At 40.0% G+C, this 125,988-nt stretch overlaps 3 protein-coding genes across 13 annotated transcripts; 1 reads left to right on the top strand and 2 right to left on the bottom strand.

Annotated features, from left to right (window-relative positions):
- Positions 1–22,475: 22,475 nt before the first annotated feature.
- Positions 22,476–38,595, bottom strand: LOC100629737 (spermatogenesis-associated protein 31E1). Of its 3 annotated transcripts, none has more exons than XM_023625740.2 (9): positions 38,346–38,595; positions 37,543–37,644; positions 31,522–31,556; positions 28,229–28,289; positions 27,714–27,774; positions 26,014–27,441; positions 25,198–25,258; positions 24,684–24,744; positions 22,476–24,411 (listed from the first exon to the last, which is right to left on the bottom strand). In XM_023625740.2, the coding sequence occupies exons 6-9, from the start codon at positions 26,197–26,199 to the stop codon at positions 23,385–23,387; spliced, it is 1,335 nt and encodes a 444-aa protein (XP_023481508.2). In that variant the 5' UTR covers positions 26,200–27,441; positions 27,714–27,774; positions 28,229–28,289; positions 31,522–31,556; positions 37,543–37,644; positions 38,346–38,595; the 3' UTR covers positions 22,476–23,384. The 3 variants fall into 3 exon arrangements, with proteins under 3 accessions (XP_023481508.2, XP_070102023.1, XP_070102022.1); XM_070245922.1 differs by having other exon boundaries at positions 27,090–27,441; XM_070245921.1 differs by lacking the exons at positions 31,522–31,556; positions 37,543–37,644; positions 38,346–38,595 and having other exon boundaries at positions 27,090–27,441; positions 28,229–28,501.
- A 4,249-nt stretch (positions 38,596–42,844) lies between these two features.
- Positions 42,845–93,821, bottom strand: LMBRD2 (LMBR1 domain containing 2). 2 transcript variants are annotated; one of them, XM_023625736.2, is made up of 18 exons: positions 93,444–93,821; positions 86,827–87,060; positions 86,479–86,573; positions 84,774–84,869; positions 81,975–82,142; positions 80,598–80,808; positions 66,826–66,900; positions 65,039–65,152; positions 64,485–64,668; positions 61,206–61,387; positions 60,530–60,663; positions 59,029–59,134; positions 58,275–58,372; positions 54,253–54,356; positions 53,058–53,104; positions 51,629–51,734; positions 49,349–49,478; positions 42,845–48,651 (listed from the first exon to the last, which is right to left on the bottom strand). In XM_023625736.2, the coding sequence occupies exons 2-18, from the start codon at positions 86,998–87,000 to the stop codon at positions 48,591–48,593; spliced, it is 2,085 nt and encodes a 694-aa protein (XP_023481504.1). In that variant the 5' UTR covers positions 87,001–87,060; positions 93,444–93,821; the 3' UTR covers positions 42,845–48,590. The 2 variants fall into 2 exon arrangements, with proteins under 2 accessions (XP_023481504.1, XP_023481505.1); XM_023625737.2 differs by having other exon boundaries at positions 49,349–49,475; positions 93,444–93,774.
- SKP2 (S-phase kinase associated protein 2) lies at positions 92,859–123,967 on the top strand. 8 transcript variants are annotated; one of them, XM_070245919.1, is made up of 11 exons: positions 93,039–93,336; positions 94,645–94,916; positions 105,435–105,700; positions 106,576–106,687; positions 109,238–109,381; positions 110,728–110,862; positions 112,370–112,468; positions 113,913–114,043; positions 119,695–119,746; positions 119,917–120,024; positions 122,056–123,967. In XM_070245919.1, exons 3-11 carry the CDS (start codon positions 105,670–105,672, stop codon positions 122,267–122,269), a joined length of 1,026 nt encoding a protein of 341 aa, XP_070102020.1. In that variant the 5' UTR covers positions 93,039–93,336; positions 94,645–94,916; positions 105,435–105,669; the 3' UTR covers positions 122,270–123,967. The 8 variants fall into 8 exon arrangements, with proteins under 8 accessions (XP_023481506.1, XP_070102017.1, XP_070102020.1 ...); XM_070245918.1 differs by lacking the exon at positions 93,039–93,336 and adding an exon at positions 94,012–94,151; XM_023625738.2 differs by lacking the exon at positions 105,435–105,700 and having other exon boundaries at positions 92,859–93,336.
- Positions 123,968–125,988: the final 2,021 nt, after the last annotated feature.

Below are 125,988 nucleotides of genomic sequence, written 5' to 3'. Positions count from 1 at the left end.
TTTTGGTGGCCTAGGGTTCACAGGTTCGGCTTCCAGGCACAGACCTAGCAGCACTCATCAAGCCATGCTGTGGCAGCATCCCACATAAAATAGAGGAAGATTGGCAGAGATGTTAGCTCAGTGACAATCTTCCTCAAGCAAAAGAGGAAGATTGGAAACAGATGTTAGCTCAGGGCCAGTCTTTCTTACACACATACACACAAAAATCTGGAGACAAATGAAAATGAAAATACACTATACCAACTCTTATGGGATGCAGCAAAAGCAGTTCTAAGAGGGAAATTCATAGCAATATAGGCCCAACCTTAACAAACAAGAAAAGTCTCAAATAAGTAATCTTAAACTACACCTAACATAACTAGAAAAAGAAGAACAAACAAAGGCTGAAGTCATCAGAAGGAGGGAAATAATAAAAATTAGGGCAGCAATAAATGAAATTGATCCAAAAAAAAAAGCAGTAGAAAGGATCAATAAAACTAAGAGCTGTTTCTTTGAGAAGATAAACAAAATTGACAAACTCTTAGCCAGACTCACTAAGAAAAAAAGACAAAAGGCTCAAATAAAATTAGAAATGAAAGAGGAGAAACTATAACAGATAGCACGGAAACACAAACAATTATAAGAGAATAACATGAAAAACTATATGCCAATAAAATGGACAATCTAGAAGAAATGGATAAATTATTAGACTCATACAACCTCCCAAAACTGAATAAAGAAGAAATAATTTGAATAGACAAATCACAAGTAAGGAGATTGAAACAGTAATCAAAAATCTCCCAAAAAATAAAAGTGCACGACCAGATAGCTTCTCTGGAGAATTCTACCAAACATTCAAAGAAGATTTAATACACATCCTTCTCAAACTATTCCAAAAAAGTGAAGAAGATGGAACATTTCCTAACTCCTTCTACAAGGCCAACATCACCTTGATTCTAAAGTCAGACAAGGACAGCACAAAGAAGAAAAATTACAGACCAATATAGCTGATGAACATAGATGCAAAAATCTTCAACAAAATATTGGCAAACCGAATACGGTAATACCTTAAAAGGGTCCTGCATCATGATCAAGTGGGATTTTGGCCAGAGCAATTAGGCAAGAAAAAGAAATAAAAGGTATCCAAATTAGCAAGCAAGAAGTGAAACTCTCACAGTTTGCAGACAACATGATTTTATATATAGAAAACTCTAAAGAATCCATTGGAAAACTACTAGAAATAACAAACAACTATAGCAAAGTTGCAGTGTACAAAATCAACTTACAAAAGTCAATTGCATTTCTATACTCTAGTAACAAACTAACAGAAAGAGAACTCAAGAACATAATACCATTTATAATCACAACAAAAAAGAATAAAATACCTAGGAATAAATTTAATCAAGGAGGTGAAAGACTGATACAATGCAAACTATAAAACTTATTGAAGGAAATCGATGATGACATGAAGAAATGGAATGATATTCCATACACATGGATTAGAAGAGTACACACAGTTAAAATGTCTCTACTACCTAAAGCAATCTACAGATTCAATGCAATCCCAATCAGAATCCCAATGACATTCTTCAGGGAAATAGAACAAAGAATCCTAAAATTCATATGGGGCAACATCCTGAATAGCTAAAGCAATCCTGAGAAAAAAGAACAATGCTGGAGGCATCACAATCCCTGACTTCAAAATATACTACAAAGCTACAGTAATCAAAACAGCATGGCACTGGCAGAAAAACAGACACACAGGTAAATGGAACAGAATTGAGAGCTCAGAAATAAAACCACACATCTATGGACAGTTAATCTTTGACAAAGGAGCCAAGAACATACAATAGAGAAAGGAAAGTCTCCTCAATAAATGGTGTTGGGAAAACTGAACAGCCAAACACAAAAGAATGAAAGTAGACCATTATCTTTTGCCATGTACAAAAATTAACTTGAAGTGGATTGAAGACTCAAAGGTAAGACATGAAACCATAAAACTCCTAGAAGAAAACATAGGCAGTAGACTTTTTGACATTGGTCTTAGAAGCATCTTTTCAAATACCATATCTACTTAGGCAAGAGAAACAAATGAAAAAATTAACAAAGGGGATGACATCAAACTAAAGAGCTTCTGCAAGACAAAGGAAACCAGGAATAAAATGAAAAAACAACCCACTGACTGGGAGAAAATATTTGCAAATCATGTATCCAACAAGGGATTACTATATGAAGAACTCACACAACTCAACACAATAACACAAAGAATATGATCAAAAAATGGACAGAGGATATGAACAGACATTTTTCCAAAGATGATAGACAGATGGCCAACAAGTACATGAAATGATGTTCAACTTCACTAATCGTTAGGGAAATGCAAATCAAAACTACACTAAGATATCACCTTATACTTGTTGCAATTTCTATAATTACCAAGACAAAAAATAACAAATGTTGGAAAGGGTGTGAAGAAAAGGGAACACTCATACACTGCTGGTAGGAAGGTAAGCTGGTGCAGTCACTATGGAAAATAGTATGGAGATTTCTCAGAAAATTAAAAATAGAAATACCATATGACCCAGCTATCCTATTATTGAGTATTTATCCAAAGAGCTTGAAGTCAACAACTCAAAGAGATTTATGCATGGCTATGTTCATTGCAGCATTATTCACAATAGCCAAGATGTGGGAGCAACCCAAGTGCCCAATGACTGATGAATGGATAAAGAAGATGTGATATATATATATATATATACACACAATGGAATACTATTCAGCCATAAAAAAAGACAAAATTGCTCCATTTGCCACGACATGGATGGACCTTGAGGGTATTATGTTAAGTGAAACAAACCAGACAGAGAAAGACAAGAACCATATGATTTCCCTCATATGTGGAAGATAAACACATGGACAAAGAGAACAGATTAGTGGTTGCCAGAGGGAAAGGGAATTGGGGGGTGGGCATAAGGTGGAAAGGGGCACATATATATGAGGACTGACAAATAATAATGCACAACAGAAATTACGCAGTTATAAACTATTATTGTCTCAATAAAATTTTAAAAAAGAAAATTTGTTTAAGGTGAGAACTAATCCATGTTCAAGTTCTGGACTCTGATTATTGTATTGTGGTTATAGAGGAAAATGCTTCATTCATAGGAGACACATGCTGAAGTATTTAGGGGCACAGTGTCATGATATCTGCAACAAATTCTGAAATGATTCTGCCAAAAAAGAATTTATATATATACATAAAAAATATAAAATTTATTTAAAATAAATTTAAAATTTATTTAAAATATAGAATTTATTTATATATATAAAATATAACATTTATTTTATATATATATATATATATATATGAGAGAGACAGAAAACAACAAGGTAAAATGTTAATTGGTAAATCTAGGTGAAGGTTAAATAAGCACTCTATTATTCTTGTAACTTTTCTGAGAGTTGGAAACTTTTCAAAATAAAAAGCTGAAGAAAAACATGAGTTATTACAGCAAGTTTTTTAGTGATAAAAGTGTTCCAGGAGAAAGAGAAAAATGAATAATGCAGGAGAGACTTGGGGAGAATTGCAGAAACGAGGGCCTTGTGTAGGTGAGAGGATGGGATCCTCTATCCTCGGGCAGGGCCTGGCCACAGGGATAGTGACAGGGCGGGACAGAGTAGAAGGGTAGGTAGGTAGGTAGGTAGGCAGGTGGGGATGTAGGCAGGTGGGGATGTAGGCAGGTAGGCAGGTAGGTAGATTCGGCAGTAGGCTGATAGATTTGAACACATGAAATGTCCTTTGCTGGTGGCTTCTACTTTTTTGTCCAGTAAAATAAAACAAAGAAGAATATACTCTGAGAATGAGCAAGGAGAAGACCGTGTTGGAGGTTTGAGGAGATAAGGTAAAACAGTAGTAGGAAGGCCCGTAAGAAAGATGCGTAGGAAAATACTAGATGGGCAGGCATTGTTGAGGGCCCATATCAAGCCTGTGGTCAGGAATTTAAGTTGCAACCAATCAAGGTGGCTTGAGTTTCCTCCTTGTGGGGAGGCAGGCTCATAGTTGTCAAGAGGACCACAGACAAGTGACAGTCGGGGGGTCTCATAACCCCCTGGGGCAGAGGAAGGAAGCCCATAGCTTCTGAAATGTCCAGATATTTGTTCTGACCAAAGCCACCCTTATATGCAAAGGCCTGGCTCCAAATGTCTTGGCTTTCAATACAGCCTGGGACCCTTAATTTATTCATTCGCCAACATTAACTACCTGCCAGGCAGGGCGCTGAGTGCTAAAAGGATCCCTAGGGAATGCTGGTGCTACCATTCCCCAGGCATCATGCTGAACATCACCACGAATCACCCCAGGGATGCAAGGGCTCCTCCAAGAGCAGCAGCTCTTGGCCTTTCTGGTCATTAGAACCTGTCGAGAATCTGAAAAACATTATAAAAATATACTCCAGAAAATGTGTGTATGAAAACACATGGCATTCACAATTTCACACTCCTAGGAATTCATGGGCCCTAAGAACCTAACCATGTTTTAGAGGACCAATATTTAGTTATTCTTCACTCTTCCAACAAATGCTTGTTGAGTACCTACTGTATGCAAGGCAGTGAGATAGGCCATGATTAAGAAGAAATATATGACCCTAGCTTCATGGAGCTTACATTCTAGTAGTTAATTGTTTGTAAGCTAAAATATAGAATAAGTACAAAACATGCTATGAAGGAAATTACTAGGGAAGGCCTCTCTGGAGAGGTGACATTAGAGAAGAAAAGACAGAGTGTTCAGGAGCAGCTAAGGGTTAAGACATCTAGAGGAAAGAACTATGTATCTGAAAAAGTAAAAGGAACCCCCTGAACCTGGTTAGAATTGCACCTTAAGCATCTCAAGAGAAACAAAAACTGTAAAAGATAAATTTTTTAAAGATAGAAAATTCTTCGTATCATCTGCCCTAAATTCCTCTTATCAAAATATAAGGCCCACTTCTTTCACTTGGCATTCAGTGAAAATAGATCAATGGTGTATTAATTCTGAGTTTTAGCTTACATGGGAAGAAAAAAATCTCTGGCCAGTTCCACTAGTGCTACTGCAAGAGTGCTGCACACTTCCTGTCTTCCACGATTTGTCTCATCGTGAGAGCCAGGGGCCCCGCCTTGTGCTGCTCCATCAGGGTGGTGATACCCAGATTTTTAGCTTCCACTTGGAGTAGGTTTCCAGGCTGGATGGTTTCCATCATGCTATTCTACCCTCTGTGAGTGACAAACAGGTGGATGCTGGGGTGAGCTTGGACGAGCTTGGACAAAGAAGAAAAAGAGCAAGATATTGCTAGAGCAAGGATTTGGGGAACTTGGAAAAGCAACAGTGTCAGGGAAACACAATAAGGGAATCTGGAGGTGTTTGGGAATCAATCTAAAGAGTCAATTACTTGGGCAAAATTCTGTGAGCATCCTCAGAAACTTGGGCCTACAACCTCAACCAGACAATACTAATTCAGCACATATCACCAGTCATCCATCTATCTACTCATCATCTCTATACATCATTGTTAAGCAGGGATTGTGCTTTACACTAAAGGATTGCCAGTCCTTGTCATACTGTTCCTCTCTCATTTGAAACAAAATAAAATGTAAATGAGGAGTTTATCTAACCAAGGGACTCAGAATCCACTAATGTGCTTTTGGAAAGTGCAACTCTTGGGCTCTGCCACAGCCTACTGAACTACATTTGCAGAACCAAAACCTTATATTTCCAATTCACCAAAAGTAATTCTCATCCAACCTGTAGCTCTACTTGTGAGGGGTCCAGAGAATGCAGCACCAGCCAGAGAGGAAACCCCTTGAAGATGCTGTAGGGCATCTCGACAGAACAATGAGGAATTTTGTCACATTGGAAAGACACCATGGCACCCAAGCCTCTCACACCCTTAGTGAGGTGGAATTGGGTTGGTGTCTGTGTGTGGTTCTGCGTGTAATGAATAGGTGTCTCCAGGTCACTATACATCAGTGACTTCCCTGCTGGTATGCAGATATATCTCAGAACATTTATAGATGCTTCTTGGATGGTGTTTAGCTGATTTAGATCACCTGCCATTCGCAAGAGGCCACAGTAACTCCATTTGAATGTCACTAGTGGCTATAGATAACTGGTCTGGGTTATAAAAGAATGAAGTGATCCCAAAATGTCAACCTTTCCTGGTGCTTTTCCCTTTACTAACAGATGCTTTCCTTTTACGCGGAGGTAGAGTCCCCAGGTAGCAGTGACAGCTTCAATAAACCCTAAAGAAAAAGTAGCTAGAGAGAGAAAGGCAGATGTGGCTAGTGTCTGCAGAGAGAGGAAGCCCTTACCCAGGAGGTCACTCTGAGGAAGCCAGCCCACAGTTTTCACATTGGCTGCCAATTTGACATCTTTGGGCCAATGAGAATGCTTACACTTCCATGTCCCCTCGGGGGAGGTGGACAAATGCAGCATTCATCTCCTTTAGGACTTCCCCTACCTGTTGGGCATGCACTATGGAGCCCAGAAGCACAAAATGAAAACCCACATCTACAAACGTAGCAATAAAATTCTCAAATTCCTGGAGAGAGCAAAAAGAAGAAAATTGCTAACTGACCACCAATAAGAGTCACACTGTTTTTGGAGCATGCTTCTCATACGAATTCTGTGTTTTCCTTGTTTAGGGTAAATCAAAAACTCTCCTTTCTACAGGTCAACATCTACCACACCTGGATGGCCTAGAAGAAAGAAATGTTTCTGATTTCTTGGTTTATCCTTCTTCTCCAGGATCACAGGAATGATGTATCCTTCATTTCCAGGATTCATAATTTGATTAGTTAAATTTAAAATTCCTCTCTTGTGGGTCAGGAGGGAGGACATTCTTGATAGTATCCTCCAGAGGATTGTATTAACACCTTCTCTCATCCATCACTATGGGCTTCTCCCAGAGGAGCCTGGGAGATAAACAGGATCCCCAAATGGTCAGTAACTGGATCTCATCTACCCCTGACAGAGAGGCAGCAGAAATATATACTGCTGGAAGATGGTTAGAGAGAGACACACACATGATACATGTTTCACAACTTACACAATATAATCTCAAGATCTTCTCAGATTTATAAAAGTTTCCAGTGACCTATGTGGGCCTTGCCACAAGGCAAGCTGTGAAGTTCAAGGTATTTATTCCCCTCCAAACCTCCACTTTACACAAATGATGTTCTAAGGACATGTTTCTGAGAAGACTTTTCATCTCTGCTTTCTCCTTGTTCTGTGTTCCCATAGTCAGCTACTCCTTGTGGGGTTGAGGTCACTTCCTTCCCCATGATGATGGCTTCTTTGGATATGAGAGGACTTAACGAAAAAGATGATGATAAGTCTCTCAAGAATGCATAAAAGTTAGAAGCCAGGCTGGAATATACAGCATCAAAGATACAGAAGTCTGGATCTTTGCCTCCCAGTTAACACTAGCCAAGAGGCATGTGTCTGGTTTTTCCATCCCCGTTAACTGGGTATGGGTAAGATGTAACAGTAGCAATAACAATGACCAGTACCAGTTAGTCATGCCCAATATGTACCAGACACTGCGATGGGATCTTAAAAACATATCCAATTCTCTCAACAACCCTGAGTGCTGAGGTTATGCCTCTTTTCCATCCCCAGAAACTGAGGCTCAGGGAAGACAAGTCACTTGTTTGAGGGAATATATCAAATAAATGGCAGAACCAGGATTCAATTCAAACTATGTCAGACCCTAAAATCTGGGTCCTTTCTACTACACAACACCAAAATGGACCACAATTTGGGAAAATGATGATTCTCACATATTTCTCTTAGAATATTCATAGGCTGAACTCATAGTGAAAATATCTTTCAGTTTGTTGGTTCACTTGAGGATGTAGCACAGACTATGGAGGGAAGAATAAAAACTAAGGGCTGCCTCAGAGTCAATCTTATATTGTCAAGTATTTAGTCTGAATAAAAGCAGTTTGGGTGTTGTTAAAACTGCAAATTACCAGGATCCACACCTAGACATTCTGATTCAGTAGGTCTAGGGTGGGGCCCAGAATCTATATTTTTAATAAGCCTCCCCAGGGAACCTGACAAAGATGGGTTCCACTTCGAGGAAGACTAATGAGGAGCATGACTTGCATGATCCTGAAGCAGCAGTGTGGAAGGGTACAGCTCACTAAAGCTATATATATTCTGGGGTTGGGTTGGGAGAGTCTCTGACAACAAAGCAGCATATGTAACTGATGAGATTCCCTTTAGTAGAGCACCAATTGTTTCAGAGCTCCCAGTTCCCATATATCCCCTTGCTTCTGTGAAAAATGGAAGATTTCTTTGTCAGAAATATTCTCTTCACTGTATCTCTGGCCCTAGTATCAGGCACAACCCTCTCAAACATTCCCCAGTATTCCTCTAAGCCTGTGGTTTTCAACTTTGGCTGAAAATTAAAATCATCTGGGGAACTTTTAAAATCCCAATGCCCAGGCTGCACCCAGAACAATTAAATCAGTATATCTGGGAAAGGGACCCCAGAATTTGATACTTTTTAAAGGTCTCCAAGTGATTCCAATGTGCAGCCAAGGTTGAGAACCGCCTAGTGAGAACCACTAGGTAGACATTGTAAGTTGGTCATTGGCAGACTCCAAACAAGAGGTTAGAGTGTCGTAGGGCAGAGAGATCTGGGGTTGGGTGTGGCTTTTACAGGCTAAGGTTGAGAAACTGGAATGAGAGTTCTGTGTTCAGTAAAGCTATAGGGCTTGGGAAGAAGCAATAGTTAGAAAAGAAGACAAAATGAGATTCACCATCCCAACCAATTTCAGAACCAATTTCAATAACAATTTAGTGAGCAAGTGCTATGGACAAGGCACTTGGTACTGTGCCTCAGAGAGCTCAGGATTCAAACAACTGTAAATAACATAAACCTCTTCTCTCTTAGACAAGACTCAACACTTGGCTGCTTTCATCTCTGATGGAACGCTAAGAGGGAAAGCAAATCCACCATAAATAGGAGTAAGAAAAAAGTGGCTAAACTTTTAATGAAATTTTAATTTCCATGTGTGGGCAGGTATGGGAGATTAAAAGTCTGAGAGGCCCAGGTCATAAGGTAAGATTGCATCTAACAACCAAAGCATCCTCCCACCCCAGACCTTCAATACATGGGAGTAGCCTACTAATGGCTGGGCTGAGGCAAAGTACTAGAGCTGAGAGGACTATCCTTAGGTTCACAGGGCCTTTCCTGAATGCAAGAAAGTGACTCACTGAAGGCTGAGGGTGAGGCAGGAGAGTTGAGAGAGATTGCCCCAAGATGCCTTGACTAGGCTTTCACCAAATGCACAGAAGTGAGAGAAGGGCAGCAAGGTGGAGTGAGATCTCCTGAATCACAAAAATCTGTGGGAGGGAATACAAAGAAAAAGCACTCTCCAGTGAACAAAAACTCTGATGGCCAAGCTGTGAAGTAGAAAGGGAGTTCCTAAAGTTCAGAAACCTGGTAGGTAGGCTGTAAGCATGAAAAGACATCTGGAGTCTCAAGAGAAGAGATATCTAGTCTTGCCATTCTTGCTGAAAGCAAAGTTCTGACCCCATTATCAAATTATTTTAAGTCAATGGTAAACTAAATCTAACTAAACTGCAATGAAGCCAAGACTGCTTAACCACAGACAATCAGTCACACATAATCAGCCTGACAGATGAAGAGAGATTCCACTATACAACACTGTGGTAAGTATTAATTACTTTAGTCTCTATTATGCTTTCACACATAATGTTCAGCGTACAGTAACAATTATAACACATATGACGAAGCAAGAAGAGGTAACCAATAATTAAGAGACAAAAAAGTCAATAGAAGCAGACATGTAGATGACATACATGTTGAAATTAGCAGACAATGACTTTTAAATAATTATAAAATATATGTTAAAAGACCTAATGGAAAAGATGGGTAACATGCATGAACAGAATTTTAGTGCTATTAACAGAAACAATAAAAAAGAACCAAATAAGGGCTGGCCCCATGGCTGAGTGGTTAAGTTTGCAAGCTCTGCTTTGGCAGCTCAGGGTTCTACCAGCTTGGATCCTGGGCACGGACCTAGCCCCATTCATCAGGCCATGCTGAGGTGGCATCCCACATAGCACAACCAGAAGGACCTGCAACTAGAATATACAAATATGTACTGGGGGACTTTGGGGAGAGAAAAAAAAAAAAGAAGATGTTAGCTCAGGTGCCAATCTTTTTTTTTTTTTTTAAAGAAGAACAAAATAGAAATAAGTGCAAGAAATAAAAAGTATATCAGAAATGAAGACATTATTTGATGGACTTAACAGAAGATTGAATCTAGAAACAGAAAGAATAAGTAAACTTGCAATAATAGGTTAGTATAAATTACCCAACTGAAACACAAAGAGAAAAATAAAAGCACTGAATGGGACATCAGACACTTGTAGGACAATATCATATGATCTAATATATATGTAATTTAAGTCCAAGAGCAAAAGGAGAGAGAAAATGGGGCAAAGTAATATTAGAAAAGATAATGGCTGGTGATTTTCAAAATTGATGACAAACATCATACAACAGATCTAAGAAGCTCAATGAATTACAACAGGAAAAATACGAAGAATATTACACCAAGACTCATTAGAGTTAAATTGTTGAAAACAAAAGACAAAGAGAAAAAACTTTAAATCATTCATAGGAAAAAAGACATCATCTACAGCAGAACAATAGCAAGAACGATGGCTGACATCTTATCAGGAAAAAAATGGGACAGAAGACAGTGGAAAGGCATTTTTAAAGTCCTGTCAGTCTGAAGTTTTATATTCAGAGAAAATAATCTTCAAAATTAATGCAAAATAAAGCTATTTCAAACAGACATAGGTTGAGATAATTAATCTCCGGAAGACCTGCACTCAAGAAATGGTAAAGGAAGTTCCTCAGTCTGAAAGGAATAATATTAGAAATAAGCCTGAGCTACAGGAAGAAATAAGGAGAACAAGAAAGGGTAAAGACAATATTTTGTATTATCTATATTTAATAAATGTATTTATGTAAAGCAAAAATAACATTACAGGATTTACAACATAAGTAGAAGTAAAAGGTACAACAACAATAGCATCTTGGGCAGGAGGGTGATCAAATGGAATTATACAGTTGGAGGCATCTTTCATTGCTCATGAGGAAGTGTAATATTATTTAAAGGTAGAGTAATAACTTAAAAATGCATATAATAATCTCTGTAGCAAAAAACTGAACGATAATACACAGAAGTATAGATAAATATAAATATTTAAAATATTCAATAAAGAATATAAAAGAGAAATAAAAATATTTTCAATTAACCCAGAAGAAGACAAGAAAGGAAAAACTGGAGGAAAAAATAATGAATGGGACAAATAGGAAACAAATAACAAGACAATAGACTTAAAATTAACCACAACAAAAACTTCCTTAATTGTAAGTGGGCTAGGCATTCTAGTGAAAAAGATGTTTTCATATCAGGCAAAAATCAAGACTCAACTATATGATGTTTACAAAATGCAACACTATAAAAACACAGACATATTGAAATACAAAGTTGGAAAAAGATACTCTCTATACACTAATGACAAGAAAGCTGGTGTTGCTATATTAATATCAGATAAGACAGGCTAAACATATAAGGCAGGAAGTAATATCAGAGAAAAAGAGGGACATTCCATAATAATAGCAAGATCACTTCATCAACAAAACAATAATATTCAATATATATGCACTTAATAATAAAATTTCAAAATAAATTAAACAAAATTGACAAAATTAATAGATAAAAATGTAATCATAGTTGGTTTTAATAACCCCTTCTCAATAATTAATAAAGCAAATAGATAACATTGATATAGAAGATCTGAATAATATTATCACTCAGTTTGACCTAACATTTACAGAACACTGTACCCAACAAATGCAGAATGCAAATAACTTTCAAATGCACATAAAACATTCACCTAGGTAGAAACATTCTGGGCCATAAAATAAGTCTCAATTCAGAGGGTTGAAATCATGTAGAGTATATTCTCTGACTAAACAGCATTAAATTAGAAATTAACAATAAGATATTTGGAAATTAAGCAACATGCTTTTAAATGACCCATGTGTCAAAGAAGAAAACACAAGGCAAATTAGAAAATATTTCATGTAATACACCACATTAACAAAATGAAGAATAAAAATCACATGATCATCTCAATAGATGTAGAGAAAGCATTTGACAAGATACAGATCCATTTGTGATAAAAACTCTAAATAAAATGGGTATAAAAGGAAAATACCTCAACATAATAAAGGCCATATATGACAAACCCACAGAAAATATAATTCTCAATGGAGAAAAACTGAAAGGTATCCCTCTAAGAACAGGAACCAGGCAAGGATGCCCACTGTCACCACTCTTATTTAACATAGTATTGGAAGTCCTATCCAGAGCAATCAGGCAAGAAAAAGAAACAAAAGGGATCCACATTGGAAAAGAAGAAGGGGAATTGTCACTCTTTGCAGACGACATGATTTTATGTCTAGACAACCCTAAAGAATCCACTAAAAAACTTTTAGAAACAAGAAAGGAATACAGTCAAGTCATGGGATACAAAATTAATGTGCAAAAATCTGTTGCGTTTCTATACACTAACAACGATGTAGCAGAAAGAGAAAGTAAGAATACAATCCTATGTACAATTGCAACAAAAAGAATAAAATACCTAGGAATAAATTTAAACAAAGAGGTGAAAGATCTGTACACCAAAAACTATAAAACATTGTTGAAAGAAATCGAAGAAGACACAAAGAAATGGAAAGATATTCCGTGCTCTTGGATTTGAAGAATTAACATAGCTAAAATGTCCATACTTCCTAAAGTAATCTGTAGATTCAATGCAATCCCTATCAAAGTTCCAAGAACATTTTTCTCAGAAATAGAACAAAGAATCCTAAAATTTATATGGAACAACAAAAGACCCTGAATAGCCAAAGGATTCCTGAGAAAAAAGAACAAAGCTGGAGGTATCACACTCCCTGATTTTAAATCATACTACAAAGCCATAGTAACCAAAACAGCATGGTACTGGCACAAAAACAGACACACAGATCAATGGAACAGAATCAAGAGCCCATTTATAGACAGCTAATATTTGACAAGGGAGCAAAGAGCATACAATGGAGAAAGAAGAGTCTCTTTAGTAAATGGTGGTGGGAAAACCGGACAGCCACATGCAAAAGAATGAAAGTAGACCATTCCCTTACACCATGCACAAAAATCAACTCAAAATGGATTAAAGACTTGAATGTAAGACCTGAAACCATGAAACTTCTAGGAGAAAACATAGGCAGTACGCACTTTGACGTCAGTCTTAGCAGCATATTTTCAAATACCGTGTCTGACCGGGCAAAGGAAACAAAAGAAAAAATGAACAAATGGGACTACGTCAAACTAAAAAGCTTCTGCACAGCAAAGGAAACCATCAACAAAACAAAAAGACAACCAAGAATCGGGAGAAGATACTTTCAAACCATATATCAGATAAGGGGTTAATATCCAAAATATACAAAGAACTCATACATCTCAACAACAAAAACACCAACAACCCAATTAAAAAATGGGCAAAAGATCTGAACAGAGATTTCTCCAAAGCAAATATGTGGGTGGCCAACAGGCATATGAAAAGATGCTCAGCATCATTAACTTTCAGAGAATTGCAAATGAAAAGTACAATGAGATATCACCTCACTCCGGTGAGAATGGCTATAATTAACAGGACAGGAAACAACAAGTGTTGGAGAGGATGTGGCGAGAAGGCAATCTCTTACACTGCTGGTGGGTGTGCAAACTGGTGCAGCCACTATGGAAAGCAGTAAGGAGTATCCTCAGAAAATTAAAAATAGATCTACCATTGGATCCAGCTATTCCACTGGTATTTATCCAAAGAATTTGAAAACACAAATGCATAAAGATACATGCACCCCTATGTTCATCGCAGCATTGTTCACAATACCCAAGATTGGAAGCAACCTAGGTGCCCAACAAGGATGAATGGATAAAGAAGACGTGGTATATATACAAAATGGAATACTACTCAGCCATAAGAAAGGATGAAATCTGGCCATATGTTACAACATGGATGAAGCTTCAGGGTATTATGCTGAGTGAAATAAGTTAGAGGGAGAAAGGCAAATACTGTATGACCTCACTCATAAGTAAAAGATGAAAATAATGACAAACAAGCACATAGCAACAGAGATTGGATTGGTGGTTACCATAGGGGAAGGAGAGTGGGGGATGGCAAAAGGGGTGATTAGGCTCACATGTGTGGTGATGGACTATAATTAGTTTTTGGGTGGTGAACATGATGTAATCTACGCAGAATTTGAAATATATTATGATGTACATCTGAAAGCCATATAATGTCATAATACAATGTTACCACAATAAAAAAAAAAGTAAGTCAAGAAAGTGGAGGGAATTTCTATTTGGTAGTGTAGTTTGTTTGTTATTTTCTTTGATCAGCCTGAAGTACATAAAACAAACAAATATACCCACACAGACATGGCACATTATGAAGTTGAAGTTCCCGCAGATAACCCTCACATTGCATACGCAAGAAGTTCACGTAACCTCAGTAGCACAGCCTTCTCAGAGTAAATGGGTGTCTGTCCCATTAGAGACCCTGAGTTACATTTCATTGTACATTTTGGTTGTCAGCCATTGGAACCCGATGCCCATCCTCTTTCCTAATTTCTGTGGAAGGAAGGTAAGTGAGGACCGTGGGCTGATGGGAGAGTGCCAGGAGCATGGACTCAGTGGGCAGGAAAGGAGCCATCACTGTGCGTGGCTCCTCCCTTGGACTTAGTCTTCTAGAAATCCACCTGAGAACAGAGGCATCATTTCCTGACTACAAATGATTGATTCTAGGAATGCTTTGGTACACACGAGTGCTTAGATATCCAATTTTATAGTTATTACACAATTATGCATAAAGACCTAAGGAAAGATAATCTTTTACCTGATAAAAAGATAATCTTAGTTATACCAAAACAGGTATTGTATAAGTTGTTCTTATTATCTTAATCTGATAAATACGCTTCCAATTTATGAATATGTGTGATCACAGAATAATTTGCTGCACAGTAACTCTCTTAGCAGGCACCAAAGTGATCTTTAATGTCTTTCTCAACAGATAAAGCAACTTTATTCTTCATCAGTCAAACAAAGACCTTTTTCTGGAGCTGGGACGGGAATTCCAGTCTGCTATGTTATTGCCTCCTATGATCAAATGATGTAGGGAAAGTTACGAAACAAATAGAGCATATCAAGAAAGGGAGCAGGCATAGTGGGAAGTTATTCACTTTCTATTTCAAAACACTTACATCGCATTTATGAAGTGTCAGGCATGGTTCCACTTAAAATACTGACCACTGAATACTTTAATAGTTCAAGTGTGGCAGAAATAACATGGATCTGTAGGATCTGATACAAAAAAGAGCATCGGAAGTGTCTCTGAATATGGGATTACTGAGAGCAATGGGCCAACCCCTAGCTCTGCATTCTGTCCAGGCATTCTAACCAGCACGTTCCCAGGGGCTCACTTCTCACCAATACCGTCTGTGACTCGCCGCTTCTGAAGATGCTAAGCACCGCGACGCTGCTTTGCTGCTCTGATCCAGGTTTTCCTTAGCTCTGCACCTTCCCCACAGTTCTGTCACATCTTAAGGGTGACTTAAAGTCCAGTTCCAGAAAAGCCTCCTTTTAACAGAATTTCAGAGAAACGTCCAAAGTCCATCTCTCCAAATACTTCATTCCACTTCTATTAAACATCTTTTAGCATTTGCTCGGTAGCAGAATCATCCACGGGCATGTCTGACTTTTCTCCTGGATCACAAATTTTTGGAGAGCAGGAATTTTTTAACAGGTTCAAGCAATATGGAGGAACCTCGAGATTCTGTGAGCGCAGGCATACCTCTTCCAGACAAAGCCTGAGTAGGGTCAGAGCCACGTGACTTACTTGCCTAAGGTCATACGTCTAGTTTGTGGCAGAGGTAGGCCTCTCACACAGTCCCTTGACTCTCAGTCTTGTGTTCTTGACCCCACAGAGCTCAACACAATTTTGACCTGATTGTGCTTATATCATAAGGATGGCCTTCTGATAAGCCATTAAGTAGATACTGGGCACTCAAATATGCCTAGCATAGCAACAGAGGAGTAAGAAAGAAAAAAGGGAAAACAAAAAAGAATCCTCATGTGTTTATTAATAGGCCACCAAACTGAAATTTTTAGCCTTCATCCTGATAATAAAGTACCATTTTGAAGAAATGTCCTACTACTTTTCCTCATTTCTGAACTGCAAATGATAAGAGTTGTCATTGGATCTGAACACAATGTATGTGTTCACTTTAGTATCACGAATCTTCTCATCTTCACTGTGCTACATTCTGCTTAAGATTCGTTTACCAGTTGTGCATCTCCGTTCATGAAGCAGATTGTGGCTTTTCTTGAAGCGTGAGGTTCCTGGTCTTGTTAACAGCTATGCCACGTCCTCCAACTCAGCCTCCCAGTTTGCCTGTTTCTTTGATCCCAGACTCCTCTGCTAGGAAGGACAATGCTGAGGTCTGCATCGGAACGCTGGTAAACTCCAGCAAGGTGGAGGGAATGAGAGAGGATGAGGGAAATCCACCAGTGCTTCAGATAAAGAAATGAAAATTCTTGGGGAAATGCAAATGGACACAAAAACTGATAAAGAGAGTGGAGTTCCTGAAAGCAAGGTTGTTTTCACATTCAAAAAAATTAATCATTATAATGGATCACATTAACAGAATGATGGAGAGACATCCAGTGATCGCTTTAGTCAATGAAGAAAAAGTTGGTGCAATTCAGTACTTTGGATGACTTATTTTCCCAGTGCATCATATTCTTGACAATCCCAATGTGATTTTCTCACGTTCCACGAAGTTTAAAACCTAACCCTGTTCGGTACTTGTTCTAGACCTCCATGTCCATTTCTTGTGAAGACATTAGGGCTTTTTTTTATTATTAAGATTATGATAGTTAACATCCTTGTGAAATTACAGTTGTACATCATTATTAGTCATGTTGTAGGTACACCACTTCACCCCTAGTGCCCTCCCCCCACACCCCCCTTTCCCCTGGTGACCACCGATCAGTTCTCTTTGTCCATATGTTAACTGCCACCTATGAGTGGAGTCATACAGAGGCCGTCTTTCTCTGTCTGGCTTATTTCACTCAACATAATACCCTCAAGGTCTATCCATGTTGCTGTGAATGGGACGACTTTGTCCTTTTTGATGGCTGAGTAGTATTCTATTGTATATATATACCACATCTTCTTTATCCAATCATCAGTTGCTGGGCACCTAGGTTTGTTCCATGACTTGGCTATTGTGAATAATGCTGCGATGAAGATAGGGGTACATGGGACTTTTGGAATTGCTGATTTCGGGGTCTTAGGATAGATACCCAGTAGTGGGATGGCTGGGTCATAAGGTATTTCTATTCTTAACTTTTCGAGGAATCTCCATACTGTTTTCCATAATGGCTGCACCAGTTTGCATTCCCACCAACAGTGTATGAGGGTTCCTTTTTCTCCACAGCCTCACCAACATTTGTCACTCTTGGTTTTGGATATTTTTGCCATTCTAACAGGTGTAAGGTGATATCTTAGTGTAGTTTTGATTTGCATTTCCCTGATGATTAGTGATGATGAGCATGTTTTCATGTGTCTATTGGCCATCCGTATATCTTCTTTGGAGAAATGTCTGTTCATGTAATTGGGTTGTTTGATTTTTTATTGTTGAATTGTGTGAGTTCTTTGTATATTATGGCGATTAACCATTTGTCAGATAAATAACTTGTGAATATTTTTTCCCAATTAGTGGGCTGTTTTTTTGTTTCAATCCTGTTTTCCCTTGCCTTGAAGAAGCTCTTTAGACTGATGAGGTCCCATTTGTTTATTCTTTCTATTGTTTCCCTCATGTGAGGGGTTATGGTGTCCGAAAAGATTCTTTTGAAGCTGATGTCCAAGAGTGTACTGCCGATATTCTCTTCTAGAAGACTTATTGTTTCAGGCCTAATCTTTAGGTCTTTGATCCATTTTGAGTTTATTTTAGTAAATGGTGAAAAAGAATGATTGATTTTCATTCTTATACATGTGGCTGTCCAGTTTTCCCAGCACCATTTGTTGAAGAGACTTTCTTTCCTCCATTGTAGGCCCTCAGCTCCCTTGTCAAAGATTAGCTGTCCATAGATGTGTGGTTTTATCTCTGGGCTTTCAATTCTGTTCCATTGATCAGTGCGTCTGTTTTTGTAGCAGTACCATGCTGTTTTGATGACTGTAGCTTTGTAGTATGTTTTGAAGTCAGGGATTGTGATGCCTCCAGCTTTGTTCTTCTTTCTCAGGGTTGCTTTAGCAATTTGGGGTCTTTTGTTGCCCCATATGAATTTTAGGATTCTTTGTTCAATTTCTGTAAAGAATGACATTGGAATTCTGATTGGGATAGCGTTGAATCTGTAGATTGCTTTAGGTAGTATGGACATTTTAACTATGTCTATTCTTCCAATCCATGTGCATATAACGTCTTTCCATCTCTTTATGTCATCATTGATTTCTTTCAAGAAAGTCTTGTAGTTTTCGTTGTATAGATCTTTCACTTCCTTGGTTAAATTTATCCCAAGGTATTTTATTCTTTTTGTTGCAATCGTGAATGGGATTGAGTTCTTGAGATCGTTTTCTGGGTGGGGCCTCTCTGCCAATGGCAGGCAGAAGTCCTCCCTGCTGGGGGGTGCAGAACCCTGGAGCCTCCCCCCAGGCTGCAGAGCCGGGCGCTGGAGCTCCACCCAGTCCCCAAGCACGTCCATGGATGTCCGGGTGCCCCCCGCACTGACCTGTGCAGTGCCAGAGACCGTGGACCCAGCAGCAGCTGTCTGGCTGGTGCTGTGTTGGGGAATCCGCTCTCTGGGAGTTTCCCTTTGTTCTGGTTTCTGGGCGGGAACTCCCTGCTAATGGCAAGCAGAGGCTTTCCCTGCCAGGGGAGTGCGGGACCCCAGAGCCTCCCCCCGCCTGCAGAGCTGGGCGCTGGAGCTCCAACCCCCATCCCCAAGCATGTCCATGGGAACTCCAGGCGCCCCCTGCACCGACCCGTGCACAGCTGGAGACCATGGGCCCAGCAGCAACTTGTGGGCTGGTGCTGTGCCGGGGAATCCACTCGCGGGGAGTTCCCTTTGTACTGGTTTCTGGGCGGGGCCTCCCTGCTAATGGCGAGCAGAGGCTTTCCCTGTGGGGGTAGGGGGTGTGCGACCCTGGACCTTCACCCTGGGCTGCAGAACTGGGCTCTGGAGCTCCACCCAGTCCCCAAGCACATCCACGGGAAGTCCGGGCACCCCTTGCACCGACCCGGGCAGTGCCGGAGACCATGGGGCCAGCAGCAGCTGGCAGTCTGGTGACATGCCAGGGAACCCGCTTGCTGGGGGCTTCCCTTTGTTCTGGTTTCTGGGCGGGGCCTCCCTACTAATGGCGAGCAGGGGCTTTCCCTGCCAGGGGTGTGTGGAACCCCGGAGCCTCCCACCGGGCCACAGAGCCGTGCACTGGAGCTCCAACCCTGTCACCAAGCACGTCCATGGGAAATCCGGCGCCTACTGCACTGACCCGTGCAGGGCCAGCAACTGTGGGCCCAGCAGCAGCTGGCGGTCTGGTGCCATGCCAGGGAATCTGCTCGCTGGGAGCTTTCTTTTGTTCTGGTTTCTGGGCAGGGCCTCCCTGCTAATGGCGAGCAGAGGCCTTCCCTGCCGGTGGGTGCGGGACCCTGGAGATTCCCCCTGGGCTTAGGTGTAATCGCCAGGGTCTTGGATAGGGCTGTTGTCACCTGTTTCCACTGTCGCTCCGCTGGTGAGTGCGCACTCCTGCCCTTGGTGTGTGGCGATGCTATGGGGGAGTCCGCTGGAAGAGAGCCTCTTGCAGGAAGTAGGCTGTCCGGGGGTCAGAGGTCAAGGGTTGGAGAGTTTTCACCTGTTTCCACCTCCTCCCAGGGGGAAGTCCGTCTGCCTTCTGATGCATAGCAGCACGCGACTCTTAGGCATCTTGAGATGCTATCTGGAAATCCTTTGTTAATCGGTGAATGTCCAATTACTTGCAGATTCGACGGGGGAGAGACAAAGAAGACCACTCACTCTGTCATCTTGGTCCCGCCACCCTTAGGCCACTTTTTAAAGACACCCCGCCATAGATTGCCTGAAGATTTCTCCGTGACTACATAGAAGTCACTATTTTCCAGGGAAGAGTGTAAGGAAATAAGGCATCAATCAGGGCATTCCCAGGGAGGTCAGCTGTGGGAATGTCTCTGTGATGCAGTCTGGGACCTCACGTCACTGCTGAGGAAAGCAGAAACAAAAGGAACACCACTCGGGTGGAAGGCAGCTACTCAGAGGAAGCGTCCACTCTGTGACTGCCTGGTGGGCTCATCCCACAGGTGGAGCTGCACCCAAAGCAGCAGCTGCCTCCTGGGATCTGCAGACCAGAGGGGGAGCCGTTCCTCCAAATGGGGACCCTGGGCTAGGACCCATGACTGTGATCAGTGAGTCCCGCTTTTAGGCACTCCCGCACAAGAGTTCCGGGTCTGTCAGGGCCTCCTCACAGCCAGTTGCTCAGAGCGGGGACTGACATGACTCAGGCCTCACGCGTGTTCCCTGAATTGGCCTGCCTCCCAGCACAGAGAAAGGATGAGGAGCGAACGTGTTTTAAAATGTAAATCAATCAGAAAGCTCTTCCAGGAAACCTAATCCAACTGGAACAGTGTCAATAGTAGAGGGGAACCCCTGGTATTAAATAAAGAATGCCCACCCCAAACTTAGGGAAACTGGATTATTTCCCTGACATACACGATGATTTCTATCTCTGTCATAGCAGAAGACAGAAGTACAGGAATTGCCTGCTGCTCCGATATTAAGACGAGTTTCAGAAAGGTTCCCTTTTCTCTTCTATTCAATATTCCCTATTTCAGTAGGACCTGGAGAAACGATAGGAAGGCCGGGAACACACTGACATTTTCTTGCTCTGTTCGGATTCAGGGGATTCCGTTATCATTTAATCTAGTGATTCTGCTCTAGTATTCAAATGAGAAACTGAAGGTGTCTGTTCATTCACAAATAATTTGAGTCCACAGCAACCATCAGTTTCTTCTTAATTCAAGTGGAAATCCAGTTCCTTCAGGGGACCTGCTCCATACGTGTGGATCTCTGTCTACTTAATGTTCTCTGGAGACGAAGAACAAAGAGCTTCTGACAGGTTAAAGGTCAGGGGTCTCCTGCCCACATACGTTCTGACAGTGTTTTATTAAATGTGGTGATACCTGTCCCTCCCACGTCCTCAGCATCTGTGCCGTGCATTAGGTAATGGACTTTTCCTCAGGAAATGGCTCAAATCCAAGATATGGTGTTAGGTTTACTCTCTCTGCTCTGTTTCAACCTTTCAACCTCTAATGCATGTTGCATTCTTTCTAAGTTCCTGGAGGCGGGCCCATTTTCAAACCTTCGTTACTCACTGCCATTGATATTTACTGTGCAGAAAAATTTAGGTTCACACAAAAACCTTCACAAGAAGTTCATAGCAGCTTTATTCATAGGGGATAAAGCTATAAAACCAAAAACTGTCCTTCAATAGGTAAATGGTTAAACTCTGGTGGCACTTTGTCTCCTTCTCCCAGGTCACCCTAGGTGCACAGTGTCCCACCATCAGATCATGCCGCCACACACTCACCCCCAGCTCCATTCCCCAGGAGGAGAAGGCAGGTGCAGGAGAGCAGGGCCCTGTGCTCCTCTGGGCAGAGAGGACAGCCCCGCAGCAGCCTCTGTGCTCCCCAACCGCCCACCCTCAGAGGCTGGAGCTCAGTCATGGTAGTCGCTGCTGTTCCAGACTGTGACAAGGAAAGAGGGAGGGTGACGCTGGGCCGAGAGGGTTGCGCAGGCCCATCTCCATGGCAGCTTCAGCAGGGAGAGAAGAAGCTCCCGGGGCAGTGTCATCTATTCCCACCAAGAGCTCGAGATGCGGGGCAAGATTTCCCCCTCCGGACTCAGGGCCAGCACTGCCCCACACTCCCCTCCCCACTCTGTGACCTGTGAATCTGTCTCTACACTTCCTGGAGCCTCTGCAAACCCCCTCCCTACAGCCCCAGAAGCTCAAGGGCCAGAGAACGCAGGAGAGGACAGGCGGGGCCCATCCTGGGCTGGGGTCTAGAGGTTTTGGTCATCTGGAAATATTCTAAAGCTTCCATTTGTTTTCCTAAGGATGGCGTGATGGGTACTTCAGGTGCAATGAGGGAGTTGGGGTCAGGGCACGTGAGCCACACAGCAGTCAGCTTCCCCCCATGGCCCTGACCCTTCTGGAAGCCAAAGCAGACACTCAGGGAGGGCGGAGCCTGACCCCCCATTTTTACCACTAGCAAGGCACAGACAGAAGCCATGACCTCTAAGGAGAAAAAAAATGTATTTGGGGAAAATTGGGGTAGGAAGACACCATTAGCACAGAGGGTGGGATAAGGAGAAAAACCAGGTTTTCTGTTCCTCCACTTCCACTTTTGGGGAATCAAGTCTTCCTATGAGGCAAGGTCTGTCAGACACAGTCTGACTGACCCCAGGAGACACGTATCTGAAGACAGCATGGCTGGTGATGGGGGCTGAGGCAGCTGCCACCCTCAGCCCAGGCTGGCAGGGTTTGGCTGGGGACCGCGGCTGCCTGGATGGCAAGGTCCAGTTGCCGTGCCTGTTCTGATCCATTCCCTGGTAGTCGGACAGTTGTGGTCCCTGGAGGTAGGTTGGGGACTGTCCTCTGTCATTGTTCTTCTCTGGTCTGGGGAGGAGGGAACGTCGTGGTAACAGGTATGTCCAGCTTCCCAGGCCTGAAATGGTTTTGATGATGCTTTGACTGGGAGGCCAGAAGTTCTCGGCAAGCCTCAGTTTCTCTCCAGGGACGCAGACGAAGGATGTCACTGTCGATGGCGCCTGAACAGCCCCGCCATCCGACGCCGAGCTATGTGTGACCCGTGCCTGGCTCTGGGCGGGGGCTGACGCGGGCTTGCCTTTGCAAGGGGATCCTCTGGCGCTTCCTCCTTGTTGGGCCTCAGGCAGGGCAGGAGGCGTCTCAACATTTTTCTGAAAGGGCTGTCGTGAAAAACCTCTTCCTTTTCACGCAGGGGCTGGAGGGGTTTGGTCCCTAGGGTGTCCCCTATTCCCCCGACCTGGCTCCCAGACTGGGACCATGACTCCCCCTCCAGTGTTGCCACCCCACGGCAGGGCTCTGCTGAGGCCCCACCCCTAGTCTCCTCCCGAGGCTCATTCCTGGCCACTGGGGACCCTGAACTCAGCTCTCGACGGCCTTGCTAGGCCCCCACGAAGGTCCCACTCTGCCCTTTCCTCTCTGAGAGGCTGAATGGGAAGGTTGGAGAAGGCGGCCGGCCCTCCTGTCCCAAGAGAGAGGCTTCCGAGGGCCCACTGCCTTCGCCAGGTAGGGTCCCTCCCAGGGCCTTCTGATCTTCCTCACACACAGGTGAGGGAGCGGGGAGGGGACGGGCCAGCCTAGGAACTGATGGTTTTGTCGTCAAAGTTAAGACCTGGTCACCTGGAGGAGGCTCAAGAGGTTTTCCCATGAAGTGTGTAAAGTAAGCTTTCGAGGGGGCCCCAGAATCACAGGTGGCTGCGGGGGGCAAAGGGGACCGTGGAAGGGCCGAGGGTTGAGCCTCACATGCTTTCAGATCTGCAGGCTCCAAGGACAGGAGGGGTAGGCCCCAGCGGAAATTCAGCCCAGACATGATACCGTGTGCTTCGAGCATCTGAGGAGTGCCTGGATCATCTGGTTCTTTTTCCCAGACCTCCGTTTGTATGCTTTCCGTGATTTCTGTCTCGAGTGGCTTCGGCACCTCAGGGTTGGCAACTGAGGGGCTATCAGTCTCTCCCTCCCTGTTTGTGGGGCCTCCCCAGAGTGAGGCCACTGGTCGGTGGCAGGACAGGTGCCCTTGCTGAGACTCAAAGTGTGATGACACAGGGAAGAACAAGACCTCGATCATGTTCCACCGGGAGAGGAACTCAATGTGACAGCTCATGCGGCCGTGGCCTGAGTTGGGAAACGGCCAATGGGAGTGACCTGGAGCTGAGCTCGTGGCAACAGGGCTGAGTGGAGTTCTGGTCAAGTCAGATGAAGGTTCTGCTGGCAGAGTGGAGGCCAAAGGTAGAGTGCGCTGGGTCAGAAGAGCCAGGGAAAGTGCTGGAGTCATGGTGAGAGGAGCACCTTCCACAGGCTTCCTGCATTGCTGGCGGACTCCAGCAGACGCTGCCTTGCACGCCTCCCCAGGGGAATCTCGAGATGACAAGCGATGGAAGCATCCCTTACAAGACAGCCTCCCCGGGGAGCTGCGGGAAACAAGATGCAGGAGCTGTAGCCAGGAGCAGAGGGCCCTGGGACAGCAGGGCAGGCCAGCTGCGGGTGGCCCCTTGAGACCCATGGGCCTCCCTGGCCCTCCCTTCACTTCACCAAATTCTCCTGCTGTCCCTCACCGCAGGTCTCTTGCCAGCCCCTGCCCCATGGCTCCCTTCCCAGCTCAGCCCCAAGATGCCTGTAGCCCTGGGGCACATCAGAGACTCTGCGAGGAAGAAGCCCAGAAGAGAAGGGCAAGATGCCTTACCTTTGCGAAAGGGGCATCAGGCCCCCCACTTCTGCCGGGTCCTTCTGGCCAGCTCTGTAAGCTAGAAATGAGGGCACTGGGTCAGAGCGATGAAGGCGGGGCCTAGGGCTCTTACAGGAGGCTGCGTGCAGTGTGCCTTTAGGGGAGACCGTTTGAGGTCAGACTCTGGAGCCCAGGCACCAGTGCCCAAGGCCACGGGATCCCTGATGGGGATGGCAAGTCTGCAGGTGGGTTGAGGTTTGTCATTGACCAAGCACTTCCACCTCCACCACAGCCCAGATGCCCCTGCTGGGCAACACCCTGTTCCAGACACCTGCTGGCCTGGGCCTTAGTTCCCAGCACAGAATCTGGCAAGTCCTTAGGTTTTCATCTCCTTCCCGGGAGCCTCGCTGAGGGCTCTGTTTCCTGAGGGACAGGCTCTGTCCCTGGCATCCTCGAGCCCACAGAGCTGGGCGCTCAGGGACAGGAGGTGGAGGCCAGCTCTGGGGCACAGGGCTGAACGGCAGGAGCTTACCTTTCAGAGCTCCCCTTTTCTTCCTGCTCCTGCTGCTCCTCCCTCTCGGCTCCACTTGATGCTGAAATGAGAGAAAAAAACAAGAAACTGTGGGGGCTGAGCCCCAAGGCTCCCTCTCCTCTCTGTGGACCAGCTGCAGACGCACAGCGTTTGTGAGCAAGATGACTGTCCACGCTGAACTCCTGGGGCTCTGCGGCGTTTCTTCCCTTTTACTTCCTTTTGAAGTGGATAATTGAACACAAAATGGACATTTGCTGTCTTCCTTCTTTGAGGATCATAAGAAGGTCCCCACGTGGGACCACCATGCACCTTCTGTCACTGTTCCTCTGCTCAAGAGACGCACACATTCTCAGATGTACAGAATCTTGTGAGCTTCCTCAGGGAGGACTTTGCTTCCTGAGGCTACAGCCCCACTCCAGGTCCTGCCCAGAGGCTCTCGGGGGCTCAGCTCTGCCCTCAGATCAACCACGACAGAGAAAAGGCCCGCCTGAGACCCCTGCCCCGGGAAGGTGGCCGGGGAACCAGTGCTCAGGGCCTGTCTTCCCACAGATCCCACTCAGCATCCCGTCCATGGCCACTGGTCACTGGCCTGGGGACTTTCCCTGGAGCCCTCTACCACACCGGGACTCCTGCTCGGAGATCTTCGGATCGAAATCCTCGTGCCCACTCTCACCCCTGCCCACCCAACCTGGCTTGTCTCTAGAAGGACGATGTTCTATTCTTTCCCATCCCTGGAGTCCCTCTCGTTGATTCAGAGGAGTGGAAATCACAGTAAAAAAGAAGAGAGACTCATCTTCTGGTTACCTTCTGACTTACCTTCCTGACGTTTCTCCTTTTGTAAGTTAGTTGTGAGGGCAAATTCCTTTTGGGGCAGGGAAAGAACAGGAGGAAGAGCCCCAGTCCATACAGGATGCGGAGGATGGTCCCAATCACCCAGGAAGCGGAACTGGAGCTCAACCAGGTAGCAACAATGCTTTTTAGATCTAAGATAGGAGTTTCCATATCTCAAATACAGTCCTACTCTCAGGCAACTGAGCACTGGGAGTGACTTGGAGATTAGAACCCCACGCCCTCATCATGGAACTGTGGCCATGTCACAGGGGCTCCTGAGGGGGGGGAGGCAAGAGGAGGGCAGCCGATTGGACCACAGCCCCTCCGCCACCAACTGGCCTCCAACTGCCTCCCTCCACCCTCCCGGGCCTTCTAGACCTTAGCTAGTTTTCTATTTCTTCCACCTGGAAGCCAGATGTCACCCGCTTCCTTGCGTCTCCTGGATTCTTGGTTTGAACCCACCTATCCCATGGCCTTTGAAAGTCTGAAGTTCTCCCAGGAATTTGATCTAGTTCCCAGGCACTCACACCCCCATTCTCCTCTGTCCTCAACTCTGACTGTTGTTTTCCCCTCACTTATGGACTCTGTGTGCGTGTGAGGACACTGAAGTGCTGCTCTCTTAGCTGATCTCAATTAGACAATTCAGTGTTCTCGACTCTAGGCCCCACATCAGACATGAGACCTCAGAGCTTCTTGATCTCGGAGCTGAAAGTTTGTCCCCTTTTACCTGCCTCTCCCTCTTCCTCCCACTCCAAAGCCACTGGCCACCACTTTTCTACTCTCTGTTTCTGTGAATTGACCTTTCTTTTGTTGTTTTTCGAGTTCACGTGTGAGTGACCCCAGGCAGTATCTGTCTTTCTCTGTCTGGCTTGTTTCATTGTTTGTATTCTTTCTGTGATTTCTGTCTCCAGCAGCTTCTGGACATCAGGGTTGGCAACTGAGGGGCTATCAGTTTCTCCCTCCCTATTTGTGGGGCCTCCCCAGAGTGAGGCCACTGGTCGGTGGCAGGACAGGTGCCCTTGCTGGGACTCGAAGTGTGATGACACGGGGAAGAACCAGACCTTGATCATGTTCCACCGGGAGAGGAACTCAAGGCGGCGGCTCATGAGGCCGTGGCCTGAGTTGGGAAACGGCCAACGGGAGTGACCTGGAGCTGAGCTCATGGCAACAGGGCTGAGTGGAGTTCTGGTCAAGGCCGATGGAGGTTCTGCTGGCAGAGTGGAGGCCAAAGGTAGAGTGCGCTGGGTCAGAAGAGCCAGGGAAAGTGCTGGAGTCGTGGTGAGAGGAGCACCTTCCACAGGCTTCCTGCATTGCTGGCGGACTCCAGCAGACGCTGCCTTGCACGCCTCCCCAGGGGAGTCTTGAGATGACAAGTGATGGAAGCATCCCTTATAAGACAGCCTCCCCGAGGAGCTGCGGGAAACAAGATGCACAAGCTGTAGCCAGGAGCAGAGGGCCCTGGGACAGCAGGGCAGGCCAGCTGCGGGTGGCCTCTTGAGACCCATGGGCCTCCCTGGCCCTCCCTTCACTTCACCGAATTCTCCTGCTGTCCCTCACCCCATGCCTCTTGCCACCCCCTGTCTCATGGCTCTCCTCCCAGCTCAGCCCCAAGCTGCCTGCAGCCCTGGGGCACATCAGAGACTCTGCGAGGAAGAAGCCCAGGAGAGAAGGGCAAGATGCCTTACCTTTGCGAAAGGGGCATCAGGCCCACCACTTCTGCCAGGTCCTTCCGGCCAGCTCTGTAAGCTAGAAATCAGGAGACTGTGTCACAGCGATGAAGGTGGGGGCCCAGGGTTCTTACAGGAGGCTGCGTGCAATGTGCCTTAGGGGAGACTTTCTGAGGTCAGATTCTGGAGCCCAGGCACCAGTGTCCAAGGCCACGCGATCCCTTTCGGGGATGGCAAGGCTGCTGATGGGTTGAGGTTTGTCATTGACCAAGTGCTTCCACCTCCACCACAGCCCACATGCCCCTGCTGGATGAGAACTTGTTCCAGACGCCTGCTGGCCTGGGCCTTAAGTTCCCAGCACAGAATCTGGCAAGTCCTCAGGTTTTCATCTCCTTCCCGGGAGCCTCCCTGAGGGCTCTGTTTCCTGAGGGACAGGCTCTGTCCCTGGCATCCTCGAGCCCACGGAGCTGGGCGCTCAGGGACAGGAGATGGAGGCCAGCTCTGGGGCACAGGGCTCAATGGCAGGAGCTTACCTTTCAAAGCTCCCCTTTTCTTCCTGCTCCTGCTGCTCCTCCCTCTCGGCTCCACTTGACGCTGAAATGAGAGAAAAAACAAGAAACTCCGGGGCCTGAGACCCAAGCCTCCCCTCTCCTCTCTGGACCAGCTGTAGACGCTTTGCATTTATGAGGAAGATGACTGTCTACACTCAGCTCCTGGCGCCCGGGGGTGTTTCTTTCCTTTTACTCATTTTTTAAGTGGAGACTAGAACATGAAATGGATATTTGGTGTCTTCCTTCTTTGAAGAACATGTGGAAGATTTTTCTTTGTGAGACCCACCATAGTAACCAAAACAGCATGGTATTGGCACAAAAACAGACACATCGATCAATGGAGCAGCATCGAGAGCCAAGAAGTAAACCCACACATTTATGGACAGCTAATATTCGACAAGGGGGCCAAGAGCATATGATGGAGAAAAGAGCGTCTCTTCAATAAATGGTGTTGGGGAAACTGGACAGCCACATGCAAAAGAACGAAAGTAGACCATTATCTTACACCATGCACAAAAATCAGCTCAAAATGGATTAAAAGTTTGAATGTAAGACCTGAAACCATGAAACTTCTAGAAGAAAACATAGGCAGTACGCTCTTTGACATCGGTCTTAGCAGCGTATTTTCAAATGCCATATCTGACCGGGCAAGGGAAACAAAAGAAAAAATGAACAAATGGGACTACCTCACACTAAAAAGCTTCTGCACAGCAAAGGAAACCATCAACAAAACGAAAAGATAACCTAACAATTGGGAGAACATATTTGCAGACCATATATCAGATAAGGGGTTAATATCCATAATATACAAAGGACTCATACAGCTCAACAACAAAAAACCAACAACCCAATTAGAAAATGGGCAAAGGATCTGAACAGAGATTTCTCCAAACAAGATATATGGATGGCCAGCAAGCATATGAAAAGATGCTCCACATCATTAGCTATCAGGAAGATGCAAATCAAAACTACAATGAGGTATCACCTCACTCCGGTCAGAATGGCTATAATTAACAAGACAGGAAACAACAAATGTTGGAGAGGATGTAGAGAGAAGGGACCCCTCGTACACTGCTGGCGGGAGTGCAAACTGGTGCAGCCACTATGGAAAGCAGTATGGAGTATCCTCAGAAAATTAAGCATAGATCTACCATACTATCCAGCTATCCCACTGCTGGGTATTTATCCAAAGAACTTGAAAATGCAAAGGCATAAAGATACTTGCACCCCTATGTTCATTGCAGCATTATAAGTAGCTTTAAATAGCTAATTTATATGAACCCATTTAAATTTTAAATGTTTTTAGAAAAATTGAATTCAGAATCAAAAATCTTTCCAAAAAAGAAACCTGCAAGCCTAGATGACTTGTCTGGTGAATTTTATCAACTATTTAAGAAATAAATAATATGAATCTTATGTAATCTCTTTTATAAAATAGAAGAGGAGGGTAAAATTTCAACCAAGTTTTATGAGACCAGCTTATCCCTAATACCAAAACCTAAAAAAGACATTTCAAGAAGAGACAGTCACAGACCAATATCATTTATAAATCCTTTAAAATATTTAAAAATTAAATCCAGCAATATATAGAAAAGATAATGCATCATGATCAATCCTTTTATCCAAGGATTTCAAGGTCAATTTACCACGATAATAGAGTAAAAAGGAAGTCTCATATGATCTCCTGAATAGATGCAGAAAAAACCTTTGACAAAATTCAATACTCTTTTATTATATATTTATATTATTATATATATTTATTATTATTATTTATTTTATATATTTATATTATTTATTATTACTATTTATATGATTATTTATTATATATTAATATTATTAATATATATTATTATAAAAACTCAGCATAACTAGGAATAGAAAGTAATTTCTTCAATGTGATGAAAGTGATATATTAAAAAAAATCTTGATCTATAATCATACTTAATAGTAAAACATTGAACTCTTTCCACCTAAGAGAGAAACAAAGCAGAGACATCTGCTCTCACCACTTTTATTCAACTTCATAGTAGAAACTCTAGCCAGCACAATAAAACAAGAAAAATAAACAAAAGAAATAATGGTTGGAAAGGAAGAAGAAAACTGCTGCTATTTGTAGGAGACACCATTGTCTATATAGAAAATCCTGTGGAAGCCACACAATAACCCAACAGAACTAAGAAGTGAATTTATTTAAATCGCAGTACTCAAGGTTGATATCTAAAACTCAATTGTATTTCTACATAATAGCAAAAGTGATTGGAAACTGAAATCCGAAAAATCCAAAATCTTCACATGCCTAGGACTGAATCTAACAAAAAAAATGCCCACGACCTCTACACTAAAAACTACAAGGCATTACTGAGAGAAATTCGAAAGAATCTAAATAAATGGAAAGATGTACCATGTTAATGGATCTAAAAGTTCAATTTTGTTAAGATCTCCATTCTCCAAACATTGATCAATAGATTCAACATATCCCAAAACAAAATCCCAGCAGGCTGCTCTGAAGACAAAAGAACAATTGAATATCTACGTATTTTTTAAAAAATCATGGGCCCCTAAAACATCTATAGACAAAAATTAATTCGATGGATCATAGGCCTAAATATAAAGTCTAGAACTATAAAGCCTATAGAAAAAGAAAGCATAGGAGAATATCCTTATCACCTGGAGAAAGGCAAACATTTCTTAGATCTTAAAAGAAAAAAAATTGATAGACCAAGCTGTACCAAATGTGAATGTTTCCATTCATCAAAAGACACTCGTAAGAAAGTGAATAGGCAATTGGCAGACTGGGAAAAGTAATCACAATGCACATATCTGACAAAAGGTTTTTATCCAAAATGTGTAAAGAACTTCTACAAATCTATAATAAAAAGACAAACAACCTAACTAAAAATGGGCTAAAGATGAACAGACACTTCACAAAAGAAGACATAAGAAGGGCTAGTAACATATGAAAAAATGTTTGACATCATTGGACATCAAGGACATAAAAATTGAAACTAGAGGTACCATTTCACATTCACCAGCATGGCTAAAATTAAGAAGACTGACATCACCAAATGTTGACAAGGATGAGGAGTAACAGAAACCATGGGATGTTGCAGGTGGTAATATGAAATTGTACAACCACCCTGGAGAACTGTTTAGCAATTTCTTTGAAAGGTAAACCTACATTTACCCTATGGCTGAGCAAATGCCATCTCTGCACTAAAGGCACCATCGTGAGGGTAATCCTTCACATCCAAATGGAACACAAAGGTTTTACTTACTTGTAGTACTAGTTCAACAGCTTTGGCCATTAAACCTGCAATACAAACAGGGTTAGGAAGCAAAAAGTCAGAATTAACCGTTGAAGATGAAATAACACTTGGCCTAGAGCCTTCCGGGAAATGTTCCCTGATAGTGTCGTCAAACTGAGTGTGGATATTCCCTCAAGGTAGAAATGAAGGACATCACGGAGTTCTTCACTCAGCCCCAGACATCCATGCGACATGTTAAGGAGGAGGAGAATGCTGGAACATAAGTCACAGGCTCAGGTAGCCCAAAATTCAAAATTCCCAATGTGATGGTAAGGATGGTCACAAATGGCCTTCCAAGTTTCTCAGCAACCAGGAAAGTGCAGCGATCTATACCATCAACCACAACCAGCTGGAAACTCTCATTCTTTAAGGAGCCCATGGTATCTATTCTTCTTAACAAATGACCACACTGAGTTGCACGTAGCTCCATGATCTTTAAAAGGTTTGCAAATAAGTCTCTGCAAAAAAAAAAGAAAAAAGAAAAAGAAAAAGAAAGAAAGAAAGAAAAAAAGGAAGAAGAAAAGAAGTGAAAGATATTTAATACTCATGGAAGGTGTTCATCTTAAAACACACAACAGAATCTTGGCAGCACAAAAAAACACTTTTAGAAAGCAGGTCTGGCAGCAACCTGCCGTTCTGTTGCTCTCTCCTGAGAACCTTCTCCCCAGATACTGGTCTTTTCATAACTTCTAAATCCACCATGTCATTTCCTTGTTCTTGTCTTTGCTACAGTTCTTCCTGATGCTTAGAATTCTCCTGCTTTCTTCCCTCTTCCTTTCTTCCCCTCATCGAAATCCTACCCATCTTCTGATGTTCTTTTTGCTCTGGGAGACGGTACCAGCTATGGCTGGTGTCTCTGGGCTCTCTGTCCTGGCTGAATGTTGAAGATCATCCATTTGCTCTGTATGCCCTTCAATTATATACTAACTTTGCTCTCTAATGTACCTACATGTAGGACTTGCTTTCCAGGGGTTGTATACATCTTGATGACAGGGTCCCATGAACACCTGTGGAGAAACAGCATTTTCCCTAGGACAAACCATTTTAAAAGCTGTGTGCCAGTGACATCTGCTTGGTCTCTTGCTTTCAACTCCGGCCAAGGGATATCTTCACACTTCATTGGCAGCAAATCCTTCAAGAAGGTTACTGTTGCCTGGGGCTCCTGCTTAAGGGACAGTGAATACTTCATAGTACCACCATTCACATGTATTTTAATGCTTCAACTATATTTAAAATTGGTTCAGGAGAAAGAAGAAGATGGAATGAACTAATGTTGGGACAAAAGTTATTAAAACTTCTGTTTCAATAAGAAAATCCTTTCTACAGGGATAATTACTGATAATTATTGGGGGCAAGTGAGAGGAAGTTGTTCTGTCATCTCTGCAGTGTGATGGGCAGGGTAGGCCCCTTCTAAAAGGACAGGAGATTACAAAGGGTAAATAAATGTGACCAAATATGTAGTCAGTTTAGGCTGTAGTAATTTTGATGAAGGTCTTCTGATTAGATCAGGAAAAAAAAAAAAAAAAAGAAAAAGCAGACAGATAGCTTCGGGCCAGAAAAAAAATAGTCCAAGGAGGCTCTTTGAATTTAATGATTGAATCAGGATAATTTTCCAAGTTATATCTGGAGCAACATCAAAGGTTTCATTAACTGTAAAATGCTACTCAAGAAAGATGTGACTTACACTTTGGTCTAGCATTTCTATAAATCTTGATCTCTAGCTAGTGCAATAAATATTCACCTTGTGCTTACTATGTGTACATACTGTGGTAGGTTCTGTGGATCTAGTAGTGAGCAAGGCAAATGTGACCTTTGCCCTCCTGGAGTTTACAGTTGGACAGGGAAAGCAGATAGTGAGCAAACCCTTACAAGTAATAAATCAATTAATAATAGGTATGTTAAGTATTTCAAAGGAAAGAACTAGGCATTAGGAAAAAAGCAATTGAATCAGTCTAGAAACTAGTATAGTGATTCTATCTTTGTGCTACCCCCATTTTCAAATAAATCTGTGGGGATACTTTTTTTAAATTAAGCTTTTTAAAAGAAAACATTTAAAGGAATACGTGTGATAGTTTTGAGAAATTCAAGACGTGCTATAAAGTTTTGGAATTTAGCATATGAAGATATGAACATTGACTTCATATGGCTGAGAGAAAAGACTTGCAGAAACACAGTGCTGGGCCCAGTGGGACATACTATGAAAGTGTACAGTGTTCCCTGCTCAATCTAGTTAGAGGAGGGCAGAACATGGGGAAGAGTTGGGGTTTTTTGTTTCTTGCTCAGTTCATTCTCTGCTTGTCTCCAGTACCTACATGGCCTGGCACATATTAAGTCCCCCCCAAAATATTTTTAATGCAAAAGATAAAGCCTAAAATTAAGTGCTAAGTCTGTGGTATCGAGAAGTTTAGAGGAAGAAATGAAGTAAATAAAACAGTTTTTACGGAGGAGGCAGTATTGAAGAAATGCCTTGACTGGTGAGTAGCATCTTTTAGCAGAAATGAGGGAGGAGCAAGGACATTCTAATTAACACAGACAGGCATGATTTTCCTCTTTATGACTTCATGCTCAAGATGAGTAGTTTCTTGTTATTTTGAGTTTCAGATGAGTGGCATTTCCAGGAGTTAGCTTCAAGACTTACTCTCTGCAAGGCTGAGAGTGACTCTTAAATGGCCAGGTTCAAGTTCTGCAAAAATCAATCTTTGTAAGTGACCCCATCATCAAAAAATTTATGAGAAGAGAAAGGAAAAGAAAGAAGTAAAATTGAGTGACTGTGACTTTGTCCAACAAGGAAATGGTGAATTGCCCATCACTGGCCCTGAGCTGGAGAGACTGAAGGCAAAGAGAGAAGGTGGGGAGTCTCGTACAGTGAGATCCCCCCAGTTTCTAAGGGTAATATCTACTCATTCAGGCTCAGAAGCTGATCAGCTGGGAATGTTAACAGGAATACCATATACCAAGACTGTCTGAAGTGATTCATTCAGGGATGATTGAGACATTGCCCATTCACTCATTCATTTATTCATATTTCTCAAATAATAATTACTTTATTTTTCCTTTAAAGAAAAAAACTATTACCTCCCTGGCAAAGCTTCCTTTAAAAAGAAATCAAAATTTTTCTTGAATTCCTGTTTATGGTCTTCAGGAGGAGACCAACTGACAATTTGGTATTTTACCTCCTTTTTTTTTTTTTAAAGATTGGCACCTGAGCTAACATCTGCTGCTAATCTTATTCTTTTTTCTTCTTCTTCTCCCCAAAGCTCCCCGAGTACACAGTTGTATATTCTACTTGTAGGTCCTTCCGGTTCTGCTGTGTGGGACATTGCCTCAGCATGGCCTGATGAGCAGTGCTAGGTCCACACCCAGGATTCAAACTGGTGAAACCCTGGGCTACCGAAGCAGAGCGCATGAACTTAACCACTTGGCCACAGGGCTGGCTCCTTTTCTTCTGTTTAAAACCCAAGAAGAGACGGAAGAGAAAAATTAATTATGCCACATGTCTAGATCAAAAGGAATGATGCTGATACCTAATTTTAGTCCTTTCCCTTATTTTTCAGAAATTTTTTCTTTGATAACATCTTTATTGAGATATAATTCACATATCATAAATTCACCCTTTAAAAGTGTACAATGTAGTGGTTTTCAGTATATCTGTAGAGCTGTGAAACCATCACCACAATCAATTTTAGAATATTTTCTCACCCTCAAAAGAAACCTCATACCTATTATCAGTCACTCTTATCGTTCTCATACTTTCTTTTAGTTCTTTAGACACAACTTCCTTCAGTTCTTTGAATACATCTCTAATGGCTGATTTAAAGTCTTTGTCTTGTAGATCCATTGTCTGGGCTTCCTCAAAGACAGTTCCTATTGACTGCTTTCTGTTGACCTACTTTCCTGTTTCTTTGCATGTCTCAATTTTTGTTGAAAACTGAACATTCTGAATAGTGTATTGTGGCAACTCCGGAAATCCGATTTCCCCCATCCCCCCAGTGTATTACCGTTGTTCACTGTTGCTGTTGTTGCTGCTGTTTGTTTAGTGACTTTCCTGAACTAATTCTGTAAAATCTGTTTTTCTTGTCATGCTCGGCCATGAAAGTCTCTGATCGGTTATCTTAGTGGTCATCTAATAATCATGCAGAGATTTCCTTAAATGCCTTGCAACAATAAATGTCCCAGCCTTTGCCAAGGAGTTGTGTGTGTGTGCCGGGCACACTTTCAATGCTCTGGCAGACAGTTTACAACACCGCCTGAGCCTTCACTTCCCGCTTGTGCAGAGGTTCAAGGTAGGCCCCAAGTGAGCAGTAAGAGTCTTCTGAGGTCTTTCTTGAGCATGTGCACAGCTCCGCATATGCACATGGCCTTCTAGATTCCCAGGATTATGTCAGAGCTTTTCAAAGCCAAGAGACATAATTAGTTATGTCACAGTATCAGGTTCTATAAACATTTAAGCATTCTGAGTTTACATTATTATGACTGTATAAAAATTGTTAAATTTTGAAGCAAATGGGCCAAATCATATATCATTACTTGGTTTCCACTCCTGCACTTTTTCCCTCCTGGAGTTAATAACTGCCTTCTTTTTTCATTTGTTTAGGCTTGTTTGTTTTGTTTTCTTTCTGTGCCTATTGGTCAGTCCCCCAACTCCCTCCAATATTCTCTCAATATGATTTTCAGGAAGCTCAAATTATTGAACACATTTTTTTCCAGGTCATGTTCCTCCTGGATTCTTCCATTGATCTCATCTGGATTGACTGCTCTCAGGCCAACTGCACAGCTGATATCTTAGGACAGATCTTCAACACTCTTCTGTTTTGCCAACTGCTTTGTCTTCCTCTTTCTTGGTAGCCCATTGTTCTGGTTAAAACCTGTAGTTTTAGTTCTGGTCTAAACCCTATAGTTACTTCTTGAGAAACAGGATATGAAAAGGACAACCTCTGAGACTATTTTACCATCAAATCTTGTTGGTTTTCTGTGTACATTGCTGCAATGCCAATGCTAAAAAGTTTGAGTCCATTCTGAGTCCTAGTCACCATTGAAGTGTATGAAAATTTCTAGGTTGCTTTTTATTAGTCAGTGGTATTCTGAACTTTCACCATGATCGGCTTTGGTGTAGGTCTTTTGTTATTCTCTGTACTGGGTGCTAGGTGGGATCTTTCAATATGGAGACTCATGTAATCTGGTTCTGGAAATTTTTTTTTGTATTAGTTCTTTGATAAGTTTCTCCTGCAATTTTACGGTTTTCTTTCTCTGGAATTCTTATCAATCAGAAAAGACATCTTGATCCAATCTTCACAAACTATGGACAAGACTTCAAGCAACATAAATAAAGCGGCATTTTCTCAAATTGATCTGGAAATGTGTGTGAAGGGTTTGCCTGGATGGGCTGAAGACAGAGGTAAGGAGGTGAGAGATGGAGGAAAGCAGAGGAAGATGAGCAGAGCCAAATTGCATTTCAAACTTTCTTCTGCTAGAATTATGGTCTAAGACCGGCTTTTAAGTAAACATACACCAACATGCATAAACACACATATCTTTTTTCATTATAATAATTCAGCAGGACTGAAATAAAGTTTTGGTGAATATTTGTCATATGCAAGGCACTCACAGCTTATCATCTATGGAAGCAGGGTCCAAACACTACTGTCTAACATGGTAGCCATTAGCCACATGTGGCTATTGAGCACCTGAAATGTGGCTGGTGTGAACGGTAAAAATACACACCAGATTTCAAAGACTTGATATAAAGAAATGTGAAATATCTCATTAATAATTTTTTATTTTGTTTACATGTTGAAATGATATTATGGATATATTGGGGTAAATAAAATACATTATTTTATTTATAGACATAAATTAGTTTGACCTGTTTCTTTTTATTTTTTTTAATGTGGCTTCCAGAATATTAACAATTACATTATGAGGCTTGCATTTGTGGCTCATGTTATATTCCTATTGGATAGCTCTAGTCCACATAATAGGAAGATATGATACCTGATGTGGGAGGAAGTCCATTCTTTTCAAGTGAGGTCACCTCATGCCCAGGAGCTTGAAGAATCTGAGATACTCAGTCCATCCGTAGATAATGACTTCCCCCTAGGAACAAGGCTTCATTTTTGCAAGATTCACAGAGAGAAAAGCCAAGGTGGAAGGGTGGGGGAATAGAGAAGCTTCAGGATAAACCTTCCCTGGATGGGGAGCAGAAGGAAAGCTTCATCGCCTCTCCATTTCCTGTTTGGGCAACCCTGCCCTGGAGCCTCAGAGTCCTCATGCCCACTGATTCCTGGCTCTCTGAGCCTTCACCTGTTCCAATCCTCCTCTGCAGTTTCCCTGTCCTGTGACCCAGGGGCTCTTTGTCAATAGGATAAGCTCCAGGAGACTTAGAACTTAAGGCTTTCTCTTCCTAGGAAATAGGCTACACTATAATAAAGGTCATCCCCTTACCGATGCTCTAAAAAATCTAACTGCACATGGTGGTATACATGCGGCTTCTCACAGCAGACAGCAAATCAGGGTTATCATTGGGATCTTTCTCTCTGGAAGTTTTTGCTACGGTGAAAACCAGAAAGTGGCTAGAAACCGCCTCCAGGAGGCAGTCATGAAGAGGAGATGGAACTGCTCCTTAACACTAGAAACGTCCTTTAAGAGTAAATGTTTGGGACAGGAGGTACTTATTTTGGGCCTGAGCTTGGTTCCACCTAGAAGTCAGGTATCTTGAGATACCTGTAGCCCGCCGTCAGGATCCCCCCTCCCCCAGAAATCTGCCCGACCTGTTGCATTAAGGAATAAGGAAAGACCTGCTCCTAGGATCGTGGCTCAGGCACACTGCACATTCTTCCCAGCTTGCTCTCAGCGTCAGAGACGCCCTGGAGATTTCCCTAGGTCCGCTGCCTGCCGCCAGGACCGACAGTTTGGAGAAAGGAGCGTTCCTCTCTGCCCAGCTGCCCAGGAGCGGCTCCCGTGCGCGCGCGCCGTGGCCGTTCAGAACACTCGCGAACACTCCTCGAACAAGGACATGGTCAGGATTTTGGCGCCTTCCGGAAGCAGGAGCCCCGGCAGCGGAAAACGAGCCGCAGCGCGGTCCGCCCAGCCATGCTCGCTGGCGCGGCGCGGGGCCGAGCGAAGCCGATGCTGCGCGCCCTGCGACGCGGGCGGGGACTTCGTGCGCCCGCAGTCCCGCACAGCGAACGCCGCAAACTCCAGGCAGGGGAGCTGAGGCGACTGGCTCTGCTGCGACCCGGTCAAAGCAAGGTGACCTGCACTGGCTTCTTTACCCCCGCCCTATCTGGGCCCTTTTGATTCCTGCTCGGCCGATGTCTCCCCTTGGCTCTGCCTAAGAAATCCAGGGTTGGAGAATCTCTAGGAAAATCCCCCGGAGGGGAAGCGGGCAAGTGACAGTCTGAGCAGCGCTGGCCCGAGTACCAACTTAGGATACCCGGAATCTGCCTTCGGTATTCCCCTGCCCCCTTTTGGGCCTGTCTCCTGACTTTTGGGTGCCCTACCGCCCTTTTTACTAATTCCAGTGGTCATATATACCTAATCTCCAAACTTCTCCCCTCTCCGCAGGGAAGAGACCGAGAGGTGGTGAGGTTTAAAAGGCACACAAGGCCTCTTCCCGCCAACCTCCAGCATCCTAGTGAACACTCCCCAGTACCTGCTATATAATACAGTAGCACAGGTCACTGTGGGATGGGGACTGAGTAAATTTACCCATTTATCTACTGATTCCACACAGATTTATCGAGCACCTATTACGGGTCAGGCGTGGTTGGTTCTGCAAACAACACAAAAGCCACTCCTCATGGACATTATATTTGAGTAGAGAGATGAGCATTAACATATAATATGCTAGGCTGTGCTAAGGAGAAAAAATTAATCAGTGATGGCCCCTCTGAGAAATGACTTACTACACAACTAGAAGGACCTGCAACTAAGATATACAACTATGTACCAGGGGGATTTGGGGAGAAAAAGCAGGAAAAAAAAAATAAGGACCTGAAGGAAGAGGGTGAGCTAACAGCAGAGGCTTGGTGTTTCTTAATAAATGAGTATCTGCTGTGGGACAACATTGTGCTTGGCATTTTTGAGTACATTATTTGATTATAATCCTCACGGTCACCCTGAGGAGTATTGTATTATAAGCCCCTCTTCTCCTCCCCCCTTTTGTGTGTGTGAGAGAGAGAGACAGAGAGACAGAGAGATCTTCCACTTTTTGCTTGAGGAAGATTGTTGCTGAGCTAACAGCTGTGCCAACCTTCCTCCACTTTGCATGTGGCCACGGCCTCAACATGGCTTGATAAGCAATGCGCAGGTGGGCACCTGGGACCAAACCCCCGACCAGGGCTGCCAAAGCAGAGCATGGGAACTTAACCACTACACCACCCCTCCCCCTTTTAAAATTTTTTTTAAACAAATGTGACCTGAGGTTCAGGTTTACTGGGGGTCTCTGACTTAAGCAGTGTTTGGGGGTCCCAAACATCATATTAAGAGATGCCACTTTCTTATCAATTCTAATAATTGGTGTATTCTTGGATCTTCCGCATACATAACCATGTCATAATAAATAAAAGCTTTTTTCCTCTTTTCTTGTCTTTAGGCCTTTTATTTCTCTTTTCTTGTCTTACTATTATGGAACATACAGTATTGAATAGAAGTGGTGATAGTAGGCAACCTTGGCTTGTTCTCGATCTCAAAGGAAAAGCTTGTAGCATTAAAATGGTATTTGCAATAGATTTGGGTTCTTGCTATACACACACACACACACACACATAGATACATATCCTTTATCAGATAAAAAAGAATGCTAGTTTTTTAAAAAATAGAACTTTTAAAAAATATAAATGAATGTTGCATTTTATCAAACTGTTTTCTGCATATTTTTGAGATGATCATGTGCTTTTACTCTTTTCAACTATTAATGTGATTTACAGAAATTGACTTTTCAGAAACCTTTTACATTTTGAAATAAAGATACTTTCAGAAAAGTGCATAAAATTTAAATGTATAGATTGGTTAATAAGTATAAACAGGCTTGTAAAAACACACCCAAGTGAAGAAAGAAAACATTGCTCTAGTAACCCAAAGCCTCTCTGAGCAGTGATGCCCCTGAGCGTCCCTCCCCCCAGAAGCACCACCTGGCTTAAATAGTCAATCACTTCACATGACTTTCTTTATAGTTTGTCCAACTTTAAATTTAGTTTTTTGGCTGTTTTTATTCTTTCGCTGTTTTGAATTGTTTGTTTGTTTTTTTAATCATTCTGTGTTTCCTCTATTTGAAGCTATATCTGATTTCTATTCTCTTAGTAATTACCAAAGAGATTATAGCATGCTTCCTTAAAAGTCTAGCTTAAGCACTATCTTTACTCCTCCTGGATATTACCATGACCTAAGAACACTATAATGCAGTTTCCTCCACTCCCAACTTATATAGTGAGTTATGTAATTTAATTCTCTTCATATATTTTAACTTTATTATGAAATAAAATGTACATATAGCAAAGCACACACAAAAGCATGTACTACTCAGCAGTTTATTACAAAACTGTAAAACCACCACCCAAGTCAAGAAAGAGAACACAGGCAGCAATCTAGAAGCTTCTCTTGTGCTCCATCCCAATCATTAATCTCTTTCTCCTCAGACGTAAGCAGTAGCCTGACATGTATGGTAATCTCTTCCTTGATTTTTTTGGATGGTTTTAATACTTTCATCTTTCAGCTCTACAATTTAGTTTTGCCTGTTTTTGAACTTTACACAGGTAGAATCATACTATTTTTTCATATCTTGCTTTTGATCCACATTATGTAAGTTTCATCCATGTTGTTGCATAGCTGTAATGAATTCATTTTTATTTACTTATTCACGTATATATCCATCATGTTGGATAAATTCATTCTGTCAATTGAATTGTTTATGGTTGAGGCTATGATGAACATTCTTGTACATGTCTCTTGGTGCATATATACACACATTTTTGTGTGATAAATGTACTCACTGCCAAGCCCAAGGTCACCTGTTTTATCCTATGTTATCTTCTAGAAGTTTTATAGTTTTGTGTTATAATGTTTGGTTTATGATCCATTTTGAGTTAATTTTTGTGAAAGGTGTAAAGTCAATGTCTAGACTCACCTTTTTCTATGTGGTTGTCCAGTTATTCCACTACCATTTTTCAAAAAGACTATCCTTTCTTCATTGAATTGACTTTGTTCCTTTGTCAAAGATCAATTGACTACATTTATGTGGGTCTATTTCTGGGCTCTCTATTCTGTTCCTTTGATCTATTTGTCTATTCTTTCACCTATTTCACCTATTTGTCTATTCAATTCTGCAATGTCTTTACTACTGTAGCTTTATAGTATGTCTTAAAGTTGGGTAGTGTCAGCCCTCCAACTTTTTTTCTTTTTCTCTTTCTATATTGTATTGACTCTTCTGGATCTTTTGCCTCTCCATATAAACTTTAGAATCAATTTGTTATATCCACAAAGTATCTTATTGGGGTTTTGATTGAGATTGCATTGAATGTATAGATCAAGTTGGGAAGAAGTGACACCTTGACAATATTGAATCTTCCTATCCTTGAATGTGGAATCTCTCTCCATTTATTTCTTTGATTTCTTTCATCAGTTTTGTAGTTTTCCTCATGTAGATCTTATGCATATTTTCTTAGATTCATATGTAAGTATTTCATTTTTGGGGGTGCTAAGGTAAATGGTATTGTGTTTTTAACTTCAAATTCCACTTGTCTATTGCTGGTATATGGGAAAATGATTGACTTTTGTATATTAACCTTGTATCCTGCAACCTTGCCATAAACACTTATTAGTTCTAGGTTTTTTGGTCAACTCTTTTGGATTTTCTACAAGACAGTTTTATTTCTTCCTTCTAAATCTGTATTTATTTCCTTTTCTTGTCTTATTGCCTTAGGATTAATGGAAATGGTTTTTTAATTTCAAATTCCAATTGTTCTTTTTGGTATATAGAAAAGTAACTCTGTTTTCTTGGCTAGGCTGGCTAGGGTTTCATCAATTTTACTGATCTTTTCAAACACCTGGCTTTTGGTTTCATTGATTTTTTTTTCCTGTTTTCAATTTTATTGATTTCTGCTCAATTTTTATAACAATTTCTTATTTTAATTATAAACACAGGATAAAGTAATGTGGAACCTAAAGTACATGTATGTAATTATCTTAAAACATTTCTTCTGTAGCATCTGTTAATAAATTTGTAAGGAACAAAGAATGTCTGTTTAATCTCAAAGATGGTATTATGAAATACATAAATGATCAGCAAAATTCTTAATAACTTATATAAATGTACTTTATTTCATGCAAAGCTACATAATTTCCTATATTTTAACAGCTAATCAAGTAAACATTCCAAAAATTCATTACATCACAATAAGTTAAAAATACTACAAAGCAATTGCAAATCCATGAGTTTGTCAAAACCAAACTGAGAGAACATTATGCATAGATAAGGCCAAAGATGCTAACTTACTTATAGGTAGCACTTTGCAGCTTTTTCCAAATATATATTTGAAAATGTAGTGAGAATCTGCAGAGAAAAATAGTAAATCTACAACCCATTGGTCAGATAGGAAAACATTTGTCATTACATATCAGGTCATAATGGACGATTAAAGATAAATTTGGCATCATGCACCAAAAATGAACATTTTGAAAAATTATGATCAGATGTACATTTGAAAAGACTGATCTTCTATTTCACGTAATCCACTGAATTAGATAAATAACAAGTACTTTATTAATGCAACACAGAAATTAGGCTTTTGGTATACTTTGCTTGGGTACTGGTATATATAAAAAGATACTGAAGAGATGTAGGAGTATTTCAAATTCACACTGGACTACTGAACTTTAGAATATTGCCCTAAGGAAATATGTTCTGGGCAGAACTTATTTGAGAAAGATTTTTAAATCACCTAAAAGCAATACTACAATTAGTTACTTACAAAAACATTTTATAAAAATTAAATACCAGAAGTAACATCATCATTAGAGCTCTTTTTTCAATGCTATAATTTATAAATATATATTAGATTACAGGAATTTAAAAGACAGGTCCACAAGTTCTCTACCTTCTAAAATGAGAAAAATCCTTCACGTTGTTTTCAAAATATGGACAAAAACAAATCCATTGGATTACTTAAAAAAAAAATAAATACACAGTCTCTCCCCTACAACTAGATGTACTAAGTAGGGAAGATGTCAGCCAGCATTCTTTCGAGATGTACATCTCTAAGTGCCTAGGTTGACAAGATTTAGGTCAATAATATCAACTCAAAACAGTGTTGTACAGTCAGATTAATAAATTATGACTTTACCCTACATATGTCTGCCATAGTAAGCTACTCCTTTGCACTAAGTACAGTAAAAATCTCCTTTTACAAAATGACTTGAAATCAAGATAACCACAAAAGAAAAGAATTTCAGAGGGAAAAAGTTATTCTCCCCAGGGAGAGTGTTAAAAACAAATGTCTTTTAGGATATCAATAAGAAGAGGAACATGCCAATATTCTTGCTTTATTAATAAATTAAAAATTATAGCAAGGCTTCAACCAACTTCAATGGACATATCTTTTGAAAATGGAAATAAAATTTTAGGAAAACCAGGGTCAACATGAAAGGAATTAGAAGTGAGGGCATGTTCCCACTGCAGTGGGGTTGGGAATGGGGCAGGGCTAATGCCTGCTTTGCTGGGGGAGATGGTGCACAGGGCCTAGTCTCTAGGAGTTGGGACAGGGGATGATACTATCTGGTCTTCCAGGTCACTGAGCAGGAAAAAGTCACTGCGTTAGAAAGAAGTACCTTACACAGAGGGAATTCATATTTTAGAAGGCCTCCTGTAACCCTCTTATATTGTTCCCACCTCTCCTAATGAAAACTTTGACAATGATGCATATTATTTATGAATTCCTTTTCATAAAAAGAGGTCTCAAGGTTCTTAATGTTTTGTTTGCCTTTTTTTAGCAATCACTGTTTTGGGAAATTTTTATGCCAAAACACTATACTGACAAAAACTTATTTTACTGAAGTGCCCTCCAATACATTGAGCCAGCATACATCACATTTACATTTAGATGTTGCTTAGCTGTCTAGCAAAATCTCTTTTACTACTTTAGGTGCAATGCTGCTATTCAAGTAGTGGGATTTGTAGGCAGAACTAGATCCTGTTGAGTGTACTGATCATCAAAAACAACTGTGTACACAAAACAAGGAAAATCTGTCAGCTCATTAAAAGTCATATTATAAAGAGACATCTCAGAAAGGAAGGAAGGTTAAAACGAATGAGAAAAGGAGGAAGAAAGGAAAGATAAAACTCTAAATCCATTTGCATCTTAACATTTAGAATTTAATACAATACAATCCATTACACTTTGGAGGTTCAAGTATGTTAAGATTTTTCAGGGACATTTTTTGCCTCCTAGTGCAAATACAGTCGTCCCTTGGTATCCGCAGGGGACTGGTTCCAGGACATCCCGTGGATACCAAAATCTGTGGATGCTCAAGTACCTACAGTCAGCCCTCTGCTCCACGGGGTTTTACCCCGCGGTTGGTTGAATCTGAGGATGTGGAGCCCGTAGGTACAGAAGGCCAATCGCATCCTTATCCTTGTGATTTTCAGGCACGGTCCACTCAAATCACAAGTACAAAACTCACATCACTGAACAGTGTGAATTATAATTATGGAGAGTTTATTTTTCCTTTAAAATGGTAATCAACACACCATAAAGAACATTTCCTAAATCTATTAAAGGTGTGAAAAATGAGGTTTGTCATTATACATAAATGAAATTCCTTCATTAATATGTTGAAATATACTTAAAACACATTGACTTTCCTATCCATATTTAATTTCATTTGGGTACATAATCAGCGTAAATTTAAGAACTGATCATCAAATCAAATAGTAGAGTCCAAAAACAAATCAATTGGCAGCACTTCTTTTTGAAGGTTTGGATTGTCATTCTCTGATCTATTCTTTATAGATGGAAAACTCTTGAATGTTTTGATTTAGCTCTTACCACTCTTGTGAAATGAGGGCCACTTGTGTAATGAAATTATTCCAAAGCCCTTGTATTCACTTGGTAAGAGAGCAAATTCTAATAAGGCTTATACTTTATTTCTTATTTTAATAATTATTTTTATAGAAATGCTCTATTGATAGTAACAAATTATTGATGTAATAACAAAGGTTAATTAGCAACTTATAGGTGATTCATGAAATTAATAGATTATTATTACTTCTTGTAATGGTTATTGTGAATTACTGGCTTACTGAATATCTTAATTATTTTAAAAACTAATTTAGAAAATTTAATCATATATTTATTATTATGTAAGAAAGACATCAAAAGGTAACTGCTAGAACTAATTCTTCAAGAAATGTACTTTGCACGTGAAGTGTATGAATTCAGTAGTACTGTTTTGCAGTAGGTGTCATTACATTTTAACAAACTTCTCAAAACAGAAACCTTTTGTTCTTACTACAGTTTTCTACACAAAGTGGCTTAACAAATATTAACTTAGTTCCCAGTAATAACCTTAGTCTTCAGGGATTAAATTATTACCTTCTGAACTCAAATTTACCTAGCCAGGTGACCTTCCTATATGATCGTGTATAAAATCCTGTAAGATAAATTCTGCTTAAAAAGCTGAATACTCCAGATCACTTAAACAACCAAAAATTATTTTGGAAATAACTCAAAAGTCATAAAGGGATCTATATTGTTTGTGAACTATTAGATATACTTCAATTATAATCATAAAAATTTTAATAATAAAGGAAAGTAGTATATTCCTTACACATTCCTATCAATTTATCTTAGGATATTACAAGCCATAAAAGTAATTAGATAATTTCTTCTCTTTTTCTGCTTCTACTTCTACAAGAGAATCTGAGTTTCATGACAAAACTGATGAGAAACAACATTATACTTTAGGAAAATATTCCAAAGTAAACCCAAAGACTAAACAATAAAACAATACTATTTGTACAGGACTTTTGATAAATTACTGCAAAAAGAGTTTTTGCACTGGGGACTTGTAAGCTTCTCTGTAATAATAAGAAACCTGACCCCTTTCTGGGGTGATCGTTTCCCCATCCAACACCTTCAGCTATCGCTAGGCAAACAGCGTAGCTAACAACTTCTTTTGTCTTTTTAAAGTCCAGTATATAAACATCAACTCAAAATCCTCACAACAGCTTTGTGAGGTAGATCAGTAGGTAAATAGCAAGTATCATCTTCATTTCACAAACAAAGAAACTGAGGCACTGAAAGGTTACATGATTTGCTCAAGGTATTTGATGGTCAATCATGAAATTACAAACTGTATTAAATTACCTCTACTCCTGGCCTTTTGCTCTCTAACCACACTTCACAATAAAAGGCTATAAAAGGCTGTGGCTGTGTGTGTGTATGTGTACATGTCTGTGTGTGTGTGTGTGTGTGTCCTCAAATGGCCAGTCTACATGACCTTCAATTGAAAGTAAAATTTATCCTTTGATAATTATTTTAAAGGAGATCTAATCTCAAAGATCATAAAAAGTGAAGAAAATTAGATAATTAGGATGATACACTATTCCTTTTAGTATCTGCAGAGAACTGTGTCTTTAAAAATTTTACATGACAACACTAAGTAAAGAGAAAAATGAAAAATTTAAAATTATGATTCAGGGAAACATTACCTTCAAGAAACATATAATTATATTATTAGGGTGATGATATAATTCATCTTCAACTGGGATATTTAAGAATGAAAGTGAGCATTATTAAAAATTACACAGGATAACAGATGTTAAAGTGAGACTGTCATGGGCAAGCTTAAGTATAGTCACTATTGGGTGAACCCATAGCATAGATTCTCTAAGAGTTGCAAACATTTCAGGGACACAAAAAACTCTCTGCAAGCATGCTGTGCTCAAATATATTCACTGTGCAATAAAATACTGATGACTTAAAATATAATACCTAACTTTGGCTTAAACACAAAGGTTAAAAAAATCAATTTAAAGTAATTAGCATGTCTAACCAACAAGTTATTATACATTTCCATTCTAATATAGTGTTCTGTTTTCTATAAACCACAATTTAAGTGTTAGTAATACAGTAAATGGATTTACTTTTTACCTTTGAATAACCAGATGTTCTTTTTCAAAAGGCATAAATAGGCACCTTTAAAAATTAGAGAATTTTGTGGGACTCTGACTACTAAAAAAAAACCCCACTGTTTACCACTAATGCTTAGGATTCTCCTTGAATAGAATGATCAACACTTAAATCAATATGACAAATAATAAAGGTGAACATTTCTCTCTGAAATGAAAATCTTTTACAAAGCAATACCGAAAGCATAAAACAACTTCCAGTTACTACCCAAGACTGAAAGAATAACACATCACCCAATTTTAATACACATGCTAAAGACACTAACAGTCAGTTGAAGTAGAATCTTAATTATACATGCAAAAACCTCACTAATTTGCATACAGAGTTGAAAAAGAGCTTTCTTACATTCAGTTACATCTGGTAAGTAAGCCTCGTTTTAAGACATAGGTTTTGTAAATAGGGTTATTATTTGAGGTCTCCATTTCTTTGGGAAATACAGGATTAACATATTCTTTAGAAACAACAAAAATGTGAATCACAATAACAAAACTGTATAATATTATTTAGGTATGACTTATGGCTTCCTTGGACCTTTAAAACAACTTTCCTGAAAAAAATTAATCTGAAACAAACTGAATTATATGTTCTCAACATATAATTCGGATCTTTATCATGAATTAAATCCTTCCACTCTAAGGCAGACACTTCAGGAATGGTATGTAATAAATCCTATTAGAAAAGGTGATACCTTATTTAACGAACAATAAACTATTACTAAGACGTGATTAATTTTCAGTGCCTTTTTCATCCTGACACTTTTCACTGAGAGCAAAGTGTAAACACTAGGACATAGAGATGTTCATAAAGACTGAACTGATGTGTTGATCTCGGTTATTCTATAAATTCTTTCAGACATTAAACATCATCAAATATTCTGCAGTGAGACATCGAGAGGTATCGTCCACCAGGCTGGTACCTGAAAAGTAGATAAAGAAATGATACACAGGATGGAACTTAAGAGATCCACTCTTGGTTGTTGAATATAAATAAAATATTCTAGCTTTTTTTCTATTCACAGGCAATAGTACAGCAAATATCTTCATGCATATGATACTTTTCTTTTGTTTAATCATTTCCACATAGAACAGTGGCTAAAAGCACAGATTCTGCAGCCAGAGTCCTAGGGTTTGAATGCCTGACTTCTTGTTTACAAGTTGTGTGATTCTAGATAAGTTACTGAGCTTCTGTGGACTCAAATCCCATTGGATTTACAACCATAAAATACAATATCATTGTTAAAGTGCTTAGAATAGTGTCTGACACCCAGTCATAGCCATGTAGCTGTTGCCAAATATGATAAATGTCATATATGGGATTGTCAGGAATAGGCATATAAAGATTATTAAGATTCTTATTACTGATTTCAATTCTTCTTTCTTATTTATAATATCACTAATCGTTTATAAAGATATCAATTTCAATTACCACCACTGGCTGCTACAATTTGTAAAATATAAAAGCATTAGAAGATACAAAAAGGTATCAAAGGTTGATTAATATGTTTTTTACTAGCAAAGACAACATTTTCCTTATGTTTACTTATGTAGTCATGTCAGTATGTTATTAAAATTTCAGAGGAATGCTAGAGCCACAATGACACAGCTGGCATTTACCTTCCTGATTCAGATTCAAGAGGATCATCGGTGAATGTTGCTGCATTAAAATCCAAAGGTTCTGCATCTTGGAGGAGTTCTATTCGGTCCCTTTCAGTCCTATTATTAGCCCTGGTATATTTGGTTGCTGCTGCAAAAGAAGAAAAAGAATTATGGCTACTTTTCTATTGTCTTTATGGGTCACAGTCTATGGACTCACAGAAAGAAAAATCGAGATTATTCAGGATTTGAATTTTGATTGTGAAGAAAATATTAAGATAACTACCCGGTTGCTTAAAAATTAGATTAAAATGATAAATGGTATGATTGAAAATAACAAGTGAAAGTTCTCCCTTGTTGCTAGTCTAAGCTGAGAAGCAGCTATAGAGCAAAGATTTAAATAATATGAATCAGAATTAATATTTAACTATGGTATCATAACAGTGAAACTGTTCATTATCAAATCAAGTTTCAGATGGTTCCACAGTGAATCTAGGGGCTGCTACATCTCATTTCTTGGCTAAGATTTTCTTTAAGGTGTAATCAACTCAAGCTCCTCAAGAAAAATGTGAATCTTTTTCCCATAAGGCAAGAGTTTAAGGCAGCAATGTCTAACAGAAATAAAATATAAGCCTCATTAAAAAAAAAAAGCTACATTAAAAAGTAAAAAGAAATAGGTGAAATTAATTTTAACATATTTAATATAACCCAATATATCCAAAATATTATCATTTCAACACGAGGCACCAGCCACACTGCAAATGCTCAACAGCCACAAGCAGCTAATGGCTACCATCCTGGTCAGTACAGATCTAGAGGACTAACTCGCCCTTTTCTACATGGACAGGGTTTTCTTCATCAACAACATAAATTTTCATAATGTTGTTCTGAGCAGTCCAATAGTTTCAAAAGAACTTTATGATATAGCTCTTCTTGAAAACTTAACATCTCACATTTTTGCCTTCTTGGACTCTGCCGTTCATCTTTTCTCTCATTCATTCAGCAAATATTGGTTGCCTACCATACGCTAGGTTCTCTCTAACTCATCTTCCTAAGGTTTTGTGTTTCCTCTTCTCTTAACCATTCTTCCATTCTCCAAATCTTTCCACTCTGTTAACTCTTATTCCACGGTAAGCAAGCTTCCAAATCTCTCTGTAGAATACTTCCTCTATTTCACAGCTTTAACTAAAACTTTAGCTCTCTGCTATTTCTTCTACCCTAAATTTCTTTCAAACACATGCTTTCCTCTTCCTTTCCAGGATCATTGCTTATTTGAGGCGTCATCATTCTTGACTGCATTACCAATATAGACATTAAAGTGGTTTCTGAGTCTCATTTCCCTAGAAATCATACTTTATGTTGTCATCAAATTTATCTTTCTAAACAAAAAGCTGAGCATGCTGCTTTCCAGATTGGAATCTTCGGGATAAAATCTAAACTTCTGAGCACAATAATATCTGTTTCCCAACTACCTCTGTAGTCTCCCCTCTTATTAGCCTCCTTATACAGAGAAAAACTCGCATTTCCCTAAAGGTTCTCTCACATCACTCATTCTTCCTTCTGCCGAAAACACCTGCACTTGGCTAAGTACTATTCATTCCTAAATACTCAAGTATTTCTTTATCACAGAAATCCTTTGGCAATAAAGAACTCTTTTTTCCATCCGCTGAGCTGAGTTCCCTCAGGTCACGTGTGCACCCTTCTACTCTCTTAGCATTCCTACAAAGACAAACAACCTCTACATTCTACTCAGTGCAGGGTCCTGGGAAAAAATAGGTTTCTTGCCACCTCCTCAGGGACATATGGCAGGGCCAAGGATGTGGGGAGGTTTCCTAACCCAACACACTGGCAAATGTCTTCTGCCTGGTATCAGGCCCTCACTAAATTATGAGCATCCCAAGGACAGAAAATTTATCTTCTCTGTATCCCTGGGATATACTTGATAGATATGGGACAGATAGCCTACATCTACTTCTAGAAAAGTGAAAAAAAAAACCCAAAAACCCCTAGGTAAATAGAAAGAGGCACCTGCCTAGAACATGCCTGGGATAAGGACTGATATTGTTTAGGGTAGTAGAATTCATCTATTCATTTGTTGTCCCAGTTTCTCCTTCTCCTACCAGAATGCATATTTGAGTTTCCTCTTCCTTCTATACACTGGGAGATGAGATAGGAAAGTCACTGCAGAGCCACGTTTATAGTCTATAAAGGCATTTCTGGATGGGTAGCCTAATTCCCAGTCTCTATTTAAGCAAGCCCAAGAAGAAAATTTCTAAGAGAACTAGTAGATAAACTACTTACAGCGGTTGGCACTAATATCTGAGAAGTTTGACTCTTTTGGATCAATATGAACATTTCTGTTTCTAGTAGAATCTTCTCTATTGTGTCCATAGCGTTCTTTCCATTCCTAGGAAAGAAATATAAAAGAATATATAACAAAAGAACTCACAGACAGAAATTCATCATTGTCAATAGATTATAATTTAATTCTTTTTCATCATAAATTGATCAGATAGCATAATTAGCATAGTGCCTTCAAAAATCGTCAGTAATTTTTCTTATCTCTACATGATTTTAATACAGTCTCTAAACTTAACTTGTACAAATGAACACATTTATAGACATTTTTGCTAGCCATGATTATTTTAAGTTATCCAGTTCTTCTATTTAAAATGTCAAAACAATATTACAACTACAATAAGCTTAACTTGACCACATAAAAGTTACAAGAACTCATACTAATTAATGAAATTTTAACAAAATTTTCTTCCACCCAAATAAACTACAGATATCATAGACCTGAAAAGTCATTTTCAATAGCAAAATTAAAGCTGTATACCAACCTAATTAGATAATGTCTCAGATGAAATTGTGTATAGTCTTAAGTGCAGTAAAACCACATTAACTGGGACTCTACTCATTAAATACTTAGAATTGAAAGGAACATTAGAAGTCACCTAATTCAACCTCCCATGCAGTACAGGGTTTCATTCTAAAATAGTCAGAGGCCTTTTGGTTCTCTTACTAGATGAAATGGAAATTTCTAGATGTGAGCAGCCCACTGCAGTTTTGCTAAGCTGTGGAAGTTAGAAATTTTCATAGAGAAGTGAAATCTATCTGCAGTAACCTCCACTCTTTGGTCCTAGTCATGCCTTCTGAAATAAAGAACAAGTCTCCCTTTACAAGACACACACTAAAATATATGAAGACAGCTATCATGTCTCTTCTAAGTCTTCATGGTTCCAGTACAGACACACCCAGGTATTGAAAACCTGTGGTAATTTTGACTAGATTTTTCTAACTTTTTGCCTTATTACTCTCTAGGAGGAGGTTAGTTTGCCTCAGCAAATAGAAGACTGAAGAAAAATTGAAGAACAATACAATTAATGTCATGTTACAAAAAAAGCAAAACAATTTTAAAGCAATCAAAACTATTTTAAAAGCAAGATTGCATGAATTTATTCACTCAACAAATATTTACTGAGCACCTACCTTAGGCAAGAAACTGCTAGATTTTGGATACAAAGTAATTTATCACTAATGGCTTTTTAGAACAGGACACCTAGCACGTACGTCTAAAAGCAGTAAAACTATCCTCCTTTAAAAATATGTCCTATGTCATTTTCCCAATGTTCTTTGATCTTTAGCCAATTATTCTAAATCAGTAAGATTCTTATGATATTTCACATTAAGGTTTAGGTTACAGCAATTTAACAAATACTATACTTACTCTTCTTCGATTTTCACCTTCTTCTTGCCTTTGCCTTTTTCTCTTCTCTAGAGACAGAAAAGTGGTGTCAAATTTGGTATAACATGGTTTAATTAGATGCAGAGTAACTGAAGTAAAGGTATCAGGCTATGTGACCAATTTCCTTTAAATTACTACAAAGTCAAAGGTAATAGGTTATTGTTGGAAAGGACCTTAGAGGTCTCCTAACTCCACAAAGAACACCTTCTTTACTTTTCTTGGAGACGGCCTTCAGGCTCTGTCTAATAGTTTTAGTGAGGAAAAAGTTCCTCATGATAACTTGAAATTTGTTTCTTTGTAACTTCTCTATTCCTTATGTCTAATTTTCTAAATTAAGTCCATACTTCTCTTCCTTCTGCATAAAAGTCTTCTCCCTTATTTTCTTCAGGCTATATGCTCAGTGGTTTTTCCCATAAGATATGCTCTACAGACTCATAATTCTGACTGTCCTTCTCTAAATGCCTCCTGTCAGTCTTACTCTGGCCAATCCTGCCCAGCACTGGATATGGCGGTCTAGAGAAGGTCTGATGCGAAAAGGGGCAGACCTGTCCCACCAGCTAGACACCCCCTCCCGCGAGCACGAGAAGGCCACACAGGACGTTCTGGCTTACATTTACGACCACACAAAAGGCCCAGAGCCAGGGAGGGAGACTAGCTAAGAACCAAGGTCCCAAAACTCAACTTTCGTTTTTCTTTTTCCCCTATCCTACCATCACTTGAACATCAGGAAATTAGATACATTCAGTTTTGAGATTAGATTCTAGCAGAGTGCCATGTATCCTAACAGGTTGTTAATGATTATCACATTCTAAAAACCAGCCTTGGCTTGAATGATTTCCTATGCAGTACTGAACTGACGGTTCTTTAAATGAAAGTGTTTTATAGTTGTACTGAACTTGGCAAATCTATTTCAAGGCAAACATGACTCCAACACACACAAGGGCATTAATTAGTTACAGACACACTAATAATTACTGCTGCAGAATTTCTTAAAGACAGATGAAACAATCGCTTGTTTCCAAATTATTTTTTCTATGAAGGGTGTATGTAGATTTTTAGCTAAAAAACATTAATTTATAATTTAAGATAAATTAAAAATTACAAACTATATAAACATTAATTTTGTATTTTGAGTCTTAGTACTTTTCTTTCATTTATTTTAAAAGACAAATCTTACCTCGTCTAATTAATTCCTTTCCTTCATCAACTAAGTCTGATGTCATATCATTATCTCCCATGAACTGCTGGAAGCCAAGTAGATTCAAACAACGAGTTCCCAAACTAATAAAGTAGATTTTCAAAAAGACAAGTGTTAACCATCAGGGAAATACAAATCAAAACTACACTAAGATACCATCTTATACCTGTTAAAATGGCTACAATCACTAAGACGAAAATAACAAATGATGGAGAGGGTGTGGAGAGAAGGGAACTCTCATACACTGCCGGTGGGAATGCAAACTGGTGCAGCCGCTATGCAAAACAGTGTAAAGATTCCTCAAAAAACTGAAAATAGAACTACCATATGACCCAGCTATCCCAGTACTGGGTATCTACCCAAACAACTTGAAATCAGCCATCCAAAGTAACATATGCACCCCTATGTTCATTGCAGCACTATTCACAATAGCCAAGACATGGAAACAATCCATGTGCCTCCTGACCAATGATTGGATAAAGAAGATGTGGTGTATATATATAATGGAATCCACTCAGCCATAAAAAGACGAAGTCATCCCATTTGCAACAACATGGATGGACCTTGAGGATACTATGCTAGGCAAAATAAGCCAGATGAGAAAGACAAACACCAGATGATTTCACTCATATGTGGAATATGAACAAATACATGGACAAAGAAAACCGTTCAGTGGTTACCAGGGGAAAGGGGTGGGGGATGGGCACAGGGGGTGAAGGGGAGCACTTATGTGGTGACAGACAAGACATAATGTACAACTGAAATTTCACAATGATGTAAATTATTATGAAAATTAAAAAAAAAAAAAAGACCGGTGTTATTTTACATTGTAAATGTTTAGATAAATTGTTCTTCAGTATTGTCAACCCCTTCCCTGCCGCCCCGCAAAAGCCTATGTTTTATTATTAGTTATCATGGCAAGTTACATAGTTACATTTGCCTTTCTTTAAAAAGTACTTATTTCTCTTTCTAAGAAGTTTATACACCCAGTACTCCACAGGCTAGGGTATGCACCATACCCAGATTTCTTATGGAGACAAGTTAAGTCAGGCTATTAGCATAGCTTCAGAAAATTATTACACCAGGATGCTAAACAATGGCTGCAATACAAAAGCAATTTATCCTTTTCTTATTTTCAAACAGTAATTTTAATACTGAAAATGCGCATATACAACCAGTATTTCCAAGCATAGAATATTGATTTAGAAATTCTTAATTATGCAAATTGACTTTCATGTTCAATTTTTTTTATCCTGAGAGCTAGTCAATTCTATTTAAATATCTTTTATTATAAACTCAGAATTGATTATTATATCTTATCTGGGGGGCTATCATTTTATCTTGTTTGGTATGTACTCTAAACCTGATTGTTGTGCAGGACAAGAGTACTCTGAAAATATGGCCCACAAGGAAAGAAGAAATGGATGGACAGGCAGGATTAATATTTGTTAAGATCCTACTATGCATCAGACGATTTACAGACACCCTTTTAATTAATTCTTACTTTAACTCTAAGAGATAAATATTCTACAGACGCCCGAGGGGTTAAATACTTTGCTACAGATCATTTAATACATTTTAGAGCTGGGATTTAAATCCAAGACAAAACAAAGACCAACGTCTTTTTATTACCTTAGTTCTCAAACTTTTGCACTGATGTACTTCTGTTCTAATGGCAGAAGTCTGAACACACTGATGCGGTGAAGGGGAGAGAGGAAGAAGGAGAAAAGGGGAAGGAGTGTGTGTGTGTGGCGGAAGAAGGGCAAACAGCAGAGTGGTTAAATGATAGTGAGGATTTTCCATTTTACATTAGCAATGTGTAAAAATCTGGCTATTTCATAATATATCTGCCTGTTTTAATATATAAGGAATGTTTTATATGACTTACCATTGAGTAAAATTGGGGTGTCATGTAGATGGTTATGCTAATTCTGTGACTTTAAATATTCCCTTACCAACTTCATCCCCTTGTGGGAATACTATATGCCAGGATGAGAAGCCCCAAACTACATCACTGCCTCTGGGAAGGTCTTAGCTTTGTAAGTGTCAGGAACCAGCCATAGGCTCTCTAGGCAGTTAATTCTGAATATCACCTCTGGGTACGGCTGTGTTGCCAGTAATATGGGAATTAGTTAGACTAATTATGGCAGCATTTCAAAAGAAAACGGACCTATAAAGCAAGTTATCATTGAAATGTCAGTAAAGCATTGCCTCATATATTTTTATAATAATATATCTATTTTGAGAGAGAATTTGAAAATTCAAGAATACGACTTTTTTTCCTTAAATTGCTACTCAAAGTATACCCTAATTAACTCTAAAATACGTTTAATGAATTATTTTTAAGTTTAACAACTTTCCTTTTAGACATAATAATTTCTTATATTTGTTCAAGATTTTATAGTTGACAAAGCACTATGCCACCCATCTATTACTTGATCCATATAACAATCAAATAAGGTAAGAAGATATGCTAATCTTGCCTACATAACTACTAACATGAGAAGATATAATTCATACATCACAAGCTCTTAATGTTCCATTAATAGTTTTATAAACTTTTAAAATGAATAAGCATATAATCAAAACCTAGTTTTGGACATTCAAAGCATGATTGGACTCTTCCTTTAATACATCATTTTCACAGTATAAACCTACTGTCTTTTCTACTTTACATAAAAAACTTGAAATGTCAGGTTTACCCTCAGTTCATATTAACACTTTAAATTATAATCCTTTATTTTATTTATGAGAAGGTAAAATATAAATGTTTTAAAAAATTCAACAGAGAATTTATTTCAAAAACTACTTGTCTCTTTACTCAACATCCTAACATTTTCGTTGTTAGTGCCATCAAGTGAACTCCAACTCCTAATGACCCCATGTACAGCACAGAAGAACTGGGCCTGTGCATCATCCTTTCATCTTTCAGCGCTAGATCAAACAATGCTCTGCTGCTGTTCATAGGGTTTTCATGGCTAATTTTTCCAAAAGTGGGTGGCTAGGTCCTTATTCCCAGTCTGTCTTAGTCTAGAAGCTCTGCTGAAACCTGTCCACTATGGGTGACCCTGCTGGTATTTAAATACCAATGGCAAAGCTTTCAGCATCACACCAACATAAGGATAACACAGTATGACAACTGACAGACAGGTACTGTGGTTCCCTGACAGGGAAATGAACCTAGATTGTGGTGGTGAGAACACAGAATCTTAACCACTAGACCACCAGGGCTCGCTCTCCTAATATTAGCACAAACATATTATTTGTAATAACTATATAATGGTATTGAAAGATTTAAATGAAAAGTGGTTGGATGAAACATTTTCATCAGAAAAGCAAATTGATTAACATCAATAAAATATTTTTTAAAAAGCGGCAATTCTGGTGTGTCATGGACCATTTAAGCAGTAAAAGGGCAGAGAGAGTACAGGATCAGGGCATCTGACATGTGGAAGTAGGGAAGAAGGTGCTAGAAGCCAAGTGCATCTGCCCTTTAACTCCTTTTGAGTCTTACCGCTGCCAAGATTCTACCACTTTTTCTAATCCTATAAAAAGAGTAGGCTGTGTACTTTCCAGCCTTCCATCTACTGCCTGATTATAAATTGCTCCTCACCTGACACTCTGTGCTGGCTATGGTCTGAAGCATCTACAACCCCAGCAGTGGGGAAAGCCTTAAGACTAATTTATGTTACTGGACAGAGCTGGGCATGGGGGTGTCTTATAAACTACATCGGCTGTTAAGTGTCGAAGGCCAGGACTTAAGAGTTAACATTCTGTAATTAATCCTATCACTTTGTAGCCTGAATATTTGTAATAGAATAACTCTACCTCTCTTTTCTTAAAAATACCTTCAGAGGGAGAACCTGACCTGCTCACTTTATCCCCAGCTCCTCCAAAGCCACAAAACCCAACCAATGAATATTTAAAAGAGCTTCAAGGAGAAAGGATATCCAGATAGGGCTACACATGTGAGGAAAAATAACTGACGTTACGTTTATTACCTAAAATAAGTAGCAATGCAGAGAATTACCACCAACATAGGATAATATATATAGAATCCATCTGCAATAAAGGACAAAACTTTCATGGAACCCATAATCTGAAAAGCAAGAAAAAAATAAGTTAAATCAGCACAGTTCTATATTTTTCATCACTAGAAAATTTGCCCATAACCAGTTATATCAATAAATTTGGACTTTTAAAAAACTAAAAACAAAGCACTAATTGTAGACTTATTTTTAAGTTCTCAAAAGAAGAAGAAAAACATTTGCAACTACATGAGGTGATAGGTGTTAATTAAACTTACTGTGTAATTTCACAACATATACATATATCAAATCAAATCACTATGTTGTACACCTTAAACTAATACAGTGTTTTATATCAATTATATCTTAATTTGCTTATTTTAGTTTTCACCTAAATAAAATTAATATTTTACAAATATTATTGACAATTATCATACACATTAAGACCATAAACATAAAAGCTAATATTATTATATATCAAGTCTACTGTTACTGCTCAGCTGGACAATCTATGTGAACCAAAAATTTTTTTTATAATAAAAGAGAGCAAAATCACTTTTATCCCGTCATTAGTAATTACACATACAACCCTTAAAAAACCTTTTTATTAAAAAAAGATCCTAATAAGGCTACAGAATTCTTCTGTCAGCATTAAAAGAAATTTCATAATAATAACATCTCATATAGATAACGAATCTAAAAAACTCCGTTTTCAGACCATACTTACAGATGTATAAGCAGTTGGCTGTGTATTCTGGTGAGAAATGGATGAATCCATATGGGTCAAACCCAAGAAATTAAGACATAAAGGAGGAGTCAAACGGCAAAATAACCTGCAATAAGCATTTATAAACAGAATATATAAAAAAGAAAGCAGTAAAATACACTGTATATTATATTGAAATGTATTAAGAACATTTCAGATCATTGTAACTTCACCTATTTGTATTACATATATTTTGAATTCTTAATATGAACTGCCCTCACTTATTGGGAGACATTCTGAGAATCCCATTAATCACAATCCACTTAAAAACATGAACACCTACATGGCAAAACTCCAGCCTCAGGCTGCCTGTTTTGGTAGTGTTTGCCACTGCTTTCTCCCAAGAATTTGTGGACTGCCATTCTATCTGCCTCTTTCAAGACTACCATCTGTCTCAGCAGCACAACGCAACAGTAACATCCTTAAGGTGAACTGTACTCAGTACATAAAAGATCTTAAGTTGTATCAAAGTATGTCACTCTGACAAGTACAGGTATAAAGAATTGTTAGGGTTCAGTTTTGTTCAGATAAAAAGAGGACCTCACAGAACAACAGAGTTGGAGAATAGGGGGAGAGGAAAATGAAGGGACAGTATGAATACAAAGAGATAATATGAGGAGTTCTATTGTGGTGATAGGATTGTTATGTATTTTGATTGTGGTGGTGGTTACAGGAATCTACAGAGGCCCTTCCCAACATGAATAAAGAATAAAAAATGGCGAGAACTAAAGAAGGTTTGCAGCCTAGTTAACAGTAATGTATCAGTGTAAAATTCTTGGTTTTGATATTGTACAACAGCTATATAAAACGTCTCCATTGGGGAATCTGGGTGCAGGTTAGTAGGACTCTTTGTATTATATTTGCAACTTCCTGTGAGTCTATAATTATTTGGAAAAAAAGGTAAAAAAAAAAGTCTTAGAGATGCTTCAGATATTAATTGACATTAATTTCTCTATAAACTTCCCTAAGCCCAGCCTTTATAAATACCTGATAATTTAACAATATGGAGAAATAATAGATTGTGCAACTTTGCCCAAGCTGAAGCCATCTATCTAAACTTACTAAATCTCTTAACAAAAATGATTCCTGTTGGTTTTCTTAGTCCTCCACAATTTAGTTCAAGGCCACTAAATCTCACAACACTCTCTAGGTCTGACTTAGTCTCTAAACTCTCAAATGTTCCTATTATTTACTAACCTATTACTGAATCTCTAATTGGTAAATCCAGGCTCAATATGTCTTTCTTTTACCTCCTAACCTAGCATATCTATTTTAACTTTAAACTTCAAGCAGGATTTAGCTAGCAATCAACAAACATCTAATTAATACTTAAATCTAATCGATTAGCTCACAGAAATACAGGCGTTAGTGGAAGACCCATAAACAACAAAAAATAAGAGAGATCCACAAGAATACATGCAATAAAGACAATTTCCTTGTTTCCAAACACAATCCTACTTACATGCCACTGAAAAGAAGGCTATACGCATCAGTCTGGTGATGTGAAGCCAAGTAATAATAGTTAAATACACGAATCCTGAACACAGTAGAATAAACACAGATACTTAGGAAGAAGATGGAAAGGAAGCAAGCAATCTGAAAAAAACAAAACAAAACCACTTTAAGACTAAAGGACTTTAGCATGTTATATGCTATCACAAGCATTATCCTTTATTTCCAGCTAACATTTATTGACATTCTAAAATTTAAACACAGCTTTATTTTTTAACCATCTAAGAAAATGAAATTATGAAGAAAATCTACATCTCAACCAGCTCAACATCCTATCCATAAGCTTCAAATCTACCTCCTGAAGTGAGCCCGTTCTCCCATTCCCTTGGCAACTCTTCACATGAAGACTATAAGTTACGTTGCTTCACTGGCATAAACAGGATCAAAGTATTCTTGTAAAAGAATTTGGCACTGTTTTGCACCTTTTCATCTTTCTTTAAATACAGTTCTGAGTTTTTATAGTCTGGATAAATTGATGAAGCTCATTTTTGGAAGTGTGAATAATAATACTGGGAAACATCACTGTTTTCATTATTACTAGAAGAAATATGTGGAGAAAAGATACAACAGTTAAGGATTATACTATGAGCTGATATATATTTACAACAGATATAAAATAAACTGACCTCAATATAGATATAATTGTATGTTTTTTCAGCCAGCTGTATGAAGACTGCAAAGAGGGATAAAACAGGTGTAGTGCTAAAGAATGTGCACTCTGACCACACAACAATCACAGAGAAGATAGACAAAACCACAGCAAGTATCCTATAAAACCATGGTCGCAAAAGACATTCCCAGTACCATTCTGGAAGATAAAAGAAAAAACTGATTAGGAAAATCATAAAAGAGTAAGAGGGTATTTACATTGTCTCAAAATATCTCCATACAAGATACATAATTGTAAAAAGAAAAATAGTAATTTTACAGTGGAGGAACCAGGCAGACACCATCCTAAGCAAATGATCACCATTAACGGGACAAACTGACATTATGGGCCTCCTGCTATGATGCACTGGGAAGAACACAGCATCACCACTGTGATAGTCCTGCCAAAAATGCAGAACCTGCCTCTGATCATGAGGAAATATCAAACTCAAGTTCAGGGACACTCAATAAAAAACTTGCTTACACTCTCCAAAAACCTCAATGTCATAAAACACAAATGGAGACTGAGAAGTTGTTCCAGGTGAAAGGAGACATAACTGACTGCAACGCCTGATCCGGCAGATTTTACAAAGAATATTATTGGGACGATAAACAAAATCTGAATAAGCCCTGCAGATAATAGTACTATATTGATGTTAATTTCCTGATTTTGATCATTGTATTTGGTTATGTGAGAAAATGTTTTTATTTTTAGAAAATATACACTGAAACCTTTAGAAACAAAGAGGCATCACAGTCTGGATTCAACTCTAAAAAGATTAAGGAAAAATATATACACACAGAGAAAGATAAAGCAAATGAATACAGAAAAAGGATAACATTTGGAGAAGGGTATATGGGAATTCTTCGTGCTATTCTGACAACTTTTTGTTAAGTTCGGCTTTAGGTAAAAATAAAAGTTTTAAAAAAAAAAGGAAAGCTCACAAAATTTAAAAGGCTCTATTTTCACTTCACTCATTGATGAACTGAGCTCTTGGCTCACTCTAAATCTTTTTAACCCATCTCAGTCCAATTCCTGGGGATTTCAATATCCACATATGTGCTCCTCCTTTCAATAACCTGGTCTTTCACTTCCTTGACTTCCCCTCCTCTAATGTTCTTATCCTCCATCTTACCTTAACTACTCATTCCCATAGTCATCCCTAAACCTTTTACTGCCAGTAACTCCAACCCATCCTTATAATCCCATTACAAAATCCCTGTTTCCAAGCAACACCTTTATGTAGTATTCCAGCTCCACTGACTGACTCTACCCGGACCAACAATCCACCTTTTTATTGCCACTTAACACCATGATGTCCTTACTGCTTTCTTTACCTAGCTCAGATTCCATAGTCTTTGAGGATAATCACTCTCAAACATCCCAATTCCTTTGCCCTCTCTTGCTCCCCTCTACTTACTAAGCTAAACCATACCCTGGTGAGATCTAACTCCCTGGCTACTCTGAGCCTGCACCCATGAAGCTGCACATTGCAGAAGTAAGACACACAACTTGGCTGACTCATCTCACTTTAAATTCTTCATCACCAGCTTCAAGTGAACCCTGAGCACTGACCGGCTAGCCTACTATAATTCACCAATCTTCTCCCATGCCCACCCTCCTAAGCAACTATTTTGCATCTTCTCTTCTTTCCTCAAACCTCCAAAATCTCTTCCCCTATACTTAACTCTTGAGCATTTCACTGAGAAAATAGAAGCCAGCATAAGAGAAGCTCCCTTAGTTCTCACCACTACATCCTACCTGCTTAGGTACATTTGTGCCTTATCTAAGGCTATTCTCTTCATTGTTCCCCAATTTTCCCATTTCATCTCTCCTACTTGTGAACGTTGTCCTAGCCATTCTCTTCTGCTTCATCAAATTTCTTCTAAGATATCATTCCCAAATTGCATGCTATAATTTCTCTTGACCCACCATCCTTCTCCTCTTTCCTCTATTTCCTTTTACAAGGAAAATGTTTCCAGAGTTTTCTATTCTGTCTCTAACTGCTCTCCTTGTCATTTCTCCTAAACTCCAATCAGGCCTTTTTACCCTCTCCCCCACCTCTCTTCTCTGAAATCCAATGGTTAAGTCTTAGTATTCATAACAGTCGACCTATCTCCAACACTTGAAAAGGTACTTTACACACCTTTTTCTTCAAAACACTTCACTGTCCTGGTTTCCCTCCTATCTCACTGGTCACTCCTTTTTTAATCTTTTCTTCTGGTCCTCATCACCATGATGTCTAAATTATGGAGTGCCTCAGGCTTGGTCCTTAGACTTTCTCTCTTCTCTACACCAATCACTTCTTTATTGATTCCCTCCTGACCCATGGCACATCTAGACATTGATGACACCCTAATTTATATTTGCAGACCAGACTTCTCCCCTGAAATCCAATTTCCATAGCCAATTACCTCCTCAGCATCTTATTTATACCTTTACGTGTAATTATCTGTTTTTCTCACTCCACAAGGGCAGAAATTTTTGTCTTTTTTATTCATCGCTATGTACCAAGCACCCAAAAATACATAGTATATATATGCTCAAATATTTGCTGAATGAATGAAAACAAATGTATCATTCCTTCATTTAATTAGAAGAGATCTTGACTGAAGAAGTTTTCTAGGATGTTTGTTATGGTCATAATATCTTCATACTCAAGATCACACATGCAAAAAGAGAATCAACTGAACATAACCATTTGATTAAAAAGTAAACAAATTTTAATACTGTGACACTTTCATATTTTCATTAAGTTCTTCACACTAAATTTGATAACATTTGAAGACAGTGTCATAAATAATTATAAAGGGGAATAAAATAATTATGACTATTGAGTATAGGTTCTGTAAATAGACTAATAAATGTAAATAGTCAAAGAGGACTTCTTAGGAGAATATTTTAGTACTCATGTCAAGACTGAAGAAGAGAGCCAAGCTTGTGATGTAAAACTGCTTAAAATTCTAATTATTTTAAGTATATATTATGTTTACAAAATATGCTTGATGTATGGCATATATTTTTGTTGAGAATTATGGTTATCTGTGAAGTAACAGTGAAAACTGATAGATTATGTATTATATGACAAGTAAAGTAGTTTTTGGGGGGGAAGTTTATCAGATACATAATATTACCACATGGTATAAGTCAAATAATACAAATACAATTCAGCTCTGCATTGGTGAAAATATACATACTTTTTTCCTTCAGAAAAATGATCATCATTAAACTCTGAAATTTATATCAAATTACATACCAACTGTAGGACTATAAAAATGTTGGGTAAATCTATTTTCTGGGTCTGGTGATTGAAAGGTGTGAACAAACTGATGAGTAGCACTAGTTTCATTTTTTGCTACATCTTCCAGATAAAATGCTTGTTCCAAAAGAATTTGCCATTGTACTTGAGTTCGACGGTGCCTCTGAACTGAATAAATCACCTAAAAAAGAGAACAGGGGTTACACCTGGCAGTGTTCTGTTCCAATAATGGTTCAATTCCCCACTAGGGAGAATGTTTTGGCTGTCACAACACTGGGAAAGTGCTAGTGGCATTTACTGGGTGGAGCCAAGGATGTTAATATTCTATAATATGTCTAACAATTAAACTCAGTGAATAATTCTCCCTCCCAAAATGCCAAAAGTACTCATCGAGAAAATGAAGTTAAAACACTTCAAAGAATAATGATAAGGACAGGATCAAAGGAAGTTTCAGATATATGTTCACTCAAAATTCCTTTTTTCTGTGGGCATTAATTATAAATCTAACTAGAATTATCAGTAAGTAAAACAGCTATAATTAATAAAGTTACCTGTTTATGTAGTTTTACCAGACTTTTTTCACTTGGGTAGGTATTATGCTTTTCATCAAAATCTTCATAATCATCCATGTTCCTACCCATTTTTTCCTGATACTCCGTAGGGCACTAAAAGGAACAAGCAGATTTTTAAAAATCTTATTTGCAAAAAGATAAAAATTTTATTTATATTAAAAATCTTCCTGGGGCTGGCCCTGTGGCCGAGTGGTTGAGTTTGGGCGCTCTGCTGCAGGTGGCCCAGTGTTTCGTTGGTTCGAATCCTGGGCACGGACATGGCACTGCTCATCAAACCACGCTGAGGCAGCATCCCACATGCCACAACTAGAAGGACCCACAACGAAGAATATACAACTACGTACTGGGGGGCTTTGGGGAGAAAAATGAAAAAAATAAAATCTTAAAAAAAAAAATCTTCCATTCTTGCGCACTTCTAATTTTCTTGAAAACACTTCTTCCTTTATTGGCATCTCTAAATAGTTAGATTTTTAGTTGCTGACATTTTCTTGAAAATGCTTTAAAAGATATATTTGATTACTTCTTACCTCTATTAAAATTAATCTTTATGCTCAGATACACCAGCTGGGGATGGGTAGGGAAGGGGGCTTACCTACATGAAGCAACTAGTATTTGAGAGAATTATTCTAGGTAGTTTCCTGAACTGTCAATTATTTTCCTAGCTAAATAATGAAGAATCACAACAAATCCAAGATGTTGAATTTTTGAAAGCCATAGTACAGAGAAACAGATACATGATTGGGAGTTATCTGCCCTACTGTTTTTTAAGTCATTTACTACCCACATGAACTTGGGGAAGTCAACCTTCCTGAATAGGTCTCAAAAGGTAGCAAATGTGAGAGAAATGATTCAAGAACTGATTCTCATGATATCACCTTAGCCAAAAGGAACACTGGTTAATAATCAATACAATAGATTTAAAATATAGGAAAAGAAACAGTTCACTGGTTCTTTGGTCCCATATAAGACAATTGGGGAACTCACTGGAAACAATTGCTTTTGGAAGAATACAAATACTCCTAATTTAATACCAACGCATACCTTAATTGTATGGCTTCTTAATGGAATATCTGTGTTAAATATCTCATGTCATTCACTCCATGAAACGTAAAATGTATTGTAAAATGACATGTAGGAAGCTGACTGAAAGAGATCACTGAGGCCCCAGTTTGTTTTCTTACAGGAGATATGACTTTAGCGGCCAAACTCAACGACACTTTTACAAACTTTAAAGGTCTATCTCCATCGCTGTGTCATGGTAATCATTATATATTACTTAACATAACCTCTACACCCACATTTCAATGGAAAATACTGCCAACAATTAATGTTAAATTTGTAATAACAAAAGAACAAATTCTATGTACAAATTACTACTGGTTTATAGTTAATATTTCCATGAAAACAGAAAGGAGTTGGGAAGACCTCGGTCATATGCTGTTCTCATACTTTTTTTTTTTTTTAAAAGATTTTATTTTTTTCCTTTTTCTCCCCAAAGCCCCCCAGTACATAGTTGTAGATTCTTCGTTGTGGGTCCTTCTAGTTGTGGCATGTGGGACGCTGCCTCAGCGTGGTTTGATGAGCAGTGCCATGTCCGCGCCCAGGATTCGAACCAACGAAACACTGGGCCGCCTGCAGCGGAGCGCGCGAACTTAACCACTCGGCCACAGGGCCAGCCCCTGTTCTCATACTTTTTTGATGCTTTTATAATATGTTATATAAATTTATGTTTCAAAAGAAAATAGATGAGAATATGATTTAATTACCTTTTTAAGTATTGTGTCAACACATTTTCTCAGTGGGTGATTATACTTGATGCTTCCATTCACTTTACAAACCTCCTATAAAAACAGTAAGAGAAATAAAAATATTTCCATTTCTATAGATCAGACATTTCAAATGAGAATGCTGTAAATACTATATATATTCTCATGAGTTTGATTTCAACCCAAATTACTTAGCATATACATGAATTTCCATTCACTGAATAGAAGTTCTTAAGAACACAAGTAAAATTACAAAGTTATAAAATAGCTATATCTATACCCTCACATTTCTTATTACTTTCTAGATTTATTTCCTTATCATTAGCTTACTTAGTACACAAAGATGAATAAGCATTTAAAAAAGTCATGAAGGATCAGACAAACTTTGCAATCCCGTAAGAACAGGATCGTGTTTCTCCACCTTGCTCATCAAGTTCAATTATCTCATTATTTAAAATACAGTGAAGAAACCAGAGGAAGCAGAATAGACTATAAGCATTACAAAGCACCTGCTCTTTTCCAATGGGAGAGTATTCTATAGCAGTCACAACTAACGATCCATTTAATAAAAGTTTGTTTACTAAAGTACACCATATAGCAGCGCTGTGCTAGGTGTAACATCACCACAATCCATTCTGGAGGGTGGGGTGGGAAGACATGGTGTTAAAGGTCTTTGACTAAGAGTACCACCTGGTGATGAGAAAATTAAATAAGCAATTTAATGAGTATGGAAGGCTTATAGGGTTAGGGAGGGGAATCTTTAGAACCAGTAGTTCCCAAAGAATCACAATATTCTATAATATTAATGAAATTTTCAAAAAGTTGGAACACTGTTCTAGGCAGAAGAAACAGCATGTTCAAAGGCTAGGAGACGAGAGAACTGACTAGGATACTAAAAGAACATTCTGATCGTAGGGTAGAAAATGGACTTAAACTGGAGGCAGGGAAACAATCTGGTATATAGACAAAGTTATGAAAAAATATTTATAACTTACATGACAAAAAAATCACTATGCTTAATATAGGGAGAGTACTTACAAATCAATAGAAAAATGGGCAGACACAGAAGAAATACAATTGGCCAATAAATGTCTGAAAAGATATTCAAACTCACTAAAAATAACTCCAGTTTTTAAAATGAGAATAGAGAATGAGAAGAAATTTCTTGCAAAATTATAAAAAATTGATATCATGTAATGAGGTAAGATTGTGAGGAAACATACACAGTATGTTTCCCCTCATACAGAGTAAAATGTGATATAACATATTTTGAAGCTACTTTAGCAATATCCATCAAAATTTAAAATATGCAAATCTTATGAATAATCTGCACTAACAGACACTGCTCCTGTCAAGGAGCTTAGCTTAATGAGGAAAAAAGACATTATTCAAACAGAAATGGTGTGGAAACTGCTCTATAATCTAGTGTGGGAGACTTTCTGATGAACTGATTACTTAAACTGAGATAAAAAGCATGACTACTAGTCAGCCCAGGCCTCGCGAACCTGAGTGCTTTGCTGAGCCCCTAAAGAGGGAATGTGTACTGGCGGCTGTGGGAAGAGGCAGCAGCAGCTTTTAACCCACTGGAGATCACTTTCCTGGTGGGGAGAGGGAGTTCATAGAGCCCCTGAGGCGCCAAAAAGTGGCCCCAGCTCTGTCAAGCAAGGAAGCCCCACCCACCAAGCACACTCCACACAAGCGCCTGAACACATCCCAGGCTGGGGCAAGCACCCATAATACTCCCACAGCCTCCAACAGACAGGGTGGGACCAGAAACTGCTCCTGCTTCCTCTTAGTGGTAACAGGTGGAATCTGTGTCCTAAGAATACCACAATTGCCCAGACAGAGGATTAGCTCATCAAGCATCATGAGAAACCACGGTAACAATTCAGACCAAGAAGAAAATGACAATTCTCCAGAAACCAACCCTGAAGATACAGAAATTTATAACCTAAATGACAGAGAATTCAAAATAGCCATCATAAGGAAACTCAATGACTTACAAGAAAACACAGAAAGACAACTCAAGGAGTTCAGCAATCAAATGAATCTCTTCACCAAAGAGATTGAAAATTTAAAAAAAAAATCAAGCAGAAATTCTGGATACGAAAAACAATTAATGAAATAAAAAATAATCTAGAAGCATTAAGAAATAGAATGGGTCTTATGGAGGAAAGAATCAGTCTTCTAGAGGATAAAAATGTAGAAATTGTACAGGTGGAGGAAGAGACAGAAGTAAGACTTTAAAAAAATGAAGGAATTCTTTGAGAAATATCTGACTCAATTAGGGAAAGCAACATAAGAATTACAGGTATTCTAGAGGGAGAAGAGAAGGAGAAAGGAGCAGAAATCTTGTTCAAAGAAATAATTGCTGAGAACTGCCTAAGCCTGGGGATGGTTAAGGATTTACAAATGAATGAAGTTAATACAATGCTAAAAGACCTTCTTCATGGCATATAATAGTAAAAATGGCAAAAGTGAATGATAAAGAAAAAATATTAGGAGCAGCAAGGCAGAAGAAAATAACCTATAAAGGAACCCTACCAAGCTTTCAGCAGATTTCTTGGCAGAAACCCTACAGGCTAGGAGAGAATGGAATGATATAGTCAAAATACTAAAAGACAAAAACTTTCAGCCAAGAATACTCCAGCGAAACTTTCATTCAGATATGATGGGGATATAAAAGCTGTCCCAGACAAACAAAAGCTGATGGAGTTCATCACCACTAGACCTCCCCTACAAGAAATAATTAAAGATGCCCTCACACTGGCAACAAAAAGGCAAAGGTCTACTAAGCTCTGAGCAAGGAGATAAATAGATAGACAGGATCAGACACCTGCAGCTCTCTACCAGAATAGGAAGGCAAAGACTCAATTGTAACTTAAAGGAGAAGGGGAAAGAAAGCATCAAAAGTAATGATAAACACTTCAACTTAGCCACAAACTCACAAAATTAAAAACAGAATAATTTGTAACAGCAATTAGAAGGGGAAAGGAAAGAGAAGGAACCTGCTTAGGTTAATGGAAATAAGAGGCTATGAGAAAATGGTCTATCTCATCTCCAATATCTTTCATACAATCCTCATGGTAACCATTAAACAAAAAAATCAGAGCAGAGCCACAATTCACAAAAAGAAAGAAAACTGGGAAATCCCCCTCAGAAAACCACCAAAATGAAATGGGAGTGAGAAATAAAAGAAAGAGAAACAATGGAAACATAAAAAACAGAAAACAAGAGATAAAGTGGCAGTATTAAGCCCTCATATATCAATAATCACTCTAAATGTAAATAGACTGAATTCTCCAATCAAAAGACACAGAGTAGCTGGATGGGTTAAAAAACAAGATCCAACAAAATGCTGTCTCCAGGAAAGGCATCTCAGCTCCAAAGACAAACAAAGGCTTAGAGTGAAGGCTTAGAGTGAAGACAATACTCCAAACTAATGGTCAACAAAAGAAAGCAAGTGTTGCCATACTTTTATCAGACAAAGCAGACTTCAAGTTAAAAAATATAATGAGAGACAAAGAGGGGCAATGTATAATAATAAAAGGGACACTCCACCAAGAGGATATAACACATATTAATATATATGCACCTAACACAGGGGCACCAAAGTATATAAAGCAATTATTAACAGACCTAAAGAGAGAAATTAACAGCAACACAATAATAGTAGGGGACCTCAACACCCCACTCACATGTAAGGACAGATCATCCAGACAACAAGTCAACAAGGAAATAGTAGATTTAAATGAAACATTGATCAAATGGACTTAATAGATATATAGTGAACATTCCACCAAAACAGCAGAATATACATTCTTCTCAAGTCACGTGGACCATTCTCAAAGACAGACCATATGTTGGGAAATAAGACAAGCCTCAACAAATTCAAGAAGATTGAAATCATCCCAATCATCTTTTCTGACCACAATGCTATGAAGACACACATAAAAAAAGAAAAAAATGGGGAAACTCAGAAGTATGTGGACACTAAACAACATGCCATTGAACAACCATTGGATAATTGAAGAAATCAAGGGGGAAATTAAAAAATACCTAGAGGCAAATGAAATGAAAAAACAGCATACTAACTCTTATGGGATGCAACAAAAGTGGGCAAAAGAGGGAAATTCATAGCAATACAGGCCCATCTCAAGCAAGAAAAATCTCAAATAAGTAATCTTAACATGCACCATGTAACAGAGCTAGAAAAAGAACAGACAAAGCCCAAAGTCAGCAGAAGGAGGGAAATAATAAAAATCAGAGCAGAAATAAATGAAATAAAGACTAAAAAAACAGTAAAAAGGACGAATGAAACTAAGAGCTGGTTCTTTGAGAAGATAAAGAAAATTGACAAGCTTTTAGCCAGACTTAACAAGAAAAGAGAGAAGGCTCAAATAAACAAAATTAGAAATGAAAGAGGAGAAATTAGAACACATACTGCAGAAATACAAAGGATTGTAAGAAAATACTATGAAAAACTATATGCCCACAAATTCAATAACCTAGAAGAAATGGATGAATGCCTAGACTCATACAAGCTTCCAAAACTGAATCAAGAAGAAATAGAGAATCTGAACAGACCAATCAGAAGCACAGAGACTGAAAAAGTAATCAGAAACTTCCCAGAAAACAAAAGTCCAGGACCAGATGGATTCTCTGGAGAATTCTACCAAACATTCAAAGGAGATTCAGTAACTATACTTCTCAAACTATTCCGAAAAATTGAAGAAGATGGAAGGCTTCCTAACACATTGTATGAGGCCAACATTACCCTGATACCAAAACCAGATAAGGACAACACAAAGAAGGAAAACTACAGGCCAATAACACTGATGAACTTAGATGCAAAAATCCTCAACAAAATATTGGCAAACAGAATACAGCAATACATTAAAAGCATCATACAGCACAATCAAGTGGGATTTATTCCAGGGACGCAGGGATGGTTCATATTCGCAAATCAATCAATGTGATACACCACACTAACCAATTGAGGAATAAGAATCACATGATCATCTCAACAGATGCAGAGAAAGCATTTGACAAGATCCAACATCCATTTATGATAAAAATAGGTATAGAAGGCAAGTACCTCAACATAATAAAGGCCATATATGACAAACTCTCAGCTAACATCATACTTAATAGTAAAAAACTGAAAGCCATCCCTCTGAGAACTGGAATGAGACAAGGGTGCCCACTCTCACCACTTCTATTCAACCTAGTACTGGAGGTATTGGTCAGAGCAATTAGGCAAGAAAAAGAAATAAGTGGAATCCAAACTGGAAAGGAAGAAGTGAAACTTTCACTACTTGCAGACAACATGATTATACATATAGAAAACCCTAAAGAATGCACCACGAAAGTAGCAGAAATAATCAACAACTACAGCAAAGTTTCAGTGTACAAAACCAATTTAAAAAAATCAGTTGCATTCCTATACACTAACAATGAACTAGCAGAAAGAGCAATCAAGAATACAATCCCATTTACAACTGCAACCAAAAGAATAAAATATCTAGGAATAAACTTAACCAAAGAGATGAAAGACCTGTACACTGAAAACTAAAGACGTTATTGAAAGAAACTGAAGAAGATATAAAGAAATGGAAAGATATTCCATGTTCACGGGTCGGAAGAATAAATATAGTTAAAATGTTCATACTACCCAAAGCAATCTACAGATTCAATGCAATCCCAATGACACTCTTCACAGAAATAGAACAAAGAATCCAAAAATTTAGGGGCTGGCCCCGTGGCCGAGTGGTTAAGTTCGCGCGCTCCGCTGCAGGCGGCCCAGTGTTTCGTTGGTTCGAATCCTGGGCGCGGACATGGCACTGCTCACCAAACCACGCTGAGGCAGCGTCCCACATACCACAACTAGAAGGACGCACAACAAAGAATATACAACTATGTACCAGGGGGCTTTGGGGAGAAAAAGGAAGAAAATAAAATAAAATCTTTAAAAAAAAAAAAAAAAAAAAGAATCCAAAAATTTATATGGAACAACAAAAGACCCAAATAGCTAAAGCAATCCTGAGAAAAAAGAACAAAGCTGAAGGCATCACAATCCGTGACTTCAAAACATACTACAAAGCTATAGGAATCAAAACAGCACAGTACTGGTACAAAAACACACACACAAATCAATGGATCAGATTTGAAAGCCCAGAAATAAAACCACACATCTATGGACAGTTAAGCTTTCACAAAGGAGCCAAGAACATACAATGGAGAAAGGAAAGTCTCTTCAATAAATGGTGGTGAGAAAACTGGACAGCCACATGCAAAAGAATGAAAGTAGACCATTATCTTGCACCATACACAAAAATCACCTCAAAATGGATTGAACATTTGAATGTAAGATATGAAACCATAAAACTCCTAGAAGAAAGTGACGTCAGCATCACGGCAGAGTGAGCTCTCTCAGAAATCTCTCCCCTCCAATATACAACAAAAAAAAATCCATCCATAATCCAACAGAGGACATCCAAACACAACAGACAAAACGGTGGAGAGACCCATGCAGCCCTACAACAGAGGGTGGAGAGACTGAAGCCCCCCTGGGAGCAGGTGGAGTGGGGTAAGAGAAATCTTCTCTCCCTCCTCTCGAAGACTGCAATCTGGGAATACGGGAGGCCTCCAATAGGGAAGTAATGGGGGAGGGGACATTCATTGACAGGAACATCAAGGACTCCTAAGGGCCCTTGCAGCCTAGAGGGAAGCCCTCTACCGGGGTGAAAGCTTTTGTGGCGGGTGACCTTATCAAGCCAACACCCCAGGAGAGCAGAGGGAGAAAACACCGAGAGCACACAGGAGAAAGTGCCCCTCCCCCCACCCGCTCAGCATGGCTCCAGGCCCTAGAATTTCGGCTGGAAGACCAAAAGATCTTTTTGAATACCATGTCTTCTCAGACAAAGGAAACAAAAGAAAAATTAAACAAGTGGGAGTTCATCAGACTAAGGAGCTTCTGCAAGGCAAAAGAAACTAGGATCAAAACCAAAAGACAACCCACCAATTGGGAGAAAATTTCTGCAAATCATTTATCTGATAAGGCGTTAATCTCCATAATATATAAGGAACTCACACAACTGAACAACAAAAAAACAAACAGCCCAATCAAAAAATGGACAGAGGATATGAACAGACAGTTTCCCAAAGAAGATATACAGATGGCTAATAAACATACGAAAAGATGTTCAACATCACTAATCATCAGGGAAATGCAAATCAAAACTACACAAGGATACCACCTTATACCTGTTAAAATGGCTATAATCACTAAGACTAAAATAATAAATGTTGGAGAGGGTGTGGAGAGAAGGGAACCCTCATACACTGCTGGTGGGAATGCAAACTGGTGCAGCCACTATGGAAAACAAGTGTGGAGATTCCTCAAAAAACTAAAAATAGAACTACCTTATGAGCCAGCTATCCCACTACCGGGTATCTACCCAAACAACTTGAAATCAACCATCCAAAGTAACATATGTACCCCTATAGTCATTGCAGCAGTATTCACAATAGCCAAGACGTGGAAACTATCTGAGTACCCATCAACCGATGATTGGCTAAAGAAGATGTGTTATATATATACAATGGAATACTACTCAGCCAGAAAAAAAGACAAATTCATCCCATTTGCAACAACATGGAAAGACCTGGAGGGAATTATGCTTAGTGAAATAAGCCAGACTGAGAAAGACAAACATCAGATGATTTCACTCGTATGTGGAATATAAACAAGCACGTGGATAAAGAAAACAGTTCAGTGGCTACCAGGGGAAGGGGGTGAAGAGAAGCACCTATGTGGTGACAGACAATAAATAATGTACAACTGAAATTTCACAATGATGTAAACTATTATGAACTCAATTTAAAAAAACAACAAACAAAAAGGAGGACGATAACAATACACCAAATGCCCACTATGTTTGGTTATAGACTTGTTGAGTTTGAAATGCCTTTTTACCATCCAGGATGATATCAAACGTGTTGGTGAATATATGAGAGGAGGTCAGGAGAGAAGTCCAGGCCACATGTATAAATTTGAGAGTAATTTGCATACAGAACATACTAAAGCTTGCCCAGAGTCCTCCTGTCCAGAACCAAGGACCAGGAATCCATTCTATTACTACCATCTAGAGATTACTTTTTAGTTTCTTAATTGCAGATGGTTTCCTTTTGGGCATCTCTTTCCAAAGCTTGTGGTTTGTACATCATAAAACATATGACTGATTCAAAGAAAATGTCATGCAGTGTGGTCAGGGTAATAGCTGTTCACTACATGTGAAATTTCTCAGTCTATAAGTAAATGCATTTCGATGCCGTAGCATCCATTGTCTAGGATCAAGATAAAGGCATTTCAGGGATACTTAAGATTTCTCTTCTCTGAAAATTAACAACATTTATAAAACAATGTCATAACGCATTAAATCATATACAAATTCCCCCCTACATACAAAAAAAAAAACAAGAAGAAATATAGGCAGTACCCTCTTTGACACTGGTCTTGGCAATAACTTTTCTTTAGAATGGCACCTAAGCTAACAACTGTTGCTAATCTTCTTTTTTTATTTTGCTTTTACTCCCCAAATCCCCCAGTACATAGCTGTATATTTTAGGTGTGGGTCCTTCTAGTTGTGGTATGTGGGATATTACCTCAACTTGGCCTGATGAGTGGTGCTCTGTCTACGCCCAGGATCCAAATTGGCGAAACCCTGGGCTGCCAAAGCGGAACGTGTGAACTTAACCACTTGGCCATGGAGCCAGCCCCAGAAATATGTTTTTGAATACCATGTCTACTCGGGCAAGGGAAACAAAAGAAAAAGTTAACAAATGGAACTACATCAGACTAAAAAGCTTCTGCAAAGAATAGGAAACCATGAACAAAACGAAAAGACAACCCACCAACTGAGAGAAAATATTTGCAAATCAGTTATCAGACAAGGGGTTGATCTCCAAAATATATAAAGAACTCATACAACTCAACAACAAAACAAAGAAACAACCCAATCAAAAAATGGGGAGAGGATATGAACAGACATTTTTCCAAGGAAGACACACAGATGGCCAACAGACACGTGAAAAGATGTTCAACATCACTAATTATCAGAGAAATGCAAATCAAAACTACAATACGATATCACCTTACACCAGTCAGAATGGCTATAATTACCAAGACAAAAAACAACAAATGTTGGAGAGGATGTGGAGAAAAGGGAATGCTTATACACTGCTGGTAGGAATGCAAACTGGTGCAGCCACTATGGAAAACAGTATGGAAATTTCTTAAAAAATTAAAAATAGAAATACCATACGATCCAGCTATCCCACTACTGGGTATTTATCCAAAGAACTTGAAATCAATGATCCAAAGAGACTTATGCACCCCTATGTTCACTGCAGCATTATTCACAATAGCCAAGATGTGGAAGCAACCCAAGTGTCCTTCTACAGATGAATGGATAAAGAAGATGTGGTATATATACAATGGAATACTACTCAGCCAGAAAAAAGACAAGATTGTCCCATTTGCAACAACATGGATGGACCTTGAGGGTATGATGTTAAGTGACATAAGCCAGAGAAAGACAAATACTGCATGATTTCACTCGTATGTGGAAGATAACAAATAGATAAACAGAATAGATTAGTGGTTACCAGAGGGGAAGGAGGTTGGGGGGTGGGCAAAAGGGACAAAGGGGCACATATGTATGGTGATGGATAAAAATTAGACCTCTAGGGATGAGCACGATGAAGTGTATTCAGGAACTGATAAACAATAATGTACACCTGAAATTACACAATGTTATAAACCATTATAATCCCAATAAAATTAGCTAACAAAAAATCCTCTACCTTGGGGGCTGGCCCCGTGGCCGAGTGGTTAAGTTCGTGCGCTCCGCTGCAAGCGGCCCAGTGTTTCGTTGGTTCGAATCCTGGGCGCGGACATGGCACTGCTCATCAGACCACGCTGAGGCAGCGTCCCACATGCCACAACTAGAAGAACCCACAACGAAGAACACACAACTATGTACCGGGGGGGCTTTGGGGAGAAAAAGAAAAAAAAAAAAAAAAATCTTAAAAAAAAAAAAAAATCCTCTACCTTGAAAAACGACAAAAGGTAGAGGTGACTTAGGCCATCTAGGAAATACTTTTCGAATGGTTTGACACGGCTTTTAAGTTTTATTAATGTTTCAAAGAAAAGTAATAGACACACAGATGTATATATTCACTTCAGAGAGAAACATCATAAAAACACTAAACTGGTTTTTATAAAACTGCATTTGGGAGATTTTACGGAGAGCTGAAAAAAATAATTAATAATTACCAAAGAAAAAGGGTGATTGAACTTTGTGATCTGCTAAAAGATGTATTCAAAACCAGCGCATTTTAAAAGTTTTCTCTCAAACTAAATTATTCATATTCTTGTTCCACGCTTTATTTCTATAACACATTCTGCACATACCTCCACCAGACTGATCACCCTAAACCACATAAAGCACCGCGTTTCTTCCCTGCTTGCAAGGTGTCCGTGATTCCTCCCTGTTTGAAAATACAGTCTGGACTTTTCAGTCTGGCATTCAAGGCCCTGCTATCTGGCTACAACCTAACTTTCAAACCCTACAAGCTTTACCTTTCCCACACAAAGCTTATGCTCAATTAATTTGGTTTTAAAACCTCTCTAATACCTGATCAGGATGCTGTCAGCTATGAAAATTCTACCCATCCTTCAAGGCTCAGGTCATATTTCATTTTCTCCTCTGATCACTATTCAGAAGTGAAAATTCTCTATACTAGAGCATTTCCCTTGTATCAGTCACATCACATTTACCATAAACTATAAGAGACTGTACAATTTTCCACTCTAGACAGTTAATATCCTAATGGCCAGTTCTGAATTGCACTTAACATAGCAGGAAGACAGTAAGTATTTATTAAATGATGAAAAAATTTTCTCCTCACATTTAGAAATTTTCAGATATTCAGAAAAACAGAAAGGATCTCAAATTCCCTTGAAATAAATGAAGAAAGAAATTCCTAACTGAGAAATCGTGCGTTTTGGGGAGGAGGGGAAGGCTGGAGTCCTGCTGTCTGTGAGGACCTGCTATTCTCAAAACATCCATTAAGAAAAGAGTAATTTCTTATTTACATGGGAAATTTTCTCTTATCTAAAATTTTTTAATTCCGTATACCTTAAACCTATGAATATTATACTAAAATAGCAAAGAAAGCACCAATGCCAGTCCTTAATTTTCCACATCCTATTCCTGAGTAGACGACTCCTACCTAACAACAACAAAACTTGTCTTTATTCAGACAGTGAAGATTCCTCCTAGCAAAATCCAGATCTCTAATAAAAAACCAGACTTACTTTCGCTGAAGGAATACTGAATGAATGGTGAAATCCGTATTCCTCAAATCTGAAACAACTGAATTTAACACCAACTTTTGAGGGAACAGTATCAAATTTAAATTACCTTCTATTAATTATTTTATTGTATGAAATATAAATTTTTAAAATATTTTTTCAAAATAATTCAAAATTTCAAATATAAATATAAAAAATTTTCTTTTGAAAAATGTAATAATATCCACCATATGCCTGAGGAAATGTAATAGAATACTATTTACAGGAGATTTACTCCTACATTTTGAATCAATGTTTTCTGCTGCAGTTCTTACATTTTACAGGGACTATAAGCTGCAAAGTCAAGATAAAATTTTTCAGTCATAGTGTACATTCTTTTGTTCATTTATCCATGCACTTAAAAATGGTTGCCAAGAGTCTAAGAGTCTGGATGACCAGGGAAGGTGCCACAGGTTGAATTATGCGCCCCTAAAAATTCTTATGTTCAAGTCCTGACCACCTAGTACCCGAGAATGTGATCTTATTTGGAAATAGGATTGCTGCAGATATAACTGGTTAAATTAAGATGAGGTCATACTGGTGTGCAGGGGACGTCTAATCTAACATGACTGGCGCCCTCATAAAAAGGGGACATTTGCACACGGACAGGTACACAGGGAAAATACCATGTGCATATGAAGGCGGAGACCTACAAGCCAAAGAAGACCAAAGGTTGCCGGCAAACCACCAGAAGTTAGGAGAGAGGCACAGTTCAGACTCTCCCTACAGCCCTCTGAGGGAACCAACGCTACTGACACCTTGGCTTTGGACTTTTAGCTTCCAGAACTGTGAGACAATAAATTTCTGTTGTTTAAACCACCGATTTTGCGGTACTTTATTATGACAGCCCCAGGAAACTAGACAGAAGGCTTTCCTGAAGAATTTTCACTTATGTTGAGACCTGAAAATGAAGTAGGAATTAGCTGAAGAGAGTGGAGAAAAGAGCATTCCAAGAGTTTGGGAATAGCACACTCAAAGACAGAAAAGAGAGGCGATGAATGTAATGGTAAGGGTAGGGGTCGGCAAGCAGATCACATCTGGCCCACCACCTGTTCTTGTTTGGAACACAACCACGCTCATTCATTTACCTATTGTCTACAGCTGCCTTCATGCTACAGTGACACAGTTGCAACAGAGACCATGTAGCACACAAAGCCTAAAATATTTATTATCTGGCTCTTTACAGAAAGTTTGCCAATCCCTGTTAAAGCATGAACTAAAGTCAGACTGCTGGGTCTACCACTCACTAGCTGTGTAAACATAGGAAACTTACTTAACCTCTCTGTGCCTCGTTTTCTTCATTAATATAACGGCTATAAAAAAATCTCCCTCATAAGGTTGTTGTGAGAATTAAATGCATTAATATATGTAAAGTGCTCAGAAAGTCATAGGCAAACAAGTAAGGCTACATACTTGTTTGCTATTATCATCACCATTATTACGTTTGAGGAACCAAAGTCAAGACTGGGAAATTTAAGTCTATATAAGTGTTTGCTATTTCATTATCACTAGCAAGTTTGAGGAACCAAAATTGACCAATGTGAGGAAGACAGAGGCTTGAGATAAGGCTGGGGAGCTACACATGGGCCAAATTATTTTCTGACAGGCCACATTAAAATATTTTGGAGTTATTCTAACATAAATGAAACACCTTCAACATGAGGCTTTAAGTTGGAGAGTAACATTATCAGAATAGCATATTTCCCCAGAAAAGCAAAATGTGAGGGACTACACTAATCTCCTTTTAAATCAATAACCAAACTATTATTTAACAGCAAAATTTTATAATTTGTTGTATATTTTTATATATATTATTGAAATTTTTACTTTTAACAACTTTGTGAAGTTAGTTCAAGTCATCTGCCTTTTACAAGTGAATAAAATGAACTGCCTTACTAAGATTACAGATGGGAAACAAAACTTATTGATACAAACTCTAATGCAAACTGTTATCTAAATGGGTTTCCAGACTTGGTGGGATCACTTTTGGTTAAACTTTCAGGAAGAAGTGTCCTCTGATTGCTATTTTCACTTCCACTCTGTCAGGGTAATCATATAACTTATCATTTAATCTGAGAGACTTTTGAGAGTAAAAGAGGCACTATTAAAAGTTACCCCAAGACAACAAGCACAACCCTGCACTGTTGAATATATTCTCCCTAAATCTTTGTCAGTTAGAAGATGGAGAAGACACCTCATGAAGCTGAACTGCCAGTAAGAAGTCATCTTAGAAGAATTCTGCAATTCTTAAGAATTGCGCATTGCCAGATTTTCAGTCTAAAGCCCAACAGTGTATCAGAAAGAAGATGCACACAACTTGCTGACTACTGATTGTAAGGTTTAAACTTATTACCTCCATGACATCTTCTAAAGCCTCTTCTGCATCTGCTTTCTCTGTCATCAACTTGGCTGCCTTAAAATAAGTTTTCATAAGTAGATATCCTCTTTTTGCTCCATTCCAGTACGACCGAGGAATTTCCACCAAGCCATACCCCAACAACAACACAAGAAGAAATAGACCCCATGTATTTGCAGCAGCTATCCCAATTGTCTGAAGCTGGTTCCTAAGAAAGAGAAAACACAAGCAGATAGATGTGATAGATAAATTTTTCCAACAAAAATATAAAATGAAACTAGTGTTAAATGGTTTCTCAGAAAACAACAGCACTAAAGGATGGCTAGGAGTTTATATTAAAAAACTAGATCTTCAAATCCTCAGCTACTGTTTAAGTAACAGCAGGTAATCTGTGGGTTTTAATGGAAAGTTAGAGTGTGACTGCATAAATGAACTTTAACACAGGAAAGACTGCTTCTATTACAGTTAAAATTAAAATCTAGGATAATTCATGGCAAAAAATATGTACCGATTTTCCTGAAGAAAACATATTTTTCACTAGGTACCTTCTTACTCAGTATTAACCAAGAGAAGCCTGAAAAATTTTAAAGCTTAAAAAAATTTTAACTCATGTTGAGACAGACCTACACAAATCTCAGAAATGCAACAGTGAGGATTATCACTATGGCTCTATTACTAAATTTTTCAGATGTACCTCTTCACGTATATTACAGAGCACAAGTATAATACAGATTTCAATTTTATTGCAATGTCTAAATCTAACAGTAAAGAGAAATACACCCTCAAACTATAGTTAGAACAGAAGAAAAAACACTTACAAGTTCCAATAAAAAAAAAACTAGAATTCAAAAGACTATCCAAAGTCTTGATAAGGTCAATACTTTCAAAATATAGCTATTAGACAAAGCATTAGTCCTTTGTCTAATAGCTGTAATTAAAGATGTTATTCCATATTTCCCTTCTTAGTAATATGAATTATTCAGATATTCTTTTTTTTTGAGGAATATTAGCCCTGAGCTAACTGCTGCCAATCTTCTTCTTTTTGCTGAGGAAGACAGGCCCTGAGCTAACATCCATGCCCATCTTCCTCTGCTTTATATGTGGGACGCCTACCACAGCATGGCATGCCAAGCGGTGCCATGTCCACACCCAGGATCCGAACCGGCAAACCCCCGGGCCGCCGAAGTGAAACGTGCGCACTTAACCGCTGCGCCACTGGGCCGGTCCCATATTCAGACATTCTTTTGGGGGAATCTATAAAACATATAACTTGATATGTTTCTTGATGAAATATCTATCTGAATATATGAGATAAAAATTAATTTTTAAAAACAAAATACACAGAAACAATGTTAAGAAGACAACTTTTCTTACCATTCTAAGTGCAAATGTGGGTTTACAGCTACATAAATTAAAAATGCTCCAAAAATCAGCAAATAGGTGCCATAATAGATTGCATTCTCAATCAGTGCAGTTTTGATCTTTCCGGTGATAGAAAACCCTCCTGATCTTGCATATGACTGCATGAAAGGTAACAGAATCCTAGATGGTTGGAAAAAATATAATTAAAAAACACTTGATATGTCTGCATAATTTCAAAATACCAGAAATACATGAATCTCAATTTTAACTTGCAGTTCTTTTCACAATTAAATATGATTTTGAATAATTATTAACACTGAATAAACTATAATAGATGATTTAATAATTTTCTAATATTAAAATTGAGGAGAGCAAAGGCCCTAAGGCAGGAGACAGCAAAGCATTCCTGGGAGCAAAGGAGGCCACAATGACCAGTAGGGAGTGCCACAATGTGAGTGACTGAAGATGACTCTAAAAAAGGCCTTTCTTTAAGGTCTTTATAAAGAGTTTGGACTGCACTCAAAGAATAATGAGGAATCATTTTCTTTAACAGAAAGGAGACACGATTTAATTTTAGTTTTCTAAAGACTGATAAGAATTCAGCATGGAGAATGAACTGAGAGGGAACAACATTGGAACTATTCGGGACAGAGTAAGGGGTGGTGGCGTGGTCAGAAGCAGGAGGGGAGAAAATTGGTTGTCAATATACTGATCTTGAAGTACCTAGGAGACATCCAAAAGGAGCTGCACAGAAGTAGCTGCCTATCCAGCTTCAGAGTTCAGCAGAGAGGATTAGAAAGACAGGTAGATTCCAGAGTCATCACATCAATAGTACTGAAATAACATGAGTAGATGAGATCTGGAAGGGTGAGTACATAGAACGAGAAGGAAAGAACTGAGACTGACCCTTGAGAAATACCAACTTTTAAAGGAGAGGTAGAGAAACAGGAGAAGGGTCCAGCACAGGAGACTAAGACAGAACTGTGTAGAGAGGTAGGGAAGAAAACTAAGAAGCATATGGAGTAGAAACCAGAAGAAGAAAGTGTTTGAAAGTGGAGAGAGAAAACAATAGAATCAAATGTTGCCAAGAGGTCAAGTAAATTAAGAAGCTGTATGTGTGAGGGGAGAAGTGGGGGTAAAAAATAGGGTTTGATGGGTTGAGGAATGAGTAAGCAATGAGCAAACAGAGAAACTAAATGTAGACAACTCATTTAAGAAGTTTAGCTGGGTAGAATAAACTATGGTATTTTCATGAAATGGAACATTTTACAGAAATGAAACAGGAAAGAATACTGATATATGCAACACAACACAGATTAATCTTCCAAATATGTGAGCAAAAAAAGAGACATGCAAAAAAGTACACATTGTCTAATTCCATGTATATAAAGTTCAAAAACAGGCAAAACTATTCTATGGTGATGGAAGTCAGAATCATGGTTACCTTTGGGGAGGGTAAAGACTGGGAGAAGGGTATGAGGAAAGCTTCTGGGGACACTGTTTAATGTTCTATATCATCATCTGAGTGGTTATATGGGTGTATTCACTTTGAAAAAATCAAACTAAACAACAATCTGTGCAGTTTTCTGTACTGATTTATATTTCAATAAAAAAAGTCTCCAAAAAACATTTAGCTGTGATGAGGGGTCGATCATTGAGGTAGAAGCTAAAAGCTGGAAAGGGCTGTGATTTGAGAGACTTTTTGTTTGTTTCCCTTTGTTTTCAAAGTATGAGAGAACTGTGCATGCTTTGTTGAAATTGGAAGCTGAAAGTATTGGTAACAAGAGCTGACGGGGATAGGTTCATATTTCAGGAAGAAGGATTAACTGTAATAAGAGGGAGTCTTTCAACTGAAGGGGAGGGGAAGGAAGAACGGATGGGTAGGTAGGTAGGGTCCGTTGGTGAGAAGCTGAAAGAGCTGCCATCTGATGACATCTGCTTTCACTCTAAGGTAGAAAGTATAGTCATCTGCTATGAGAGAAGGTGACTGTTTTTAGCGGGTAGGAGAGAGAGCCACAAAGGGAACAGCAGAGGTCTGAAGTGATTGGAAAGATTTGTGGTGAAGAACAAAGAGCAAGTAGACTAGAGAAACAAAGGAGGAAAGTCTGGCAATGTTCAGGGCCCAGTCGAGTTCAATGAACATGACTTTAAAGGGGCACTGCTCTACTCTGCTGCACGATTTTCGCTTGCAGTGTTCACTACCTCCAGTTTTAGAGCTTAGTCCCTGCAGGATATCTAAGATGCTCAGCAGGCAGTGGATAAAATGTGAGTCTGGAGCACCGCCAAAAGACAAAGCTACAGTGGGTAAAAAGTAAGATTCAGAACGCATCACATGTCAGTGAAACTATGGCTATAATTAAAGCTGTGCAGGGAGAGTCAGATAACAACAGGACTAAAGATGGGACCCTAGGGAATACCAATATTTAGGAAATGAGTCACAGAAATGGAGCCCATGAAGGCAATTCAGAAGGCTGGGCTAAGCAGACAGAACTCAGGAGATGATGATATTAGCCAAAGCAGTTTGATGTAATAACGGGGCTGGAAAAATGAACTGAAGAGGGTCAAGAGAGACGACAATAACTTGAAAAGAAGGATAATAAGAAAAATTTTTTGTTTTTTATTTTTTGTTTGGTTTTTCATTTCTTTTAAGATGGGAGAGACTTGCACAAGCAGAAAGGGAGAGGACAGATTTAAGGGGAAAATAAATGATATTTGAATAAATTCTAAAGCATGAAGGTTCACTAAAAAAAAAAATCACTTTTTTTTACTTTAACCAAACTTTTAAAAATTTTATTCTTCACTACCACTTACCATGTTAAAAATTGTGATGTCCAATATACCACCCTCCAGAAAATTGGCATGATTCCATCAGGAATGTAACTCCATGGCTTAAAACAGGGATGTTGGCTGTTTAATAACAATTTAAAGCCAATTAATCATAAATGACAACTTAAATGAATTACAGGGGCTGGCCTGGTGGCATAGTGGTTAAGTTTGCCTGCCCTGCTTTGGCGGCCCAGGGTTCACGAGTTTGGATCCTGGACATGGACCTACATACCACTCATCAAGCCATGCTATAGTGGCATCCCATATACAAAAAATAGAGGAGGACTGGCACAAATGTCAGCTCAGGGACAATCTTCTTCAAGCAAAAAGAGGAAGATCAGCAACAAATATTACCTCAGGGCCAATCTTCCTCACCAAAAAAAAATAAAAATAATAATAATAAATGAATTACATGATTAATTTGTGCGTGGCAAAGTTCATTTACATTCAGATATTAAATCATTGACTCTAATTTGTAAAATTTCATAGAAAACTTAAAATTCAAAGCTGACTGTCAAGCTAAAAAACACATCCAAAGGGAACAAAACAGTCTGTTCTAGAGAGGAACACCACTTCAATTTTCAACTTTCAAGGTATTTTTCGTCACTGAGTAAAAAGAGGACACAATGTTCACCTAATAGTCTAAAAATGCAATAGTCTTTAAAAGCAAATGCATCATAAAATTAAATCTCTGATTTGATTACTTTTAAAATTGATGATTACCTTTAAAATACACACTCACCCCATTTGTGGGGCTGGTTATTTTTGGGAGGGGTGGGGGAAGAAATTAGGTGACTAATTCCTGGAAACTGAAATGCTAACTAAATCAATCACTATAGCATAGCTCCTATGGAGATACATGCCAGCACTTAGAGATAATTCTGTAAATTTTCTGAAGATCTGATGTGTATCTGACCACATATTCTTCCATTAACAGTCAGTCTTCCTGGACTGTAAGGATATTCCTTAGTCCAAGGGCTTCCAAAAATCCACAATTGCTGCTGATCTATATCAATTGTAATGATGGTTCAAAGGGGAGTAATGTCTACATTTTAAATTTACCCTTATCCAGATTAGGTTAAAAAAATAATAATAAAAGCTGCACAAAGAAACATGAAAATATTACCTAAAGCATTGGTAAAAGCTATAGTCAACATATATTAGTTTTTTACTTGGAAGCTTGATATGAATTTAACATAACATTTTGATAATTTGAACTTTATTCATTCTTGGTCTAAAACTGTAATGATTTCAAAGGATGTGCAACATGAAAGGCATATGCTACATACAGAATAACCTCCTTGTTCTTTATTACAACCTTATAAATTAGGCAAAAGAGAAAACATATGCCCCATTTTTTAGATCGAAGACAGAGGCTGAGAGGAAAAATAGCTTTTGGAAGTCACATACTAAGTAAATGGTAAAACCAAAACTAAAAAATCAGGTCTTCTCCAAGTTTCTCATTAGCATCTACTGAAACGCCTTATGCACCAACAAATATTTAAAATTTAAATTTAAGATTTAAATTTAAAGAAAATACAAAGTAATTAAGTCTACTAGCAAAGGATGGAGGTGCAGAAGGGGTGAGTAGAGAATGAGGATACACTTTTATAAATACAAAATCCAGATGGTAAAAACTGACAATTTTTAAACAATTTGCCCTCTACAATATTAAAAAAAAAAAAAATACCTTGGAGCTGGGGTAGCAGCATACACTCCTGTAGTGCTGTTATTCTCGGGAGGGCTGGAGTTTGCAGCAGCATGCTTGCACCGGTTGTATATTGTCTAAAGCAATGGTTTAAAAACGAAAATCAAAGGGTTATCAAGTACTTTAGGGATATTGGAGTGTATCAATCTATCTACCCAAAATTACCCTCCTGGCTATGCTTTTTAATGATCAAATTCATATAGTAACATTTAAATTCAAAATATAAATATAACCTTACATAATTTAGCTGTCTTAAGAACTAACATATCTCAAGCACGCTGTATGATTACAACTGCCATTTAAATTGTGAAAATCCGTTTCACCTCTTACCGTACTAACATCCAGAGGCAGTATGAAGACAATAAGAAAGCAGAGATACCAAGCTAGCAGCGTTCCAACAATTACAAGTCTATGCTGTTTCTTAAAGTCTCCGTATCGATGAAGTAGGAATAATGCCAGAAAAAAGACAAAAACAATCTCGAGTCCCAATGCTGCACCACTCATTATCGAATGTTCACTCCGACTGACCAAAGTAATTCACATGGTCTGGATCACATCTGTAAACTGAAAAAAAAAAAAAAAAATATGCAGCATTAACATAGGAAACGACCAGTTGAAAATTTCCTCAATATTTATTAATGTATTAATAAGGTCTTCGGAAAACTGTCATGCTTTACATTGGACTACAAATAAGATGAAAAGGATAATTCTGGGGCTGGGCTGGTGGCATAGTGGTTAAGTTTGTCCACTCTGCTTTGGTGGCCCAGGGTTCGCAGGTTTGGCTCACAGGCACGGGGCCTAGCACCACTTGTCAAGCACACTATGGCAGCATCCTACATAAAATAGAAGAAGACTGGCACAGATGTTAGCTCAGAGACAATCTTCTGCAAGCACAAAGAGAAAGGTTGTAACATGTTAGCTCATGGCCCATCTTCTTCACAAAAAGTAAAAAGAAAAAAAAGAAAAGAAAAATATAAAAAGAAAAGGATAGTTCCTACTCTCAAGTATTTATATCTTATTTTCTAAAGCATATATGAAAAATCTCACATAAATTATACCTTCAGGAAAAAAACGTATTTTAACAAAACTTACACAAGTTCTTAAAATACTATAAAACAAGAATACTAGACATGGACAGTTTCAACAGTGTCATTTGGAGTTTGTTCCTTAATGTTGTAAGTCCTAACAGAATATTTCATACAAATACACTATTGACTAGATCCTAGGAAACTGGATATTTCTTAAAATGAGGTTTTCTAAGATCATCCAAAGCCCATTACATAAGATTTTCTAAAAGAGAGAGAGAAAGAGACAGAAAGACAGAGACCATCTGAAAGTAACCCTTTCCTCTGTTCAAAATGGTGTTTTTCTTTAGCATTAATATTGTCTAACAACTCAACTTTCATGACTTGAAATTCTTATTAATTTATCGCTTCACTTAATATACTTACCGCTTTCTATTTATCTATACAAATCTTATTTTCTTTAAAGAAAATTACTTTATCTATTTGATATGCAGAAAAACTTATCAATGATTATTGAAAAGTCATACATTTGAAAATATTTTTTAGTTGTAAATGCTGATGATACAGGCATCAGCAAATGCTTTATTTGACATTTCTCTACTCTTATGAAACAATTCACCTTTACTAACTGAAGGCATTATATACTTTTCACCCTTGTACAATCAATGTTAAGCATTTCTGTTTGTCTATGGACTAAATATTCCAAGGAATTAATACCTTAACATAAAGAACCAAGACTGTGATGAAACCCACGAAAACAAAATAAGGCAGAGTCAACAAAATACTTCAAATCAACAAACACCTCCAGCCAAAACTAGTTATAAAAAGAACAAAGAAAGTTTGAGTAATTTAACAGGCTAAATTTAAATTTATATAGGAAATACCCCTATGTGAACTATCACAAACAAAAATCACATTTAATAAACTATTTTCTTCACTATTTCTTTATATTGTTGAAGTGGTTTCTTCCAATTCCTCTGTGCATTTCAAGCATCCATATTTTCATTTTTCTTAAATATCTAAAATTTATCCCCTTTTGTCACTGCCTATTACCTTACCCTGCTACATTTTTCTTCAAAACACTTATCTACCTGATATAATGTCTATTCTTTATATTTATTGTTCCTAGGTAATCCCCCCCTCACACATAGACTCCATGAGAGCAGAGACTTGACTATTTTATCCAGTGCTGTATCCTAAGTCTCTAATATAGTGTCTGGCATATAACAGATATTCAAGAAATATTTAGGGCCAGCTCTGATGGCCTAGCGGTTAAGTTTGGTATGTTCCACTTCAGCAGCCCAGGTTTGGTTCCCAGGTGCGGACCTACACCACTCGTCTGTTAGCGGTCATGCTGTGGTGGTGGCTCACATACAAAAAAAAAAGAGGAAGATTAGCAGCAGATGTCAGCTCAGGGCGAATCTTCCTCAGCAAAAACAAAAAAAAGAAAAAATTTGTTGAATGAATAAATGAATGAACAAAAAAAAGTGGTATACTTTAGTATATAAGCTATGTTTTATTACTGCTGACTTCAAAGATAATATAAAACTCTTGTTACGATCTCCAAAATTGATTTTACAAATACTTATTACAATTCAAAACTCTGCCTCTTTCTAATTACTACTCAAAATTTCAAATTTCATATTCTATGGGAAAACTTATACTATCACAATAAGAGTAAGTCAAATCTTATTTTTAAGCCAAAAATAGATTAAGTAGTTAGCCAACAGCGCAACGTAGAATGTGCTGATGAAAACCATTACCATCTTCAAGATCCAGCTTTTAAAAGAACATCATTCAATGTGAATTTAACTGCAACATAATTATGTGAAAATCTCTTTATAGTTTGATCTAGATATTTATTTACCTGAACTGTTCAGTGCAAGGAATAAGACAATCATTAAATCAACAGAAAAGAATACTGAACATTATAGATAACCAAGGAAATGCTAAATAAAGTATGACAGAAACAAACGATGGAATATTATTGAAGTATAAGATATAATGTTTATTAGGATTATTTAATAACATTAGAAAATTACCATAACATTAATTGAAAAACTAGATACACATAATTTTACAGAATATGCATTAAAAAAGACTTTAAAAAAGTCTTTAAAAAAAGACAACACAGAAATATATGAAAACATCAATAATAGGCGGTAAGATTATGGGCATAAGCAAACAACAAAATCAGAGATAAACTTGCCACTAGCTACTAATATTTTTTTTTCCTATGGCTGTCAGTTTTTCGGTCTGATTCATAGTCAGTACTTTAAAACACTGTAGATGAATAAATGGAATCCTTTGGATCCTACAGATCCTTTATTCTAGTAATAAAGAGATGATACTGTTGTATCTCTTCCCATGCTCTGTGTATTATGCTGCTATAAACAATTATAAACTTAGTGGCTTAAAACAACACCCACATCTCATAGTTTCTGTGGGTCCAGGCCTAGCGTGGCTCAATTGAGTTCTCTGCTTAGGGTCTCACAAGATTGAAATCAAAGTGTCAGCAGATTTGTGATCCTCTCTGGAGACTCTGGGGAATAATCTATTTCTAAGTACATTCAGGCTATTGCAAAATTCATTATGTTACGGTCATAGGACTGAGATCCTCGTGTCCTTGCGGAGTGTCAGCAGGTATTCGCCCTCAGTTCTAGAGAGGCCTCTCTCCAGTCTTTTCATATGGCCCCACATATCTCAGAGCCAGCAATGGCTTGTCAAATTCTTCTCATGCTTGGAATCTCTGACTTCCTCTTCTGCCCTCAGCTAGGAGAAGGCACTGCTTAAGGGCTCATCTGATCTCACTGGGCCCACCTAGATCATCTAGTCATATTTACTGGTTTAGGGTGTAGACAGCCTTGGGAGTGGATTATTCTGTTTCCCATACTACTGTTCAAGCTGAACTTCTTTAGCCTTGTTATGACACAAAGTTAGGCCTAGGGGGTCCCATGAAATTGGAGATGAAAACTGGGGTTTCCCTAACCTGAGATGAGAAAATGCTAGTTTTAAAGTCCATATCATCGACCTTGTACCTAAATTCAAGTGAGGAATTGCTTTTTTACAGTCCAGAATGACAGTACTTCCCAAGGTTCCTTATGAATTCCTATAGCCTCTTTTGTTTATTTCAACTGAGTAATTTTCTCTTCAAAGCTGGGGGTGCCATATGCTCCACCTAATTTAGTTATTTGTATATTAAATTGATAAGATAATTGTTGACTAAAATCTAAAAAATATAAACAAAGATTGGACAACTCAAGTTTGGCTTATTAAAAAAACCCATTACCGGAGAGGACAGCAATTTGGCAATATGTATCAAAAACCTTAAAAAAGATACATACCTTTGTCCTAGTAATTCCTCTTTAAATAACTTAAAGAAAAACCAAAATGGGAACAAAGATTTATCCACAATGTTATTTTTCACAGCAGCATTACTTAAACGTGAAAACGGAAACAACATAAATGTTTGTACTAACTAGTCCTGGAAGTTTTAAAAATGTCCACCAGTCTCATCATTGTCGGTTGCCTTTTTGAGAAAAGCAGCTGAGGGTTTAATAAATCACTAATTCTGCTACCATGGCCATGACTGATGAGAGGAGGGATCTGTGCTTGAGGCCACCTAAGAGCAACACTCCACTGCAGACAGTAATTCAAAGAGCCCACCAGATTCCCCCAGCCTAGAAGAAAGGTGAGATCCAAGGAGACACTTTAGAGATGCCAAGAGACAGGAGAGGGGTCTGAGGGAGTATACACAGGAAATACACATATACGCATGGACGGATATACACCAAAATGCTAGTAGTGGTTGCCAAGGGTAGTAAAGAGATGATTTCTACTTTCTCCTTTGTGCTTTCCTGTACATGTGTGCTTTTAATTTCAATTTTAAATATGTATTATTTCATAATTTTAAAATTATTTAAGAATCAATGCAGTAATATGAAGGTAAAACACACGAGTATGAAAAATTTTGCCAGTGTTATTAAGTGCTGAAAATTACAACTATTTTAAAATACAAATGTTTTATTGTACTGTGGTAAACCTGGGTTCTAAATCCCAACTCTAATAATTGTGTGACTTTATGCCATTTAAGCGGTTAAATGAGGATAAATAATCACCTCACACAGGTTGCTATGAAGATCAAATGAGATCTAAAAGTAAAATACCAAGCAGGAGCTCCAGGCACAGGGTAGGTCTTTTAATATATGCTAGTCGCTAACCTCTGCCTCCTTCACATCAATGTGTTTCTAGAAGATAACCAATTGCCCTAATGGTATGAAAGCATAGCTTTACCCTAAATGGGTCTTCCCCTACTCCCCCCAAAAAACTATGAATGATATCAAATGCTTTTTTTCTCATTCTCTGTGGTTACCACAGCCTGGGCCCACCCTCATTCTCATAAAAGAAGAAAATGATCCTCGCTGGCAGAAATCCCTCCTCTTGCCTCTCTTGACAAATTGGGATTATCTCCCTAAATCTGCAAGGTAGCCCCAACACCCCTTCCTTTGTCTGTACGCTGTGAAGAGACAGAACACATCTCAGAGCCATGTGAAGAGCGTGCACTTGAAGGGCCAGCCCAGTGGCAGGCTCGGCTTCAGCAGCCCAGGGTTCACAGGTTTGGAGCCTGGGTGCAGACCCAGCACTGCTCATCAAACCACGCTGTGGAAGCATCCAACATAAAACAGAGGAAGATTGGCACAGATGTTAGCTCAGCAACAATCTTCCTCAAGCAAAAAGAGGAAGATTGGCAACAGATGTTAGCTCAGGGCCAATCTTCCTCACCAAAAAAAAACTTCTCTAATGAGTTGTGATTTTAAGGGAAAGGATGTAGATTTCAAAGGAAGGCAATTGCTTTCTCCTTAGCCAAAGTAACCGAAGGCTGGCTTTACGTAAAAAATCAGAATACTGCACTTAAAAATATTTTCATATAATGTTAGTTTAACGAATTGTGAACATTCAGCATAGTATTCTCTACCTAGTTTCAACCAAAATCGATTTGTGAACGGATCCCTTCTTCACACCAATTTCACCTACTTTCAAGAACAACCTGAAGGTTCATGAATACCTTCCTCATGTAAGAGGTGGTTACTTTTCAAGCTAAGCACCAACCTTGAAACAAGCACATACCTGGGCAAGGGAGCTTTAATTCATTTTTTTAAAGAAATGAATCATTGTTTAAAGAAATAAGAATCATTTTTTATAAAGAAAGAAGAAAGTGTGTCATACAGCAAGCTGAACTAATATTTTTGAGATGAGACTGGCCTGCTTGCTTCTGAACTTTATAAATCCTCTCCATTTTCACTAGGGTTGGAATTTATTCCCCTTCCTTCTTCCCCTGATTTCCCGGGGTCACCGTTACAATGAGGTTTGCACAATGGATCTCGCATGGTCATCCTACTTGGAATGTGGCACGCTCCCTACTCTAAGCGCCCCCCGACTCGTCTCCGCGGAGACAGGCTGAAAGCAGCTGGCTCGACGGCGGCGACGCAACCAGACGCAACCGGTTGAGCGAGAGCAGCCGAATGGCTTTGCGGGTGGCTCCCAGCGTTGCCTGGTAAAGGCCTGTGCAAACAGTCACCTGATTTATTCCCACGCTAGCACTTCTGAGACCGCTCAAGGCTGCCAGGGGAAGGACGCGCAGCTCTCGCCCACTGCACAGGGATGCACTGTGGTTTCCTGCTCCCCTAAAACCAAACCACAGCCTCTCGATCGAACCGCGCTATCGTCTACGAAACGCTCTCCCACGCGTTATCTTGTCCGCCCCTCCCTCCAAGCCTGGGAGACGGGCGTCGTCGTCTCAGCGCCTATTTTATAGGTGAGCAAAGGATCCTGTCCACACACCGGTCCTTAGGGCCGCCCTCTCCTCGGCGGGGGAGGCAGAGGGGAAAAACAGGGGAACGCCCCCGGCCCGCAGCCTCTCACCTGGCGGGTGGGCCGGGCTACCGCCTCCACTCAGGTTCCGGGGACGCGGGCCCGCGGCGGCGGCCGCCTGGGGTCTCCAGGGTCCTCTCTATGTCCGCCGCGCTCGGCCCCAGACACCAAGTGCCTCACGCTCTCCTCCTCTGGCTCACCGCGCGATCTCGCCAGACAGCGTCTGGAAAGACCGGGAAACTCCGCGCCTGCCACAGCCGTCCCGTGTCCGGGACCCACGCTACCAGGTGACGGCGGTGACTGTCACCAGAAGGCCTGCGGATTCCCGGGAAAGGAAAACCCTTCCCGGTCAAGCGGCTGACATTTCTCAGTCAGCCGGAGCGCCGCCCACTTCCGCTTCCCCGCCTACTCCGTGGGCCTTCCAGCCCCGCAGCCGCGGGGGGTTGTGGGTATCTCGAGGGCGGGCGAAGTTGCAAGGGAAGGAAGTAGCTGCGAGCCAGCCCGACTATGGGGCAGGGCAGAAACTACAGTTCCCAGGAGGCAGCGGGGCCGCAGGCGGCGGCTGCGGAGGAGAGCGGGCAGAAGAGCCCTGCGCGCGCGGTGGGGATGAAACGTTGCTAGAGTTCGCGGGTCTTGCAGCTGGAGGCCCGAGTAGCACGCTGTGAGCTGCTGCGCGCCAAAGCGGGAATCCGAGAGGCGGGCAGGTCTGCAATTAATGCACGCATTTAAAACTCCCGAATCTGTGGACGCCATGCACAGGTAAACCGATTGCAAAAAGGGGCAGAAGGTGAATGGACCGTCTTAATTCATTTAGGCCGCGAATATTGCTACTTGCTAATATTGTTACTAATGCTATAATGTGAATGGTTGCTTAGCTGCTTCTTTGGGAAAGCGTGGATGGATGGAAGCTTTAGTGCAGTTATCAGCGTGCGGGTTTGTTTGGCTTCCCTTATCGGGCTTTCCTGCTTTCAATCAGTGTATGATTGCCCTCCCTCTTTCCTTCTCTCTTCCCTCCACCCTAGGAAATTCTTGAGGCTTTGTGCACGATCATAAATCAAAGAGCCTTTTCGATTTTGGTTATTTTCTCTTTCATTCTTGGGAACTCGCCATTATCACGTAAAAAATGCAGTTCTGTTAGCTGCTGTGAAAGTTTTCTACAATGCATAACTTGCAGTTCCGTTTAGGCCTATCCTGGAATTATTTACGTGTGTGTTTTAGAAAGAAACGGGTTGGCTGTTGTGCATCTTTGCAGGAAACACCTCCAGGAGATTCCCGACCAGAGTAGCAACGTTACCACCAGCTTCACGTGGGGATGGGATTCTAGCAAGACTTGTGAACTGCTGTCGGGCATGGGAGTCTCTGCTCTGGAGAAGGAGGAGGTGGATAGTGAGAACATCCCCCAGGAACTGCTCTCAAATCTGGGTCACCCGCAGAGCCCCCCACGAAAACGGCTGAAGAGCAAAGGGAATGACAAGGACTTTGTGATCGTCCGCAGACCTAAGCTAAATCGAGAAAACTTTCCAGGTAAGGTATGAGGGTAAAATTCTAGGTCACCTAAGGGGTGGATTGAACTATTTTGTTGTATAAAATAGAGATTTGTTCAGGGATCTTTAGAGTGGGGCCCTTTTAAAATCACCTAATTCTGAAGCTGTTTGCCAAAGAAATGGCACAGGTCATTGTCGTTGAAGTCTTTAGAAATCTTGGTGGGTATACATTTTCTAATGCATAATTGACTTTTAAGCCATGAGAAGACATTCCTGCCTTTTTTCTTAGAAGGGAATCTATCTGCTCAAAAGCTAGCTCAGTGCCACTGATAAATGGGAATATAGGCCATGATCTTCTTGTAGGATTCCTTTTGTTTATATTCTGCTGCTCTATAGCCCTGGTTGAGCTTTTTGCCATAATCACTTTAGTTATTTATCAAAGAACTGCTAACGTGAAAGTTAAACTAAGTGGAGGAGACTTACCTCTCCAGGTCCACTCTCAAATGGGATTCTTCTGATATACCCTGTCTCCATTTCTCCCAGGATTAAACCAACCCAACCCAAAAACCTGAGGGTGGCTCAGATTCCCACCATCCGCCAACATCCACCCAATCATTGAATCTTTCCCTCTCGTCTCATAAATATTTCTCAAGCTTTCAGTGAACATCTCTTGCCTGAATGATTGGAATGGACTCATAATCCCAGCCTTCTCCTCTCCAGATCCATCCCCCAGAGTGAGAGTGGACTGACTGTAATGTAGAACTCACCATATCATTCCTCTCTTAATAGCTCGCCATTCCCAGTCTTCTCAGCAGGTGAGCGAGTGCCTCCCAGAGTGGATCAGAACCCCAAGAGTACTCAAAGTCATAGGGTAAACGTAATGCCTTGACCTGGGATTACCAGTTTTTCTTGCTAGTAAGTCATTTAAAACATTAATTCAGCAAATATTTGCTGACAACATGCTGTATGCTAGGCATTGTTCTAGGTGCTGGGGATACTGCAGTGAGCAAAACAAATGTTTCTATGCTCATGGAGCTTCTGTTCTCGAGAGAGGACACAATAAACATAATAAATTTGGTAGGTAGTATGTTAGAAGGTGATAAGTGCTGTGGCTAACAACAAAAATAAAACAAGCCAAGAGGGATTAGAAGTCCTGAGGTGGGTAGATGGATTGCACTTTTTTTTTTTTGAGGAAGATTAGCCCTGAGCTAACTACTGCCAATCCTCCTCTTTTTGCTGAGGAAGACTGGACCTGAGCTAACATCCATGCCCATCTTCCTATACTTTATATGTGGGACGCCTACCACAGCATGGTGTGCCAAACGGTGCCATGTCCACACCCAGGATCCGAACCGGCAAACCCTGGGCTGCCAAGAAGCAGAATGTGCGCATTTAACTGCTACACCAACAGGCCGGCCCCTGGGTTGCACTTTTAAGCAGGGTATTGAAGGAAAGCCTCACTCGGACAGTGAGCTTTAAGCAAAGGCATAAAGGAGTGAGGGAATGTGCTATGCAAATATCTTAGAGAAGAGAGCCCCAAGCAGAGGGAACAGCCAGTGCAAAGACCCTGGGGCAGAAGCATGTCCTGCCTGTACAAGGAACAGCAGGGTAGCCATCCTCCCTAAGAGTGCAGGGAGCAAAAGGGAGAGTAGTGGGAGATCAGCTAGAGGTGATGCTGATAAGAGTTGTGATGTGACCTTTGAAAAGGACACACTATTGTGTTGAGAGTAAAATGTAGGGGGTTGAGGGTAGGCGTTTAGAGACTTGTTAGGAGGTATGAGAGTGGTGATAGGCAGTGGTCAGATTCTGGATAGATTCTGACAGAGTCCACAGAATTAGGAGGCTGTTGAAATTTAGAAGAGGTGATCAGAGTCTAAACTGAAATTGGGTGAGTGATGGAGAAAAAGAGATTAAAGACCTAAAGATGAAGTCTTGCAGAGCCAAGGTAAATAGGTATGTTCCTAAATTCTCCCACCTGGCTTTTTGTGCAGAAAGGTTGATTGGTTGGTTGCTTGCTTGCTTTAAAAAAATCTGGGTTTTTTGGTTTTTGACCTTTTCATTAGGAAAAAGAACCTTCAAATTATGTTCTGGGAATCTATGTCAAGAGTTGGATTAATTAGAAAGATGGTAAAGGATTGTGGTAAAGTCAGAGAAATCTGCCTTTGAATGTCTGTTCTCCTGTTTACCAACCTTGGGAAGTTATTTGGGTTCTCTGAGCCTTAGTTTCCTTGTGAAATGGAGTGATAATACCCACTTCATGGGCTGCTGTGGAGATTAAATGAGAGTTCCCGTAACGTCTTAGCAGGCTGCCTGGCACACAACACTCAATCCGGAAACCCAGTTAATGCAGTCAACGAAATTTCGGATGTCCATTGAAAGGCTGCTTTATCCTTTGTCCTTAATACTGTTAGTCTAAGCCTATTAGTGTAGTTTTTTTCCTTCAAAATTTAGTGTCATTGCTATATTGAGTGTCTGAAATGTAGCAGTGGCAATTTGATGCTTGACCATCCAAGTGTGGTGAAAGACACTTCCTGACAAGATAAGCAGATTTTGATTAATTTGTCTGGTGCATCCAGCTTTTAACACGGAGTACGATTGCTGTGCATCCTTCCACATTCACACACACAGATGTAAATAAAAAAGACATTTTTTAAGCAAGGCACTGTGGAAACAAGACGGCAGATTAAGGGATGGTTGCTGTCTTTTAGGAAATTGCACGGGAAGTTGAGAAAAGACGATACACAAAAGAAGCTCACAGCAAAAAATGGCCGCTAATACGCCAGCAGCGGTGTATTCAGGCAGTGAGTGCTGTAGGAGGCCAGGGGAGGGAGCCCTTTGTGCCAAAGGGACCTGAAACTTCCCAGATGTGAAAGGCTTCCGAGATGATTCTCACTGGACATGGACAAGCTTCCTCCTTCCGCTTAGCAACAGTGGAGGCTCTGAGAAAAGAGAGGATCTGGAAAGGGTCCAATCAATGAGTCTGGATTGTTAAAATTGACTTCAAAAAATACGTATCTGAGGGGCCGGCGCGGTGGCGCAGCAGTTAAGTTCGCACGTTCCACTTCTCGGCGGCCCGGGTTCGCTGGTTCGGATCTCGGGTGCGGACATGGCACTGCTTGGCAGCCATGCTGTGGTAGACGTCCCACGTATAAACTAGAGGAAGATGGGCACGGATGTTAGCTCAGAGCCAGGCTTCCTCAGCAAAAAGAGGAGGACTGGCAGTAGTTAGCTGAGGGCTAATCTTCCTCCAAAAAAAAGAAAAACAAACAAAAAAATACGTATCTGAAGTAAAAGAAAAAAAATAGTGAGTTTTCTGTGATCATCTAAGAGAGAGGTGAGGAGGGAAACTAATAGTATCCTTTGTATGTGCATGGAATTACACACAATGCACACCGGCTAGGCGGTGTGGAAGAGGGGGTAGAGTCAGTGATGCAGCATGAGGTACAGCTGGTGGAGAGGATTTCCAGTGGGCCTCCAGGAGCCTGGGGCCTCCAGTGTAGCTGGATCATCATTCCAGGGAGTTTTGTCTGCAGTTGTCAGGACAGGTGGCTGACAGCTCTGCCAGAATTAAGGTAGAACAGGCCACACATGCTTTATGTAGCTATCTGCTGACAGTGGCCCTGGGCTGTGAGGTTTTCATGCTTCCTCACTCAGCAGTCTCTCTCTGCAGGCCCCAAGCCAGGCTCCCGTCTGGTGACTAAATCCTCCTCTCTGTTTATTATGGAAGATAAAAACTATGTGGCTGGGGCTGGCCTGGTGGCGTAGTGGTTAAGTTCACGTGCTCCACTTTGGCGGCCCTGGGTTCGTGGGTTCGGATCCCAGACACAGACCTACACACCACTCATCAAGCCGTGCCATGGCAGCATCCTACATACAAAATAGCGGAAGATTGCCTCAGATGTTAGCTCAGTGACAATCTTCCTCAAGCAAAAAGAGGAAGATTGGCAACAGATGTTAGCTCAGGGCCAATCTTCGTCACCAAAAAAAAAAAGAAAAGAAAAGAAATCAACACACTTTAAAAGAAAAAACTGTGTGGCCAACCAGTATGAGGACAGGTCTGATTGGCTCTTGGGGTGAGTGTGTGGAAGGAAATGGCCCAGTAGTGAGATCAGTAGTGGGCAGGAAGAGGACAGCTGTGTTTTATTCATGGTCATTAAATGCCTATCTCAATCCCCTGTCAACCCCCCATAAACAGAGGATGGCCTTGAAAACACTGTTGAACTAATTTGTTGATCCACTCTTCCATGGCTGTTAAACTGCTTGAAATTCCAGACCCTACAATGGTTTTCAGACTGGAGACTCCGGAGTTTAGAGTATGCTGATATCCCCAAGGGAACTTGTTCAAAGTGCAAAATTCCACAGATTCCAGTCCCAGAAGTCTGCCTTGAGCCTGGGAATCTGCTTTTTAATACCTCTAGGCAAACATTTTTCTCCAGTATTTTTTTTTTAACCTATACGAAATATATTTTACATTGCAATCCTGGGTGTGTATCTGAAACAGAAATTTCACAAAACTCTATCTTTCCTTACTAAGATATTTTCTATTCTGTTCCATTCCATTCTTTCAAAACAATGTTTGTCAAACGAAATTGATTTCTTTTTTTTTTTTTTTTTGGAGGAACATTAGCCCTGAGCTAACATCTGCCGCCAATCCTCCTCTTTTTGCTGAGGAAGATTGGCCCTGAGCTAACATCTGTGCTCATCTTTCTCTCTTTTATATCTGAGATGCCTGCCACAGAATGGCTTGATAAGCAGTGCTAGATCGTGCCTGGGGTCTGAACCTGTGAACCCAGGGCCACCAAAGCAGAGCGCACGAACTTAACTGCTGTGCCCCTGGGCCAACCCCAAAATTGATTTCTTGACACAGCAATGAATCTCAGCCTGCAGCTGCCAAAGCTCAGCTCTGTAAGAGCCTTCATGGGACCCTCCCAGGCATCTTTCTTTGCCCTGTAGCTTCCTTTCATTCATTCATTCATTCATTCAGCAGATATTTAGTGAGCACCATTCTCGAGGTTAGGAATGCAGCAGTAAACATGGCAGGCAAAAGTGTCTGCTCTCACAGAGCTTAGATGCTGTACCTTATTCTCCAAATCCCAATTTCCAGGGTTGGTTCATTACTCTTCACACACCCCAGGGTTGAGCCAGTCCCTCATAGAAATATAGGGTTGTGGGGCTGAGGGGATCATCAGGACCCCTGTTTTTGTTTTGCTGTGTTTTGTTTTTTTCAGTTTTGCCCACCCAGCCAAAAAAACCCCAAATACCAAAAGCTAGCATGATCCAGTGATTTCTCTTTATGATTTGTAGGAAGCAGGGGCAAACTCATCCTAGATAGCAGAATCTGTTTGTAGTCTACCAGAAAGGAAGCATGGGTTGTTACTACTTAAGACAAGCCAGCAAAAGCAAACAGGAGGTGGGGCCCTGCCCTTAAACACACAAAAAACAGTCGGTGTGAGCACCAGTGCCTGCTTCTCCTTCAAGGGTAATTGGTTCATCTGTGCTCAGAGAGAGGCGCAATGTTGAGTCAAAATTTTGCTTATGATTAAGATTACTTTGGAGTTTGAATCTGAATCTGAGTGTAGGTGATGTTCTAAGAAACAAATATGTCAAGTAAGATAAGTTCTCTATACTGCAGAGATCTAATGCATAGAAAACTTCAACAAGCCACTCTCCAGAGGAGTTTAAGAGGCCTGGGCAGTGCTGAAGTTACAGAAGTGGACAGCTGGGTTTGTAACTAAGGAATAAGTGGAAATGGTGCTGGCTGAGGGTGATGACTAGCAGGTTTGTGAATCTGGCAAGTTTTCACCTTTCATGGCTCCACAGTATGTTTAACTGCTATCCGTGTAATAAAGGACTAGAGGGGAGGACTTAATAATTATCTTCCCTTACTGTGTGAGGCTGGTATGCAGCCTTGGGGGGTTTAGAAGAGGCGAGTGGAGGAAAGACCTGCTCTGGACTTTCCATCCGCTCTGGGCAAGCAGACCAGGCAGCGGTGTAGTCAAGAATCCAGGAAACAGATGGTTGATGTTTTGAGAATTAAATATGGCAAGTAAAATTAGATTGAGCGTATCATAAGCCTGGATGCCAGCCACTAGCGCAGCTATATGAAGACAGACTTCTGCCCCACCTGCTGGGACAGCAGCCAATTTCCTGCTGTGACACCCCCACCCGTACCCCAGGGGCTCTCGAATCGGTGTCGTCCTGTGGTCGGCTGCGTGGAGCCCTGGGTACTTGGCTGCTAGCTGAGGCTGTGCATTTTCTTGGCAATTGCTCCTTCCATCTGGTGGCCAACCCATCGATAGCTCTCAGCATCTTTGTGTTACCCCCCCTCCCCTCCACCTCTCCCTCCCTAGCGTAGATTGATTTCTTTTTCCATCACAAGTCAGGTTAATTCTCACCTTTTTTAAACTTGTAGACCATCAAGTACTCAGAACCGTAGAATCTTAGAGCATCCTAGGGTAGAAAGAGGGCACAGTTTGGTATCAGACCTGGGTTTGAATTCCCACTCCACCACTTACTAGTTGTGTGACCTCGTCCCTTTTGTCCTAGTTGCATCTTCTGCCCCCACCTCAAAGACTATTCGTGGACTGACAGAGGACATTGTGCCCTGGGTTTTTGTCTTCAGCTTCATTCCCCGTACGCCAACAGTGCCATCCCATCCCCTTACTGTACCCCCACCTGCAGTACCGTCTGCCACCTGGCCAGCTTTCAGACATCCACCTCTTATGGCTTTGCACCTTCACCTGGGGGCATGGGGTTTAGAAACAGAACAGACTCACATTTCCCTCTCGGCTCTGCCACCTAATGGTTGATCTCACCTTTAACCCCACAGAGACAAGTTTCCTCACCTATAAAATGGAATAATGCTACTTATGGTTGCTGCAAAGATTAGAGTCAGTGTGCTTTAATAAATGCCTCACACTTTTTAGGGCTTTCAGTAAGTGGCGGTTTTAAATGTTGTGTTATGTATTTGTTTATTATTTCATTGCCCAGTGAGGCCGTCGGGCAGGGACTGTGGCTTACACCCACCTCCCAGCCCTCGTGTGTTAATTAGGTACCCAGGAATGTTTGTAGAAGTGGAGCCATAGGTCAACCTTGTCATTTTACAAACGAGGAATCTGGTCCTAAGAAGCCAGTAGTGTTACCTTTGTATAAAATAAAGCCAGCATCCTTCCCTTGGGTGTCGATCACTCCTTTGTGAGTTACCAATTGAGCACTTTCTAATATTCATTGCCAGGCTCTCTCCTAGGCACTGATTATGTAGTAGTTAACAGGTTAACAACCAGTCACACAAATACAGATTTAGCACATAGCTTGCATGAAGGGAGAGTAAAAGGTGTAATGCATTTACCAAATTTATTGAATGCCTATTATGTGCCAGGTATTGTGCTAGGCGCTGGATGTGCAAACTAGACAGGGGGGCTATGGTGGTGACCTGGGAGTGCTCCCGTGAGGAAGTGACATTTAAGCTGAGATCTGAAGGATAAGTAGGAGTTGGGCAGGTGAAGATAGAAGTTAGAATGCAAAGCCCTCCTAATTCTAGATTCATCTTACTTATGTGGCTTCGTTGTCCTCTGCAAACCTCTGCATTCATTGCTTTGCCAGATTTTCCTCCTAGCATTTTAATTACCTATCTTATATTGTTCTTCTAGTTGTTCCTGATATCTCTCTTCCCAATAAAATAGGAAACACCAAGTTCATGAGTTTATTTCATTTATTTCTCCTGCCCCGCACTTCACAATGAGCCTCCCTAATTTTCTGCTCCCACCACCTTTAATGGATGCTTCGGTGCCCCATCCACAGTGCCTTGAAGCTCACCCTTCCCCCATATGCCGGAGGCTTTCTCCCGCACACAGATGACTCTCTGTCTTGAGATCAGCTTTCTCTGGGCAGGCATGCTGGGGAGTTAACATTCCTGCCCCCCTTCCCAGAAGTCCCCAACCTGTGACTGCCAGCAGTCGGTGGATTAATACCCCAGCCCTTGTTCCGCTGGCTGGGGCAGCTCTGGGACAGGGACTCTCTGGTCTCGTGGAGTTCCCAGCAGATTTGAACCCCCGTTGCCCATAGTCATAACCTGCTTATTAATGTACCTGAATTGGTTTCCTTCCCTTCTTTGTGTCTCGTCACTCTTTCCAATGCTTCCTGGGGTCACTTCCCAAATAAACTACTTGAATTCAGATCCTTAGGATCTGCTTCTCGGGATCCGAAACTTAGAGGGCATTTGGGAGATCTTGGTAAATCACACCATGCTGCCTTGTCCAAACCCCACTCAGACCTTGGATGCTTTCACGTAGGTGAAAGTTCCAAGCAGCATTGAAGAGAAAAGCTCACAAAAGGAAAATGTGCAGATTTAATGGGGAAAGGAGAAGAATAGAGGCGAGAAAGAAAAAGGAAAATTTGACTCACTTAATCTTTTCTCATACATTATTTAATCTTCACAGTAAACGACTTTGCAAGGTAAATCTGTATTCCCATTACTACAGATGAAGAAACCAAGCCTCAGAAGGATGAAGTAACTTGCCCACTGTTCACAGGCTTGAGGGCGGCATAGCCGAACTCCAGTGAGAGCCTGCTTCTTCCTCAGTCCAGTGCTTCTCACACCTGTTGGGGAGGCCAGGCACCTGGTATCAGGATGGTCCTTGCAGATCATAGTAAAATCTCAGTGTATTAGACTTGAAATAACTCAGTGTAATTTTTTGCCAAATCAAATGCTAGAATCTGATCTACATATGCAGGAGGGAGCAGAGATCAGAGAGTTAAGAATTAATGGAAGAAAAACTTAAGAGCCTCTCCATCAACTTTTTTCCAATTTGAGGAGCAGAGCAGGAGCCCGGTTTGAGAACCTCCATCCTCTGTCCATGCTGACCTTGGAGGAGCTTCGTGGCCCAGGCGGAGGGTTGTTGCCAGACTGAGGAGCCTTGGGGTAATCTCCAGCTGCCTCCCCAGGTCGGGGTCCAGGGTCACTGTGGATGATGCACCTTCATCCCTCTAACTATAGGTTTCAGAGCCTCAGTCCTTTAATTTTGTCCTCTAGAGAGAGAGGGGCAGGCATGAATTGAGCAATTGCATATCTCCACCTCCAGGAAGTCTGCCCTGATCACTGCTCCAGCCCCATATGCTACACAGGACAGCACCCTGAACCCTATTGCAGCCTGTCATGACACTTTGAGTTTCCTGTTTGTCTGTGTCTCTCCAACTCTAAGCAGGATGTACCTCATTCATCTTTGTATCCATAGAACCTAGAACAGACCTCAGCATATAGTGTATGTTAAATATATGGATGGGTGAATGTATCAGACATTGTGCTAGTTCTTGGAAATACAAAGATTTTTTAAAAACTGGAGTTCTTGTTCTCAAGAACTCTTAACCTAGTGAGAGCCTAGACAGATTAGTAAGTAAACAAAAAGTTGTGGTTAAAAAGAAAAAAAAGTGCCGTGTTCTTGGTGGTGTCCTGGGAGGCCTTCCATAGGAGTTGGGGCTTTAATAGCAACTTGATGTTAAATTAATAGCAGTTGGGGAGAGCACAGCATGCACAGAGGCACTGAGATGTGGGGAACAACTCATTCTAAGAATTACAAGTAGCTCCAGATGGTTGGAACCTATTTTTAGATAATGAACCTAGAAAAATATGAGTTGGTCCCTGACATGAAAGGTTTGAACTTCATGCTATGTAGAATAGACTTGAGGCTAAATGTTTGGGGGGACACCATTGAAGGGTTCTAATTGAGGGAAGGGCATAATTGTTTTAGAAAGATTGCCCAGGAATACTCCCCAGAGGCCCCAACTGAGATGTTTATCGCTCTCCTCAATGCTGTTCTCCCTCATGGTCCCCAAAGAGCCTGGTGCAGTGTCCTGGCACCTTTTAAATGGGGGCAGGAGTTGTATTAGGGTTCTCCAGAGACAGAACAAATAGGAGATATCTGGAGATTTGTTATAAGGAATTGGCTCACACAGTTATGGAGGCTGAAAAGTTCCAAGGTCTGCAGTTCTAAGGCCTGGGGTCCAGGAGAGGCGATGGTGGGTTCCAGTCTGAGTCTGAAGGCAGGAGGAGACCCGCATCCCGGCTCAGCGACAGAGCAAGTCACTTCTCCCTTAATTAGCCTTTTGTTCAAATCGGACCTCTGACTGGATGAGGCCCACCCACATTGGGGAAGGCCCTGTGCTTTTCTCAATCTGCTGATTCAGATGTTAATCTCATCCACAAACCCCCTCACAGATACACCCAGAAAGGTGTTTAAGCAAATATCTGGGCACCCCTTGATCCTTCACGTTGACACATGAATTAACCATCGCGGGAGGGAAAGGATGGCCCTAGGATCCACGTAGGAGATCTGGAGGTAGAGACTGGGAAGGCAGACTATTGAACTCATCCACCCACTCTCCGCATTTCTTCAGTGCATACTTTGTTTGCTTTTTGGCCGTTGTTATATTCTCCTGATCTTGTGTGTTATTCTCTACGTTCATATGTAAGAGTTTAATGCTTGTTGAATAGCTATTTAGAGATTGCTTTTATAAGACTAACAAAAGTGGTCTTCCTGCATCTACCTTTTTCTCCTTCCAGTTTATTCAGATCACAGCAACCAGAGTGATCCTTTTAAAACTTACATGAGATGCTGTCATTCCTGTGCTCAGACCCTCTAGTGGCTCCTCAGCACGTTCAGAGGCAAAGCTGAAGGCCTCATCATGGGGTGGAAAGCCCCACCTGACCCGGCCTCTCTGACCTCATCTTCTACCTCACACCGCCTTGCTCATTCTGTTCTTTTACGCCGGCCTCTTTGCTGTTCCTCAAAGCAGACATGCTGTTCCCAGCACCTGAACACACCCCAGGTACTCACAGGGCTCACCTTGTTCAAGCCTTTGCTCCGTGATCGCCGTCTCGGTCAGGCCTCCCCTGACCGCTATGTTCAGCCTTTGAACACCTGCCCCACGCCCCCATCATCCCCTTTCCCCTGCTTAATTTTGCTGCATAGCACTAATCAATTTCAACGTATCATGTACTTTTTTTTTTAACATGTGATTGTCTGTTCCCACCCTCTAGAATGTAAGCTCTCTAAGGTAAAGTATTTTGTCTGTCTCATTGACTCCTCTTTCCCCAACACTTAAGACGATACCGGGCACCATAGCAGGTGCTCAGTAAGTATATGTGTTGAATTTCTTTGTTGAATTAATAGACAAGAGCACCTTTTGATAGTGCTCTTTTAGGTAAATTGACTTGTCTGTGCTTTCTGTAAGTGTGGAAGAAGAGGGAGGAAGGTTTATTTGCCTTTTAAATAAGGTCACGACCTGAGAAATCCACCACTGAATCCACTTAAGAGAGAAATGAGGCATTCCTTAGTGACCCAAAGCATCATGGTATCTTAGATGATGTTGTGTGATTCTGGAGACGGGTGGGGACTTGCTCTGTACCACCATTAATACAGTCCTTGCCTCAGATGGGCTGGCGGGCACCGAAGGGAAGAACGTTATGAAAAATAGTCTTGGTTTTTTCTTTTCTCCTTTGCTGAGAAAGTGGTGCTTACTTCAGGGTACGTAGAAGGAGTGAACAGAAAAAAAACAGTTGTGACAATGAGTAATTTGATTAGCATTAAATTCCCGTTTTACGCTGCATGTCGTGTATCTTTTACGTGCATGAAAAGACTCATTAGACTTGATGGCTAAGAGAAGGGTGATGGAAAAACACATTTTTTTTGTTTTTCTTGAAGGTGTTTCCTGGGACTCCCTTCCAGATGAGCTGCTCTTAGGAATCTTTTCCTGCCTCTGCCTCCCAGAACTCCTAAAAGTCTCCAGTGTTTGTAAGAGGTGGTATCACCTAGCGTAAGTATTCTTCACCCCTTTTGATACATATGGGAGAGGAAGAGAAAAGGAGGGTTATTAACTTATTCATTTGGATCTGGTGAAACTAAAAACCAAGAAAAACAAAGCAAACTAAGTATCTTCATATTTTTATTAATCGGTGTCTTCATTTCACAGTGGAAGGGGAGAGTCTCCTGGAGATGTAAATTTACCCCATCTCTGAAACCCCTTTTCCCTGTGTTCGGTTTAGCCCACGTTGGTTGGATGCTGCGTCGGGGCCAGGCAGTGTACAGAGTGAAGGGAGTTCTAGGGGTGCATGAAGGCGCAGCCATTCCTCACACCGGTGGGCTGGGTAGTGAGTGCAGTGGGGAGAGAGAACGCAGGGCTCTGGCATTAGAGCTGAGTGGAAACCCAGCCTCTGCCACTCAGGCTCTGTGTGACCTGAGTGAGGCCCTTGACACTTCTGAGCCTCTCCCGCTGTCTAAGGTGGGGATCGTGCTACCTTCAGGACAAGGCAGTTTGGAGGATGAGGATAAAACATAAAGATGCCCATGCAGTGCCTGGCTTGTGGAAGTGTTCAGCACATGGCAGCCAAGAGTTGTGGGTGTTTTTGTTAGTTTGGAGGCAACACTTTTCAGGTGTGGACAGTGAGCTGCACATGGAAAGACTTGGTGAGCTGAGAAGGCAGTAACAGGCCGGAACCAAGGGAGGAAAAAGGCTTTGTTTCAGTTTGAACTTTTTTCCACCACCGCCTCCCCCTCCCCTAGTCCCCATCCAGTCCCTGGCCATCCTTTGCTTTGTGCTTAAAGGCTTTTTCTCTCTTCTCCTCCACACATCTGGGGCTCTCGCTGTGAGAGAGCAGGAGCCCCTTCCCCTCCATTGGGGTGGAGTTGGGGGGAGGGGGCTGGAAATACGATGCCCTTGGTGTTTACAGGAGCAGGCTCTTTGCTTAGAAAAGCCACAAGGAGGTCTGCTACCTGGAATACTGAGCCGGGCTGGTTGAGTTTCACTTATCCCCAACCAAGTGACCCCATTTTGATTTTTTTTTTCACCAGCTGTCCTTTCCATGCAGAGTCTGTTAATCTTCATCTCAGTTCTCATAAAAGTGATAACTGGCATTTAAGCGCTCCTTATGTGCCAGGCACTGCGGTCCTGCCTTCTTAATAATAGAGGTCAAATCACAGAATGACAATTTCTTTATGCAGAATTAGTTCAAAGCCCTAGCCAGTGGCCTGCTTACTTTAAGCAGTATTAAAAAATAAAATTCTAGGAGGCATTTAAAATATTCCTTCAGGGGCTGGCCCCGTGGCTGAGTGGTTAAGTTCACCCACTCTGCTGCGGCGGCCCAGGATTTCGCTGGTTCGGATCCTGGGCGCGGACATGGCACCGCTCATCAGGCCACACTGAGGCAGCGTCCCACGTGCCACAACTAGAAGGACCCACAACTAAAAGAAATATATAACTGTACTGTGGGGATTTGGAAAGAAAAAAGCAGAGAAAACAAAAGATTGGCAACGGTTGTTAGCTCAGGTGTCAATCTTTTTTTTTTTTTTTAAGATTTTTATTTTTTTCCTTTTTCTCCCCAAAGCCCTCCAGTACATAGTTTTATATTCTTCGTTGTGGGTCCTTCTAGTTGTGGCATGTGGGATGCTGCCTCAGCATGGCTTGATGAGCAGTGCCATATCCGCACCCAGGATTCGAACCAACAAAACACTGGGCTGCCTGCAGCGGAGCACGCGAACTTAATCACTTGGCCACGGGGCCAGCCCCTCAGGTGCCAATCTTTTAAAAAAAATTAAATAATTAAATGACATATCCCTTCATGTGCTTGATCTCATGGTTTCTTTTCTGCTCAGTTGAACTAAGCTATGGATGTTAAAGCTCCTTTATTGTACTGTTCAGTACATTTTGGTACCTTCTTTTTGCTTTAGAAACACTATCCAAAATCTAAGTAATATTTTTCCCTTTTCCTTTCACATATATATATGCATAGTTCTGTGCATGTATATATATATTTTTCAAGCTTAAAGAATATTGTAAAACAGCTGAACTCTGACTTCTTTTTCCTAGTGGATGTCTGATAGCCCTATCTTACAATAAAGTAAAGCTAATTTTCTTTCTTTTAGTTATATTTACATGTTATTTAGGGTAATTGTGCTAACCTGTTCATGCTTAACAAAAATGCCAACTGGGTTTATTTAGGCCATTTGAAACATACTCACCTAGTCAATAATCACTTAAGTAATTTCAACCATCATTTTTAAAGTCGTCAAATTAAATTGAATGCTGGAATTTTATATCTGGTTCTAGATCATTGCAAATAATAGCGTTGAACTATCTAATTTGAAAATAAAAATAAAGAGGAAGATGGAAGCTTATCCATGATATGACCAAGAAATATTCAATAGTGCCTTAAAAATATCATAGCTAATTGTATAGTTAACTTAAAGATTCCTTCGGGATTTGCTTCAAGGCGGGTTAGTGGCCATGTCCTCCTTGTTACTAGCGGTGTCGAGGATCTCCAGTATCCAGTGCCCGCGACCGATCAAATCGAGCCCTCTTCTTTTCCAGGTTCGATGAGTCTCTGTGGCAGACCTTAGACCTCACAGGTAGAAACCTGCATCCAGATGCGATTGGCCGGTTGCTGTCCCGAGGGGTGGTTGCCTTCCGCTGCCCACGATCCTTTATAGACCAACCATTAGTTGAACATTTCAGGTAAAAAGGAAAAAAATCCCCAGAGAAGACTGTTTCTAAATCTTGAGGTGGAAAACAGATCAAAACTTTTTTTCTCTGCCCAGCCTTACGGCCCGTGACAGGTCATCTGTGCAGTGTGGGATGTTAATTGCATATTTTGCTGTGTGGCCTTTGTGTTGAAACATGGCACAGGTTTCAGTGATGCTATTCCCACTTTAACTCGGGGTTACTGTCGCGGGCTCTTCCCAGGGTGAGGGATGCGCATTTAGCATCCGAAGTGGGGTCCTCAGCAGATGGGCATCCTGACCTCCCATGAGGCAGGAGCTGAGTGGAGCACCCACCAGCACACGCAGGCTACCTAGCTATTTCCCCACTGCCTAAAGAGAAAAGTGTGAGAAGTCTTTTCAGATTTCATAGCTCTGGGTTTCCGATCCTATTGTGGACAAATTGGCAACTTGAAAAAATGCCCTTTGTTTGTTTTGTAGAATATTTTGAAAAAACATTCCTCGGTTACTGATAGTTTTGCAATATGGTTAGTGCGGTCTCAGACTTGAGCAGACTAACTAGATAACTAGATACTGAACAGAAGAATAAGCTAAAGACAGCAGAGCTAGGGATGAAACCTGTGTCCCGACTCAAGTACTTTTTCCCTTTTCTCTGTGGTCATATGGTGGCATTCCTCCCTCACTGGTTGTAATCCTTCTGTGGCTGTTCGTCCTCTGTCTCCTTCCCATTGGGCTTTCCTTTGTTCACTCCAGGGTCCGTTCCTGGCTTCCTTCCTTCTGGATCCACACACTGTCCTTGGACAAGCTCCGTCCTGTACACCCACCTTTATGCCTGGACTCTCAAGTACTCATCTCTAGCTCAGCCTTCTCTTTCAAACTCCTATTTCTAATTACCTAAAAACTTCCACACTTGAATTTCCTCCGTGTACCTCAGTATTAGCATATCTAACAATAAACTCACCACCCTTCACAACTTGCTCTTCCACTGTCTTCCCTGTTTTAGTAAATGCCACAGCCATTTATCCACTCACCCTCGATGGGTGTCATCATAGGCATGATCTCCTTGTCACCCACACCCTGCTCATTCTCGTGCTGCCCAATGATTAATTTGTGAGTGGGCCTATATGGGCAGCAACATCTTGACTTAGCAAAAGTACTTTTGAATTTTAAAAGGAATGAGGATGGGAATTAGCTGGTAGCAATTTGTTTTATGACCGCAACTATAGCTGATACTTGAAATGTGTATTTAGTGTCTTGTTTGTGATTGGCTGCTCCTTTGGAGATGGGAAGGGGTTGGGTGTGATCTGGATGTCCTTGTGTGAGCTGCCTTATGGAGCCCCTTTTCTTCTCTTCTGTGTTCAGCCCTTTTCGTGTACAGCACATGGACCTGTCGAACTCAGTCATCGATGTGTCTACCCTCCATGGCATTCTGTCTCAGTGCTCCAAGTTGCAGAATCTAAGCCTGGAAGGCCTCCAGCTTTCGGATCCCATTGTCAAGTGAGTGGCAGCCAGGAGCATGTCACAAAGGCAGTTGTTTTTATGTGTGTTAATTTTGTTTTCTGCATATCACTGGGGTGCCCCTGTGTCCATATCCAGAGGAACTCAGGAAATATCCAGTGCAGTCTTCCCACTTCTGCAGAACTTTGCAGGACTCATCTAGGCAACCGAAGTTTGCATGTTAACTATATGCCAGGCCTTGTGCTAGGTTCTAGAGATATCAGGATGAATAAAGGCATGGTCTGTGCCTCATTCATGGGAAAGACAGATAATCACAGTGCTCTGTGTTTGTTAAATGCGTGGGTGAATATGTGGCAACACGCAGCAAGCTAATTAAGTTTAGAGAGGGCAGCCTTCTCAGAGGAAGTGACTCTTCAGCTGAGTATTAAATATATTCAGATGGGAGATCTCCACGTGACGGGGCGAAAGAAGCAGCCTAGGTGAAGCTGCCTGTGTGGTTCTAAACTCTTAAGTAATTGGGGATTGCTGGAGCACAGGCTCAGAGAGGGCAGTGAGGAGGGGACAATGGTCAGGGACCAGATCGTGTGGGCCCTGCCATGCTGTAAGGAGTCTGGGCTCCATTGTAGGCTAGAAAGAGGGAGGTGGTGAAGAGTGGTTCTGAGAGTGGAAGGAACGTGTCAGAGTTGACATTTAGAAACTTAACTCACTGGGCACTTCGGAAGGTCAATCAGACATGGAAGAAACTAGATTAGTTAGGAACTAATTGGTAATGAACTGTTGTGTTCATTCAGATGAGAAATGATGAAGCCTGATATAAAAAAAATAGTAAGAATAATAGTAGCTAACATTTCTTGAGCATTTATTGTTTGCCAGGTACTCAGGTCTTTAAGGGACTTCTCGTTTAATTCTCACAGCAACCCCATGAAATATGTTCCTACTGTTCCCTTTTTACAGATGTGGAAACTGAGGCACAGAGAGGCTGAATAACTTGTCCAATAACTTGTCACACAGTTAGTAGGTGGCAGAACCAAGATTTGAACTGGTGTTGTAGTATGATTCCAAAACTCTTGCTTTTAATCACTAAGTTTCACTAACATGAGGCATTTGGCAATGTGCAGGAGAGGGCAAATTTGAGGGACGTTTAATTGAAAGAACCTGGTGACTTTATGAGTAGAAGTTTGCCTACAGCTGTTTCCAATTATGAGTGAAATGGAAATACGTTTATTCCATTGCTTTTTTGTCTTTAAGAAGTACATTGATCGATGTTTCTTGTGTACTTACTCTGTGCTAAGCCCTTTATTTCTTTATTTTATTTAATTTTAACAGCCCTACCAAGAAGGTACTGACGTTGCCATTTCATAGATGAGTGAACTAAGGCAAAGCATCCTACTTGAGGTTATACAGATAGTGAGATGTTAATTTAAACTCACTTCTGACTCGAAAGCCTGTGGGCTTAACTACTTCACTAGCCTGCTTTCCTCAGACAGCTGGTTGATTGAGGAAGAGTGTCTTACTGGTATTGTTCTGACATTTTCCCTTTTTCTAGTAATCTTGCACAGAACTCAAATTTAGTGCGACTAAACCTTTCTGGGTGTTCTGGATTCTCCGAATCTGCCCTGAAGACTTTGTTGAGCAGCTGTTCCAGGTGGGAAAGATTTGAGACTTCACTGTAGAGCTGTTCTTTCAAATGCACAATTATCTTTCACATCTGAGTGTGAGCTGTTGCCCGGTCTCTGAACTCTTGGATTATGTAATATCCTTTGCCCTTTAAACTCTCTGTCCAAACTCAACAGCCCAATTCATTGTTTGCAAAAGACACTGTGTGGTAATCTGTCTTGTTCCTATTAAAATAAGGAACATGTACTCACGTGTTTATCAATAGTATGGTTGAAAGAAATCTGTTTACACCTAACTGTACAGTTTTTTCCCCTATAATATCTGGAGACCTGACTTAATAGTTTTTTATTTAATTTGGTACGTTTGCAAATATATGCCGTGAATTTGAGTGATTCTGTTAAAAACATCTTTTATATTGTGTAATAATATCAGTATATAAATAAAGGCTACAGGGTTACAAATATTACAAAATGAGAGGGTGACATGGTTCACAGAATACACAATACTGTGTGTATGTGTGTGTCCTTTTTAATATCCCTTGGTCTCTGCTTTAGCATTGTACTTATGTCTTAATGATCTGTTAAAAGTAGATTACCTTCAAATAAGAATGTTATTAATGAGATAAAATGTAGAACCCTACATTTTCTCAGCAATGCTGGGAATGGGATGGGTAGTTTAATGGTTGGACATTTTCTTTTTTACCCTTTTTTTTCTTTTTTGAGGATGATTAGCCCTGAGCTAACATCTGCTGCCAGTCCTCCTCTTTTTGCTGAGGAAGACTGGCCCTGAGCTAACATCCATGCCCATCTTCCTCTACTTTATATGTGGGACGCCTACCACAGCATGGCTTGCCAAGTGGTACCATGTCCACACCCGGGATCTGAACCAGCAAACTCCGGGCCGCTGAAGCAGAACGTGTGAACCTAACTGCTGCGCCACCAGGCCAGCATCTGGACGTTTTCTTTGAATCGCTCATTTGCTCAGTTAGCAGAGGCCAGATACAATGAATGACTTTCTGCAGTGTCAGCATCTCTTTATTCCTGGTACCATCCATCAATTTTTTAAAACATCTCAGGTGATTGCTCGTACTGTGTGGTTGTTTGCCAACAACCTCGGTGGTTGAGAAAGAAAAGATAGAGGCTAGAATTTCTACCTCCAGTCCTGGAAGGAGGTGTGAGCCTTCTGGAGGAGAGGAGAGTGCTCCCCTCAATTTCCAGAAGAGGGCAGCATTCCCTAAGGCCTAGGCTCAGGCACCTTTCTGAGGCAGACTGGGGCAGGGGAGTGTGTCAGGAGGGGAGAAGGCATTTTCAGGTAGCAAAGGTAGCTGCTTGAGAAGCAGAGGTGCTGTGCATACAATGGTAAGGATTCTGTGGGTTTGTATTGTCTTCATTTGCAGCTGAGGCAGTGCTGCCTGGTGGACTCCTTCCTGTGTGACGCTGTCATGCTTTCCTTATTACCCTCCTTGTGTGCAGGTTGGATGAGCTGAACCTCTCCTGGTGTTATGACTTCACTGAAAAGCACGTACAAGTGGCCGTCGCGCATGTGTCGGAGACCATCACCCAGCTGAATCTTAGCGGCTACCGGAAGAATCTCCAGAGATCAGGTCAGACTCTCTTTGCCCTGGGCCCTTAACAACAACCACAACAATAGTAGGTCTGACTGACTGAGCATCTTCAAAGTGCTGTCCTACATAAGTTGTCTCAGGCAATCCAGTGTGTGTGTTCTTGTTCTCATTTTTCACATGAGGTGGCCGCTGATCAGAAGGGTTAGGTGAAAGCAGACAGCTGGTGAGGTAGGGTCAAGATTTGAATCTAGAATCCAGAAGTGGAAACCCTTATACTTTAAAACTATTTATTTTTAAGCAGAAGAACGTCTTTTGATCAACTAAATTATTAGATAAACCCCCAACATAGAAGTAGATAAATGCACGGTTTGATTAGTATTAAACCGCGGTTCTCCGCAGGGGGCAGTTTTGCCTGCAAGGGGACATTGGGTGAGGTCTGGAGACATTTTTGATTGTCACGGCTGCAGGGGTGCTACTGGCATCTAGTGGGTAGAAGCCGGGAATGCTGGTGAACAATGCACAGGACAGCAGAATCACACACAAAAAATAATCGGGCCCTAAAGGTCAGTAGTGCCAAGGTTGAAAAACCCTCTTATGAACCCTGTTTGTAAGTTCATATTTATAACTCTTACTTTTTAATTTAGTCTAAGAGAGCAGTGAGGTGGTTTGGATGAACACAGGCATTTGAATTTGGGGGTCGTATGTCACGTTACAGTCTTTATAAGCCTCAACTTTCAGTTATGCTTTGTCTAATATTCAGAAAAATCTGGATTCGCAAAGATAAGTGTTTGCAAATGGCAAGAGTTTTTGAACAGCTTCCCCTTGTGATCCTGGGCTAACATTCACCCTTTGGGCTGCACAAAGCCGAGTTAAAGCAGCGGTGTACCTCAGCCCTCTCCTGGTGTCATGATGCTATTAGCTCATCTTAACATATGTGTTTTGTCTATTATAGTCTTGATTCTGCTCTAAAAGGTTTGAATCAAACATTTGCAGAGTGTATCTTCTTAAAATTTAAGCAGCATTTGAAGCACCTTCTCCAGGACATGTTGTATGCTTTGGGCAGTAAGATGTATCAGGCAATAGAAAAGAGAAGCGAGATTTTCTTGAGTGGCCAGGGGTTCGGGTCCTTTGCCCTCACTTATGTCCAGATGCCTGCATTTTCAGACAGGGGGAACGTTTTCTTTATAAATCTGTAAAAGCAGCAATTGTGTCTTTCTTACCACTCCCCTGCACATGTATTATTTATATCCTACACTTTTTTCCTTTAAACTCTATTTTATATCTGGTTATAGAATTATATAGTCATTCTCAAAACTATGTAAAATATGGAAAAACAGAAAAACAAATCGTCAGTCTCACTAACATCTTGCCTGTCTTTTTCCTGTACGAAAGTGTTTTTTGCAGTGGGACAAAGTATATGAAATACTTCGTAATATGCTTTTTTCCAGATAACCCCATTTTCAGTGACTACGCCACATCATTTCCAGTGGCTGTGTGATATTTCATCACCTAGATATGGAATAATTTGTATTGGTTTAATAATTATCAATTGATCTCCTTGTAATGGACATTTAGAATCCTTGCAGTCTTCCCCTTGTGTAAACAGCTTCGTCATGGACAGAGACACATCGTTGAGTGCATTTCAAAGGATGGATCCTTAAGTGGAATTGCCGAGTCAAGCATTAGGCACCATTCTCAAGCTTTGGATAGTTCTTGACAAATTGCCTGCTGAGAATTTTAAACTCCCACCAGCGAGCATCCTCTTCACACTGAATCCCATTGCTAATTCTTCTCTCGTCATCCCCAAGAGAAGAGAAGGCAGTGCCCTATTTACATTTTTTTCCCAAATCTGAATTTCTCACTTCTTATTGAGAGTTTTCTGAAATGAACCAAGGTTCTGGGTACAAGGTTGAGCAACTGTGCTGTAGGCAAACTGCTGTTAATTTTGTCCAAGTTTGGCTTAAAACTTTTCTCTTTGTTCGTCCAGAAAAGAACAAATAGCCTGCTCACCGAGTTTTGGCAGGAATAATAGGTATAAAATCCTGCTTGCTGGATGCATTCAAGGCCAGGACAAAGATGCAGAGTATAAGTTGAGGTGTTTTCTTAATTATACAGTGGAAGTCAAAAATTTTTAAACTAATGTCTTTAACAATAGCACAGACTGTTTTATTATACAGAAGATAATATGTATTTCGTTTTAGCTCCTAGACTGGTGCCAGCCTGCCTGGGTTCAAGTACCCACTTTGCCCTTTACTGAGTAGCTTTGAGCAAGTTGCTTAACCTCCCTGTTCCTCAGTTTCCTCATCAATAAAATGGAGATAACAGTAGAACCCATCTCTTGGAGTTACAGTAGGGAATAAATGAGTTAATACATGCAGCACACTGACCTGTTCTTGACACACAGTGAGAGTTCAGAAATTGCTGGCCACCCTCCTCCCACCAGTGACTGCCTCCCCGTGGGGCAGTAGGTGAGCACTGAACGAGACCTTGGAGGGCCTAGCTCTTGGTCTTGGTTTTGACCTTGACTTCTCTAGCTGAAATTGTCTTTGCTCTAAAGTGACTGGTTACCTTCAGTGGTTTCTAAGATCCCTTTTAGCTCATGTGGTTCTCTAGTTTGTGGTGAAACGAGGAGGACAGTGAAGAGGGAATCTTGGCAGTGACTGCTGTTTAGTAACCCTTCTCACCAAGGGATGGCAGGGCCTCAGTGTGATGGCTGGAGACGGAGGCTAACTGGTGTCATCCCCCAAGGTTTTATACTTTCCTAGATGGTGTCAGAATAAGATTGTATCTGATTTTGGACTTTGTTGACGGTAGGTTGGCTGGCTAGATGATGGGTCCCTCAAAGTGGTATTGTGCACTTTCTTCATTTTTTGAGTCATTCATTAAACAGGTGTTTACTGAGCACCACAGTGCACAAAGCCGTGTTCCAGACTTGGGAGATGTGGCCTTGAACAAAACAGATGAAGTCGTCCTTGTGCGGCTTACATTTGAGTAAGGGAGCTAGACAGTCAACAAATAACTAAATGTTACAAAAGGAGGTGAAAGGCACAGAGGAAAAATCAAGCAGAGTAACCAGGTAGAACATAGCGGGAAAGGGGCTATTTTTAAAGGGAACAGTCAAAGAGAGGGCCTCTCTGAGGAAGTGACACTTGAGCAGAGACCTGAATGAATGAGTAAAGAAAGGTGTGAGCCATATAGATGTGTGAGGAAAGAACATTCTAGAACTAAGGGCCAGCAGGTGCCTTTGGAAGAAAATCACATGTGCTACTTTGTAATCAGAAAATGAACCAATAAGTCTTATTTATTTTTAAAAATAGACAAACTTCATTCATGTTTGAGGGTTTTTTTCTTGATATGGGAGCCAGTACGTGAGAGGGAGCAAGGAGGATGGTGATAAGAGATGAGATAGCTGAGAGTTCTCTAAGCAAAGGCAAAAGCTTTGTTTTGGTTTTTTTCTGAGTGAGCTGGGAAGCCATTGCAATATTTGGGGTAGGGAATGGTATGATCCGACTCACCTTTGAAAAGTTCCATTCTGGTGCTGTGTTGAGAAAAGGCTGTAGGAGATTAGGGTGGTAACGTTCGAGGTGGCAAGAAATGATCAGATTTGGGGCACTTTTGAAAGCCGACGTAGCAGGATTTGGTAACAGATTGGGTGTGGGATGTGAGAAAAACAGTCAAGTATGATTCCCAGGGTTTTGGCCTAAGCAGCTGGAATCAGTGAAGTTGGCACTTACTGAGATGGGGAAGACTCTAGAGAAGGAGCAGATTTGGGGGAGAAATCAAGCATTTGGTTTTAGGCATAAATTTGAGATGCCTATCACATCTCCCAGTGGGTGTGTTGAGGAGGCAATTGAAAATGCAAGTCTAGGATTCAGGGTAGGAGAAGGGGCTGACGATACAGCTGTGAGAAGAAAAAAAACCCTCCAACATTAATGAAGTTTCTCTATTTTAAAAAATAAATAACATTTATTGATGTATTTTCTGATTACAAAGTAGCACATGTGACGTTTCTTCCAAATTCTGAAAAGTTACCTCTAATCCCACCACTCTCGGTAACTGCATAAGGTTTGGGTGCGTTTCCTTCCAGCCCTTTTTCCAAACCCTTTCTGAGTGTGAGTTTGTGTGTAAAATAGGAGTTTGTGAAGGTCTTTTAATTAAATTGAGATTATAACGCGTTGTATATATTTTGTTTTGTTTCACTATACAATATAGCCTGAATATTTTTTCAAATCATGCAATGTTATTAAAAAGCTTCTTAATAGCTACTGTTATCATTGTGTTCCACAGAATGGATGACAATTAACCTATTAATCTAAGTGGGGGAGGGGCTATTATAATTGTTGCTACATGAATGTCTACAAGCATATCTCAAATTATTTTTCTAAAAGTGGAATTACTGAGCCAAAGAGCCAAGTGGGTAATGTCCCGAACACTTTTTTTAAAAAAATCAATTCACCCTCAAAAACAAAAATCAGTTGACTCTCCTGAAAGGCTGCATAAAATTAAATATCCACTTGTGGTATTGAGGGACCTGCTTTATTATATTTCATCAGTTCTGGGTATTATAATAAAACTTTTTTAATATGATGGCTGAAAAGCAATATTTTAGTTTTACTTTGCGTTTCCTGCTCCCTTTTTATCTCCGCATTTTACAAAGTATCTGTTCTTGTTCTTTCCCCATTTTCTCCTGTTTATCTTCTTTTGCTCTTTAGATAATAAGACCATTAACTCTCTGTTTTATGTATGTTGGAAGCATTTATTCCCAGTTTTCTGATACTTCTTTAATTCTGTTTGTGTTTTGTTTTGCTTTAAGGTGGTGGTAGAGTTTTAAAATTTTTATGTAGTAAGTTATTAGTGTTCCCTTTATGTTTTCTTTTATGTTTAGAAACCCCTACCTATCCCAAAATCTAATGAATAATTACCCATATTTTTGCACTTAGAACTTTTTAAATATATGTGGAATTGTATTTGGGTATATTATTTGAGTTGGAGAAATAAATTTTTTCCAGTTGTGGTAGCAATTTTTTTTTTTTTTTGAGGAAGATTAGCCCTGAGCTAACTGCTGCCAATCCTCCTCTTTTCGCTGACAAAGACTGGCCCTGAGCTAACCTCCATGCCCATCTTCCTCTACTTTATATGTGGGATGCCTGCCACAGCATGGTGTGCCAAGTGGTGCCACGTCCACACCCGGGATCCAAACCAGCGAACCCCAGGTCGCCGAAGCAGAACGTGCGCACTTAACCACTACGCCACCAGGCCAGCAATATTATTTTTTAATAATTCATTATTTCCCCTATTGATTTTAAGTGCTACCTTTATGATATGTTGTTCATATATACATAGTGATGTTTGGTTTTGCTTTTTGCTATTGTGAGTGGGATTTTTTTTTTCTATTTTTCCAGCCAGCTATTGCTGATACATAGGTAGGCTCTGGAGTTTTGTTAACTACTCATTTTACACAGTTCTCTTACTATGTAAAAATAATAGTTTTTCAGGTGATTCTCTTGAATTTTTTAGTAAAAAGTCTTATATGCCAAGGTGATAATTTTTTTTCTTTCTAATAGTCTGCAACTCTAATAGTCTAACTCTAACTAGTTACAAACTTCTAGCATAATGTTAAATGATAGTATGGATAGTAGATATTCTTGTCTTGTTCCTAATTTAATAGTCACCATCATGTTTTTTTCTAGATGTCTCTACCTTAGTTGGAAGATGCCCCAATCTTGTCCACCTAGACTTAAGGTATTTTTTTTTCTTTAATCATTTTAAAATAAAAATTGAAACATCATGATTGCTTATTGAATGAGGAAAGGATGCTAATATGTTGAAGGAACTAGGTGGTAAACTATTCTGGTCTTCTCCATCTAGGATTGATGGATAGGTGTTGAATTTTTTCTTCTGCTCTGTTACAGTGATAGTGTCATGCTAAAGAATGACTGCTTTCCAGAATTTTACCAGCTCAACTACCTCCAACACTTGTCACTCAGTCGGTGCTATGATATAATACCTGAAACTTTACTGTAAGTATTTTTGTAACCTCTGGGTGTCTTCTGAGAGTCTGGTGTAATTTCCTTCCTCACCAAGGCCCTTTCCCAATGCTGTTACAAGAACATTTCCTCTTCCGCCATCCGCCGTACTTCCTTTTCTTACTCCCACCTACAGTTGCTTCTTTTAAGTACTGTCCACTGCAGAATGACTTAACGATTTGGCTAGTTTGGATATCCCAGAACCAAAATTGTCATGATTATTACAAAGTTCTCACACACTCACATTTCACAGAAGGATTTAAGATTGGGGCAAGATTGCTGTCATCTTAAGCGATGATAAGTAATAAACCTCTATATATTGCAACCTTTCTTTAGACCCCTGTATTCAGAGATTAGTTTGTTTTAAGAACAACAGGAATTTGTTCTTCTTGATTTTCTTTTAGTTTATTGTGACCTCCAGACCTTATTGTCCTCTTATGAACACCAAGCGTATTTATTTTATTTGGGTAGTATTTTTGTTTTTTAAATTACTTTTCATCTTGTATTCAGCTAGCATATATTAAACATCTATGATGTTTAAGACACTTTGTTGAATATCGAATAAATATGTTTAGAAGGGTAGTGGGAAGGCTGGGAGAGCAGGTGAAGCATGGAAGGCCTTAAGGCCAGCTGAACGGTTTGAGTTCCGTAAACATCAGGGAAGCGTCAAAGATTTTGGAGCAGGGGAGTAACATAATCTGAGCTAGGCTTTAGGAAGATGCCGTGGTCATTGGTAAAGAGAACAGGCTGGAAGGAAGAAAGATTGGAGGCAAGGCGACCATTACTATAAGGAAAGTTAGGGTTTTTTTAGCACTTACTGGCAGTGTGAAAATATAAAGGATGCTTCTAACTCTCGGTCATTGATCTGCAGTGAGATTTTGATGAAATTCCAAACTAAATATTCCCTTTCACAAGACTTTGTACTGTGTCCCAACCTAGAGCAAATATAGATCAGAGAGATGAATTTCTAAGCACATAGATCTGGGTTAAGAAGAAAGAATCATTATCAAAAAGTATTTACTTTGGGGAAACAGGCTCCCTTTTTTCTGTGGATGAGAATTTCACTGTTCAAAGAGATGTATTTCACCTAATGTGAAATACTTAAGAGGACTGGCTTATATGTGACAGAAAAAAAAAATGGCAATGTGTTGAGAGGTGAAATGGCTACAACTGGTCACCCCCTTTTTTCCATCTACCCAACCCTCTCTAAAATATCTTAGTGAAGTTACTGTTAGGTTTCAACGTATATAATGCAGTTGTTGAGTATTAACCATTATTAAGAGTTATCAGAGGGGCTGGTCTTGTGGCCGAGTGGTTAAAGTTCCATGTGCTCTTCCTTGGCCGCCTAGGTTTGCAGGTTCAGATCCCCGACACAGATCTTCTCCACTCATCAGCCATGCTTTGGAGGCATCCCACGTACAAAGTAGAGGAGGACTGGCAAAGATGTTAGTTCAGGGCGAATCTTCCTCAAGCGAAAAAAGGAGGAGATTGGCAATGGATGTTAGCTCAGGGCAAATCTTCCTCAGCAAAATAAGAGAAGTTATCAACCCTGCTGATATCTCCTTTTGAGAGATGGAGCCTAGTTCAAATAAAGGTCAAGTCTGTATCCTTGAATTGCATGTAACCTGTGGTGATTTCAACTGATACTACAGTAAAACATTTACTTTTACCATCGCTAGCTTGCTAGCTTCTCCTCACAACACAACACAAATCATTTGGTATAAATCAAGAATGGAGAAAGAAAGCAAATATGGTTGGATTTTAAATATACCTTGGAGTTTTTAGGTTGTTAGAAATTCAGCAAAACGCACTGGCATGTTTCCTAAGGCCATGTTGCCCAAACTATGGCCTGGGCTCCGTGGTTCGATTCACCTTTGCCATTTTCTCCAATCGTTGATGGCAAATTATCTTTTCCGTTTGCGTTTTATAAACTATGATACAAATTGTAAAAACTGGGTCATGTAACTGTAGCGGAACAGTTTGCATAGATGCTGCTACTCTGAAAGTCTCTCTCTTCCTTTCCAGTGAACTTGGAGAAATTCCCACACTAAAAACACTACAAGTTTTTGGAATCGTACCAGACGGTACCCTTCAACTGTTAAAGGAAGCCCTTCCTCATCTACAGATTAATTGCTCCCATTTCACCACCATTGCCAGGCCAACCGTTGGCAACAAAAAGAACCAGGAAATATGGGGCATCAGATGCCGACTGACGCTGCAAAAGCCCAGCTGTCTATGAAGTATTTATTGCAGGATGGTGTCTCTTTGGAACAGGGAAAGTAGGCAGGAAGCCCAATTGCTGGAGCACTCAGCTATTTTTATTCTTGGTTTTCCCTTTGCCTTTATTTTGCAAGTGTATTAGAGAGCCATGTGAGAGAGAAAACTATGAAGTGTCGCTTTTTAAAAATGACTGTAAACATTTCTGTCACTGCTATGCCTTTCAGAGCCTGAGTTGTAGGCCTTTTGAAACTTTAGGAGAGTGAGCCTATAATTTCAAGATACCTTGAGGGGCAAAATTTGAGCCACCTCTTTCAAGTGCCCTTCTTATGAAATCTATTTAGAATCAAGCATAAAAATCACCACCAGCGAATCTTTTTCATAGCCTATATAGTAACTGTTTTCTATTTAACTTTTCAGTATTGCTTTATAAGACATAGATTGAAGAATAAGCTATTTGTATTGTGAGCTGAACAGAAAGAATCATAGGATAGTTGATTTGGGGCAATCTCTTCTAGGGGATAGAAAAAGAAAAATACACATTTCACCTTTGCCTTTAGATTTGAAATTAGGCTCATGGAAACAAATAGTCCTGAGTAATTAACTGTAAAACCTAAATGAAAAAAATAGAAAACCAACCAGAGGTATAGAATTTGAAGGCTCAAGAGGCAATTTCCTATGTCAGGTTAATCTTGCAGTATCTTCAAATGCACACTTATGAAGTATCCTGTAATGTACTGTGTTCCCAGAATTCTAAATTAGCTGAGGAAATGTAATTGTGGCCTTCTAACTTTTTGATCAAATTATGTTGACGTGGGTTCTTGAACTTTTAAAATGACTTGCTTTGTTTTAGAAAGGTGGTAGAAGCTGGTCAGCCTCTGTTCTTGAAGTGTTGGATGGAATGCTGAAGTGAAGTTGCCAGCCATTTTCCTTTATTGCTGAGGTTCTTGAAGTTGTTTTTATATTACTTATAGAATCAAGTATTTTAAATTGTCCCTTTTTGTAATGGTCTCCCACGATAATTGTTTGGAACTACCCATTTTATAAGGTTATTGGACCTAAAGTTCCCGAAGAAGAACTGCGTGTTCTTTTCGATCAGGAACACACACTAGAGGCAGGTGTGTGTTGCATGCAGTTTTACAGCAGTGAACACAACTCGCACCTGCATGACAGTTAAGACTCAGACGTTGAACCTTTGATAGCATCAGTGATTTTTTTTTAATGGGACATAGATGCAAAAGGATTCAATTCTACTTTTAAAATAAACACAAAACACTAATTTCTTATTTAAATTGATGACCTCCTCATATGTTCAAAATGGAACAAAAAAGCCAAAACCCCTCATTTCTGTTGACATTAATTGTTTTTTTAAATCAGATTTTTCAAATGTTAGAAACAATGGTATGAAGTGCCCTTATCGGCTGAGACCTAAAGAACATTTCGAAGTAGTGTTACACAGGAAATGATTATGTTTCAATTTTGTAGCAGTTAAGAAGTGCTAAATACTACTTGAAATTATTGTTTACAGATTAGTGACAAGGGCTGATGATAGAATCCAGTTGGACTCTGACTTCCAGGTGCCCTCAAACACTCAGTACTTCCAAACTCAAGTCCAGCCTTAAGCTATTTTGCTAACGTGTCAGAATAATCTGTATTTTTGTATGTGATTTCTACTTTTATAGACTTGTTTTAAAATAAAACACATTTTTATAAAAATTAATCTTTCAGCTAAGTTGTATTCTTTTTTCCTTTCTGTTTTTTCATTAAGTATTGTGGTTAAAATAGAAGGCATTTGGTGTGGTGTGCCGTTTATCTCAGCCCTCTAAATAAGGCCCTTCCAAAGACGCCTGAAATGGTCCTTTTTGCCCCATCTACATCATATGCTTGTTGTCAAATTAAAATGATAGTTTATAAAACTTTCTAACAAGGTGCTAAGTACAGGCCTGTTATATTTAGAGTGCTTTAAAAAGTAATAACATTTATAAAACATTTGCAATTCAAGTGATTAATGTGATAGTCAAGTACTATCAATAAAAGTCAGCACTTTTTAAATACAGGCTTGGTCAGCTATCCTGTGCATTTTAGTCTTATTAGCAGACTATTTGAATAGTTCACCCTGTACCCGGGTCTTCTGGGAATTGCTTTTGAACATAGTTCATTCAAACGGTAGAATGGTGATTCTTCTTGAGTATCACCCAATTTTTTTGCTTCTTTTTTTACATCATCACTGCTATGGTTCCTTTTCTGTTTTTAATTATGAAAAATGTCAAATCAAAAAGTAGAGAATATAATGCACCTCGTCATCCATTTTCTATAATCATTAACTCAGGACCAATCTCTTTTTATCCATCATCTCATCCACTTCCCCCCCCATACACACTTACTCACACAGTTTATTTTGAAGCAAAACCCAGATATAATTTCATAAATGTTTCAGTATATACCTCTAAAGAATAGAGATTTTCCTGAATTCTGAAACATTAAATATCAAAATAGCGTTGAAAATTCCTCAGTTGTCTCTGGTTTTCGTGTATGGGTTTGTTTTGATCAGAACCAAACATAGTCCACACATTGCATTTGATTGACGTTCTCTCGTTTCTTTTTTATTAAGGTATAATTGACATACAACATTATATTAGTTTCAGATGTACCACATAAGGATTCAATATTTCTGTATATTACAAAATGATCAACAAAATAAGTCTAGTTAACATTTGTCACCATACATGGTTACAGATTTTTTTTCTTGTGATGAGAACTTTTGAGATCTCTTTTAGCAGCTTTCAAATATGCAGTACAGAATTATAGACTATAGTCACTAAGCTGTGCATTACATCCCATGACTGACTTATTTTAAAACCAGCAGTTTGTACCTTTTGACTCACTTCACCCATTTCACCTACCCCCACCCCTGGCCTTTAGCAACCACCAATCTGTTTGTTCTCTGTATCTATGAGCTTGATTTTTTGGCTGCTTTTAGATTCCACATATAAATGAGATCATAGGGTATTTGTCTTTCTCTGACTTATTTCACTTAGCATAATGCCCTCAAGGTCCATCCATGTTGTCACAAATGACAAGATTTCATTCTTTTTATGGCTGGATAACATGCCACTGTATATATATACCACGTTTTCTTTATTCATTTGTCTGTTGATGGACACTTAGGTTGTCTCCATGTCTTGGCTGTTGTGAACAATGCTGCAATCAACGTGGGGGTGCAGATCTCTTTTCAAGTTAGTGTTTTCTCCCATCCACAAGTGGAATTGCTGCATCATATGGTAGTTCTATTTTTAATTTTTTGAGGAACTTCCATACTGTTTTCCATAGTGGCTGCACCACTTTATTCCTACCAACAGTGCACAAGGGGTCCCTTATCTCCACATCCTCACCGTCACTTATCTCTTGTCTTTTTGATGTTAGCCATTCTAACAAATGTGAGGTGATACCTCATTGTGGTTTTGATTTACATTTCCCTGATGATTAATGATGTTTAGCATCTTTTCATGTACCTGTTTGGCCATCTGTATGTCTTTGGAAAAATTATTCTGTTGTTCTGCCATTTTAATGGGATTGGTTATTTTGCTATTGAGTTGTATGAGTTCTTTATATATTTTGGATGTTAGCCATTTATCCAGATACATGATTTGCAAATATTTTCTTCCATGCAGTAGATTGCCTTTCCATTTTGTTGATGGTTTCCTTTTCTGTGCAGAAGCTTTTTAGTTTGATGTAGTCCCA

This window comes from Equus caballus, chromosome 21 (genome assembly GCF_041296265.1).
Source record: "Equus caballus isolate H_3958 breed thoroughbred chromosome 21, TB-T2T, whole genome shotgun sequence".
NCBI lineage: Eukaryota > Metazoa > Chordata > Mammalia > Perissodactyla > Equidae > Equus > Equus caballus.
Note: the sequence above shows the minus strand (reverse complement) of the source record. Positions and strands in the feature narration are given on the sequence as shown.

Coding starts and splice junctions, on each gene's coding strand:
- LMBRD2 (XM_023625736.2), bottom strand. CDS start 87,000: ATGAGTGGTGCAGCATTGGGACTCGAGATTGTTTTTGTCTTTTTTCTG. Junction 54,357..58,274: donor TGCATTGCTACTTATTTTAG/GTAATAAACGTA, acceptor CTACTTTATTAG/TTTGGGAACTCGTTGTTTGA. Junction 51,735..53,057: donor AAGGTGAAAATCGAAGAAGA/GTAAGTATAGTA, acceptor TTTCTTTCCTAG/GAATGGAAAGAACGCTATGG.
- SKP2 (XM_001499822.7), top strand. CDS start 94,108: ATGCACGCATTTAAAACTCCCGAATCTGTGGACGCCATGCACAG. Junction 94,917..106,575: donor AAATCGAGAAAACTTTCCAG/GTAAGGTATGAG, acceptor TTTTTCTTGAAG/GTGTTTCCTGGGACTCCCTT. Junction 120,025..122,055: donor ATAATACCTGAAACTTTACT/GTAAGTATTTTT, acceptor CTTCCTTTCCAG/TGAACTTGGAGAAATTCCCA.
- LOC100629737 (XM_070245921.1), bottom strand. CDS start 28,376: ATGCAAAGCGTCTACAGCTGGTCCAGAGAGGAGAGGGGAGGCTTGGGT. Junction 27,775..28,228: donor GAAAAGGGGAGCTTTGAAAG/GTAAGCTCCTGC, acceptor CCTGATTTCTAG/CTTACAGAGCTGGCCGGAAG. Junction 27,442..27,713: donor CTGATGCCCCTTTCGCAAAG/GTAAGGCATCTT, acceptor TGTTTCCCGCAG/CTCCTCGGGGAGGCTGTCTT.